Source organism: Eretmochelys imbricata, chromosome 3, assembly GCF_965152235.1.
Source record: "Eretmochelys imbricata isolate rEreImb1 chromosome 3, rEreImb1.hap1, whole genome shotgun sequence".
NCBI lineage: Eukaryota > Metazoa > Chordata > Testudines > Cheloniidae > Eretmochelys > Eretmochelys imbricata.
The window spans coordinates 97,132,480-97,276,658 of NC_135574.1; the positions used below are offsets into that span (position 1 = coordinate 97,132,480).

Genomic DNA, 144,179 nt, shown 5'->3' on the forward strand with positions numbered 1-144,179 from the left:
TATTAGGAAACACTATTTCACTAGGAGGGTGGTGAAGCACTGGAATGGGTTACCTAGGGAGGTGGTGGAATCTCCAGCCTTAGAGGTTTTTAAGACCCAGCTTGACAAAGCCCTGGCTGGGATGATTTAGTTGGTGTTGGTCCTTCTTTGAGCAGGGGGTTGGACTAGATGACCTCCTAAGGTCCCTTCCGACCCTGATATTCTATGATTCAATGACTTACCTAAATTTAACAAAGCATCACCCCTCATGACATTTTAATAGTCATCTTCATTTAGCAATCAACGCTATTTTACAAAATCCTAATTAAGGGCCAGATTGTAGCAGAGACCTTCCAGTGTCCCTTTAAGTAGGGACCAGCCAGTGTGTCTACGGAAAGGAGCCACTCTTACATTCTGCTGTTGGCAGTAGGTGAAAAGAATAGAAAGGAATGGGGTGATGTTAGGATTATGGCATCAACACCCATGCATCAGCGAGCACAGCTTGCCAAGCAGAGGGTGGGAATGTGTGCTACACTTGTTTAAAGAGTGGTGGAGTTGCCTTTGCAGTATGTGCTTATAAGAAGCCCAGCAGGAATTCTGGCTGACTCAGCCAGAATTCTTGCTGAGGGCTCCCACTGCAGCACAGCTGCGCTAGCATGGGACATTGCTGAAAAGCTACAGTCTTGCCCTCTGTGTGCAGTTGAGTGAATTTAGGGACACTTAATTCCAAGTGTGACCCATACAGTTAGATGAGCCAAAAAACAGAGATGCCAACTTTCTGCGAAATGCTAAAGCATTTTGTCTATGGGCACTCAAATACTATGAGTGCTATAGAAAAGCAAATAAATAAGCAAACAGAGTCAGAGCCTGTGGTCCCCATGAAAACCTTTGCTCTATGTTACCCATATCCTGCAGTCTTACTCCTTCAAAACTCCCACTGTCTTGAGGGCTTTCCAACATGGGAAAGTTATACCAGTATATACCAAGGTGTGAATTTAATGCAGCCAAAGTATACTGGTGTGTCTCCCTGCACGGTCCCACTATTCTGGTATAAGAAAGCCTTTTTTTTTGGTCTAGCTTATATAGCTTTGCAAGGGATTAAGAAAAGCCGCACCCTCACAAAAAAACTGACTCTTGTTCTGGAATAAGTGTCCATGTAGGGAATTATAGGTGTATCATTACATCAGTTTATTTATTATTTATTATTTATGTTACTGTAGCAACTGGGGGCCCCAGTCATGGACCAGGACCCCATTGTGCTAGGCGCTGTACAAACACAGAACAAAAAAAAAAGTCCCTGCCCCAAAAGAGTTTGAATCTAAGCATAAGACAAGACAGATGAGATACAGACAGATGGGGGAATACAAGGAAACAATGATTTAGCAATGGTTTAATCAGGATGATTATACAGATATAACTAGTAAAACTTCCATGCAGACAAGCCCTCAGTTTTATTTAGGTATTGATTATGAGGGCTCACCTGCTTGAACTTTCTTAACTGGGCTGCTTACTAAGCATTCCTACTACAGAATCTGCCCACATTTCCCCACAAATACTCTTTTATTCTTACATACCACAAAACAGAAAGTCAGCTCATTTCCAATAGCATCTAGACGGCCTGACCCCAAACCCACTGAAACTGATGGAAAGACTTGCACTAACTTTAATGGGCTTTGGATTGGGCCCAAAGTGAGGGACACTGATCTAATTTGCTAATTTAGGACCCAGGGCTCCATATTTTACACAGGCAAAACTGCCTTTGGCTTCAATGGGCTTTTATTACAGTGACAGAATTGCAGACATTAGAGATGGGAAAAACCAATTAGGTCATCTAGTCTGTCTCCTGCCAATGTAGGATTGTTCCCTATTGTACATTTTTACTAATACCCTGTCATTACATCTGTTAAAATGTCTAAAGTATAAGTTGCTTCTCAAAGACTGCAGGACTGGAGTTTTAGGAACCAGTTTGTTTTAAAAAAGAAGTGCAGCAAACAAACCATCGTAGCCCAAACTTACTGCAAGTAAATCATTTCTCATCACTCATTTCTTCCAGTTTATTTAAACTATGAGATCATAATTCCCTATTTGTGATATTAACAGCTATTGAGAATTCTTTTAATGTTACAGAAGATTAAATTCCTAAATTGAACATGACTCAGGAACAAATGGGTTATTTTAGGAAGCACACACACAAAATCCTAGTTATTCCCTTTTGTGTGCTTCCCAGGAGCATGTTCTGGCTGCTCTGTGTCTGTCTTGTTTAGCTTGTAAAAACTCTGGGACAAGGACTGTTGTTAGTCTGGGTCTTGTGTCACCAAGCATATTGTCAGTGCTTAATAAATAGTCATAGTAGATGTGCTGTATTGTGACTGGGAACTTACACAAGGTTGAGCATTAGTCACTAAAGTAAATGGGGTACTTCTGGGAGTAAGTTCCCACCAATGTGAGTGTGGGTTGCACAGTCTTAGCACAGTGAGCACACCTGAAAAAGAAAATTATAGTCCATACAGTAGGTTTTATTCCCCTTGAGACTAAGCATCAAAATAACCCTAACTCCTTCATTTCTTGTGCTCTCTTCTTCTAAAAGAAAAGGCAAGTTGATGATCCTTTTGTTCACTTTTAGGCAAACTGTCTATTTCCCAGTGTGGCGAGGAATGACAGAGGGTCCGAACTGAGCAACCCTTGTTCAAGTGGGTAGTTTTTGACCAAAATATTTTTAAAATGCAAAATATCAACTAGTAATGGATTTTAAAAAGAATATCATGATTTTAAATTCTTATTTGGGATGTAATCTGAAATTCTTAATACTGGTTCCTTTTTATTCCAAGATAATTTGAAAATCTAAGCATGGCAATATTGCATAAAATGGAGCAGTTAACTGTTTTTAAGTCTAAAATTTATATTTGTTTTATATCAATAGAAAATTCTTAAATAAATGTACAGTAATATTTCCAATTGGGAAACCAGGATGATATTCCTCTTTTGATTACAAGATTTATTTTCATTAAAAAAAACCTGCAATGCACAACTGATGTTGGAATCCACTGCTGCTGGTTTTAATGATAGACCAATAACACAGCAAGCTTAGAAATCTTTCACTTTCCTGAAGCAATAGGGGGCCCCAGTCATTTTTTTCTTTAATAAAGTAAAATGTACACATACACCCTGCCTCCCCAGGAACTGTGTCCGTTGGTTTCAATTGCAAAGAAATATTACATCCAACTCTCTTTGCTGTGTATTCTTCTGGCTCTTCATTTCACAGGGCCCTGGCAATAGCAGACTTCACCAGCTCTGACTCCTGTAGGCACCCTGTGCGGCTGTACAGCGCAGTGCACCCGGGCCGTGCATGTTGGATTTGTGTTATAACGGATGTCAGCGTGAACTTTGCCATGGATAGCTCATCATGATGAGGGACATTAAGGTAAAATCTCATGCCAGACTTTCCCTCTGGCACAAACTCCTTCCATACGCGACAGCCTGACACGAGCAATATGAATCTTCACATTTTAGCACATAACTGCAGCGACTGGTAAAAATAGCCTGTCAGAGGAGCTGGTTGGGAGCGGTAACCTGGCTCTACACACTGCCCACTAGTTCAGCTTCCCTGTCTCGTGGACTCTGGGCGGTCTTTGCAAATCCCAAGTTCTTGTCAAGTTAAGTCCAGCCTCTCTCGCTGGTCTGTGACTCTGAGCCTCTCTTTCCAGGGCAAATCGTCAAATCTTGCTCCCTGCGGCTCTTATTTTACCTCCGATCGCTCGGTCTCCCCCAAAGTAACCACTGAACCTCCCTCTCTTTGGCCCTACGACTGCACATGGGGATATGGTGCCTTGCTCTGCGTGTCTTTGCACCGACAGAGTGCGGTCTGCTGGGTACGATTCTGGGATGCTTGGGCGTGACACGTACAGTATCTGGGAAGTAAAGGGGGAGGGTAAATATTATGTGTAATGCTTCTTCCATCGTATAACGGGGCAGATGAGGAGGGAACCGGCTTGAGGCAGACGAGCTCTGGTGAAAGAAGTTGCTCCGATTGTCAGAGGAGAGCAGGAACGTACTCCCTGTTTATTTAATGTTTTCCTTATGTTTCCTCGAGGATGGTTTATTTTTTGACATGCTTTCTCTGCCCGGTGGCACTAACGCTTCTGGAGCTGAGCTGTTCCTCTTGCTGCAGGTTGGCTCGGACGCGTATCCCCCCAGTTCTTCCCAGGCGTGTTCACCTATAACCCGCTCCTCTGGCTCCTCCTGACATTTACACGCACACGAAAGCTTGTATCACAAACAAACCAACCACAACCTAACAAAAAGCGAAGGCCCGTTTCTTCATGTGAGCGTATGTATGTATCCCTGAGGCTGTCCACTGAATTGCTTTTTATTTTATTTTATTTTATTTTATTTTATGTCTCCCTGGCAATCTCATCCTATCCGGCTCAAGTATCCTGGATGAGAAAGACTTTCCCTGGAGTCCTTTTCAAAGGGAGCCTCCCACAGACCTTGAAATCCCCCACATTTTATGGTACAGCTATTTAACAGCTCTGTGAGCGGGGCAAAGGCAGACGGAGAAAAACAGTTAAAAATGGGACTTTTATGAAGATCCCTGATTTAATCAAGTTGTTGCAACTGGCTCTCCTTTTCAGAGACCTACAAATAGATAATATGCAAAGCCAGCAAGGGAGCTGTAGGTTGCAGCCTTTCCCACAGCCCAGATCTCACAGCAAAAAAAAAAAAAAAAAAAAATTCTCTGCAGTAGAAAGTTGATATTATTCTGCTAAATAATAAAAGGGGGGGTTAAAAAGATATGTATCATCTTGATTATGTTTGGACTTTTAGCCATCTAGTAAAGGTCCCAACACATCTGACTGAAAGGCAAACGGGATACAAACATGCATGTTTAGTGGGAAATGGTAATATGTATGCAAGAAATAAACAGAGTAGCATGTTCTCCAATTGAAAACGCTTGCACCAGACCATACAAATTCCATGTGGTCTGTTTCCCCCCAAGCTAGCAGTCATTCCCAGCGCGTTCCCACTGGGGTTCAGGCGTTGAGTGCCATGTTATACCAATCAGCTAAATGGGCACATGGGATTTTTAACTTTGAAGGTTTGTGGAAAGGGACGCCTCTGCGTCTCCTAATGATGATTGTTTATTGGACTAAACCTCGACATCAATAATAAGAAAGGCTTTTAAAGGGGCGAGAGCTCAAAAACCTGTTCCTCCAAAAAAACAAAACAACAACAAAACCAAACCCCAAACAGTTACCTTTCCTAATCCTAAAAGACCTCTGTTTTTGAGGCAGAGAAAACTGTGTGAATCAAGTCCCTTCTTTAAAGGGCCCTGGGGGGGGGGAGGGGGGAGGGGGGAGTCTAATCCAATGTAAACTCAGCCGGATGGGAAGAGGCAGAAAATAACACTTAAATCCTGAAGGACATTTCTCTGCTACTGAAATCCTGCCAATGGGGTGCTCTGCTTTGTCACTATGCCAGTATCCTCCTGGAACTGACAAAGCAAGAGGCTCAGTACTTCCAGAGAGAGAAAAGCGGCATCTCTAGTGCCCCTTTCCCCCGCCCCAATTGTCTTCGTTTTGGGGCATCTTCTGAGGCAGGCTGTGGTGCGGGCTGGTCGCTCTGGGGAAGGAGGCAAGACACAATGGCATTTCCAACGAGAGGGTGCTGGGCGCACACACACACCCGCGCGCATCTCTCCCTCCCTCTCTAATCTCAGGCAGAGCAGCCAGGCGGCGATTGGAGGCTCCGCTCTAGGACTGCCCCACGGCCTATTGGAGTCCGCTTTGCACACTCCATGTGGGCTTGAAAAATCCCACCGCGGAAGCGGGGGGCGAGAGAGGGAGGCAGAGAGATTGCAGTCAGCCAGCCCACCAGTGCTGCCAGGAAGGAGGCTGCAAGCAGGGCGAGTTCCCCTCACGGTGCAGCAGAGGGAGGAATTGCTGAGGCGAGCTGCAGCTGCTGCCTTTTGAACCCAGAGCCGCTGAAACGACCCAGGTTGTCTAGATCCTTCAACCCCACTGTGCTCTGGGCAGTCCCGGAGCGGTCCTCATCCTCGCATCCCAGCCTGCTGCTGCTTCAATTCTCTGTTGCGCTCGCCCTCGCCTTCCCCTGGAAGATGCTTCTGGTGCAGACTCCTCTGTGAGAGCCATAGGGGAATCCTTGACTCCATCCTGCGAGCTGCGTGGCTTATTCACTCCCGCTCCCCGACAGTTGTGGGGTGCTCTGGGTCAGTTCTGCACAGAACCCCCGCAGCCTGTGCTCTCCCCGGGAGAACTTCAGCAGACTCAACCAGCACCTCCTGCATGAGGCGTGGGGGGTTCAGTGGCACCCAGGAGAAACGGGGGGTCCCCACCCCACCTGCCCATGGAGGCTGTAGCCGAGGTACTGAATGTGAGCTAAGCAATCCCTCGCTGTAGCAGAGTTTGAGTCCCCCCTCCCCTTATCCCACTTCAACGCCGCACCCCCTAGAACCCTGCAACATGCTGCCTGCCTTTGCAACAGCATGGACCCTCGCCGCTGCTTCAGGGCTCCTTCTCCTCTGTGACATCCCTCTGAAATTTGCAGAAGACAATTGTTCGGACAATTTGAAAGTGCAATAGAGGAGGAAGGACCTGGATCTCAGTGGGAGACATCAGTGCAGGTATCTCTACTGCGGTGTTATTCCCCACCCCCCAAAAAAGAAGAGAAGGCGAACTATCCCGGGGTTACTATGCAATTGCGACTGATTTCTTGGTTTTTTATCATTTTGAACTTTATGGAATACATTGGAACCCAGCACGCCTCCAGGGTACGGCGACAGGGAAGAAGTAAGTGCGCAGAGATTTATACCTGCTAACTTCTAGTCCCTTCCTCGGCTATTCACCTGTTCCGTAGCCTCCTGTCTCCCTAGATCCTGCTGCCCTGGCAAAAGATATAGCCAGGAGTAGGAATTAAACTAACCCTCAGGTATTTCAACACTCAGATTTACTGAGACTGTAGTCTTTTCCTGTAGTTCATAATCATCATTATTATTAATTATTATTAATTATTATTATTATTATTATTCATTCAGGCTGGTCTGGGAGGCGATGTAACGCTTTGGACTGTATTCTTTCTAAAGGGGAAAAAAATCCCCGTGTATCCCCCCCTTATTACAAGTGGATCAGGTTAGCTCAGAATTAAATTGCAGATAACTTTCTGGAGCGATCGCATTACCCCACCCTCTGTCATCATTCAGGGATGAGGAAAAGGATATTTTTCTTTCCCGATATGGACTAACCATGTTGCTTTCTCAGGCATCTTTAACATCAACGGTGAGTCACTGGTGCTGGGCTGCTGAGATGCAGTTTGCTCACCGGCGACTTTGATCGCATGTCTTGTCCTTAGTCATCAAGATTTTTCACCTGAGTTCTTGCGAGTCCTGCCGAGAAAGACCCTAGGGTTTTTTGCACCACGATTTTTTCCTAGAATACTGAGGAGACCCCCTGGTTCTAGAGTTAAGCTCGCTATTGTGAAAACCTTATGGAATGAAGAAAGTTAATTTGTGCCTTCTTATCCCAACCCATAACAAATCAAACAGGAGCCACATGGTCTTGGGGTGGGGTGGGGTGGGGGAGATCTACAGGGAAAATCATGGAAGAAACGCAGCTGAAGAACGTAGGTGCGTACTCCGCTGAGAGAGGATGGGTTTGCAATGCTGGGCTCAAGCATAGACGGATTTTGGGCGCCGCATTGTTGTCCCGTCCAGGTTAAACTGTTGTCTTCATTTGGTTTGGCCAGTAAGGAGCCTTCGGGGTCAGAATCCAGACTCAAGGCAGAAAAAAACAACCAACCAAAAAACCCCTGAGAACACAGCTTGCAAAGAGGGCCCTGCCCAAATCTTGGGCAGTGGTGGGAAGGAAGCCCTTAGTTTTATAGTTTTCTGGGATAGTCTTCTCCGCCAGACTTCTCCCAGTCTACTCCGTAGGGGCGTTAGGATCTGATCCAGAATCCATGGGAGCCTTTCCATTGACTTCTGTGGGCTTTGGATCAAGTGTCGGATTCCCCTCCGAATAAACTCCAGTGAGATGGAGAAGAGGGTGTGACTGACAAGTCTGGAAAAGTCTGGATGCTCGCGGTGGAGTAAGCCCCATTCTTCTCGCTCATTTCTGCCCAGGCCCCTTGATCTAGGGCGAACCCGGCTTCCTTTGGCACTTTCTAGCCACGTTGCTTGAAAGGGGCTGTTTATTTCTGTCTCTCCCGACAGCTCCTGATATGAGGGGGAAGTGTCCGAACACAACGGCCGCCTGTATTTCATCAACCAGTACACGGGGTTATTTCCTAGCTTTTGCTCCGCTTTCCCCTCTCCACCTGGGCAGAACTGTTCCTTGAAAGCTTCCATTGTATCACTGGCCTCTTGAATGCAAGCTTTGATTCACCTAAAGTGCCCTTGAAAACGTAGCTCTAGAGTGACAGCCCCGGGGGCTGAAGTCTGCCCAGTCCCCGAGTCCGCTCAGGCAGGGAGCAGGGCGGGCAAAGTAAAACACATCGGGGCGCCCGATTTATTACCCTTGGCGAGGGAACGGCTCGTGTTCTGATAACTCCCCAGCCACTCCCGGAGCTCCCAGCGGGCACGGTCCCAAAAGGAGAGGCTGCCCTCCACAAATCAACCCCTTCAAGCCCGAAGCAGCCTCCCTCTTCCCCGCCAGGCAAGAAGGTGGAAGGAGCGATCAGTTAGGCTGGGGGGAGAGGGGGGAGAGAACACCCAGCTCAAACTACCCCGACGGGCTCAAACCCTGGGATCTCACCCTGGCAAACTCCCACGGAAATAAGGAGTAACTCGGGGAAGCCCTCAGGGTTTGGCCTGTCATAAGCACCTAACACGCTTGGTCCTTAGCACTGTCTCCTAGGCTCCGTGCATTTGAGCCTCCTGTGGGCCACCCGCTCTGTGCCAGCAGCTGTCAAGTGGGTGGGAGGCTGTGTGCAGGGGGAGCCTCCCTGCGGCTCGGACCGTCTCTGAGTCTTTAAACTCTCCCGGGGGGCGGCCTGGCCTGGCGGGGGTGGGGGTCTACTGATGAGCACCGGGGGCCACAGTCTGTTCTCTTTGCACGCACTCGCTTTATGATGAGTGGGGGTGCTTAGGGGGCGGTCCCACAGAACTGAGGATCCAGGCTCATCGTTTCTGTCTCCTTTGGGGGGGGGGGGGAAGAAGGTTGAAGGTGGGGGCAGTAGCCACCGGGCCAGTCCCGAGTGTCTTTGCCTTTCTCCCTCTCTCTGCACCTTGCCTGCGTTTTCAGGCGCTTGTGCTGAGCTCCAATGCCGGGGGAGGTGCGACCCCTTGTGTCCTCTGCAGAGACAGACCCTCTGCAGGTGCAGATTTGAGCCCGGGAGCACGGGGCGTGGGGCCAGATCTCGGCTATCGCCCCGCAGGCTGCTGGCTCAAGAGCTACCGAACAGGGAGGCGGTAGTGTCCACAGAGCGGCCCCAGTCTGATTAGCTCAAGGGCCCGGTCCTGCTCCCATGAAGTGTTGCTACTGATTGCAATGGGGGCAGGATGGGTCCCGAAGCGCTTGTATCTGGAAAGAATAAAGGCGAGTAAAGCGATCAGGTGACGCAGAACAGCTGTTTACACCACATGGTGGAGATTCATTTCTTATCCTTTGGACAAACTAATCAGGGAAAGCAAATTAGGCAAGGGATTTACATCAAAGGTGGCCGAGCTCATTGGGTCTTTGTGTTTCAGAAAGGGCCCGATATTCACCAAGAGCCAGAGCCATAATTTTCAAATTCGAGCGCCTAAAATAGGCTACTAAATCTCTGTTTAGGCACCTAAATAGGAGTGGGCTTCTTTATAAAGCACCTTTAGCTCCAGTGGGATTTGTGGGAGCTGAACACTGCTGAAAATCAGGCCATTTTTATTAGGCGTTTATGATAGATTTAGCTGCCTAACTAGGTAGCCAGGTTTGAAAATGCTGGTTCAGATGTTTAACTGACTGTACAACACAAATGATTTTTTTTTAAAGAATGGATTAATTTTTGTAATTTTTCATAGGTCTAAATGCCATAGTTAAACTAGAGACATGCTAGAGAGGTCTTTAACATAGCATAACAAGATCAACTTAGTGGAAGCTGAAGCTAGAAAAATTCATACCAGAAAAAAGGCATACATTTTTGATAGTGAAGGTAATTACCCATTGAAAGAGCTTACCTAAGGGATTGTCATTCCCTTGAAGTCTCTAAATCAAGATTGGGCATCTCTCTGAAAAATCTGGTTTAGTTCCACTACCAGGTATTGGGTATAAGGGAGGAGCTACTGGGTGAATGTATACTGTGTGTATTATGCAGGAGGTCAGACAGGATGATCACAATAGTCACTAGCCTTAAGACCTATGGTTTGACACTAGTGAATCTTTGAACTTGAAAATGATTAAGTGTGGATAAGGAAAACAACTGAAAAACCAATCTGTTCAGTCCACATAAAGATTTGCTCTTGACTTGTCATCTGCTTTACACTTCAGGGAAGCCTGATCTTTAAACCTGTTATTAAGAAAGCACTTTCAAAATTCAGTTTATTTATTTATTTTTAACAAAGGACAGAATACTTACAAACTAGCAATCAATCAATCAATCAATCAGTATGTCTGTATTTTCTCCTTTTATTAAATATCCAAACCACTTTATTAATTACGTTTTTGATTTGCCCTTTTTAAAAAACAGATGATTCAAAATACATTGGGCCAGCTCCTCGGCTGGTATAAATTGGTAGAGCGCCATTGGTGACAACCGAGCTATGCTGCTTTATAAACAGCAAGAAGATCTGGCCCTGAAACTCTAACTTATTTTATGTAGTAATACAACGTTCTGTAAAGTGTTTTTACCAACACAAAAGCTTGATCCTGCATTCCTTGCACAAGTAAAACTCCCACTGAAGTTAATGGACATTGAGAGTGTTCAGTCTATTTCATGATCAAGTTAAATGCCCTGTCCTGCAGACAAAACTCCCAATGGAGTCAACAACGGAGTGTGGACAAGGGTCCGGATCCTAATTCAGACATAAGTGACACAATGGGATAACAGTTCAAACACAAAGACACAGTTAGCAAAGGGATCAGTTGGTTTTTTTCTGATAAGAACACTAACGGTTAACAAATTAAGTTGTTTATTCAGGCTCTGCATGAGAGATTAACTTGATCAGAGCGTAGACTGACGTAAATAATAAAGTAATATTATAAACATGGCAGTAGATACAGAATTGCACAAAAAGGAATAGGATTAGGCAAAGTGAGTTATAAATTCAATGATTGTTCCACAGACCCTACATATTGGATCAGGGATATTTGTTCTGTGTATAAGAGGCAGCTAATGATATTGTTGTGATGCACAACTGACGTGCAGGTGTGGATTAGTGGGACATCCCTCCTGCTTCCTTTGTTTCTTCCCTGGTGTGATTGCATGTTCACAACAGCTAGTGATCATGTACAATTGTAGATCTCCCTTCACGGACCAGAGTAACCATTGTTAATTGAGGCCTGTCAGGGTTCCCTCCCCACTCTGAACTCTGGGGTACAGATGTGGGGACCCACATGAAAGACACCCTAAGCTTATTTCTACTAGTTTAGGTTAAAACTTCCCCAAGGCACAGATCCCTTCTTGTCCCTGGACAGTATTCACTGCCACCACCAAGTGAGTTAGACAAAGATTCAAGGAAAAGAACCACTTGGAGTTCCTGTTCCTCAAAATATTCCCCCCAAGCCTCTTCACTCCCTTTCCTGGGGAGGCTTGAGAATTATATCCTCACCAATTGGTACAGGTGAGCACAGACCAAATCCCTGGGTTTTTAGGACACTAAAACCAATCAGATTCTTAAAAAAACCCCAGTACTTTATTATAAAGAAAAAAAAGTAAAAGAATCACCTCTGTAAAATCAGGATGGAAGGTAATTTTAATCAAATTCAATTTAATCAAAGGGTAATCAGATTCAAAACACAGAGGATTTCCCTCTAGGCAAAACTTTAAAGTTACAGAAAACAGGGATAAACCTCCCGTTAAGCATAGGGAAAATTCACAACCTAAAACAAAAGATAATCTAACACATTTCCTTGCTATTACTCACTATGCCTGTAAATTTAGATGTATCATTCAGTAGGAGATGGATTACTTGCTTGGTCTCTCTCTTTGTCTCCCGAGAGAACACACATAGAGCACAAAAACAAAGCCCTCCCCCCCGGCCCCCGATTTGAAAGTATCTTCTTTCCCCATTGGTCCTTCTGGTCAGGTGCCAACTAGGTTAATTGAACTGATTAACCCACGGTGTAATTTTTTTAAAATGTGCAATTACACATTGGAAGATTAATTTATTTGACTAGATATTTCCACCCACCAAATACTGAAATACATATTTTTTTTAAAAAAGAAAGCCAGAACGTATTGAAGTTGATATGGAAATTTGACATGGCCTTCACAGCTGTAATATACCACAAATTCACTATGCCATAGGTGCTGTCATCCTAGATGCTTTATGCTTATTAGAGAAAGAAAATAAAGATTGTTACACCAACATTTCTAAACAGCCATCTGACGAGCAAACAGCCATCAGGCAAGCTGAATCTGTCCTTGGGAGGATTAAATGATCCATTGTGTATTTTCTTTCAAAGTATACTTTGTGTGCTCGCCCGATGATGTTTTCTGTCTAAGGATTGTACCGTTGTATTGGCAGAGTAAATGATTTGCTGATGACAAGTCTATCTTTTTTTTTCTGGTGAAAGTATATTCCACATTTTGGGGGGTCAGATCCTATTCCTCTTGAGGCAGACAACAAAATTCCCATTGTGTTCATTAGAAGCAAAAGCCAACCCTCTGTGAAAGACCCATAGCAATGTTTCATCATACTCTCATGAATCACCGCCATCTTCAGCAACAGCAGCATTTAAAACAATAGAATATATTGCTGAAGTCAATGGAAGTATTTCTCCTCCAACATTCTAAGCATGATTTCTTTGGCTTGGTTAATTTCCTGTTTTATATATATATTATAAACATATAAATACGTTTTTAATATAGTTACACATCATGAAATTATATGCATTATAATACTGCTGCTTTTTAAATCCCCAAATCTATCCCGAGAATAGAGGATCAGTATGAAGCAGTCATAGTGTCAACATAATTGTGTGTAGTTTGAAATTTAAGCTACTGAGGCAATCACTCGCTATAGTTAAAATTACAATTGAACTGAAAAAATATTTGTATACTTACAAGTTCTTGATGCCCCGAAACAAGATTGTGTAACAAGATTTTTAAAAAGCCTCCATTTTTCATCTGAAATGTATTAAATATTCTTTTTACAATGGTTTTAGAGTTTAAACCTGTTTCCATTGAAAGCAATGGAAAAACCTGAATTGACTTCAGTGGAGCAGGACTGAGACCTTAGTCTTCAGGACCTCAAGAAAGGATTTTGGATTTAGGAGAAATCCTGTATTTGAGTACTTGCAGAGTTTCCCAACCCCTGTGTGGGAGTTACCCATGTAGGAGGACACAAGGCTCTGTCCTTTTTGTATCTAGGCTTGTAGTACATCTGGTAAGCTGAACTTTCTCACATATATAAAAAGGAATAACGATTTTACCACTTTAGCCCATTGTACCAACTCGTCCACTGAAATTTCCACTGATGCCAATTGATTTAGCTCAGTGATGAATGTGTCCCTTTAAGAATTGATATTAGTGTGACAAATCCTGAAGTCCTCAGTCAGTTTTTACTGACTGACTTCTTACTCTGGCAAAATTCTCACAGAAGGCAATGGAAGTTTTGCCTAATGAAATGAAAGTAAGGACTTCAAGATCTGGCTTATTCATTATCCATTGCTTAGCCTGTGTGGATTCTTTTCTTTGTGAATAATACAAGCACTCGTCTCATTTCACCATAACTATCACCCAACTATTCACTGAGATTATTGGGGTGTCCAAATTTTAGTTTTTATCATGTAAGGACCAAAGGCCACTGGGAAATCTCATCTGCTAATATCCAGGGATCTCATAAGAACTTTTTCCCCTCCCCAATATTTTAAGTAAATTGCCTTATCTTGGCCTTGAAATAAATTATAAAATGCAATAGTCTGGTTAAAGATATCAAATAGCTGATAAAAGAAAAAATTCTCTCATTTGTAATTTTGGAATCAGAGCGAGACAGCATCATTTTGCCATCTTTGTACCCAAATTATTCATAACAAAATGCTCTTATCAGATAACAGAAGGCAGCTGAAACCATACACAGTTATATTAAAGTCTGTCTGCTTGCTGTTACCACAAGGAATGCCTCAGAAAAAATTATTCTGAAGAAATTCCACCATGCAAAAACAGTCCAGTTTTCCAAGAAATGCTAAAGTAATGTTTTGTAGATAATTTAAAAAGTTGGACTTTTGGCAATGGGAAAACTTTTCATACTGGGCATTGGAAATAATTAATTATTAGATACTTTTTGTCAAAGTAGAACATTCCAACAGGATTTATTTAAGCTTGCCTTAACAACAACATTTTTGTAGCCAATAGTAATCAGAGTCAGACATAGTGCTGTTGTTAAATAATAATAATAATAATAATAAAGAGAGAGAGAGAGAGAGAGAGAGAGAGAAACTTAATTGTATCGTACGACAAACTGGTTAATATATATATATTTTATCTGGTGCATTTCATTACTCTTTTTTGTGATTAAAAATAACACACATCGAACTAAGGAGCATCATCATTTAAGCCCCTCCAGTCATGCAGAACAATATCACTACTAAGGAGACTGAGACTGCAGCACCAATGAAGTTAATCAGAATTTTCCTATTGACTTTGGTTGACTGAACCCATCCTGGTCTCCATAGAAGCATTGTTACTTGGTATGTTACAGACTCACTGAACAAAATAATGGTTGGTGACAACAGAAAAAAATATATATTTACATTTAGAAAATTAAAATAAAACCCTGAAAGATATGTCTAAACTAAATAGTGTTAACATATAGCTATAAACTTCACCCTCCTCCCACTCAGCCTCACCCTATTGTTTGTCCCCGTCACCCATTGTCATGATTTATATTTAGACTTGAAAGATCTCTTAGACAGGGGCCCTGACTCTTGACATATTCTATGCATGCACAGAAGATTCTTGGGCACTGTAAAATAAAATAGCTTACAGGTTTGGTCTAGAATAGTGATGGGTGAATCCCTTTGGTCTACCAGTTGGGCTGGAAATCTCATGAATACAGACATATGTGGTTTCCATGGCTTCCCAGCATATGCCAGGTTAGAAACACCTAGAGAATAGACCTCTCTAGGGAGTGGGCACTAGTGAGTAAAGAAAGCTGTAGTAATCTTCCACTGAGGCAGCTGCTGAGGACAGGAAAAAGCTGGATGAGGATGTGACAAACACAAGGTAGGAACTTTGGGAATAGCACAAATCCTTTGTCAAGACATAAGATATGTCTACACTGCAATTAAAAACCTGCAGCTGGCCCATGCCAGCTGACTCTAGCTCGCGTGGCTCAGGCTAAGGGGCTGTTTAATTCTGGTGTAGTTATTTGGGCTTGTGCTGGAGTCTGGCCTCTGGGATCCTGCGAGGTAGGAGTATTGCAGTACACTGCAATTAAATAGCCCTTTAGTTAGCAGACACAGGCCAGCCACAGTTGCAGTGCAGACATACCCTAAAACTCTTTCTTTCATTTGCCCCTCTGTCACTCACACAAGGCCCTGCAAGCTTCATTATCATAATTCATGAGTGGTGCAGCTCTCCTGGTGGTAGCAATGTTGAAGCTGCAATATAGGTAGGACTGAAACATTTTTACGACAGTGTAATCTCAGACAACCCTGCAAGATCAGGCCCTGTTTTAAGTGTATAGCAGTAACTGGATGAAAATGCAAACCAGAGATGTAGGAGTAACCAGCTGGTATAGCAATACCTGTAGTATGCCCCTTGACGCTCACATAAAATATCAACACAAAACAAAGCTGGTAAAACATGACACATTAATATGTCTATAAAGTTTATGTGTGTTATTGGCACACCCAGTAATCCCAACCAGATTGATGATAGTTTACTCTAATAACAACATTTTTGATTCATACCAGTTCAAACAGAGGGAGGAAAATCAGCCAGTGTCTGCACAGTGTGCCTCCCACACACACTTGACTGCATTATTGCATTGCTTGTTCACTGAGGTTACAAAGATCAGTACTGGCAAGTTGTTCCTAAACTTTTTCTAGGCTATTGAAGAAAGGAGGTTTACTTTTTTTTTTTTTTTCATATTACATTGCTGAATAGGATATTATTCTACATCCTCAATATAGAACTAAAGGAGGCCACAGGATATTTATTTAACATGAGAGCTGGAGGGAAATATTTGTATATGCATTTGCTAAACAGCAGCATTACTAGATCGGCGTGACTATTGCAATAAATATTAATATTAGAGTAGCATCGAGAGGCCACAACTGAGACCATCCCTCTTTGTGCTAAATGCAGTACACCCACATAACAAGAGACAGTCCCCACCCTAAAGAACTTAAAATCTAACTAAACAAGACTGACAAAGGACGGGAAGGGAAACAAAGACTGTTTCTGCAAACATTTGTTTGCAATTTGAAATGAATTGGCTTTGTCTTTAGTCGTGCCGGCTTTGTGTTCATGCTCCATGAATGCTCTCGCAAGCTAACTTTGCTAGTGTTAATACCTGTGAAAAGTGAATTTTAAGCTCAGCTGCTCCAATATAGTCAGAAGTGAATATAGAATTCTATGTTGTAAAATTTGTAGTTCATGCTGTGTTACGGCCAAGTGTGTGTGAGACCTGAGGCCCTGGTTAGATATGTTACTTAAGTCATCCATCGAGGGAACTAAAACAATACCACATGGTGTAAGTAATTAACCAATATGATGCTGTTTTTAAATATTCGCAGCAAACCATTCATGAAGGATTTGCTGGCCACAAATGATTTGCTAAAGAAAGTGACAAACAATTTTGACTAAAGAATAAATATAAGCAAATTGCTAACTATTCCTCAACTGTTCATGAACAGAAAATGTCACAGGATAAATTGTCCACTCTGAATCATTCACCCAACTGTAATCATACATTCAACGCACTATGTAATGCTGCTCTCTCTGTAGGAATCACACGCTTCTTTCAATTACACTATTGACTTAGGGAAAAGACTAAGGGTCCAACACTGCTAAGTGACCTCATTTCCCAGTGAAATTAATGGGATTTGAGAGTATTTGACCCCTTCATTTCAGTTTATCATAGAGAAGTGTCCCTTTAAATTTTTTTTTCTTAAGTATTGAATATCTCAGAACAACATACATTGTCCCATAACAGAATGGATGAGCTGGGATCTCAGCCAATAGTGCAACAGAGACCCAAATTATATTTGAGTATATCACAGCTGTGTGATCTCTTCAAGGGCCAGATTGTGGTAGGAAGGGTAGAAAGGGTAGGAAGGAGGTCTCAAGGATTCTCCCTTCCTGTATCTCCTCCCTAGGCAAGGATTGGTCACACAGATGACCACAAAAGTATCTAGAGTTCAAGGCCTGCACAAGTGGGTACAGCGTGGCAGGGAAAAGATAGTCCTGTTCCCATTTGTGTCAGCAGCGTTGGCCAGCCACAGGGAGAGCTGTATACCATACTCTGTCAAGATGTGGTGCAGAGACCACACATCTCTTCCTGAAGCACAGTTCTTACCCTGGCTCCCACTGGAGCAGGGCCACTCACTCCAGCCTCAAAATAAGCCACAACAGAGCCCAAATTAAGTAGATTAATCCGAGATTTTGAGGGCACATTGTCTGGAGCCCTGCCTCATTCAGCATGCACTGGCTTTCACTGTTGAAAACGTTGAGCCCATCATAAGATGTTTGCCACAGTGCTGATGATGTAGTCAGATTGACAGGGAGTAAGGTAACATTACCTGCCTTTAGATGGTCTAAGGAGTGGGGAAATGTGGTTATCAGTGATGCTAAGGAGGTAGAAGCTGCATTTCCCCCAATGATAGCCATGCAGCATGTTCACTGACGTTAATAGTAATTATGGTGTATTCCTGAGGGAGAATAGGACTCTTAAAATGCGTATTCCAACATTCTAATTGCAAATCAGAAAAAGAACCCCATTTTTCACTAAATAATCTTCATTAACATAGCAAGACCATTCTGGACATGTGCCTGATTAAAATGTGGTCTTTCATTAGAGTTCACTGTTGACCATTGACTGTCATAGAGACTGGATCAGGGTGAATTACTTCACAAAGCTGAAGAGCCTGATGCTGCTCTCAGATACACTTGAGTCCAGAAGCAAGTAGCTCCATTGAAATCCATGGAGCTATACCAGTAAAAAAACCTGCGTGAGATCAGTGTCCCGCCCTAGTGTTCAGACCTTACCAGTGACATGCACCCTCATAAATTAAAAAGCATGATCATTGCTGGGGGATTTTTGTTCACACTCAGTGGCGGGAAGAGCAGCAATGTATGCAGTCTGTATTTCCTTTGAGAAGGGTGCTAGTAAAGGGAGGGAGAGTATCCACCCACAACAGTCATTTGTAAATAAGACTTCTGCAAATTGTCATTAAATAAGGTGGGAGCAACACTTGTGTTCCTTTCCTCCTGCTATAATTTCTCACCTTGCCCACACAGCACAGTGTTGATGACTACAGCAGACTCTCTGATGTCTCACATTTTCTCACTTTGCCACCTTCCCAGTCCTAATTAGCATCCAGCCTTTCCCCTGCCCCCAGTAATTTACATGTGTTGAATTTGGTGATTGTTTCAGAGAGTGCTGATGTTCCCAGAGCAAGAAAAATCTTTTGACCTCCTGTCCTGGGATCTCCCAGCAGCCAAGTGTGTGAGGTTGCCCACGTGCATGTTTGAGGGATGAGGCTGACTAAAGGACAAGGTACATGTACCAAACAGGAGAAGTGGGGAGGGAGGGAGGAAGAGAGGATGGGAGCAGCAATCACACTGATACTTAGGCTAAATAATAGTACGCCCAGCTTGAGAGTTTCTATTTCTTTAAACATTTTAAATTATTTTAAAAATTCCCTATCAAACCACCATGCTTTCTTAAATACCCAGTACCGCCCTCCTCCCAGAACAGGTGATCCTGAGTTCACTGATGATTCTTTTCTGTTAACTAATATCCATGAGTGTCCTTCCCTCTGAGGTACTGCCCCATCATGGACTGCCATATCACTGAGCCCAGCAGGGACCACTGAGCCAGAGACCACTGTCTCTGTTGCTCTTCAGGAGCAGGATAGAAAGTCCGTTGGTTAATTATGGAGCACATGCATTGTAACTCAGAGCTGTGAAAATTGTCTCGAGGCGTGCCCACTCCATAACCACTCCAAATTCCCGCACCGTCCCCAGCCAGTACCACAGAACACCTCAGTGCCCAGACTGCTGACTTCAGTGTAGCTAGCCATCTTTTTTCCACACTTTGTGCACATCTCTATTCTCTGTCATAACTGCAACTGAATAGCGTCCATTAAAGGAACAAGCCACCTCCCTTTCTTGGCCTGCTATGGATCATTAAAATATAACATGTTCCGTGCATGTGAATTTACTGGAGAAATGTGTTAGTTTGAAGCCACTGAAATGAAATTCGTCTCGTTCTCAGCAGGAAGTAAGTACTGTATTCACTATATTCTGTCAGTGTTTCTCCACTTTCTTCTAGGTAGCCTGTACTGATGAGGGGGTAGTTGAGACTCCAACCCATTCAGTCCTTGGCCTCTTGCTGAGGCAGCCAGGAGGGTTGCCAGTTCTCAGAGCAGTTTTTATAGGGTGGACACATCTAAACAAATATCAGATGACAGAACTCTGAAGTCAAAACCAACCAGGGCTGGATTTCAACTGGCGATTTATTGGTAAAAGTCATCAGCTCCTATTACCTATTCACTGAGCCATCTGGTCCTTTGGCTTCAAACAATTATAGGGACTATTTTTGTTCCTATTGGCATTTTGTTGCTGGCTACAGTGGGAGCTGGGGAAGGCCTTCAGCTTTCCAACTTTCTGTCCATGTGCATCCAGGTTTCCATGAGTGTCTGTGGTTCTCCTTTTAAAGTAAGCTAGACATTAACAAATTGTCTTTGGATATAAAAAACTGTAATTCTGATTCTTCTCTCACTTACACCAGTCTTTATGGCTTCAGTGGAGTTACTCCTGATTTACACTGGCCAGAGTGAGAGCAGAACCCGCTCCAATATTCCTTATGCCTGGGTCATTGCTGCAGAACCCTGAGAGCATTCATGCCATCCCAGCATACATACAGATATAATAGAGTTGTCTGGATGCTTTTAAGTTATTCACCATTGAAACAGACTTCAAAGTTTCAAATTCTAAAATTGAAATAATAAAGAAGAAGAAGAAGAGGAAGAAGAAGAAGAAGAAGAAGAAGAAGAAGAAGAAGAAGAAGGGAGCCAGCTGCCAGGTGAACCACCGTTTTCACCAGTTCATGGGAATCTCCTATACATATTTTACTACCTTTAGTGCACTTTCTTTGCTTCCCCATGATATAAATGAATAGCCTGCAAGCACAGTAAAGTTAATATAGAAGAATAAATCTCAACTGTCGAATGTCAGGTCAGAAATATAAACCCTATCTAATATGCCAGGTCAGAAAGGAAGAATACTTTCAGCTGAAACTAGCAAATACTTTCCAGCACAGAGTACTCACTTTTTTTCCCTCTAAAAAATGTGCTGCTACTAATAAGACGAGTTCAACAGTCTCCTTTTAGAACCTCCGAAAGGAAAATAAACATGCAGAACAGAGTTAATTTATAAAATGCTCCAACGTTTATCTTGGCAGCACCGTTTCAGGCAGTGAGATTTCTCTCTCTCACACATGCACACGCATGCATACACCCCCCACACCCCCTCGTTGGCACGCACGTCTTATAACAAGGGCAAATCCTACAAATAATAGATATGAGAGCAGGGCTCTCCTCTGCTTTGAGTTAACAGGACAAATCCCCAGATCCTTATTCAAGCAAAATTCCCAGTTTGAAATTAATGAAAATTTTACCCAAGCAAGGCCCTGACCCTGCAAACGCTTTTGCAAGGGGCTGATCCAAAATCCACTGACGTCTTTGTTTTGACTTTAGTGGGCTTAGTGTGTATCTTTACCCATGTGAGTAGTCCCAAGGACTCTCTGAGACTGTTCCGGGGAATAAAGTGAATCATGTGCATAACTGTATGCAGGATCGAGGCCTAAGACCCAAGGGCCCAATCCTGCAAAGTAGCAAGCACCTCGGGAGAGTTCAGTGAAGTCAATGGTAAATTCAGGGAACTCAGCACCTTGCAGGCCTAGGCCCTAAGTAAACATCCACACTTGTTTGGCGTTCTCCCATCTCTTGCAGCAGCTGCCTTCCTTACATACAGTTTATTTACTTCAAGGTCTGCAAAACAAACAATCACTTCCCTTAAGATTAGCAGTGAGAGCGAAGTTTTTACAAGGGTAAAATACAAAAGTGGTTCTCAACCACTGTACGTGAATGACTCTTATTCTAGAAGTACCTTTTTGTTATGCAATCCCACCGTGTTACAGAAGGCAGACCCTGAAATATTAAGATCAACATAAGAGTGTAGCAACAAAGCCGTATTTTTTCCCTTCCTTTTTTTTTCTCCTCTGGGAAAATGCCAGTGATTTCCAGCACTCATTCTGACAACTGTTCTGCTGTAAATATTTAGAAAAATCCTTTCCATTAGAGATTAAACAAAGTGTAAGTAACTGTTCCTAAGTGATAGCTCTTATTAATGTTTGTAGCCGTAGGCACTGTACAAACTTATATGTGGTATACCTCAACACTCCACATAGAAAAAGACAAGATAGAAGGCAGGAGCCAGAATGAAGTGTAATTTGAGCTTCACTGTGTTATCATTATAAATAATCAGTGCAGAGACAGCATTCTGTAATGTGTGTACACAATGTTTGGAGATCTTCCTAGATAGTAACTGGCAGATCATGCTAAGGAAGTACACCAACCAGTACATTTTAAAATGATATATATCAAACTGAAAATATATTCTTGTACAAAGGTCTCACAGTCCCGGGTTGGATTTTTTCTTTATATGGTCAGCATCTGTGAAAAATAAAGGGCAAAAAAAGTCTTTGCATGAACAAAAATACCATATCTTAATGTCACACATTAAAACATAAAATAATTACTCTGTCAGCAAGGTCTGTGCCTTAGGATCACTAATCTGGTGGAACTCACTACTTGTATCATATTCCATGCTTTCCTGTTTGAACAGTGTTTGAAGTGTTTACGGTGTGCTCTGATATTATAGGTGGTGAAGTGGTTAATGGCATAAGTGGCCTCAGGACGCAAGTGAGGCTCTGTAGTGGTAACATTTACAGGGTCTTCACCACACTGGAGCCAATTTGGAGGTGAGAGGAGAGACTGATTTGTGAGTGATGTGGCATTTGTGAAGATCCATAGGCTCATTACACCGGGGAATTTAGTAGCTGAAAATATACCCAGGACTCTGTGAAGAGGATGAACATCATGCATATTATATTTCTATATCATTGCAGAATTTAGTTTTCTCAAATAGTAAAGGTTTTGATCCTGATTCTGTGGTCTTTACTCAGTTTCTTACCTCAGCTTGAAATCAATGAGAGTTTGCCTGAGTAAAGACTAAGTAAAACACTGAATAAAGAAGGACGGTAGGATTGGGCCCCAGGTTTACAGTATTGTACTCCTCACTCGGTGGTTTTAGTTTTCATTGGGAACCTCCCCTTTCTCAATTCCTTGCACTGTGTGACACTATCATTCACTATTGGGTGATAATTTTCTTGGTAGTGCTCCATTCAGAGGAGATGTGTATAGTAAAGCTTGCAGAAGGTGGCAGTGTCTCACGTTTCCAAGGTTGGAAGACCTGTAGCTGACCTAGGCTATCTGCCTTTCAAGGTCAGGTACTCAGAAATCATCTATGCAAGTTATTTCTAGTGCTCCTATCATCATAGTATGTAGGTGTCAAGAGGCAGGCTGCTCTCTCTTTTCATGGGACTCCTTCCTCTCTTAAGGAAATGTTCTGAACCATCCTCAGCAGGTCAAAACTTAAAAGTGGGCTTTCAAAAGAAGTCCCTTGCCCTCCTCTCTGACAGAAGAAGGTTGTCAGGAGGGTGTCAGGCGGTGGGGGTGAAGAGGAATACAACGGTTACTTCAGTTTTGTCTATGCTGGGCACTGAGTAAATGGGGCTAATGGGGCAAAACCCCCCGCCAGTGAAGGACCTGCAGCAAGTTGCTTAAGCATGTGCTTGACTTTAAGCATGTGAGTAATCTCTTTGACTTCATTGGAACCGTTCACATGTTTAAAGTTAGGCATGTGCTGTAAGTATTTTGCTGAATCAGGGCTGATGTCACAACTATGTAATGTGGCTGAGGTATTGCAGGGTGCAATACCACCTGCTGACACTGAGGAAATGCCTGGTGGGATTGGAGCTACCTCTGGTGGGCCTTCTGGTTCCCAGACTTTAGGTGGCAGAGGGAAGAGGTCTAGAGTAGCAAGGGTTTCTGTAGGGCTAGCTCCACATAGGGAGAGCAGAGGGTTGTCTGAGATGTTTCCTGCTGCCCCTGCTCCTGTATTATCATACCCAGCAACAAGTAAGGGAAATTTCTGAGCCTGGTGGGGGTGTTGGAATGAGGGGAAGAGTTTTGAGGGGAAGGGTTTTGAGCTTGGAGATAGGTTTTCTAAGCCAGGTGGCCTGTATGTGGGTGGGTGGTGTATTTGGGGTCTGTGATTATCAGGCAGGAAGGGTACGGAGCCCAGGGAGTGGTTCTGAGTGTGAAGAAGTTACATGGGAAGAGGATGGGTTCTCAATCTGGGGAATAGATACATTGGCGGGGATTGGGCTGAAAAGTGCAAAGGGGAATTGGGGTCACATATAGCTAGTCATAAAATGTCAACATTAAAAATGTTGGTGCAATTTTTAACCAAAATTTTGAATGGCTGTCAACGGAAATAGTTTCCTGTCTGAACTAGTGATCCGATGGAAATAAGGTGTATGTTTTTAACAGTAAGAGTAATTATCCGTTGGAAAAACTTATGAGGGGTCATGGTGGATTCTCCCTCAGTGACTATTTTAAAATCAAGATTGGATGTTTTTCTAAAAGATCTGCTCTAGGAATTATCTGGGGACGTTCTATGGTCTGTGTTTTCTAGGAGGTCAGATTGCATGACCAGAATGGTCCCTTCTGGTCTTGGAATCTATCAAACTAAGGTGATCTTTCAGCAGCAAGTTAGGCAAAGACTACATCATTCTGGAGAGATGTATTTTTTTTAATATGTTATTTTTTGTAGCATAGTCAAATTAATGTATTATTTAAGGTTGAATTTGGTAATACAAACATCCTTAGTGTTACTGGTAGTTTTATAATTTATAATAATAACTTATAATAATAATTGGTACATACATAGAATTTCATCTTTTCAAAATATCCTATCCAAATATCAATTAATTATTTCTCTAATTACCCTCATGGCAGATTGGTAAGAAGATATTATTGCCGTTTGACAGATGGGGAAACTGAGGCAGGGAGGTTAACGTCTAAGACCAACGTTTACAAATGAGAGTGGCCTCATTTTCAGAGATGCTGAGTACTTACAACCCTTGCAGAAGTCAAGAAGAGCTGCAGTGCTCAGCGCCTCTGAGAATCAATGGCTTATTGATGTGACTAAGGGCATTTTACAGCGCTGCACCTTTCTCGCTCAGGGGTGTGAAACAACACCCCCCTGAGCACTGCAAGTTTCAGCGCTGTAAAGTGCCAGTGTAGATGGTGCACCGGCACTCGTGCTGCGGCAGGGCTTTAATGTTACCGGTGAAGACGTGCCCTTAGGAACAAATTCACTACTGCTGTAATTTGGTGCAACTCCATTGACTTCAATGGAATTGTTCCAGTTTACACTATTGACTAATTTGGCCCTAAATATGGATCTAGGGGCCTAAAGTTGAAAGTATGGGCCTAAGCAACTTGCTTAAGGTCCCAAAGTAAGGAAGAGGCAGAGAGCAGTTTTGAATTCTAGAGCACCTAATTCCTGGATGCTTGCCACTCAAGTCTGGCCCATCTGCCCCTCTGTAAATGGAAACAGAGGGACAGATGAGCCACACTTGAGTGGCACTGCACCCACAATTGATTTGGGGGCCCTCTCAAATGAGGGGGCCTGGGGCAAACTGCCTCTCCCTCCTACCCCCCGGGCAGCCCTCAATGCGAGAAATGTTCTGCTGCAACAGAGACGGGGGGTTTGGGGGTCAAAGCAGGATAGTCCCATGAAATACGGGACTGTTGGGAGGTCTGCACTCATTCCTTTAGATCTTAAACCTTCTAATCATGAGGACCACACCTTAGCAGAGATCATCTAGTGGACCAGTACCCCTCCCAGTCATGATTCTGCAGTGAAAACTAAAGGGATTTCTTTCAGTGATTTTCTCTACCTCTGCCTTTTATCTTGTGCTTTTATTTACACCTACATAAGGTGCATGCAAAGTGGGTGTAAAACACTCCCAGTTCAGAATGGTAGCATTTTGCACAGGTGTCAATGACTACACAAGGTATAGGGTAGCAAAGAATCCAGACTTGCATTTCCATTACACTAGCAATCGCCTGAAAGAGATGCAAAAACTCTATGGAAAGAAAGTCCAGAAAATTGAAGTTAGATCTACTGAAGGGATATGCTGATTTCTTGTTTGGACAAGTCAGCTCTGCATCAAACTCACTAAACCTTTTCCTTATGCAGACACTACTTAAAAGAAAAAGATTTCTAGTGCCAAGGTGAAAAGGAACAACAGACATGTGAAGAAGAGATATATGTGAAAGATGGATGCTATGGCTTTTAGGCTCTTAACTTGAAAAAGTTGTTCCTTCTGCCTTTTGAAAGGACAGGAGGACTTTCACTGTTTCCATTCCACCTATACAAAGCAGCTTTACATTCCCTTAAATAAGGCACTCATTAATTGATGCAGCAAACTTACATGGTGTGAAAAAGGAGCAAACTGCATAGCAGATGTGTGATACTGAACAACTGTATGGACAGATGGTCTGTATCTGGAAAAAATATGTAGTTTTCATTTTTCTTTTGTTGTGCCAATAATTTCATGCAACAGGAAGGAAAGTCTGTTGAATTGCTTTAGAGCAGTTGGTTAGACCAACAAGAGAAAAATTATGTGAAATCAAAAGGGTGGTTTCTAACCTGATTTTTGAGACCCCCCCACCCTTGTTCTACACAAATGTATTTGCTTTTATCCAAAATTATTTCTTTCTCTTTTCTATTGGTCCTCAGAGTCAGACTGATGAGCATCATAAAGCTCACTGTTAGCGACGAGACCATAATACTGCTGATGCTCTCCCATGAAAAGTGCTAATGCCATCCATTGACTCATCAGTGTATAGTAGCTCCAGCCAAATGAATTATGTTGGGGAACAACATCTGACTATGTCTAAAGGGACCGTAAGGATTATGTTACTGAAAACAGAAATAACACCATTGCTTTCAATGTCTCTAAATTATTCTGCATAGTGTCAAAGAGCTCATAGTTGTTCTATATATTGCATAGATTTTAAGGCCCTAAGAGATCACTGTGATCATCTAGTCTGAACTCCTGCATAACACAGGCCATAGGACCTCACCCAACGATTCTTGCATCTAGCTCAATAATTTATGGTTGAACTAGAGCATACTTTTAGAAAGACATCCAGTCTTGAGTTAGAGACTCCAAGTGGTTGAGAAGTTACTACTTCCCTTGGCAATCTGTTTCAATGATTAATAACCTTCACTATTCAAAATTTATATCTTATATACATTTTGAACTTTGCTGACTTCAACTTCTGAACATTAGATTTTGTTATGTGTGTTTTTGCTCGATTGAATGGCCTTCTAATAAGCTATGTTTTCTCCTTGAGTAGGTACTTATAGACCTTGAGTTTTACACGGCCTACAGTATAATAGGTTCAATGGCAAAGGAAAGGATGTGTGCAAGGGTTCATTTCATACTGGAATTGATTTTGGAGAAAACACAGAATATTAACCTGGGTCCACATTTTAATGTGCTCCACTTTTTTGATACACATGGGGTATGAAGATCCTAATCTCACGCTAGCTTTACGCAGGCGTAACTCCATTGACTTTAATGGAGTTGTTTCTGATATGGTATAACTTAGAAAAGAATCAGGCCTATGTTGTTTACACGTAGAAGAAACAAATTCCCACATTTTCAAAGTATCGTGAGGGCTATCAGCCAAACAGTTACATCTGATATAAATGGAATGTGCATGGCTAAGACTTGCTCCCTGCTTTGGCATCGTAGAAAAAAGCAGCCTATTCTAACTTTCCAGCACACTTCTACCATCCTAATGGCTATGCCACCTGCTGCTAGGTTCTCACACGTTAAGCAGGACCATACTGTGTTGGTACTCAGATGGAAGATCTTCAGTGAATGCCAATGTGCTGAAAACAGTGATGTTGGTGATTCAATAGGTGGCATTTACCCTTCTGAGATCGGTCTTTAATTAGAAACACTGCTGTAACAGGTTTCAGAGTAGCAGCCGTGTTAGTCTGTATTTGCAAAAAGAAAAGGAGGACTTGTGGCACCTTAGAGACTAACCAATTTATTGAAATTCGTTAGTCTCTAGGGTGCCACAAGTACTGCTGTAACAGTTCACTGTCGACATTCACTAAAGCAATGAGAGGGGTTCTCCCATAGCTATAGTTAATCCCCTTCCTGAGAGGCGGTAGCTACGTCAATGGAAGAATTCTGCCATCAGCTTAGCTGCATCTACACAGGAGAGTTGGTCGACCTGACTACGGCACTCAGGGCACGAAATTTTTCACAGCCCCCCCACTCCAAGCAAAGTAAGTGGGTCAACTTCACTTTTTAGTGTACACCTGGCCTTAGTACTGATGTAATGTCTCTGTATGGGGCATTGTCCTGCTGGAGGTCTGTCTTTCAGCTGAGCTGTAAAGCAGTGATCAAAGCCTGATCACTTGTGGATGTTAACAATCCCATTGGCTTTTTAAATAAGAGTAGGAGTTTTGGCCATAGTGGTCTGTGCAAAGTTCAATTCAATCTGGTTGCACTAGTTCTCCCTAAAATTCCACCTGCAGTTTCAGCTGCATTCAGAGTTTACTTCCTTTCACAACCTAGTATACTGTTAAAGAGCTCATGCATTCACCCAAGAAGTAAGAAATACTTCACCTACCTCTTGGGTGAATGCAATAGGTCTTTAACAGTACACAAACTTGGGAGAGGAAGCACTTTACAATGATTAATTATGCATCCCAATTCTAAACTTAATTGGTAATTGTAAAGTGCTTTGAAAACCTCAGTTAAAAGGTCCTAGAGATTTGCACATTTTATCTGGATTATTAATTATTATTAGTAGTATTATTGGGTTATATTGTACTGTATGTTTTTAAGCAGACTTCAGGTCACAATATGGATTTTGATTATTATACTCTTTTTCGTCAACTGAGAATGAAAAATATCTTCACATATGTTTTCCTGATTATTCAGCCTCAAATCTGTTTGACTTTCATTTAATCTGTGTTGTTAATTTTCTGCCACCTTGTTGTTAGCATGGGGAAAAAGCAAGATGATTGCCTCTGAAAATATTAATAAACAGTAAAATACCAGTTGTATGGTAGAAGAGATGGTTCAAGGATGGTTCTAGGTCACCAGTTTGATTCTAGCTAAAATTGTGAGTAATCCAATTCTTTACCCCTCTGAAGGTTGTTCAGTAACTCTTTAGTGAAATTAATTAGTTGTTTCAAGTAGGAAAAAAATTTGGTGGTGTTTTTATGATATAAATAATCGTCTGTTCAGCAAAGAGGCCTAGGCATCAGTATTGCCAAACCGAAGCATTTCAAGAATTAAGAGTCAAGCCCTGCCCCTCTGCAACCATTAAAACTAGAATCCTATTTTTATAAAAAAAGAAAGCAAGCTGAGATTCTCACATGGGAATCACATGGGTGGCTCTTACCACTGCTGGATTTCAGCTTTTGTCCTGAACAGGGGGTAGGGCCTCAGGGGGAAGAAGAGGAGCAGGGACAGGGCCATGGAGGGGGCAGAGCTCCTGCATGTGTCCCCTTTTAGCATTTTGAAAAGATGGTCATTCTGCACAAAGCCCTTTTAAAAATACATTGTAATTGGTCTTTGAACTAGTTAAAGGGCTTGGAGATTGTTTTTACATTTATATGCAGGCAAATTCAATATAAGGATTTTGTTTGTTTGTTTGTTTGTCTTACAGTTTAAGAAAATGTGTTGGTTTTAAGGACGGGGCCCTTATTCAGGAAAGCACTTAGGCATGTGATTAATTTTGAGCAAATATTTAAGTCTCATGGAAGTCAAGGGACTAGAACACATGCATGAAGTTAACCATATACTGAAGTACTTTTCTGTAAATAGGGATGTATTTAAGCATGTATGAATTGGGGTCAGGGTGACTCCTGTAAATATAAAAGGGATAGCAGACATAAGGAAGTTTTTAATGTTTAACCCAGTAACTACAGCATAAATTAATACTGGGCTGGCTAATGTTGATACTGGGCTGGCTAATGTTGATACTCAACATAGGGAATGAGAGGGGCCTTTTGATTATAAATTCCTCCTCTATCCCTGAAATTTCGGACCCCTTTTGTTATTTTTCTTTTTCCCTGCTGCTCTTGGCTCACCAACCACAGTTCTAGTTTGCTGGGGACAATTCCCAAAGAGTACATTCCTTGTTGGAGTAATTTATCCATCCTTTTTGCTTAATTTACAGGAAATGCAGCACCCCTTGCAGAGGGCAGAACAGATTCCTTTGTCTGTATGCCCAGTCATAAAAGCCTGTTTTCCAGTAGTCTAATCCAGTGGTTCTTAGTCTTTCCAGACTCAGGAGCCTGAAGCCTGAGTCACATCACCTGGGACTGAAGCACGTAACTTAGCTTTGTGGGGTCCCCTATGGCATAGGGTCCCAGGCAGTTGCCCTGCTTACCACCCCCTCACGCTGGCCCCACATTTGCAACCCCCCGAAATCCATCCCGTGACCCCCTCTGGGGGTCGGAACCCCCAGGTTCAGAAATACTGATCTAGAGGAGTTGACGTACCCCCTGGAAGACCTCTGCATACCCCCAGGGTACACGCATCCCTGGTTGAGAATCACTGTTCTAAACTTTCCACTCATAAGCAGAATTTAGAAATTAATAAGAGCTAAATTTTCAATTTGCCTCAACCTGGTCTTCAGTTCTGTGCATAAAAATTTTGTATGCACAACTGCTGTATACATGTCTGCATGTTCCTGCAGGGGAGATGGATGCATAAAGTACCCAATTTACATGTGAAAATCTTTGTATCAGTGAGACTGATCACATGAAATGAGTTGCATGTGAAAAATAGTGTCTGCCAAATTAGAGGCCACTTTTTGAAAATGTAGGTAAAAATTTTCAAATGAGACAGCCTAAAATGAAGCACTCAAATCCATATTGAACCTGTTATTAGTGTATTACGCATCACAACATTCGTATCAGACCAGTGTTATTCTTATTTTGAAGATGAAAAAACTGAAGAACTGAGAAGATAAGGCCAAAATTTTCAAACTTGGGTGTCTAACGTTAGGCACCTAATCTCATAATTAGACTCCTTAAATGGCCTGAATTTCAGAGATCTTGAGCAACTGCAACTCCCACAGGATTCAGCCCTTACTTGTTTAAGAGTTTAAATAAGGGATTAGTTGCCTAATTTTAGGCACCTAAGTTTGAAAATTTTGACACTAATTCCTTCCCTGCCAAGTGCAAGAATCTTCCTTACAGTGAATGCTTTATCCATTGGAGTTTGGTTATAAAACACATATGGAATGCTCATCTGCCCGGGAGGGCAAGATGCATGAGCCCATCAGACACTTTCACCAAGGCTGCTCCAGGAGCAACCAAAAGGGAATGCCCACATCGCCGGGCACAATTCAACTTCCCCTCTGTTTCTTTCCTCTTTCTTGTTCTTGGAGCTGACTGTGTCATCTAAACACAGCTTGGCTGTGGCAGCCCAGTGTTAAGAGTGGAGATGTTGCGGTCATTTGAAATACAAACTCTGGCTCATGGCAGCCCAATGCACTGCCGCAAGCCACTGGCCACCAGTCAAGCTGCCAAACATTCATCGTGTTGGACACTTTAAAAATAGTTGCTGTGATTTAATGTTTTTCTAATAATATCTGGGGGTGGTCAGTTTTCACAAAAGCCCTATTTAATTGTTAATTACATTATATTGAACGTGATTCTAATACTCTGTGTGGCCTACTTCTATCATTCATTCTGCATTCTCTGAAATTAATTATTTTGCAGCACGACAAATGTGCCAATTTTTCTCATACCATTGCTATTAGAAAAAATGCTCCTCCACAGCATCCTGTTAGGATACTTTAGAAGTGCCAAGAATATTTTGGAAGTTGGCTGAGTATTCTATCAACTGAAAAAAATTGTTATCTCATGAAATATCTAATGGACCATTCCATCTGACGCATTTTGGGCAGGGAGAGACGTTTCTGAAATGTGCACTTCCCTAAATGAGCATTGTTATACTATAACTCTTGGTTCTTAGTGACACTGGTGTAATTCTGGATACATTATTTGACAAATATTGTTATTGTTGGTCAAATAATGTATTAAACTAATAGTTTTTAGCCAGTTGGCTGAATTTGGCAAGAAAATTATTTGTCACATATTATTTGGTGTATAACAGCAATATTAATTAAATAGCGTATCTGACAAACAAAATCCAGCCACCTCTAGGAAACCGTGAGCCTAATGCATAGAACAATGATCATGGTAGTTAAGTGTTTGTGGTCTGATGAACTTAAACTGATTCTTAAAGACACAATAGCTTTTTTTCCTATTTTTCCTCCTCATGGTGTTACTATAAAGCAAAGTTAGGGTTATTTGTGTGCCTTAACTGTGCATTTCTTACCTTAAAATATTTTGATGTCTTCAAGTGTAATCTTAACTCTGAATTTCCTGGGTTTGTAATGCTTGGTTGTGGTATGATTACAATATCCTTGTAATTTTTTTTAAACCTCTGAGTTACCAATAAATACTCACAATCTTAACTCCATTTTAATTATTTTTTTCTTTGACTTTCCTTGTTTTTAAAAAGAATCGCTGAAAATGTCATACATGAACTCTAAACGAGGAACCCAAGGAGAATTCTAGCTTGTGATACTTCTAATGATTTGAAGATATGTATTATCAATTTAAATCATGTAAAAATTTTTAATTAAAGCTGATCAGAGAAATTTTGATGGAACCATATTTCATCAGAATATACGTTGGAATTGGGTCAATTTTTCCAGAATTTCATTTTGGAAGAAAAACCGAAAGAAAAAATTCTGACAATGTCAAAATGAAATGTTTTGATTTTTTATGTTGAAAAGACTTTTTGTTTCATTTTTCTTTTGCATCATATATTATTATACAATTTTTCAAAAAGGTAGATAATCAAAACCAGAATATTTCAATCGACCTGAAACAAACTTTTTTTTAAAAAAAGTCCTTCATAGAGAATTTGGAAAAAGTGAGCTGTAGCTCACGAAAGCTTATGCTCAAATAAATTGGTTAGTCTCTAAGGTGCCACAAGTCCTCCTTTTCTTTTTGGAAAGTTTTGGTTTGTTATAATTCAGAATGAAGCCAGATTTCAAAATCTCGAAATCCTTTGTGAACTGAAATGTTCATCCTCTGCACAGCTCTACTTTTCCCTCTTAAGGGCAGCCTTACCAATATACCAGAGTAGTGCAAAGCCTTGGAAGCACACTAACCAATTAAATTGTATGTGTAGTTGCTTCATATTGCCAGAGTTGCACTGGAGAATCTGGTCCTTATTTTGTAGCTGCTGTTGGTTCAGAGAGCTGTGCTGAAAGGGGGTGAGAGGAGTGCCGTCCGAGTGTGTGCGTTAAGATTCTTCCCAGCACTCATCCTTCAGTTCCCCTGGCAGTGGTACCACTGAGGCATCAAAAGTCAAGGAGTCTTTCAAGTACCAATGCCCAAGCTGGTATGCTGCCACAAAACCTTTGAAGAATAGGGACAGTTGGGCTCAGTAGTCTACTAATGAGAACTTTTGATACTTGTGCCCAGTCCCCCTCATATCACGGACTCACTCCAACCAACAGAATTGTTGCATGCAAATTAGTTTCAAAGGAAGAGTGGTGGTTTAATTAGCAACCTCTGGTGTTATAATGGCCCCACTTAAGAGTTGTCTGAGCTGTTTACTTGACTCTGTTGCCTCAATAATCAGAATAATTAGATACAATAGTCATTACTCATTTAGTTTAATTGCAACTTAATTTCTTCAAATATTGCATGTGAATAATATTTCAATTAATGTTAACTACATGGAAAAATTGATGTCATCATCATTCTGTCATTAAGATCATTCAGGACAAAGAAAAGGACACAGCTGCTGAATTTCTTAAGAGCCCATTTTAATTCATTTTCATTAATAAACAAAATAAACAGAATTGCTTATAAATTCTCAGAGCGATGATTCTGGGCTCAAAGAGTAAATGCTGTAAGTCTGGGGAGGACATGACATGCTGTATTTTTCATAAAAAACAAAGAATTTGAATCTTTGCTTTCAGTGAAAAACGGAACTCAGCTTTAACTATAGAATTGCAACTAGCGCCCCCTGAATTTAGCTCTGTTGAAAATAAATGTATTCCAAGTAGTGTGTTTTAGCGTGATTGTAAACCATCTGGCATGGTTTTGTGCAGTGATAGATGTGTTACAATCATTTTAGGGGAAATAAATGGTACTTCACATACTAAATTTCTCTCATGTAGAGAGGTATATGTGTGAGTGGGAGAGAGAGAGGGAAGGGCACGTACCTCAAAGGCAAGAGATAGTGCATAAAGAGTGATGGAACTAGTCCCAAAGTGAATGCCAAACATATTTGCTTCACGAAAAGATCAAGACATTTGGAAAAACAGAACTGAGTACATTTAAGATGAGTAAAAAAATTATTTAAATCATATTCATCATATAACTAAAACCTAGCAAAATTGATTAGCTAATGGAGTTGGTATTCAAAGTCAAACAATTATATTGGAAACTACTGGCTACTTTAAAATGGCTGATTTAAAAAAAGGGGTGAAATTCTGGCCCCATTGAAGTCAATGGGAGTCTTGCAGTCAGCTGCCATGAGCATTGGGTCAAGCTCATAATGAACAACAATCAAGCGCAAGACCAGAAGGTAGGCACATTACATAGAGCTTCAGTGGGCTGTGTGTGTGTGGTTTTAAAAATAACTAATCCCACACTGCTGGATGGGGGACAAACGCTGTGATTGGCTTCATGGAAAAATGTATGTTGAGGAGTGATCTGAATGAGGAAAGGGTGGGTTCCTGCCAGAACAGGAAGCAAGAAAATTTTGCTTATACAGTACTGTAAGGGGCAACATAGAAGTCCCAGAGAAGAGAATATGAGATTCATAGATTCTAAGGCCAGAAGGGAACCATGGCGATAATCTAGTCTGACCTCCTGTATAATACTGGCCATAGGATTCCCCTAAATTAATTCCTGTCTGAACTAGAGAATATTTCTTTTGGAAGAACATCCAGTCTTTGATACAAAGAGAGTAAGTATTTCAGACGAGGAGGCAGAGCAAATGACAGAATATGAAGAGATGAAATCAGAGTTGTATGCTGGAATAGATTTGCTCAGACCCTTGAAGGTGAGGGCCTGGAGCTTAATCTAAATGTGGAATGTGAGGAGCCAATATGAGATACTGTATGTGTAGTGACGGGTAGAGATGTGATCATGTAAAAAGTGAAGCAGCCATTAAACTGCTTATGTTCAACAATACAGTAGAACCCCTCTTTTACGAATTGGGGATTGAAGTGTTCATATTATCATAAAGTTTACAAAATTGAACATCTCCAATTTACAGTTGATAAAGGTCATGAACTGCAATTTGGTGCGGCGCTGCTTTCTTGTCTTACAAACTACTGCACAGCAATGTGAAGTGCAATGAAAACATTAGACTGTGAAGGGATTTCAACTTGTTCTTCATCAGCATCACTTTTGTTATGTGATTTTTTCCCCCAGCCCCCAAACACTTGATTTTTATAACTGGTTGTTTGTAAGATTGGTGTTTGTAAAATCAAGGTTGTACTGTAGTTGAAATGAGGAATCTTGGTCACTAGAACTTATTCACTGGAAGATGGAATGTTGACTCAACATTTAGAATGTTCCCCCTGTGCTTCAGAAAAGTTTGATGAGATGTTAATTGCCCCTAAAACAGAAAGTAACTCAGTTTAACCGTACATCTAACAATACACTATCCCTTAGAATTACACAGTCATCACTGCATAGAACAGGAGTGGCCAAACTGTGGCTCGTGAGCTACATGCGGCTCTTTTATTGTTACCTCCATGCCCCCACCCTTTCTTCATCTACCAAAATGTGGGGGAGGCCACTGCTTTAGAGACCACTGCTTTAGAATCATAGAATATTAGGGCTGGAAGAGACCTCAGGAGGTCATCTAGTCCAATCCCCTGCTCAAAGAAGGACCAACACCAACTAAATCATCCCAGCCAGGGTTTTGTCAAGCCAGGCCTTAAAAACCTCTAAGGATGGAGGTTCCACCACCTCCATAAGTAACCTATTCCAGTGCTGTACCACCCTCCTAGTGAAATAGTGTTTCCAAATAACCAACCTAGACCTCCCCCATTGCAACTTGAGACCACTGCTTCTTGTTCTGTCATCTGCTACCACTGAGAACAGCCTAGCTCCATCCACTTTGGAATTCCCCTTCAGGTAGTTGAAGGCTGCTATCAAATCCCCCCTCACGCATCTCTTCTGCAGACTAAATAACCCCAGTTCCCTCAGCCTCTCCTCATAAGTCATGTGCCGCAGCCCCCTGATCATTTTTGTTGCCCTCTGCTGGACTCTCTCCAATTTGTCCACATCCCTTCTGTAGTGGGGGGGCCCAAAACTGGACACAAGACTCCAGGTGTGGCCTCACCAGTGCTGAATAGAGGAGAATAATCACTTCCCTTGATCTGCTGGCAATGCTCCCACTAATAAAGCCCAATATGCCATTGGCCTTCTTGGCAACAAGGGCACAGTGCTGACTCATATCCAGCTTCTCGTCCACTGTAATCCCCACGTCCTTTTCTGAAGAATAACCCTTGCAGCAAGGTGGTGGGGTAGGGGTTTCTGCCCAGTGGGAATGGGGGGCTTGGGGCTTCAGCCCTGTGGGGAGGGGGGACTCAGGGCTTGTGGCTTCAGGAGGAGCATGGCTGAAGCTCCATGGCCCATCAGGCGCCTCCTGCAGGGCTGACACCCCCAGTCCCGGCAGATGTGCTCCAGCCCTTGAACTTCTGACGATTGTCATATGTGGCTCGGAGAGCTAGTAAATTTGGCCACCCCTCACCCATGGCATAGAAGTTCAAAGGTTGACATATTCATGGGATAGATTCTGATTTACTATATACTGTGGTAAATCCAGGATAACCCTATTGAAGAAACAATAGATCTATTTTGATTTACATTGGTGAGAGTGAGATATGAATTTAACCCATAACCATAATCTTCTTCTTCAAAGATGAGAGTGCCACTAACTGAGCCATACTCCTGATAGTTATTATACAATATATTATACAATTATATAATGTATGGAAAATATACAGATGTTTTTACCTATATCCTGTAAGGATGTTACTCCTGTAAGGATATTATTGCGCAAGAAAACACTATTCCATTCACTTTAAATATTTGATCCAGGTTACCGATCAGAATTTACACACAGGATTGGGAAGAGGTGATTGATAGAAAACATATCTGTTGAGTAAAGCCAAAACAGTGGGCTGGCTGACTACATGACTCATTAATTATTTTAAGATTGCAAACGAGGCAGTAGAAAATCATAATTTTTATATGGGGCTATGGGTTCTTGCTGTTTATATCCTTCTCACTATTCCCCAGCATGTGAAGTAAAAGCTGTTATTTCCTGCTGTTCTTTCTGTGGTTTGTGAAACAAACGGAGAGAGAAAAGCTCTGGTCTCAAAAGACCATGTGGGAAACTTTCAAATGCTACTACAGTTGTGTAATGTTGACAGGCTGAGCCGAGTGATCCTTGTACAGTTTGCAAGTAAATGAGCATCTCTGCAATACTCAACAATAAAAGTCTCTAGTGGGGTAAAGTCACAGCCAAGGAAACAGAGCTCTGGGGCCAGGCTCTGCTTTCATTTCTACCTGTGCAACCCCACTGACTTAAAGGTACTTTCCCAGAATTGCAGTCTTTAATACCAGGCATAATGTTAGTGGCACATAGAGAATCCAAAAGTGTATTTATGATTCAGAGGTTCTAAGGCCAGAAGGAACTATTGTGATCAGCTCCTGTATAACACAGGCCATAGGATTTCCCTGTATGAATTCCTGTTTGAAATAGCACATATCTTTTAGAAAAACATTCAGTCTCGAGTATATATACAGTATGTTTAGGCACAGTTGAGGTAAATAAACCTTCTCTTTTGTCCGGGAGAGAAGGAGGGTTGATGGGGGACACATATCCAAATGGCATTCTGTGGTCCATTTTGAGTTTTATATAGAATCATAGAATCATAGAATATCAGGGTTGGAAGGGACCTCAGGAGGTCATCTAGTCCAACCCCCTGCTCAAAGCAGGACCAATTCCCAGTTAAATCATCCCAGCCAGGGCTTTGTCAAGCCTGACCTTAAAAACTTCTAAGGAAGGAGATTCTACCACCTCCCTAGGTAACGCATTCCAGTGTTTCACCACCCTCCTAGTGAAAAAGTTTTTCCTAATATCCAACCTAAACCTCCCCCCACTGCAACTTGAGACCATTACTCCTTGTCCTGTCCTCTTCTACCACTGAGAATAGTCTAGAACCATCCTCTCTGGAACCACCTCTCAGGTAGTTGAAAGCAGCTATCAAATCCCCCCTCATTCTTCTCTTCAGCAGACTAAACAATCCCAGTTCCCTCAGCGTCTCTTCACAAGTCTTGTGTTCCAGACCCCTAATCATTTTTGTTGCCCTTCGCTGGACTCTTTCCAATTTATCCACATCCTTCTTGTAGTGTGGGGCCCAAAACTGGACACAGTACTCCAGATGAGGCCTCACCAATGTCGAATAGAGGGGAACGATCACGTCCCTCGATCTGCTCGCTATGCCCCTACTTATACATCCCAAAATGCCATTGGCCTTCTTGGCAACAAGGGCACACTGCTGACTCATATCCAGCTTCTCGTCCACTGTCACCCCTAGGTCCTTTTCCGCAGAACTGCTGCCTAGCCATTCGGTCCCTAGTCTATAGCTGTGCATTGGGTTCTTCCGTCCTAAGTGAAGGACCCTGCACTTATCCTTATTGAACCTCATCAGATTTCTTTTGGCCCAATCCTCCAATTTGTCTAGATCCCTCTGTATCCTATCCCTGCCCTCCAGCGTATCTACCACTCCTCCCAGTTTAGTATCATCCGCAAATTTGCTGAGAGTGCAATCCACACCATCCTCCAGATCATTTATGAAGATATTGAACAAAACCGGCACCAGGACCGACCCCTGGGGCACTCCACTTGACACCGGCTGCCAACTAGACATGGAGCCATTGATCACTACCCGTCGAGCCCGACAATCTAGCCAACTTTCTACCCACCTTATAGTGCATTCATCCAGCCCATACTTCTGTAACTTGCTGACAAGAATACTGTGGGAGACCGTGTCAAAAGCTTTGCTAAAGTCAAGAAACAATACATCCACTGCTTTCCCTTCATCCACAGAACCAGTAATCTCATCATAGAAGGCGATTAGATTAGTCAGGCATGACCTTCCCTTGGTGAATCCATGCTGACTGTTCCTGATCACTTTCCTCTCATGTAAGTGCTTCAGGATTGATTCTTTGAGGACCTGCTCCATGATTTTTCCGGGGACTGAGGTGAGGCTGACTGGCCTGTAGTTCCCAGGATCCTCCTTCTTCCCTTTTTTAAAGATTGGCACTACATTAGCCTTTTTCCAGTCATCTGGGACTTCCCCCGTTCGCCACGAGTTTTCAAAGATAACGGCCAATGGCTCTGCAATCACAGCCGCCAATTCCTTTAGCACTCTCGGATGCAACTCGTCCTGCCCCATGGACTTGTGCACGTCCAGCTTTTCTAAGTAGTCCCTAACCACCTCTTTCTCCACAGAGGGCTGGCCATCTACTCCCCATGTTGTGATGCCCAGTGCAGCAGTCTGGGAGCTGTCCTTGTTAGTGAAGACAGAGGCAAAAAAAGCATTGAGTACATTAGCTTTTTCCACATCCTCTGTCACTAGGTTGCCTCCCTCATTCAGTAAGGGGCCCACACTTTCCTTGGCTTTCTTCTTGTTGCCAACATACCTGAAGAAACCCTTCTTGTTACTCTTGACATCTCTTGCTAGCTGCAGCTCCAGGTGCGATTTGGCCCTCCTGATTTCATTCCTACATGCCCGAGCAATATTTTTATACTCTTCCCTGGTCATATGTCCAACCTTCCACTTCTTGTAAGCTTCTTTTTTATGTTTAAGATCCGCTAGGATTTCACCGTTAAGCCAAGCTGGTCGCCTGCCATATTTACTATTCTTTCGACTCATCGGGATGGTTTGTCCCTGTAACCTCAACAGGGATTCCTTGAAATACAGCCAGCTCTCCTGGACTCCTTTCCCCTTCATGTTAGTCCCCCAGGGGATCCTACCCATCCGTTTCCTGAGGGAGTCAAAGTCTGCTTTCCTGAAGTCCAGGGTCCATATCCTGCTGCTTACCTTTCTTCCCTGTGCAGGATCCTGAACTCAACCAACTCATGGTCACTGCCTCCCAGATTCCCGTCCATTTTTGCTTGCCCCACTAATTCTTCCCTGTTTGTGAGCAGCAGGTCAAGAAAAGCTCCCCTCCCCCCAAGTTGGCTCGTCTAGCACTTGCATCAGGAAATTGTCCCCTACGCTTTCCAAAAACTTCTTGGATTGTCTATGCACCGCTGTATTGCTCTCCCAGCAGATATCAGGAAAATTAAAGTTACCCATGAGAACCAGGGCGTGCGATCTAGTAGCTTCTGCGAATTGCCGGAAGAAAGCCTCATCCACCTCATCCCCCTGGTCCGGTGGTCTATAGCAGACTCCCACCACTACATCACTCTTGTTGCTCACACTTCTAAACTTAATCCAGAGACACTCAGGTTTTTCTGCAGTTTCGTACCGGAGCTCTGAGCAGTCATACTGCTCCCTTACATACAGTGCTACTCCCCCACCTTTTCTGCCCTGCCTGTCCTTCCTGAACAGTTTATGACCATCCATGACAGTACTCCAATCATGTGAGTTATCCCACCAAGTCTCTGTTATTCCAATCACGTCATAATTCCTTGACATCACCAGGACCTCCAGTTCTCCCTGCTTGTTTCCAAGGCTTTGTGCATTCGTATATAAGCACTTGAGATATGTGCACCTTTGAACTGTGCAAGGGTGTGTAGCAGAGTGGCCACCCGCTCCTGCCTTGAAGGGCTTAAAACAGCCCAGGAGAGGGCTGTGGCTGGAAGCAAGCAGTTCCCAGGCTGATTGGGGGAAGCAGGCTCAGCTGTGGCCACAACCCAGGACTCAGCTGGCCCTTAGAAGAGGGCAGTGGGGCAGGAACAGACAGTCTCCTCTAGCTGTGGAGGGAGATGGGCCTGGCTGCTGGGGAGCTTGAGAAGGTACCTGGAGTTGAGCAGGGCTGGGGGAAGGCCAGAGGAGCTGGGGAGCTCTGGCCTGGAAACCCCCAAGGCTGCAGGCCTAGTGTAAGCAGGGAACTTTCCTGGCTTCTGCACTACCCTGGTGAAGTGGGCTAGCGAAAGGATTTGAATCCTTGCTCCCACTTCCTTTACCCAGTGGCCTCCCTACCCTTGAGGACTCCCCTTCCACTCTCCTGTCTGGCAGAGTCCTCGTAACCCCAAAAAGGCTGGGCCCAGGATTCCTGGGGGGCTCGACCCCCAACCCTGCTGTGGTCAGCAAGGACAGGGGCTAGGATGTCCCCACTCTGGGGTACTCTCTCTGCACTGGGCAGTTCTCTGACCATTACATACAAGTTAAAGCAAATACAAGTTATTTAATCAACAATTAATTTTAAAAAGAATAAGGAATAATGAGAAAGGTTAAAGGAAACACATCAACCTGCTCTGTGGCAGGGAACATCACAAACAGTGTCTCTGGAATGTCCGGGCAGTTCACAGTCTGTTCCCTGTACGTCCCAGGCCTTCTTCTCAGGCCCTGGTGATGCTGCAGGGATGCTGTGGGTTGGACACTTGCTCTGGTGGTGGCCACATGCTCTCAGGCTCTAAGTGGTAGGACCCTTCTTCACAGTGTCGCCCCCGCCCTGTTGGGGTTACGATCCAAGCCTGGCCTGCAGAGCCTCTTGGCTGAGGCGTCTCCCTGTGCTGGGCCTGGTGTCCAGCGTCTCCCTCCCTCCCCAGCTGCTCGCCGCACCCAGCTCCGGACTGCTCCAGCCCCAGCTGCACCACTCTGTCTCAGTGCTGCTGCTGCTCTGCCTCCAGCTCCCGGGCTGCTTCTTTGGCCCCTCTGGCTCTGGTTGCTGCTGCTCTGCTCCTAGGACAGGTCTGCTCTGCAGGCTGCTTCTGTGACTCTGCTCCCAGCACTGACCTGCTTCCTGGGCTGCTTTTCTGGCCCCTCTGGCTCTGGTTGCTGCAGCTCTGCTCCCAGGGCAAGTCTGCTCTCTCTGGGCTGTGCCTCTGGCTTTGGGGCTGCAGCTCTGCTCCCAGGACAGGGTCTGCTCTCTCTGGGCTGCTTTTCTGGTCCCTCTGGATCTGGCCCAGCTCTACTCCCCAGCTTAGCTTGGGCCCCTGCTTTCTCCTTAGCTTGGCCCCACTCTGTCTGACCCAGGCAAATCCAGCTCACACGGAGGACGGGACCTCCCTGGCCTCCTGACTCCCTGATTAGCCTGCCCGCCCTGTCATTCAGGCTGACCTGAGCATTGGCCTCTCCCCATTGTTTCTGGGGACTATCAGTCTCAGGGTCCTGGTTTCCCATAGACCCTTCCCCTTTCAGTACTGGGAGCTAGCCAACCAAAACACCCCCACTGAATGTTAGTAAGGCGGCAACAGTCCCCTTACATAAGGCCAAAAAGGGATCTTCATCTTGCAGGATTAGGCCATTAAAGGGACACCCTCAGAATACCAAGACAGTCATTTTGGTGCCTATTAAGACTTACATTTTTCCCTGATCTGATGAAGGGCTCTGTATAAGCTTGGAAGCTTGTCTCTCACCAACAAATTTGGTCCAATAAAAAATATTATCTTATCCACCATGTTTCTCTAGTATCCTAGGACCAACATAGCTACAAATACATTGCATAAATTTTTCCCTTCCTCTTTTTTATCTTGCTTAGCATGAACACTTTCCCTACTAGTAGCTGAGAGATATGAACTGACTGGATTTTGGCTGGTGGTGACATTGGTCATGTAATTGCTGGGTCTTCCTTATTATAATAGCTTATAAATTCCACACTGCCTTTTATATTATAGTCCATCTTGTTTAGAAATAAGGGGAGGTAATAGACCAGCTGCAGTCTGTTACGCTCAGGAAAGATTTATGGGCCCTCTTCTCTTGAGGGATAGGGGTCAGATAGGGATTTGGAAACAAATACAGCTACCTATGACAGTGAGATCTGTGGGTGATTTGAAGGACTCTTCTAATATTACTGCTTTATGTAGGGAAGATGGTTTTTGACCTGGGTTGTCAGAACAATCTTTTACTTAATCTAGTAATGTAGCTTTACCTTGTCGATCTACTTCAGCCCCTGCACTGCCTGAATTTCCCATATCCCTGAATTTTGATGGAAATATGCAGTGTGTATGGGAAAATAACAACTTCAACAACTTTCATTCCATCTCCATGCAAAGAATTTTTCAGTTTATTTACAAAACTCCCTGGAATGAGAGCCGTTTGTGGTTCCTGTGGCTGATTCGAGGATTATTTCTCCTGTGCTGAAGATGCTAGTCAATAGAATTAAACTCTCTTCACCCCCCTGTTGAGGTTTTACAGTCTGTTGATCCTGTTTCTAACCAAATTGAGGGGGAATGTTTCTGGCAGCCAGCATATCTAATGATCAGGCTCATTGTGCCAGATGCATTTAATAATGCTGAGGCATTCCCCAGTGAATTCTTGGCCATGTGTGATGAAGGCCTGCTTGTTGGTTGATACCGCTATAAAATGGTCATGGATACTTTTCGAGGCTGTGGTGCAATCCCAGACTGACGTTTCTGTTGTTCTTTGGACCAGCTGACACTTGATGTGCAAAAGCAGTTCGTTTCTTTGCCTTCAGATGCAGAGTGCCTCTTGGGAGGAAATGCTCTGTCAAGCCAGACAGGTATCTGAGGAGATTTCCCCCCATCCTTTTGGGATCTCTTTGTGAAACTATTTTAGTAGTCTTGAGACTGTACACCCTATGCTTTGCACCATGGAAGGCAGCAATGGTCTGAAGTAAGACTAAAGTCAAGCAAGTCCTTTGACTCTGAGGAACAGACCCCTCCTATCCCATCCTCTTTAGGAGGAAATCTTCAATTGCCTGTGGATTGTGGAGAGGAAGGAGAGAGTTTATCTTGAACAAGGGGATCTCCAGACAGAACTATTTTATTTTTGTGACTACATCTCCTTTCCAAGTAAGAGTTACTAGGGTTTCAACAGATGTGGTCAAGTTTGAGGTTTGGTTTATATGGAGCTCATTAGCTTCTCTAGAGAAGAGCTACATGGAGGATTCCATCTTACCGAATCCTCTAGCTTTATGACTTGATGCGGGATCTGGTCCATTATGGATTACTTGTGACTGATAAAATTTAACATTTGCCTCACATGAGAGATTATTGGTCCAGGAAGCCATGAGTAACCATGTCTCCTTAGTGGGGATTGGGACTCACTTCTACAGCATGTCCATTTTAGGAGCTGGTCTCTACGTTTACATTTTGGAGTTGAAGATGATAGGCTCAGTAAACGGAAGGGCAGAGAGACTAACTGATTTGTCCCAGGCTACATTCCAAATCAACTCAGAGAACAGGAAAAGAATACAGAAATTCTAACTTCTGGCCTTTTCTTCCAATCACTAGGCCATACTCCCACCCAAATTCTATGTATCTAATCAGGGGGTGGGGGTGGAGGTTGCTAGATTCCATATATCTGTAAAATCAAATGGCAAATCAAATTATGGGCAAGATGTAAAAAATTATTTGCAAATGTTATCTGTCTAGTTTAAAAATCTTTTTTGTTTTTCAAGTTTTAGTTGCTGCACATTGACATCTCCACTTATCATTTAAAATTAGGATTAAATTTCTTGTCCTTAACTCTCTATTATTTCAACTCACTGTTTCCAGAGTACAGCTTTGGAAAATACTATGAAAAAGGGAAATCCTAGTGATTTTATTTGCTAATGATACTCAGAATTATCATCTGAACAAACATCTTGCACATCTTAAAAAAGCCCTCAAAGGCAAAAGGGCTCTAAACTAAGAAGAGAAGCTGAATAGTTCACAAGCAGTTAAAAAACAGAGGGTCAGATTCTGCCTCAGTACACAAGTGGGTGGGCTTGAGGCAGAATTTGAATCTCTGCCTCTTCACCTACTGTGGATATTTCATCCCATGTTCCTTCCTTGAGGGTGCAGGATTTTAGTAAATGGTCAAACTAACCTATGTTCAGACTGAAAGGGAGATGAGAGCATGCTCCTGCCTCTAGTGGATGCATTTCTCTCTGCCCTGCATTACTTTTATTCTGGCTCATAAAGATAACTCTTAGGAGTATGGGTTTTCTTTCCCCCCCCCCCTTTTCTGTTTTGCCTTTGGAATGAATTAGATTGCACCAGATGCCATGTGGTTTCACAAAAGAACATTTCTTGGACTGGTCTACAAGGCTAAAACCCAAATCTCTTAGCTCTGCAGCTAGTCCCTAACCAACTAGGCCACAGCACCTCTCAGCCAAGACATTGGACCTCTCTGTGCCTTAGTCATCATAGCTGAACATTGTGGCTTCTAACAATGCTTTGCACTCACCTAGCACTTTTTCACCTGTAGATCTCAAAGCACTTTCCAAGGCCGGTATGCATTATTTGCTCATTTTTACAGCTGACTTAACTACAGATAGAGATTTAAAACAATGTTTGTGTCAACGGCATTGTGATCAGGTTGTCCCACATTAGGATTCTGTTTCCCAGCTTTCCTGTGGCAAGTCACTCTGCTGTGCTGCAGTTACCCTGTCTGGACAAGAGGAGCAAAGCTGCCAGTCCCCAAGAGGAGTAAAGCTACCACTAAGAGTGATGGTGTGAGGTCTCCCTAAGCATTCAACTGCGGCTTTACCACAGAGGCAGAGTAAGGGGCAGCGCTTAGTTTCACAGTCCCAGGAGCAGACCAGGAACTAGACTGTGACTAAGGGGTCTAGTCCCTAGTTATCCTGTTGCTCCAGGGGAAAAGTAATCTGCCAGTTTTATACCTAGTGTTGATTATTTCCCCGCTCCCATGCCAGCTCAGCTATATTGGTCAGTGCTTTGGAGGAAAAGGGGTGTATCAGAGCCTAAGCTCTGCCAACTTCCTGTCTACTCACTCGCCACCCCAGTGTGCTGGAGGGGACATACCAGTCCAGCAGGGGCTGCGCTCTCCTTCGCACATAGACCACTGACCAGGGTAGCACACGCAGGGGGTAAGGTGAATGGAGAGGAGACCAAGGCATGTCTACATTGCCCGCTGGATTGACGGGCAGTGATCGATCCAGCGGGGGTCAATTTATCACGTCTAGTCTAGACGCAATAAATCGACCGCTGAGTGCTCTCCCGTCAACACTGGTACTCCACTAGGGCGAAAGGCGCAGGCGGAGTCGACGGGAGAGCGTCAGCATCAACTTACCGCAGTGAAGACACTGGGGTAAGTAGATCTAAGTATGTCAACTTCAGCTACGTTATTCACATAGCTGAAGCTGAGTAACTTAGATCGATACCCCCTCTTCCTCCCCTCCCCTAGTGTAGACCAGGCCCAAGTTTTACCACATTCTGGAGTATCCTTTTAGTTTGTTTTTTTTTTAACTTTTTATTAAGGCAAAGTTACAATAAAATGTTAACATCCAACATAACTTGTTACTCATTTAGGATCAGTTAATATTCAAAGAACGCAGATAAAGATTCTGGCTTGTGGGCTGGGGAGCCCTCCTCCTCTGAGTACGCTAAACAGGGTGACCAAATTTCTAAATACCGAGCCTCTTTTTGGCACTTCTTTTGTGTACATACTTGGCGTGAAAGCTTTTCCATCACAAGGACAGTCCATATTTTACCCTACCACAGCTCCACAGGAAGAGGAGTCACATTTTTCCAATAACGTGCATTGCAAAGTCTAGCTCCTAACAATAACAAATAAAGAAATTTGTCATTCTGTTTAAAAGGTAAATCTTTTACTGGAGCATTAAGTCAGCCGATCAGGGGATCTCATTTTTTTTCATAAGATGAGGCTTTAATAATTTTGTCCCAAAACTGTCTAAGTCCTGGACACAATCACCACATGTGCAAGTATGTTCCCTTTTCCACACAACCCTTCCAACAGAGCACCTCCCTAGTAGCAAAAATATGACAGGTCTTAACTGGAGTCAGATGTCATCTCTACAGTAATTTATACAAATTTTCTATATGAGCAACACAAATAGAATATGTATATCTCCTTTCCATTATAGACACCCACTCATGCAGATCAATTTCTTTGTTTAAATCCCCCTCCCAGCTTCTCTTGTGTGTTCTTATCAACATCTTTTCCAATCAAAATTGTATATATTGAGAAATTAAACAGTTTGTTCCTGGGTCAACTCCTTATATAAGGTTAAAGGTCTATATCAGTGGTTCCCAAACTTGGTTCATGGCTTGTTCAGGGTAAGCCCCTGGCAGGCTGTGAGACACTTTTGTTTACCTGAGCGTCCGCAGGTATGGCCACTCACAGCTCCTACTGGCCGCGGTTTGTCGTTCCCGGCCAACGCGAGCTGTGGGAAGTGGCAGCCAGTACATCCCTACAGCCCGTACCGCTTCCCACAGCTCCGGGAATGGCAAACCGCAGTCACTGAGAGCTGCAGGCGGCCATGCCTGTGGACAGTCAATGGAAACAAATTGTCTCACGGCCCGCCAGTGGATTACCCTGATGGGCCACGTGCTGAATGTTGTCGACCCTTGTTTTAAACTGTTGAAGGATGCACAGTGCCGTGTCCCCCCACACCCCCCCCACACTGTTACCCTGTATCACACTGAGAAATATTTCGCTGACATCTCTAATACTGAAAAGGTATGTTACAATACCTTCCTATTATCTACTTTAAAAACAACTGGTGCATGTAAGTACAGCAAGAACCAACTATTTTTAAGCAGAGTAAACCAGTGTATGTCTCTATAGTAAGAGGCAATACAGTTTTTTCTCTCTGAAGAAATAGAAGGATACAATTGAAAGTGGAGTATAACTCCTACCTCTGTTCCATGCTGGGATGGGGGTAGTCTAAATGTCACAGTTAAGTCCGAACATCAGGTTGTAATTGCTAGAGATTAAACATGCCAGAGTGAACATTCCAGGGAAAAATGAAAGTGAGCAGGATGGTTCTTCGTATCTTCTTATCAAGCCAATTTTGCATCAGATCTAAAACCGCCACATTCCCGCACAGCAGAATTCTATTCAAAAAGATTCTTAAACAATAAAGGAAATTACAGACTAGGGTAGGGTATTTTTTATCATCTAACTATGAAATAAAAAGCACAGGTAAATTAATGCACAATCTATTTATTTTTGCTCTGTTGTCCTACGTACAAGGCCTACACAAGCACTGTCAGTAAAGCCATTGCTACTGAGAGAAAATCCGAATTATTCCCCAAGGTGCTACTTTACCACAATCAATTTCAGATGTAATTTACTGTTAGTTATTCTTGCAAGGTAGGAACATATCATCTGAGCTTCCCATTTTAATGTGTATGAAGGCAACTAAGAATATAATTGAAACAAAACGTCAGGTTGTAAGGGACGGAAGCAAAAATGAACCAGCCCTTGAAGGCTTTCACACAGCACTCAGAGTACAGAGGCATCATCATGCCACTGGCTTGTCTAATCTCTTTTCTCCTTTTTAAAATAACTTGTCTTTTCAGTGCATCCCAATGTGAGCCAGGGTTGTCAAGGAGGGTGTGCCACATGTTCCGACTACAATGGATGCTTGTCATGCAAACCCAGACTCTTTTTTGTTCTGGAGAGGATTGGCATGAAACAGATCGGAGTATGTCTTTCTTCATGTCCAAGTGGATACTTTGGAACGCGGTATCCAGAAATAAATAAGTGTACAAGTAAGTGCTGGGGAAAGCAACGCTGTACCTGTATATTTTCTATTTCTGATAGGAGACTAACCCTCATATTGTGTATCCCTATGAATCAAGGAAGTTAAATATTAGATTCTTTAGTTTGTTCAGCCTTTTTATTCTGGTACAATTAGTATTCACCTGAGTGGAAGTTTAGACTGAAATTCACATTACCTGGGCAAAGCTTAAGTAAAAAATTTGTGTATGGATGACCTATCCAGGCACTGGGGATGGACTCCTCTCCTGCATCCTCATTCAGAGGATACCCGTATAGTCTACCAGTGCCACAGCTACAGCTCAATGGCTGTAGCAGCAGACATGGGCCACCGCAACTACACTGAGTGGAACCTGTGACCACGAGGTCCATGCTGTTTATAAACTCATTGGCAATGCTCTTTTCAGTCCCCCGGCCTGCCCGCTGTTCCCCAGTGAGATAGAGATGGATACTGAGGGATACTGCTCCACAGTGAGGCTTCCAGAGCTCCTCTGTTTGACCTCTCTGTAACTATACACCATGCACAGCATAACCACAATGCTGTGTTTGCGATTTGAGCGTGTTACTATGTTCTGGTCAACTGCCCATCTGTGGGGAGATGCTGAACTGTCATTTACTTTCAGTGGGGTTAGATGCCTAACTTACATCTCTTCCTTCCTCCTACCCATCAATACTTTTTGAATTTTGACATTTTGAAATTTGAAACAAAAACCCGGAGAACCCTTTTTTGACCAACTAAACGACTACATGCCACAAGGGGCCACAACAGTGGTTCCCTTAATCCACCCAGCAATATTGTTAATCTGTCCAACTATACTCTTAGCCCAGCAGAAGAATCTGTCCTATCTTGGGGCCTCTCCTTCTGCCCCTCTACCCCCACGAACATGATACAGTTCTGTGGTGACCTAGAATCCTATTTTCGACATCTCCGACTAAAGGAATATTTCCAACACACCTCTGAACAACATACTAACCCACAGAGAGCTTCCTACCAAGTCTACAAAAAGAAGGATTCTGGGTGGACTCCTCCTGAAGGTCGAAACAACAGACTGGACTTCTACGTAGAGTGCTTCCGCCGACGTGCATGAGCTGAAATTGTGGAAAAGCAGCATCACTTGCCCCATAACCTCAGCTGTGCAGAACACAATGCCATCCACAGCCTCAGAAACAACTCTGACATCATAATCAAAAAGGCTGACAAAGGAGGTGCTGTCGTCATCATGAATAAGTCGGAATATGAAGAAGAGGCTGCTCGGCAGCTCTCCAACACCACTTTCTACAAGCCATTACCCTCTGATCCCACTGAGGGTTACCAAAAGAAACTACAGCATTTGCTCAAGAAACTCCCTGAAAAAGCACAAGAACAAATCCACACAGACACACCCCTGGAACCCCGACCGGGGTATTCTATCTGCTACCCAAGATCCATAAACCTGGAAATCCTGGACGCCCCATCATACCAGGCATTGGCACCCTGACAACAGGATTGTCTGGCTGTGTAGACTCCCTCCTCAGGCCCTACGCTACCAGCACTCCCAGCTATCTTCGAGACACCACTGACTTCTTGAGGAAACTACAATCCATCGGTGATCTTCCTGAAAACACCATCCTAGCCACTATGGAGGGAGAAGCCCTCTACACCAACATTCCACACAAAGATGGACTACAAGCCATCAGGAACAGTATCCCCGATAATGTCACGGCAAACCTGGTGGCTGAACTTTGTGACTTTGTCCTCACCCATAACATCTGGGGACAATGTATACCTTCAAATCAGCGGCACTGCTATGGGTACCCGCATGGCCCCACAGTATGCCAACATTTTTATGGCTGACTTAGAACAACGCTTCCTCAGCTCTCGTCCCCTAATGCCCCTACTCTACTTGCGCTACACTGATGACATCTTCATCATCTGGAACCATGGAAAAGAAGCCCTTGAGGAATTCCACCATGATTTCAGCAATTTCCATCTTACCATCAACCTCAGGCTGGACCAGTCCACACAAGAGCTCCACTTCCTGGACACCATCGCTTATTAGCACCGTAGTCACATAAACACCACCCTATACCAGAAACCTACTGACCGCTATGCCTACCTACATGCCTCCAGCTTTCATCCAGACCACACCACACGATCCATTGTCTACAGCCAAGCTCTACAATACAACCACATCTGCTCCAACCCCTCAGACAGAGACAAAACCTACAAGATCTCTATCAAGCATTCTTACAACTACAGTACCCACCTGCTGAAGTGAAGAACCAGATTGACAGAGCCAGAAGAGTACCCAGAAGTTACCTACTACAGGACAGGCCCAACAAAGAAAATAACAGAATGCCACTAGCCATCACCTTCAGCCCCCAACTAAAACCTCTCCAATGCATCATCAAGGATCTACAACCTTTCCTGAAGGACGACCCATCACTCTCACAGATCTTGGAAGACAGGCCAGTTCTTGCTTACAGACAGTCCCCCAACCTGAAGCAAATACTCACCAGCAGAACCACTAACCCAGGAACCTATCCTTGCAACAAAGCCCGTTGCCAACTGTGTCCACATATCTATTCAGGGGACACCATCATAGGGCCTAATCACATCAGCCACGCTATCAGAGGCTCGTTCACCTGCACATCTACCAATGTGATATATGCCATCATGTGCCAGCAATGCCCCTCTGCCATGTACATTCTGCCATGGGCAGTCTCTACGTAAAAGAATAAATGGACACAAATCAGACGTCAAGAATTATAACATTCAAAAACCAGTCAAAGAACACTTCAATCTCTCTGGTCACTCGATTACAGACCTAAAAGTGGAAATTCTTCAACAAAAAAACTTCAAAAACAGACTCCAACGAGAGACTGCCGAATTGGAATTAATTTGCAAACTGGATACAATTAACTTAGGCTTGAATAAAGACTGGGAGTGGATGGGTCATTACACAAAGTAAAACTATTTTCCCATATTTATTCTCCCCCTCGCTGTTCCTCAGACGTTCTTGTCAACTGCTGGAAATGGCCCACCTTGATTATCACTACAAAAGGTTCCCCCCCACCCCCCGCTCTCCTGCTGGTAATAGCTCACCTTAAGCGATCACTCTCTTGTTACAGTGTGTATGGTAACACCCATTTTTTCATGTTTTCTGTGTATATAGATCTCCCCACTGTATTTTCCACTGAATGCATCTGATGAAGTAAGCTGTAGCTCACGAAAGCTTATGCTCAAATACATTTGTTAGTCTCTAAGGTGCCACAAGTCCTCCTTTTCTTTATTTACTAGCCACCTAGGTGACTAAATAAAACAACAGGAATTATAGCTAAGTAATTCTCCTTACTTCTTGATGAATGGATGCTGGAGCATAATCCTATATTCATATAACCTCCGAGCCACTAAATAACTTCAAATGATTGTGCACTTTTCTCTAACAATATCTCTAGAGTAAATAGAACAGAAGTACTTGTGGCACCTCAGAGACTAACAAATTTATTAGAGCATAAGCTTTCATGGGCTACAGCTCACTTCATCGGATGCATAGAATGGAACATATAGATAGATACATACATCCAGGACACACCACACGATCCGTTGTCTACAGCCATGCTCTAAGATACAACCGCATTTGCTCCAATCCCTCAGACAGAGATGAACACCTACAAGATCTCTATCAAACATTCTTAAAACTACAATACCCACCTGCTGAAGTTAAAAAACAGATTGGCAGAGCCAGAAGAGTACCCAAAAGTCACCTACTACAGGACAGGCCCAACAAAGAAAATAACAGAACGCACTTGCTATTACCTTCAGCCCCCAACAAAAACCTCTCCAGCGCATCATCAAAGATTTACAACCTATCCTGAAAAATGATCTCTCACTCTCACAGATCTTGGGAGACAGACCAGTCCTTGCTTACAGATAGCCCCCCAACCTGAAGCAAATACTCACCAGCAACCACACACCAAAAACACTAACCCAGGAACCTATCCTTGCAACAAAGCCCAATGCCAACCCTGACCACATATCTATTCAAGTGACACCATCATAGGACCTAATCACATTAGCCACACCATCAGGGGCTCAGTCACCTGCACATCTACCAATGTGATATATGCCATCATGTGCCAGCAATGCCCCTCTGCCATGTACATTGGCCAAACCGGACAGTCTCTACGCAAAAGAATAAATGGACACAAATCTGACATCAGGAATCATAACATTCAAAATCCAGTAGAACACTTCAACCTCTCTGGCCACTCAGTAAAAGATTTAAGGGTGGCAATTTTGCAACAGAAAAGCTTCAAAAACAGACTCCAATGAGAAACTGCATATTAATTCAAGCTCAGCAAACAAGATACCATTAACTTGAGTTTGAATAGAGACTGGGAGTGGCTGGGTCATTACACATATTGAATCTATTTCCCTATGTTAAGTATCCTCACACCTTCTTGTCAACTGTCTAAATGGGTCATCTTGATTATCACTACAAAAGGGTTTGTCTTTTTTTCTCCTGCTGATAATAGCTCATCTTAATTAGCCTCTTACAGTTTGTATGGCAACTTCCACCTTCTCTCTCTCTCTCTCTTTCTGTGTGTGGGTAATATATATACAAAATCTTCTTACTATATGTTCCATTCTATGCATCCGATGAAGTGAGCTGTATCCCACGAAAGCTTATGCTCTATTAAATTTGTTAGTCTCTAAGGTGCCACAAGTACTCCTGTTCTTTTTGCAGATACAGACTAACATGGCTGCTACTCTAAATCTAGAGTAAATGTAACCATGTCCTTTGTATATCACTTGCACAATAGTGTGTGTGTGTGTATACATACATATACAAGTTTTACCATATTGTTAAAAATCCATGTCTGGTAGCTAGCTTCTATCCTGTATGAATGATATATAAACATAGTAATTATGGAAAATGCTGTGGGACTGCAACAAAAAGTAATGGAGCAGAAATCAATCAATATGAAAAGATAAAGAATTCTGAAATATGTTTTTAACTCTTCCTGAATGAATGGAGATATACTTGATGGACCTGATTCTCTACTGCCTTGCATTTTAGTTAGTCGTTTACCCCTGTGCGATGGAAGTGCAATGTGGATGTCATGTTACAGTTCTGATCTGATGGCATTGTGCGCCAAGTTTGCACAGTTCTCAATGACTACCCAAAATGCAACACAATTTTGAATGCAGCATTGTTGGCCGAATTCTCATTCTCATTTCCCACAGTGTAATGGGGACTTCACATGGATATGAATAAAATGTATTCTCACTGGAAGGCCCTTGTACATTGCCAGAGTGGCATAAAGCGTAAACCTAAACTACAGCATACGTGCAAATCAGGGACTTTGTGTCTAACTGGGGTGAGTGAAAGTGACACAGGTTATAACTCTTCCTGTTTTGTATTACAGAATGTAAAGCTGACTGTGATACCTGCTTCACCAAAAATTTCTGCACAAAGTGTAAAAGTGGGTTTTACTTACACAACGGAAAGTGCCTTGAAAACTGCCCTGAGGGGCTGGAACCCAACAATCACACGATGGAGTGCACCAGTATTGGTAAGTAGAGTCTCTAGCCTAAGGCCCAACCCTGCAAGCCCTGCAAGTGTGGAACTCCTATTGACCAGACTAGGAGTCCGCACAAGGGGAGGACTTGCAGGAATAGGTTCAGAGTTAGGAACAGGAAACCCAACACTGCATCTGAATTATTTTTAAGAAAGGTTCAGTCACAAGAAGTGTTCTCCAGTGCCATGTCTTCAAGACGTTTCCTGAATCTGCCCCTGGCCCCTTCAGAACAATCCATTGCCCTCTGATTAGCAACTTCCACTTATTAGGGGGTCTCTTGTGCCAGTTAAGCATAGGCCAATGTTTGGGACGATATGGAACACCTCAGGAATTCTACCTCAGGGATTCCTCCCTAAACTCTCCAGCACGCAGGTGAATATCGGTTGTACTATACCCCTTCAGGAAATGCAGCATGCTTCGTCTTGCACACCAGGCCAGCTTCACTAACTGGCGCTTGGGGGTGGTGGGCAGGTGTCTTGCAGTATTGCCAACCTCATATGTTAAAAAATCACGTCAGCCCCCTTTCACACACACACACCCCGATCATGAGATTTTTATACAGATATTGGGGGTATTTTTATTTGTCTTCTGGTTTCTGAGGCTTTAAGGTGCCTTCAGGTCACATTTTTAAAGCTTTTGTCCAAAGCCATGAGGAGTAGAAACTCACTTAAAAACTAATGGAAGCTGAGATTCTGATGTAATCATGTGACTCCAGGAGGTGGGGCTTTAATTAAAACTTCAAATATTGTTGCAAATCAAGATAAAATCATGGGAATAGGCAACACTGGTCCTGTCACTCGGAAAGCGCACAGAGGGGAACAGTCCTTATGCTTCTTGTACTGCCTCATGTTGTGCAGCCACAGAGCACTGTGCTACCGCCTGGCACTGGTGGAAGTCTGCTCACCCCCATGAATGTGGATGTCAATCTCATGGAATCAGTGGAAGTTGTGTGCATATTTGGAGAGGGAAGCAAAGCTTGAGCAGGTTTGAAAGGAAGAAAAACAATGTACAATAGTTTTGCAGCTCTCTTCCCAAATATATATTTACCTCAGGTGGGGGTGATGGTTTTGATAGTGGGATTTCCAAGCAAGGACTTTCATCCCATCCAAGAAACCTGAAGAATCATTTCCGCTTCTTTAGTGTGTGTTTCAAGCTGCGTAGGACCTAGCTGCTTTAACAATGAGTCAGTCTTTACTAGGAAAAGTCATTAAAAGCTGCAGAGAAAAAACAGACCTTTGCTGTGCATGTGAAGACCTATTATATTAACAGGAGAGCCTCACATGTAATATGAAATGCAAAATGAGCCACATAACAATTAAGTGGAGATTGCTTGAGATCAGCTGTCTTCCAGGGTTTGTAAAATTTGGAAATAAATTGCAGAGATGGAAAAAATCTATTAGGCCGTTAAATCCATCCTCCTCCTATTGTTGCAGGGTGTATTCCTCTAGATAGAGGATGTCTATGGTATTAAATGTATACTACACTTAATCTGCAGAAGAAAAATTAGGAGATGGGCTGAACTAGGACAATTATTCAAAAGCACACTCCTAAACATTGAGAATTATCTACATAAGCATTACCAAAGCGCACAAAATGCGCTAGGTGATGTACAAGTCTAGGAAGGTACACTCTTTGCTAAAGAATAAGGGAGCTGGATCCAAATCTCCCTGGTTTGGGCTTTGCAGAAGCAAAACCCTACCAAAAAGTTCTCCAAACCCAACATCTCTCCCAGTTTTGCCCATCTTTACCTGGTGTGTGTTACAAATAGCATCCCTTTCATGGCTCTTGACAAAGTTGTTCAATACCAAGACAGTGAACAGCATGGGCCTGTTTCTCCTCTTACCCGGGTGTGAATCAAGTTTGATTCCACTGAAGTCTGTGGAATTATGCTTCTGTAAAAAGAAGTGTGTGATCAGAATCAGGCCCAATGCCTCATTTTTGCCAAAACCAATTTTTTTTTATTTTTTTTTGTGGGGGGCTATAATTCTGGAATGTAACTGGCAAAAGCAATGCAGCTAGTGTGAAATAATTGTACTTGTACATAATTGATTAGCATTATTTTACAGTTGAGTACATCCTGGACAGGCCACATTCTCCTCTTAGTTATACCTCTGTAGCTCCAAAGTAACTCCATTTAGGTAAACAGAATTACTCCCAATTTGGACAGGTGAAATTGAGAGCACTATTTGGCCCATTTCTGATCTGAGACTGGCCTTAGAAAGAAGATTTATTTACTCAAGGCCAGCCTGCTTTTCAGTTTAAAGATGAATTCATTTTTCTTACATTTTGGTTGGTGCATAATAAAACGAATATCTTGTATGCATTGTGTGCTCCTAAAGCTTCCAGTCTGGCTCAGCATGTCGTATGTTTGTTACAGTGCATTGTGAAGCTAGTGAGTGGAGTCCATGGAGCTCCTGCACAAAGAAAGGAAAAACATGTGGCTTCAAGAGAGGAAATGAAACAAGAGTCAGAGAAATTGTACAGCATCCTTCAGCACAGGGCAATCCATGCCCAGCTACAAGTGAAAACAGAAAATGTATTGTACAAAGAAAGAGATGTCAGAAGGAAGGAAAAGGTACCATGTTATCATCATCATATGAGATTGACATTGGGTTTGTTTAATAATTCACCTCTGAACTCCTGGGCCTGCATTTCTTAAGCCACCAAAATGCCCACTGGCATTAGTGTGTGTTTGGCCTGAGTGAGCAGATGTGGTATTGTGTCCTTGCACAGAGTAAAAACTGCACCGACCCCTTACAAAATCTGCCTGATCAAACTCTAGAAGTATCTCCTCTCAGTGGGTTCTGCAGGCAAAACAGCCATTGGCGTTTAGTGCAAGACCTGGCTGTGTAGTTAGAGGAAACCATACAGCTAAATAAGCTGAGGCCAAAAATGTTAGCCCCATACTCTAAGCTGGGAATTTGGTGGGGAAGTGCACTGCACCAACCCATATACCTGGCACAGCATTCTTCCCACAGCTACTCTGGCTGTCACACGGGAGGGGATGGAACCCACCGGCTCCTCCCTCCCAGTTCCTGCTTCTTCCTGCCCACTCCTCAACCACATGCGAAGAAAGGGTCACAGCCCCACAGAGGCTGTTCCCCCTTCTGCACTGTTACTCATGGTATGGGTAGAGCCCTGGGAGTAAGAAAGGGCCTTACACCCCTCACTCTCTGCCTGGACACACAAGATGGGCCATGCTTTGGGTCCAAATTAGTATTTAACTAGTAGATGAAAGCCTGTGCTGTCCTGCAGGTATAATTTGTAGTCATGTGTGTAAAAAAAAGCCCCAAAGGGCTGTAAAATGAAAAATTGGCCATAACAGACTGCAAAGCCCATGGAAGATTGAACCTGGCGATCTTCTGAACAAGAAGAGCCCTCACCAGGCTTGTAGCTGTTTCCATCGCTTCACACTAACTCAACAGACATGAGCTTCAGAGTGATATTTGGGGTGATTGTGTGCGCTGGTTATGTGGTTGATTTGTGTCTGGGGAGCCAGTGTACGTGGGTGCACGCGTGCTGGGAGATTTGCAGTGAGTTGCATAGGTGCCGGTTGGTCACATGGATACTCCACCAACTGGGCAGTTTCCCGCATATAACCAATGAACTTGTTGCATGCAAATTAGCTGTAGAGTAAGGGTAGTGATTGGCTGAATTACCTCTGCTATCACAACGCTCTAGGACTCTTGGTATGACATACACATGCTTACTGTAGCTGTACACCTCACGGGTGTAATTCGTAAAATCAAAATGGCTGAGAGCTTTAAAACTGGATGGTAACAGACTCTGAAATCCAGTGACGAATCAACCTGGTGATATTCTGAACAAAGAGCTCTCAGCCATTCTTTCAGCTGCTTTCATCACTTCACATTAACTCTGCAGACATTCTAGGCTTCAGAGATTCCCAGAATCCTGTGTAGGTTATCAGTTACCAATGGTTTGCTGCAAGTGACGCATAGAAATGGACAAACTTTTTGCTACTATTAATATTCTTAGGGCTGGATTGTTTCATAAGGCCACAGGCAACAATAAAGGATGGGGTGTTCCTGCCCCACACAGGAGCATCACAGAGAAGGAATGATGACTCAGGGAGCTACAATTCCCTTCCTGCATCCTCCTTGCTGTGGGAGGTAGTGATCAGGGCTGGCCTATGGGAGCAGCAAATTGTACTTTCCTCCACCCCGTACTAGCTTAGCTTTGCTGGGCAGCGTACTGAAGGTGGTGGAGCCATCCATTCCCCATCCACACCCTACCCACCTTCTCTGGCGATAGCGAACAGAAAGAGCAGAGCAGCCAGTTATTCCTATATACGAGCAATTCGCAAACAGGTCCACGCGGGCACTCCAGGGGATCCACGAGTCAACTGCATGCCACAGAACAGCTGTGGAGTGGGGGCGGGCCTCTTGGAGCTAGCATCTGCACTGCTGCGAGAGGAGCAGGATCGGCCCGCCCGAAACAGCAGGGCTGCATGCAGAATTCACACTGTGTTTTCGGACGTGCTGGCCGGCTCCTCCCGGGCTTTCCTCTGTTTCACAGCTCCAGGCGGTCCACGAGTCATGGCCGGGGCTGCCGGCCCTGCTGATCAACTCCACACTCAGCCCCAGGACCTGCCCCCACATCACAGCTGTTCCGCAGTGTGAAGTTGATTAGTGGGGCCAGTGGTCCCGGCTATGACTCTTGGACTGCCTGGAACCGTGAAAATCAGCAGCAGAGGAAAGCACAGGAGAAGCCAGAGCAAAGCAGCCCCTGCCAACCGGCAGGCGCATCTGAAAGCCCGGTGTGAATTCTACATGCAGCCCCGCTGGCTCGGGTGGGACGATCCTGCTTCTCTTGCAACAGTGCAGACGCTAACTCCAAGAGAGGTGCCCAGCCCTTGGACCCGCCCCCACTCCACAGCTGTTCTGCAGCATGCAGTTGACTTGGATTCAGAGACAAATAGGTTCTTACTTCCTCTGAATGCTGCTACGCAGTTGCACAGCTCGAGAGACAATCTAGCCAACCCTCAGTAACTAAGGGTCAGTAACCGTTTTTTGATTTTGGGGGGGTTTTTTTGCGAGGAGGGGCAGGGATATTGTTTTGTTTTTTGCTGCCAAAACCTGAGCAAACAACACAGGACTGAACATTAATGCTGGGATTGTAAATAACATTTTTCTTGGGTGATGATGATGATGTTGTGCATGCATATGGTATTTTGGCAGCATCTTCATATTGGTCAGGACATTTCACTTTGAAAAATGTCTGCTGTTCATGTGTAGTTAGTACTTTAAACGAAACTCCTCAAGTATTTTACTGTCAATTCTTACTTTGTGCTTTATGGGACTTGTGCCAAACCATATTTGCAAAATATTGTATGCCACAAAAAGTCCTTTAAGGTAATAAATCTATTTTTGCAAAGTGCATAAGGTTGTTTCTTTTGAGCAAGTAATGGACCTGTTTTACACCCAGTATGGTATAATATACACCCAGTATAGTATGCCCTGTTTTATGATCAACCCCTTTGAAACCAGTGTGTGGTTGGATGAAGTATAAATTACAACAACATCTTTCCCAGTGGGATTTGTGTGTGTGTGTATGTCTGAAGGCAAAATGGAGTCCTTTGCTCTTTTGAAAGTTTTTAAATCCACAGCTACAGCATACCCCTCTAACAGTAACCATGATTCTCTGTCCTCTCCACTTTCATACACCTCCATAAAGGAGATGGATTTTTTAAAAAGAAAATCTTTAATAAAACCACGGAAATTCACAGAAAAAGCCAACTAGGTTAAAATAACATTAAGGACGGGATTATGGTGACACAAGCCAGGAAACTGAGACTTAAGGCTAAAAGTCTATACTTACTTTTCTACTGGAAAAAGGGAAATGAAGCTTTTCACCTTAATCTCCAGGCCACGTCTGCCTCCTTACTCTGACCTCCCCCTCTTCCACAAAAAGAAAGTTTTGTTCCTTCTTGAGTGACACCTCAAATATACGAGAGCTCCACAGGCTAAATTCATTCAGCAAGCTACACAGTAGGAAGCAGGGGGAAAGAAAGTTCTAGAAAAGCAAAGGGAAAAAAAGCAAAACTGGGTTCACTCTTAAGAAAAAAATGAAAACCACACTTAAGTAACACAGAAAGCTATTTTGCAACGCATATGTTGTTACATCTATTATGTTAAAGGCCACTGACAGATCTAGTAGTATCAGCACTGAAGTTAGTCATTCCTCCATGGTCATAAGCAGATCATTAGCTAGTTCAGCAAGTGCTGTTTCCATGCTGAATCTAAGTCTGTATCCTGACTGTTAGGGATTTAGAGCATTGGCAAAGGACAAGTGATGATGAGTTTGTTTGCCACAATTGTCTCTGTGACTTGGCTCAGGAAGGTGAGATTAGAGACAGGGTGTTAGTCAGCTAAATTGCTGGTATCTTTCATAGGCATTTGCCTTTGGTGAGTGGGCAGATTCAGATAAAGTGCATGGAAAGATTCTTTTCTTTCATTTGGCTATTGTGTTCTTTGGTCTGTCAAGATGGGTTGTAATTCTGCTTCTGTTTTCTTCTCATTGAAGTAGAATGAGAGGTCTTCATTGGAGAAGGTGCTAGGTTCTGAGGCGGGATGTAAGCAAACTGGGATAATTAGGTGAATCAAACTGTAAATAGTTATCCCAGTCTCAATTTATCAGGCTACCGCTGCCCACATTAGCCAAGATGGACCACTGGTCTCATCCAACATAGCAATTTCTATGGTCTCATGTCCCAGGTAGGACACTCTAACACTTCCATCCTCACTCAAAACTTCTGAGGGTTTGTTTTGGTATTTTTTTACCCATTCCAAGCTATGATGCCCAAATTCATCCAGTCTGCAATATACTTGATCCTTTGCCCAGCAACTGATCCTGCTTCCCAACTGATCCCTTTCCTTTCTCTCCCTCATCTGTGTTTTCTGTCTTATAATCCATTCTCCAAGACACAAGCACCCTCCAGTTTAATTAGATGCTTCTTTTCCCTGCCAATGTTGAGATCCATCTTTGATTTTGACTTTTCAATGAAAATCCCACTGCGTGAGAGTCAACTGATGCACTAGTTTGCTGTGATCACTGCCATGAGACAGATGATGATACCAAGTACTGCTGAGATTTCCAGAGGTGCAAAATGCATTATGGGACACAATGGAAAAAGCACCATGGGTAGAATTGAGCAAATACTGCATATTATCCAGAAAGATTTCCTTACATTTTTTTCATAAATGAACTTTTGGCCATACTCGTGACCTTTTTTGTGGTTCTGCAAAGGTACATGAGATTGGCTTTTACTGGCAGGAAACCAAACGTCAAAGTTGCATGCACAAATATTTGTGGAAAATGAATTTTAAGTTTTTATTCATGAGTTTTTCTGCCAGAACTGCTCATTCAAATGTGGAAAAACTATACCATGTGACTTATCTGACCAGTCACAACTAAACAATACACTTGGCCTCACTACTATTGAATGCTATCAAAGAACATTTCATCATCAATCTGCCAAGATTAAAATATTAAAAGTCTCAAAAAATTATGAATCAAGAATATATCATGGGAAACAGTGTTTATTATCCAAAAAATATGCAGGCTAAATGTATCATATACAGGTATTTGTTGTGGAACATTAATTAATGTATTAATTATTATTATTTACTTGTATTACTGTAGTGGCTAGGAGCCCCAGTCATGGACCAGGAACCCATTGTGCTCGCTTCTGTAAAAACACAGGAGGAAAAAAAGGACAGTCCTTGCTCCAACATGCTTACAATTAAGTATAAACTAAATAGACAACAGCAGATGGGATCAATTATTTTTAACTGGAGTTTAGTGATCGTCAACTCAGGGCAGCCTGGAAGCATGGTACGACTGTGCTGAGAATTGCTTTTGAACAGGCAGAAGAGAGAGCGCTCCCTGGAAGCAGGTTAGCCCAGGGGGTTTGATAGTACTTTGCTAAGGAAAACCAACTGGGTGCTTTGTGATTCTTCAATGCACCCTAGAAGTGGGGAGGAAGCAATCTCTTTGGGCAGGGAGTGATCTCTAAGTGAAGAATGCAAGAGACAAAGGAATAAGGGGGGAAAGAGAAGGATTTGGACAGGAGCAATTTTAATGAAGAAGGGATTATATTGAAATAAGTTGATGGAGCTAGGTAGATGAAAAATGTTCCTATTCTCCATTTCATATATCTGAAGCTAAAGGTTCAAGTTGGGTTTGAATAGCCAGGAAGGCCAAGATTCAGGACAGTTCTGTTGTTTCATTAAACTAGTTCATTCATCCCTAATTAGTGTGTGTGTGTGTGTGTGTCCAACATATTTCCAGACCGGATCTGATAAATATGCAGTTGGCTCTGATAGATATAGTTGGAGTCCTATCAGGCTTTCATTAGATTTCCAAACACACTACTCAGCTAAAATTCCCAAAGCCATTCATCAAGGTTAGAGTAGCTGTTACTTTAGCTGAAGACAATGTAACATAATACCAACAGGCTTAAAATATTAAGTGATAAATTCCCCTTCCTTACACTCACTCACACGCCACAGAGTCACACACATCAGTGGAACACAAAGGGCTGCTAAGTAAAGTAAGCTGCTCATTTAGTATTTCTCTCGAAGAAAAAGTTGTGTAGCTGATCTCTGATCACTTTCTTTTGTTTATAAGCCTGGCTTTCATTAGCATTCAATTAAACTGTTCCAAACAGAACTGACAGAAAAATCACATGAAGTTTGTAACAAAAGATAAACAAAACAGGAAATAAAAAATAATTATATTGTGTATTGAAAATATAGCTCTCTTGGAGTTAATAGCAAATTCTCTGACATCATTGGGGCCAGAAATTCACTCTTATTGTTTAGTAACCAAAGGGAGCACTGTTGAGGGGCTTGATGCCAAATCCATTGAGGTCAACAGGAGTCCCCCACAGTCATTTGATCCCATCAGTGTCAGTTTGCACGTACAAATGCAATGTTGGGCCTGCATAATGATTGAGTATGTATTGTGAGGGCCTCACTTGTGGAACAGGATGTTGAAATTTTGGACCTTAATGTCAACTGAATATCCCAGATTGCACTGATTGCACATAATCTTCTTTCTTATTAATGCAAAATAAAGAAATATGCAAATATGTTTTAAGGGGAGGTTTGCTGTTTGAGTAGTTAAATCTATAAAATGGGTATATTGGAATTTCTGCCTGGGTGTTTCTGTAGGGTTAGCAAGAGCACCTGGCTAGTAATGAACCCTACTGCTAGTATCTAGGCCAGTGTTGCCTAAAGTGTGAGGCTGGCCTCCCTGGCAATACTGTAGCCTCTTTCAGAAGAGGCACAGGCAGCCCAATGAAAATTGACAGGAGAGGGAATGAAATAGTAGAGTATGTTCTCCTTAAGTCTTGACAAAACAGTATTATCATAGAATATCAGGGTTGGAAGGGACCTCAGGAGATCATCTAGTTCAACCCCCTGCTCAAAGCAGGACCAATCCCCAACTAAATCATCCCAGCCAGGGCTTTGTCAAGGCTGACCTTAAAAACTTCTAAGGAAGGAGATTCCACCACCTCCCTAGGTAACACATTCCAGTGTTTCACCACCCGCCTAATAAAAAAGTTTTTCCTAATATCCAACCTAAACCTCCCCCACTGCAACTTGAGCCCATTACTCCTTCTTCTGTCATCTGCTACCACTGAGAACAGTCTAGTTCCATCCTCTTTGGAACTCCCTTTCAGGTAGTTGAAAGCAACTATCAAATGCCCCCTCATTCTTCTCTTCCACAGACTAAACAATCCCAGTTCCCTCAGCCTCTCCTCATAAGTCATGTGCTCCAGCCCCCTAATCATTTTTGTTGCCCTCCGCTGGACGTTTTCCAATTTTTCCACATCCTTCTTGTAGTGTGGGGCCCAAAACTGGATACAGTACTCCAGATGAGGCCTCACCAATGTCGAATAGAGGGGAACGATCATGTCCCTCGATCTGCTGGCAATGCCCTACTTATACATCCCAAAATGCCATTGGCCTTCTTGGCAACAACGGCACATTGTTGACTCATATCCAGCTTCTCATCCACTGTAACCCCAGGTCCTTTTCCGCAGAACTGCTGCCTAGGCATTCGGTCCCTAGTCTGTAGCGGTGCATGAGATTCTTCTTTCCTAAGTGCAGGACTTGGCACTTGTCCTTGTTGAACCTCATCAGATTTCTTTTGGCCCAATCCTCTAATTTGTCTAGGGCCCTCTGTATCCTATCCCTACCCTCCAGCGTATCTACTTCTCCTCCCAGTTTAGTGTCATCTGCAAACTAGCTGAGGGTGCAATCCACACCATCCTCCAGATCATTTATGAAGATATTGAACAAAACCGGCTCGAGGACCAACCCTTGGGGCACTCCACTTGATACCGGTTGCCAACTAGACATGGAGCCATTGATCACTACCTGTTGAGCCCAACAATCTAGTGAACTTTCTATCCACCTTATAGTCCATTCATCCAGCCCATACTTCTTTAACTTGCTGGCAAGAATACTGTGGGAGACCGTGTCAAAAGCTTTGCTAAAGTCTAGGAACAACACGTCTACCGCTTTTCCCTCATCCACAGAGCCAGTTATCTCATCATAGAAGGCAATTAGATTAGTCAGGCATGACTATTATGTATTAGGGCTATTGTATTTGTTATTGTAATGGACATCCTGCAGTGGAGGAACACCTGCTTAGTCCAAAGTGGAAGCAACCCATGAATAGGGCTCCGTGTCTGTCACAGAGGTTGTGGAAGTCTCACAGATTCCGTGATTTTCTGTGACCTCTGTGACTTCTGCAGGGGCCAGTATGGCTGACTCCAGGACCTCCCAAGCATCTGGCTTTAGGGCCAGCTGCTCAGGTGGCCCCCGGAACAGCCACACTAGCCACTGCTCTGGCGGCCCTGGCAGTGGTCCCCGGGCAGCCGGTTGGAGCAGCCATGGTCCGCGGCCCCCAACTGCTGGTGCTGTTGGCCCCAGGCACCCCCCCCCAGCAGCAGCCCCCTATGTCCCTCCAGCGACCCCGCTCCCCCATGATTTAATCACAGGCATTTTTAGTATAAGTCATGGAAGCTCATGGGCCATGAATTTTTGTTTATTGCCCATGACTTTTACTAAAAATAGCCCTGACTAAAACGTAGCCATACCCATGAGGAATGGGAAAGTAAATAGGTTGGCTATCCCTGTCTATTCCACACATTAAAAATGAAAGGCTTGATCCAAAGTCTATTAAAGTCAATGGGAGGCTTTTCATTGGTGTCAGTGGATTCTGGGTGAGGCCCATAATTCTCAAATGTACTATGTTTTAATAACTGCTCCTAATCTAAAAAAAGAACAGTCCAGGAACTCTGGCCATTTTTGGTACTGACTGCTCTGCAAGGTTACTTTTTTACTTACAAAGTTTTACCCAGAGGTACATGGGAAGGTATGATAGTCCAATCCCAGATAATGTTAAACCCTTCCACTGTCCCCCAGACATATATAGGCTAGTGACATTTAAAACAAGGACCCAAATGCTCAAAGCTGAGACATCACAGTAATACATTTCTCTAATGCAACAGTAAAGGAGTGCATTCTGTGTGAAAGAAACCAGTATGGCTATGGTTAATGACCTTGCTGCATGATTAGTCACCAGGCTTCTGAAGCTTCAAAATTAACATGAAGCTAATTACTGCATCCTTGTGTTTACATTGTGTATATGCCACTGGGTCATAGCTTTGGCCTCTTGTGTGTCCAAGCTACTATAATTGAGGAATCTGTCTTGTGAAGAGTTTGATTGTTTATTTTCTGTTTGTTTCTGCCAAGAGAGCCCTTTGTTTCCTTTCCTAGCTGGGGTTTTGACTCTTTAACTTTAACACATTTCTATCCTTCATTAGTAGCATTGCTGAGACTAAGGGTCCAGTTCTGTGTCCCTTTTACAGCTGTTCAGGGATTGCAAAACCAGTTTAAATGGCCTCCTGCGGTTTCCTCAAGCAGAGAGCTAGTGTAGACTGCATTAGGTCATCCCCACTCACAGCCCCAGGCGCATACAAAGTTAGGCAGGGAAGGATTGGCCTGAGTACTGTGTGTTTTGGCTATTCAAGACTGCAGAGCAGCCTACAGATGGCTGAGTGAAGCTGGTGTAAGTTAGAGCAGTGGCTGGCACTTACAACTGGAGCTGCACTGGCCCCTGGACCAGCCCAGAATCTCAGAGGGGCAAAGTTAGCACAAAACCACCTGTGACCCGCCAAACCTGAAAGGTGTAGTATGGAATCTGACCCTTAAAGCCAGGGGTTGAATGCTGAAAAGGAGTTAGGCGCCTAAATCCTAATTTAGGGGTTTAAGTCCCTGTTTTGGTTCCACTTAGATGCACAAAACTCTTGCCTAACCCTGGTAGGTGCCCAAACGGTCTAAATTTTCAGGGTAAAGGTTCCCTCCATGCCTAAATTTCTGCCTCTGGGTGTGCACACTGCTGCTTCACTCTAAGGGTGTCTGCACTGCAATAAAACACCCATGGCTGGCCCAAGACCTTCCCCATTCATGAGGTCCCAGAGCTTGGGCTTCAGCCAAAATCTGAAGGTGACCACCTTTTCAAAAGGCACAAGCAGGACACATGCAGGAGCCCCACCCTTGCCCCTCCTCTTTTCCTGAGGCCCCACCCCCTGCTCCATCTCTTCTCCCTGAGGACCCATCCTCTAGCCAGGCCAGAAGCCAGAGCTGGGCTGTGGTAAGAGCTGACCAGGGAGCCTGGGCTGCTGTGGGAAGCCCTGGAACCTTCACCTGCCCTGGATGGGGGCCAGGGTGCTTAAGAGCAGCCCCTGACCCATGTCCCCGCCCCTTGTGGTGCGCCACCCAGGGCAGGTGGAGTGTCCAGGGCTCCCCACAGTGGTCGAGGCTCCCTGGGAGCTCTTACTACTGCCTGGCTGCAGCTTGTGACCTGGCCACAGGGGGAAGAGGAAGAGCAGGGCGTGGGGCCTCGGGGGAGAAGGGGCTGGGGACTTGGAGGAAGACAAGGGCAGGGACTGGGCCTCAGGGAAAGAGAAGGGTCAGGGCTGTATGGCAAAGGGGGGGCTAAGGCCCACCTCAACCAGCCCCTTCCACCGGGAAGAGGCTGGCACCACCCTTGAGTGTGCAGACAGGTGCAGCGTGGTGCCGCAGGGAATCAGGGACAAATGCTGTCCCGGACTCATTCAGCCTAGACCAGGACTTGAACTCTGCATTTCGGGACTGTCCCACTCATTTCGGGATCGGGGGGGGGTCACCCTAGCCTGAACGTCTATATGCAATTTTATAGCCCTGCAGCCTGGTCCCCGCAAGCCAAAATCAGCTGACATGGGCCATCTAGGGGTCTTTTATTGCAGTGTAGACATACCCAAAGCATCTGGACACCTATGTCCCACCTAAGGCCCAGAGCAATTCAGGAAGACGGGCACTCGGACATTTAAGACACATACATGGCCCAACCCAGCAGCTGTCTATAGGATCAGGTTCCATTCAGAACTCAGCTGGAGGAGGAGGAGCAACAGCATGCCTTATAAATTTTAGCTCACTGGTTACAGGAGTTGCCTGGGAAGTAGGAAATCCAGGTTCAATTCCTCCGCTTAGGCAGAGAGGGAGAAAGGATTTGAACCCAGGTCTCCCGTCACTGACCTATGGGATTTTCTGATGTGGGGCTGCTTCAGTCTGTCCTGTTGAAGCTGTTCCACTGTGTCTTAAATACCTAAATAATCATTGGGACAGAGAAAGAGAGCAAGAAAAAGAGAGAATGACTTGGTAGCCTGGTGGAAAGGGCCCCACCAAGGAGTTGGAGACCCTGGGTCCAGGCCCTCTGCTCTAATTGTTGTTTTGTTTTATTATTTAGCCACAGTAGAATAGCTTTAGCAAGAGAGATTAAGGAAGCCCTGTAGCAGAATATCCCATAGCTCAGTACTTAGGATTTGAACAGGAGTCTCTTACCTTACGGTGCATGCTCTTTCTCCCCCTGTGTCTGAGTGGTAACTGAGCCTGGGTGCCCAACATCCTATGCAACTGCTCTAAAAGTTATAAGGTGTCTACCACCATGAACCTGTGAATTGCTATGCAGAGATAGGCTGCAGCCTGAGGTTAGTTGTTCATCTCCAAGAGAGGGGAGGGTCTCAGCATACAGCCTGCTTGTTAGTATCTCCCATTGGCTAGCTTAGGCAGTTTCTCGCCTAACATGCTGGTGTCTGAGAATCACAATCTAAGGCACCTATCTCCCCACATACATTGTATATGGGTCCTAGGTGCCAAACTCAAGCTTTATGGATTGCAGTGCCTTTTCCTCATTCAGCCCCAGGTTTTTAAAGGAATGTAGGCACCCAAAGATGCAGATAGATGCGTAGTAGGATTTTCAGAATTGGAACTAGGTGCTATCTGCATCTTTATGTGCCTAAAAATCTGACCCTAAGAGCCCAATAAAGAGTAAAACTATTTCTCATAACAACTAGACCTTTATGCTATCTCTTCTTTTCTTATGTGAGAATTAATTCCGCATTTTGACTAATAACTCCAAGAGGAAAGGGGAGACAGGTCAGGGTTGGGCAATTATGTTACACTCAAAGGCCCACACTATCAAAGACCCTTTGCATGTGCAGCTGAGCTATTCTGTATGCACAAGATAACATGTGCTATGCACCTAGGCAAGCTGAAAATGTCTGTGGCCAAAGGGTGACTGTACAACACTAGGATTTTCAAAAGGGCCTTAGACTATCAGACTGCTTGGCTGGCTGCTGCCTCTGTGCCTCTTGGAGACACTCACATCTTCCTCTTCCAACTCCTCTCCTTTGCCTTCTTCCTTTCTTCCTTGTTCTGGCAGGACAGAGAGCAGTTGCCGGGGTCACTCGGCTGCCCTTAGCTCTTCTGGAACATGCTCTAAATTGTGCTGGACTCACTGCAAGTAAACAACCTTGATATTTGGTTAACGAGGACATAAACCATTTTTAAACTTAAAAACATGAAGTGTTTGGTCGGCTGCTCCTGTGAAGGGAACACAGAGAAAGCTGTTAGTGTTTGCATGTTGAAATGCTGACTGCGCTGTAGCCACCCTCCCCACATCGCTAAATCAAATAAATGAACTAATTAAACTGTTTTTCTTACCATTAATGAACCTTTATTGTGCCCCCTTATGTTCCCGGAGGACTTTATCCTAGATGCCTCATATCTGCAAGAGAAAACAGAAGGTGAAAAATACAATAACCTGCTGTACCACAAGCCCCTACCCCTCTGCCTTCACCTTGTCTGCCAGCCCATAATCATCAGCACTTCTGAACTCCTCCTCCCTGCCACAAAAATAGAAAGGGGCAACTTGCCAATTTACTCGCTCTCCACTCTCTAGCAGAGTGCTGCAGACCGGTCAATCTTGCCTGGGTAGTACTGCCATATAGTGGTGATGAAGGGGACTGGAACTGGCTAAGCTGGCAGGAAGGGTTAACTAGCACGAACCTGGGCCCTTCCCCATTTTGATTTTTGGGTCTTGGAAAGAAGCATGAGAGAGAGAAAAGAAATTCACTAGTACATCTAACAAATGGGGTCAAAGAATGCAAAACATTTGGAAAATGTTGGCCACAGAGTAAAAGAGGCAGTGGATGTTTTCAAGTTTAATGATGACGCATACAACACTGTTTAATCAGAGTTAAATCCTGGTCCATGGAATACTTCCATGTATAGCAATGCTGTTATGGCAGTGTAAATCACGGAAAGCTATAGTACTCACTCACTGTTGTATAATTTGCCATATTTGTGATCGGCCTGATCCAAAGCTCACAAAAGTCAGTGGGATTTGGATGAGGCTCTACGGGGTTATTTTCAAAATTCCTTTATTATAAAATGAAAACAAAGAAAGACTTTCCAGCTGCTGTTCCTACTCATCCTGCTGAATCATTGTCTATTCATTCCCACCCAGGCAGTTCCTCCTACTCAGCTCTCTGCATCTCTGGTCTTGTATCTTCTCAATGAACCACCCCAGCTCCATCACCAGAACTTCCACCTGCTTTGCACAGGCCAGCACCCCGCCCCTGGCTTCCAAGAACCTTCCCCACAGATTTTAAAAAGAAAATACCTTCAGCTATAGTTTTTTATTACAAAGCTCTAAGAGGAGCTTTAGAATGCTCCCCATTAGGTGTCAACATCAAAAAATATTACTATAGATTCATAGGTCTTATGGCCAGAAGGAAACATTATGGTTGTTTAGTCTGTCTTGCTTCATAACATAGGCTATCAATGTCATGCAGTGATTCCTGAAGCTTGCCAAACAACTTGTGGCTGAGTCTGAGCATACCTTTTAGAAAGACATCCAGTCTTGATTTAAAGATTCCAAACAATGAAGAATCCACTACATACCTTGGTATTTAACCTACTGAAAGTCACAGCTGAGTAGCAGTTTAAATTTGGCTTGTGTGTGTGTGTGTGTGTGTGTTTGTGTGTGTGAGAGAGGTTTAGCACAGCTCATCTGACAATCAGGAATTTTGTATTAAACCCTTACAGTTCCTTAGAATTTAATAGAGAATGAAAAACCTTTCTACAGTTTTGTTAAGCCAACCTATGGAATTATATACAACAGTAGGGGCATACTAGATGCTATAGATTGATTATAATATATGTCAATATCAGTGTAGATAAATATATATGTGTTTATACATACACACATTCCTGTGAAATACTATAAGTAATTATAATAATTTCTACAGTGCCCTATTACATTTCCATAGAACTCCAATGTTTTCATCCCTATTAAATGTTATAGGACTTCTCCGGAAGGGCATGCTTGAGCCACAAATACTAAATGTAGAGCCTGATCCTCTGCCCATTTGGGCCAGACCACCCTGAATCAGGGACATATAATCAGCTCCCTGTATCCCACCCCCTCATTTCACTTTGTCCATGTAAATGGAGAAGCAAGTTATCATGTCTGGCTCAGTTTTCTATAGCTCTTCGGAAGCCTAGGATCGCTATGGTAGGATGCACGCAGGACTTTGCTGTGTGCCAGTATTTCACAAAGAGTTTCAATGAGGTTGGTGAGATAAATTGGTGTAGCTCCATTGGCAGTTTACAGTAGTTGAGGATCTGGTCCACTGTGTTTGCATATTGATATATGTTACGGCCATGGAGAATGTAATTCCTTTTTGAATTAGTTGCAACAAATAATGTTTATTTCTCAGTATTTTTTTTTTTTTTTTTAGTTCGTTAACATAACTTTTTGCACTAGCGGGAACTTAGGAAAAAACAACCCTAAGAACTAATTATTGATTAAAAATTCAGTGACTGCAGAAATCATGATTCATAACATATTCCAAAAAATCAGTGTTAATAATCATACCATTAGTTCCTTGCAATAAAGAATGACAGCAAAATCATGAGCCAGTTGTCTACAAGTGAAGCATACAGTACATGATTTTAATTCCCCCTCTCTGTGGATTTTAATTATTAACTATAGAAGGTTTTTTGGCCCACTGTTTTTTGGGTAAAGAGTGAAATCAGCAATGAGTGACATTTCAGCCGATATCTATGACAAACAGTAGCCCCAATAGGAAGATTTACAGCTACATTCAGGTCTCTACTTTGTTCTTAAGCTTGTATTTACTTTTACCCATTTGCTTTCTGAAATTCTCAAACCCCCCCCCCCCCATTTGTCATCTAAAGAACTCTGTTTAAAAGGAAAAGAGGCTTCAGACATGAAACACAGCTACATTCCTGAAACATGAGCTACACAACCTTTAATTCATGCAACCTTTCATTTACAGTTATGTTCAAGGGATGGCACAGTGTCATTATGGACAATGCCTCTCCTTGTTATTAGCCTACATAAAGGTCTAAAATGTTTAAACATTTGAAGGAATACCCTCCCAGGCTTCATTTTCTTTCCCTTTCCCTTCCCCCATTTCCCATCACCCTTTCGGGTTGCTCTTGTTCTAAGTGCATAATCTAAATGCTGTGCACTGCAAACTGCACTTATTGTTGGCTTCAAGCTTAGAAGGATCCTTCTGAACACTTTTTATACAAACTCTAATGAGGTCAGATTTGGAAAAATCTCAGCTGCTGGACTTGGATCCCATGCGCTAGTGACCATTTATAATTAATATTAATGAATGGCAGATGTTTATTGCTTAAGTAGAAATGTGGATTGCTAAACCAGAAGGATTTAGTTTAAACCCAAAGGAACTGACTTTATTTCTTCAACAGTTTGGTGGGTGCATGGGGAATATGCCAGTGCTGGTGATCCAGCCACTGCTACCATCAAGTGTGAACAAGCAATGACCCTCAGGAAAAGAGCACCATGAGCTCCCTACTCCACTTAATAATGATACTTGTCTTCTTGTGGGGCCTGATACAACATTAATTGAAATCAGTCAGAGTCTTTTCATTGACTTCAATGGGCTTTGAATCACACCCTGTCATCTGTAGATCTCAAAGCACTTTACAAAGGTAGGGAAGTATCATTGTCTCTGTGTTAGAGATAGGGAACAAAGGCAGGATAGGGAACAAAGGTGGCATGGATACTGTGTTTTAACATGGTTCACACATGGCCAAGGCCATACTCCCTAATGCAATATATATTTTTGTTACTTTCTAATGGTCTTAAACCAAACTAAAACCATCAAACATAAGACTTAGCAAAACCTGAAATTGGCTCAGATGGTAGACCCCAACCCTGTAAGGTGCACCGTGTCAATGGAGTCTCCCTATGCCTATATGGCTTTCCATTGACTTAAATGGGCCTTCATATGAGTACAGGGGCCCACCTGCACGAATCACTTTGCAGGATTAGGGCTCTAGGGTGCCTAAATTTTCTCCCTGAAAATCACTCTCATCCCATTAGGTTCAACTGAACCCTTTATCCTTTCAGGATAGATACCACTGAGTATCTGTCAGTTTACTGGGGGGGGAGGGGAGGGGGAGGAGGGGGTTGTCTTTAGAAAGACACCTAGGAAATGAAAGTCCTAGGTAAAATTTCAAAAGTGCATAAAGAAAAGGAGTACTAGTGGCACCTTAGAGACTAACCAAGTGTCTTAGGAGCCTAAGTCCCATTTTCCAAAGTTAGTTAGGTACTTCAGGCCAGATTTTTGAAGGTATTTAGGTGCCTAACTCCCCTTGATTGTGGCTTCCAACTGACTTAGGAGCTTTTGAAAATGTTACCTTCTGTCTGCTCTGCCTGTACATTAAAGACTTCCATAGCACTTGCTGAAGAGTATGGAATTCTTGGCCAAAATGTCCCATTCCTCTCACTATCATGAAGTGTGCTGAGCATTAGATGGTTGGCGTATTCCTGCTCCAGGGTATCTGCATATCGGAAGGGCTGTATGCAGACAGCCTGCAAAACACTTTGGGGTGAAATACCTGTGGAAAATATTATCATTCATTATTATTAGCCACTGGTGACTAAAAGAGTTAGACTGGTGAATAAGGGAATAATGTAGGCACAGTGCCTTCCCCTAGGAAAAGCAGCTGTGTGACAGGGCATTATTCGTGGCACTCTGGTCACTAAGGTTGCTGCAGCACTGGGAAGAGTGAAGGCTTAATTGAAGCCAATCAATCAGTTTCTGTTGCAGGATTACTGACACTTGAGTGCAGCACACTGGGTAGCGGACAGAGGCATCCTGCGAGATGCAGGGGCTCATCTAGGAGCATTAACCCTCTCAGCTGAGAGAAGGACACTTGAGGGATGACCTGAGCGAAGGCAGGGGATCTATGCACAATGGACAATATGTTGCGCTGGCTAGTGGAACAACAAAAAGAGATGCAGAAAACCTAGCAGGTAGAGAGGCAAGCACTTCTGGGTTGACAGGCAGAGCAGCAGCAAACATTACAGGGGTTCACCAAGCAATAGGCCCAGGTATAGCAACAGCTCAGGGACTGGAAATCAAATGGTAGACCTAGGACTATGTAAAATGGCCCAGAGGATGACCCTGATGCCTTTTTACTAACTTTTGAGTTGGTGGATATTACCACCAGATGGGACAAAGGTGCATGAGAACTTCGGCTAGTCCCTTATCTGGCCAGCGAGGCTCAGGGGTCCTATGTGGCCTTGAGTGAGCACCATGCCAAAGATTATGATAAATTGAAGGCTGCTATTTTACATAGGGTGGGCCTGTCACCAGAGAAATACCACCAAAACTTCAGGGTGGCAAGAAGGAACTGCAGGACACATCCTTGGGTCTTTGCACAGAAATCGTCAGACTGGAACACTCTGTGGTTACAGCCAGATAGCCAGGTCACTGAAGCCCTAATGGACTCTGGAGTTTACAGAGAGCCTCCCTGAGACTACATGGCTCTGGGTCTGGAGACATCTGTCAGAACCATTAGAGGCAGCAATAAAATTAACGGAGGAATATGTGGAGGCAGATTTTCCATAGAAAGAGCTCCGTACCTCTACGCTCAAGGACAGGGTAGAAATAAGGTTGAAGAACCTCATGCAATGAAGCCTGGGAAGGGGATTCATAGAATGAACAAGGGCATAGGCACCGATTTCCCCTCTTTTCCGTGGGTGCTTGACCTCCTCTTCTGCCCCTGCTCCCCCCCACTCCACCCCTTCCATGAGGCCCCGCCTCTGGCCCACCTCTTCCCACCCTTTCCCTGCCCCCATTCCAACCCCTTCCCCAAAGTCTCTGCCCCAGGCCTGCCTCTTCCCCTAGCGCACCATGTTCCCGGTCCTCCCCCCTGTCCTGGAGCATGCAAACAGCTGTTTGGCGGCAGCAGTCAGGAAATGCTGGGAGGTAGGCTCAGGAGCGGGGACACAGCGCGCTCTGGGGGAAAAAGGGGAAAGGCGGGAATGGGAACTTGGCTGCCAGTTGGTGCAGAACACCCACTAATTTTTCACTGTGGGTGCTCCACCCCCAGAGCACCCGTGGAGTCGACATCTATGAACAAGGGTACCACAATTGCCCATGCAGTAGCTTACTACCAGTGTGGGGACAAAGGGCACATAAAAAGATACTGCCCTGCATGGACTGAGGGTTTGCAGAGTTCTGTGGGTGGACAGGTATAAAAGAGGGGACCTGGGATTAGGACAATTCCTGTCAAAAGTCAGCTGAAGAACAGCAAGGGACACTGCGGATTCAGTGGAACTGTGTTCCCTTATATGGAGCCTCCTGGTTAAGCTTCAGCGGCGACAGGAGGGAGCAATGATAATGATTTATTGTATACAGGGGAAAAAGGCATTTATGCCCCCTGGCTGTCATCCTCTTTGAAGTAGGAGGAACATTTAAATAGCAGAGTGTAGGCATAGTAAAGTTGCTGCCTTCCTCAGTAATTCTAGGAACTGACTGGACCCCCATTCCCCTTATGGGAAAAGGAGAGCTGATGGGGGAAGGACCCCAACCAATGGGTCTACATAAAAAACTCATGAGTGTAGACCCTCCAGGTAGTCCTCCAGGTCCAGTGTGTGATAACCTAAATATATGGTAACAAGCTCAGAAAGATGCAACACATTGGAGGACTTGTGGGGAGGAGAAAAATGCAAGGAGGAGGCGGTGAGGCAGGGAATGCTAGATCAGGAACACCTAGAGGCAAAGGGAGGCAGCAGCTTGGTCAACTCCCAGGAAGAACAAGCCTTGGACAAGGCATAGGATCAAAAACAAGTCAGAATGGGAGAGGGGTCCTGACAAAGAAGCCTTGGTGAGTGAACCTGCCCCAACAGTCCTGAACCAGGGGCAAGATAAGTCAGGGAAAGAGAGGAATCCCTAAACAGTGGCTCTAGAGGGACAATTCACAAGGGTAGAGATAAGCCGGAGGAAAGACCTGTGGAATATGATTGGTGTGATGACCAATGGGCCGAGATGGAGATGTGGAGAAACCTCCACCTTGTAGGTGTACCTTTTTTGGGTGGAATCCGGGAGTCCCTCACCAATGATCCATGGAATGCCAGCCCCAAAAGGCACAAGAACCTCCAGTAGAATCCCAACTCTGTAACGAGGGCAGGGTACTGACAGCAAAGAAGACCTCTTTCAGAGGCAAGAAAAAACCACAGGTGCAATAAGGGGAGGAGGAGGTGTGCGACAGGGCACTATTAGTAGCACTCTGAGTTCCTGAGCAGTAGCTGAGATTCCTGTAGCATTGGGAAGAATGCAGGCTTTATTGATGCCAATTAATCAATTGCTGTTGGGGATTACTGACCCTGGGGTGATGATTGCTGAGCTATTGGGGCAATTAGCTCAGTACTGGGAGGATATAAGTGGGAGGAACAGGAAGCAGGGGAGAAGCTCAGAGGGTGAGCTTGGGCTGAGGAGTGAAGGCTGTGGGGACACCTCCTTTTGCTGTAAGCTTTGTAAGGAAAGACTAAATGCACAAGTGGCGAAAGGGTAACAACAGGGTGTGTATTTGTGACTCTGAGGCCACACGAACTGATCAGGCAGTGCAGTACACTGCGTAGCAACAAAGATACCAGGTAACAGGCTAATACACTCAGATGTGGGGGAATTGTCAGTGGTTTCTCTTTTTTACTAGGCCTAAGGCCCATTTAATAGTGGGATGGGAAACAAAGTCTATAGATTACATGTATATTATATTGATTACTTAAGAATCCCCAGGGTTGACAGGTTCTTGTCCAAAGATCAGGCCCACTATTATTCAAATTATTATATACTTGGGAACCCCGATGTGCACAGTAGCAACACTCACACTACAGGAATTCTTCTATATTTACAAATAGTTTATTAATACATTTAGCACAGTCACAAATACCCCAACTCAGTTAGGTAGATAGAGATACTACAGAATGTACGTCTGCACATCCATATACCCACACCATTCCTTGCAGAACTTGATACGCTAGCCATCATCTTCCTCATCACCATCACCTTCCCCCTCATCACCAGTGGCCATCATTCTGGCACCTCCCAAGGACTACATCTCCTTCTCCTACTTCCCCTAGGCTGGAATGCAGCTTTTATATGTGATGCATTGACATCACTATGTTTAATGCATATTCAGTAGGGGTATTTTTCCTTTTCCCTATTTGTATATCTTCACCTTATTAATGTCGCAGTGTCCTTCTCCTATAGGTTAATATATCAATGATTTCAACTTATTATCATATATGTCAATTCGTTGCCATGCCCTCTTGTGGTTAGATATCTGCAGATGTAGCTGTTTTGTACGTCAATGTATTGTTATGACATTTTTATGGCTGGACTCTTGGACACTCTTGTGGTTGGTTGTTCTTGTGATCAGAAATTCCCCTTAAACACTCTGTTTTTAGCTTCCCAGTACTTGGGGTTTCCCATTGGGCCATTTATCTGTTCAAAGTTCATAGGCCTCTACCTTATGCTAACTTGCCGAAACTAATGTCTTACAGGATACAGGCCTGTAGGTTCCTTGCATTACCGCTGAATATAATGTAAAACAGTGAATATAATAAAGCCAAGATAGCCCTATGGGCTACACATAGCAGTTTCAAACCTGGATTGAATATGCTTTTGTTTATAGATGGACAGTGAGCAAACTTTGTTTAAAATTGAGTTAGCTTGGCTTGGTTTTAAACTGGTTCAGGTAACAGTTTTTGGACTGGTGTACATGGGTTGCAAGAAGAATTCAACTCCTGTATTCAGCAGTACTAAAACATGGGTGACCCAATGAAATTAATAGGTAGCAGGCTTAATACAATAAAAGGGAACGCATACAACGCACAACTAATTTGTGGAACTGATTGCCTTGGGATGTTGTGGTGACCAAAAATATTACTGGGTTCAAAAAAGGACTGGATAAGTTCATGGAGGATAGATCCATCTTGGCTAATAGTCAGGGATGCAATCTCGTGCTCAGGGCAACCAGAAGTCAGAAGTGGAAGATGGGTGGATCACTCCAACTACCCTGTTCTGTACACTCTCCCTGAAGCTCCGGTATGAGCCATTTAATGGGCAAGCTGTACCAGGGTCTGATCCAGTATGGCCATTCTTATGTTGCTGTGAACATTCTCCCATTTCTTACCCTGTATACTCCTTTGTTGTGCTTCTAAGGATAAGGACATAAAATAATAACAATACTTCATTTGTATTGCACTAATACCCTGAAGCCTCACTCAGAATCACGGTGCCCTACTGCTAGGTAGTGGACAAACCCGTGGGCCTGACCTATACTAGACTTTGGAGGGAATCTCCTACCTTTGCACTACCATCCACACCATTCTACCATCCACTGGTGGCAGTGCTGGTGATGATAGGCCACCAGACGTGTTTCAGCTCAGCCTGCTCAGAACGGGTCTAAGGGACATGGTGTTAAATGTCCAGTAAAATATTAAATAAACTGGACTGGATTTTTATGTTATTATTTGGATTAATGAAAGTATTCATTCTTTACATTCCACTATGGTCTGTTCATAAAAGCTTGCTGTTAATTTCAGTGTACAAATGCTATTATTACAAACAGCTTTAGACCCACTGCTTGGAATAAACTTGAAAAATCCTGGATAAACCCTACATTTAGGAAATTCACTTAGTATCTTCGGTTCATTTTAGGTTGCAGACTTCCATCCGAGTGCAAAAAATCCAGATCCAAAGTTTCATGAATAATATCTGTCAGGATAGCATGGCATACTGTTCCATTAGAAGGGGGTGGGTAAAATGACTCTAACACTTAGGCTTGTAAATCTTTTAGGTGTTTTTGAAATTTTACCCCATAAGTCTATGAAGAATTTTGACCGTAGAATTTCTACTAATGTTGAATGCAGGAAGTAACATTTGGGAGAAGAAAAGAGGAGTAAATGTATAAAAGAGGATAGTATGAAAGGAGAGATAGTAGCAGAAAGGGGAAGTAGAGTAAAATGCGGCAAGAAGACGAGGGCAGAGCTAAAAAGGAGAGGAAGAGAAAAGGGAAAACTAGCGATCTAGAGACTTCAGAAAAGAAAGACAAAAGCTACTTATTACATAAGAAATATCACCTTTTTGAGGGCATAGACAAAAACCCCTGGCTTCAGAAAAGTCAATCCAGGTTTCAGGGAAGGCAGAAAATCTGCCCAAAGACAAGAAAAAAAAATGGTATATGACCCTTACTGTTAAAATGTTAGTCTCTCTATTTTATAGAGCTTGTTAGAAATTTCTCCAGGGTGCAGTTTTCCACTGGAAAATGCCAATTAATCAAAATCGAAACATTCCACAGGAATGTGTTGATTTTGATTAAATTCCAGCAGAATCCAGGCAAATTTCTAAACCTTCTTGCCAGGTAAGTTTCCATCAGAAGCCTACCTGGTTTCCTGCCAGCTCCCCTGGTTTCTCGGCAGCCGGCCTGGTGAGCGGACGGGGAGCCAAGAGTCTGGGAACCCCAGCCACAGCTCCTCATCAGCTAGGACTCCCAAAGTCCCAGCCTGCCAGGTGGACTGTCAAGGATCCAGCAATTCCAGGCTCCTGGCTGCTCAGCAGTCTGGGAGCTCTGGCTCCCTGGCTCCCAGGTTCCCTGTGCTGCTCGGCTCACTGCTTGGTGGGTTGCTGGGGCTCCAGACAGCTTAAAGAGCCTCATAAATATTTTGGAAAATGTAGAAATGCTGCTTTGACTTTTTAAATGAAATCTCAGAATTCCTGTTCCAGGGGAAATTTCAACTTTCATTCCATTTTGGAATGCTTTTGTTTTATTTCAGAATCTCCCTCAGAACAGAAATGCCTGTTTCCAGCCAAGTCTAATATTTTACTCATTTTGGTGGAGAAGGGAGAGAGAGAAACTGTCCCACTTCAACCCATTTCTGAAAAGAGCCACCGGGAAAATTCCTCATGTGTTTACACCAGTGACTTCATTGGGTTTGCACAAGTGTAACAGAGGGCAGCATTTGGCTCCTTGTGGGTTTAAATAGTCTACTATTTAACAAAAGCCAGGTGAGTTTTGAACTGATATTTTAATGAAGGTGTCCATCAGAGGACGGTTTTCCCAGAATCTATTAGGCATTGAAGACTGGGTGACTAGTGATAAATCAGTCAGATTGTATTGGTATACTGGAAGTCAGCCAGCCACCTATCAGCATGTGCTACATTTGATGTGAGAGAGGAAACAAATTAGCTTAGAAGACCAAACGACTGACCCACAATGAGACAGCCAAAGACTTATCCTGATCAATCTGCTCTGTGGCACTCTAACGTGAGCAACAGAGGTTCCCCTTTGGATAAGGAAAATGGCACAAAGGGCTTGCGAACACTTGAAACGCTGCTGTGGCAGAAGTTGTGGCCTCCACCTCCCCAGGAGGCAGTACCTAGTTGACAGAAGAATTCTTCTGTTGACCTAGTGCTGTCTATACCAGGGTTAGGTCGGCTTACCTATATTGCTTGGGGTGTGGATTTTTCACACTCCAAGCAATGTAGTGATGCTGAGGCTATTTCCCAGTGTAGATGAGCCCAAAATCTCCAAGTGTCATAAAGCCAGTGTAGCCAGCTCCACACTATGCATTTCCAGTCCCCTTGGTGTAGGGGGCATGTTGGGAACAGAAAGAGGGGTGGCTGGAGTGTTTTTCATTCTGGAGTGTCCTTCCGCTCCCCCTTTGTAGCAGCCTCAAAGGGCCATTACAAACAGGTACAATGTAGAACAGACTTTAAGCTGCTCTGAGTTTGCACTAGGAGCAGAAAGTTGGTGGAAAGCCACCTTCCCCCCCCCCCCCCGCCTTTGCACCAACTCTGGCACACCTGAGGATCTGAGATACAAATTCTATCAAAGTTTAACCATCGCAAGCATATATACCATCAGTCCTAAATTAAGCCCCCACTCATGCAACAGGATCTGATGACTTCTCTGGGACTGGAACAAGCTTAAGGGTCTGCATTAGCGATCTGCCTTCAAGATCAGGTCCTCCACCAACTAACGGTACTTGACACATACCCATGCCAGGCCCATAGTCAATTAGGGAAATAGCATACAGTTGATGCTACAGCACTCCATGTTTACAGATTCGTTGGAAATTTTTGGCTGTATGGGTATTCCAAGAATTTACACACTGGTTTATTGCAATTATTTTAAGTCAAAAGTTTTTTTTAAAGAGCTGCCACTGTTCATCCCTCACTTAATTATTTGATTACAAATTTGATAAATCTAAATGAACAAAAGTTTCTTTGATTGTTTCTCCTTTTTAGTATTGTACTAGAAAGAGTTCAAATATCTGCCGAGGCAGTAGCATCTGTCTCTTATCATGTATAACTTTTCCTGATTATTTCTAGAAAGGCAGACTAAACATGCAGTTCTGACATAATGCAGCATCACATTTTCATTTCTGGTTTGCTCAAATGCCTGCACCCGCTGAACTAAGTCTCTGGAAAGGGCAATATCCATGACCTCAAGCAAGGCTAATGGGAGGCTTGGATTATTCTTGCCTGAAACAATAGAATAAGCTATTACAGATTCCTGCTAATACTTTGAAACCACAGTAGGGTGTGGGCTTTTGTGCCAATAACACATATCTCCATTTTTTAAAAAAAAGTCGTGTTTTCATATAATTCCATTAGGCTTAAAAACGGCTGTGCAGTGGATCCACCCTAAATGAATTTATGTCTAATTTATGCCACCTTTTATGTAAATATAAAATTGCTATTGTCGTCATACCATTAAGTCATGAGCCAGAAAAGGGGGGCTAACACATTCACTTGTCTCAGCATACACATGCAAAATAATATAGGCCCCCGAATGCTCTAGTGTGCAGATCAACATATGGCAATAAAATGTAGCTAGAGGAAAACACAAATAGACATAGAAATCTGCCACCACTAATTGAGTACTTGACAAGAAGGTACTATTTATTATTTTTAAAATTCTGACAGTGTGTGTGTGCGACTTCACAAGACGGAAATATCCAGACAGTCTACTCCAAAGAGCGTATGATTTTAGGATTAGATTGTGACTTTGCAGTGAGCCCTGTCCATAAAGAGCGTGTATAGCTACGCCAGCCCACAAGCAGCACAGGGAAGGAATTATGCCTGAGAAAAACCCAATTGCCTCCCTGCATCCCGGTCACTCGAGCACTATAGTAACTTGCTGCTTGCTTATGGCCGCAGCAAATTGACACCCCATGCAATGGCTCAGCTAAGCCAAGGTTCCCCCCCACTCTCCTCCCCTTCCTACCCACCTGCTTGGGGTAGTGAGTAGTTGGTGTGCAGTGTCTGATGATTCCTGCCTGCCCAGTCCCAATGTCCTTATTCCCTCCAACATTCCTGCATGGCCATGAAGTCGAAGGGATGATTTAGCCCAAAAGCTTGAGAAGACGACAAGGGGCAAAATATTCAAAGGCACATAAGTGACTTAGGAGCCTAAGTCCCACTTTCACAATTGCTTAAGTAACTTAGGAGCCTAAGTCTCATTGAAAGTCAGCGTGACTTAGGCTCCTAAGTCAATTAGGCACTTTAAAATTTTTGCCCAAGAGCCACTTCAGCAATAAGTGCGGCTTTAAGAGAGATTTAAATAAGTGTGAGAAACACACAACCATTTACTATGAACCATTTATTATGTGGGTAATTCGTAAACTATGACATTCATGTGTTCTCTGCCCATCAACATTTCTAGTGGTTAGGTTGACCCTGTCACACCTTTGGTAATGTCACACTATAGGGACATAATATAGATAGGTTTGAATTGCTTGAAACATGCTGGGGGTAGGGTGGCCAGATGTCCCAATATTATAGGGACTGTCTCGATATTAGGGGCTTTGTTTTATATACGCAACTATGCCCTCCCCCCCCCCGAAAAAAAGTATCCCAATTTTTCATACTGGCTATCTGGTCACCCTAGCTGGGGGCAAGCAGGCAAACACAACTAATTGTGTTGTTAGGCATTGCTATGACAAAGACCTGTTTTATTAGTCTGAGGCCTAGTGTGATATGCTCACGCTAAGGATTTATTTTAAGTGAACCAAGCAAGTCCCAAGGGCATATCCCTAGTATATGAAGTGTGCCTTCTCATTCTGTGTAACAAGCAAGTGACTGCACAGGTACATCTCAAGCTTGCAAAAGGTTATCTTGAAATAGGGGGTCAGTTGGGGGCAGGAGCTTTTGCAATATTGTAACTAGGCAGTTAGACCTTGTTGTCATACAGGATGTATTAAGAAGGTGATGGATGCAAACGGTTAGATTAGTGATTGGAAGCATGATTATGGATATCTGGAATGTCACTTATGGATAATGGGCAGGTACAAACCTGACAAAAATGGTCACGGAACATGGGCTCATATGGTTATGTATCTGAATAATTACATAAAGGAGGGGGTATAAAACATCCGATTTAGTTCCCTAAATTTGGGGTATCTTGGGCTCCTGAAATGATGTCAACTGATTCATGGCCTTCAGAGGTGCTCCACTGACTGTTGTTTCTATCTTTGCTTTCTCATTAATCTTGTATGAGTATATTATGCTAACTATCTCAAGAGCAATTGCTTTATTACTTTTTTTGTTGGATTATATTAATAAGTAGACTTATTTGGTTTTTATGTAAAGGCCTTATTGAGAGCATACAGCTCTGTCACAAATCACATCAATCCAACAATGAACAAGAAACTTCTGTGTAGGCAATCTGGGAAGAACCTGCAATAATCAATAGTTATGAATGTGGTGAATTAACAGTCCCATTGTTTGACAAGGAATAACCTATAACTTGGAATAAAATGATCACTGAAGAGAAAGTTGAGCTGTTTAAATTTTGAAGGCGCTGCATAAATGAGTCGTTTGTTAATGGTTTGTGAATGAAAGGATTATCTCTTTTGGATTGCATAGGATCATTGGGACACGAGTCCTTAATATTGTTTTTTTGGCAAACATTTGTGAATTTCAATGGGCATATAATTTATAGTTTCACTGTTACAGAAAATGGGTCATGCTTCTTGGAAATGAGAAGGGACCTAGGAATTTACATAATATTGCATTAATGGACTGTAGGTGACTGGAAACTGACCCAGGAACAAGCAATAGTTGGCAGCAAAGATTTTTGAGAGGTTGGCTCTTCCAGTCTCAACTTTCTCCCCTGGGAATTCCTGATTGAATTCACAGCACACATTCTTTCGCCTATCCTTATGATGTTTTCCCATGATTAATTTTTTAACTCCTTCTATGAAGGTAAAAGGATTCTACATAAGTTAAGACAGAGTTACAAGTTTAACAACTCTGCTCATGGACAAGCATAAAAGAATGGTTTGTGCTATCGGATGATTAATTGGCAAATGTTACACAAAATTAAATCCTGCACTCATACTATCCGGTAACTTTGGAGATATCAAGCAACAGCACCTTGAAATAGTTCTACTCTGATCCAACCAATTACCTAGATATGTGTGTAACTTTACGCCCACGAGCAGTCCCACTGAAGTAAATGAGGTTATTTATTCGCTTGCTTAAAGTTACCCATGTGCTTCAGTTATCTATTGAACAGTGCTTTGCTGTATTTTGCATGAATTCCCCCTCTGTGACATAGAATACCCCTTGAGGAGGTCTTCAGGGGCAGCCACAGTCAAGGAGCTCCTAGCAGCAGTTCTTGCAGGAACTCTACAGACCAAGTCCTACAGGGAGCTGGGGAGGAGGAGATGGGGCAGCAGTGCAGAAGTAATGTCTGTGCTCAGATGTCCTTACCTGTGATGAATCCCCCGCAGGTTTAAACAGGTTGCAGGGAATCTGCAGGCTTAGAGGATAGTATCCAAGCCTCTTCATTGAGAGAGAGAACTTTATCACTAACATAGGAGAATTCCATGAAAACTCAGTTGAAATTCATAGGTCCAGGTCCTCCAGCTGGGGGTGCAGCCCCTGGAGTTTCAATACCCTTACAGAGGAATAACCCTGATAGTGGACACCTAGATCTGTGACGCAGCCACCACAGCAAGGCAGTTCAAAGGATGAAATTCTATCCCTAATGCTTCCTGTTGTGTTTAGGTATTTCAGCCCATACTTTAAAAAGACGTAAACAGGCAAGTGCTCTGAGTCGCCTGTCGTAATTACAGGTGAGTACAACAGGACAGGAATAGAAGATAGTCAAGTTTCCATCTTTGGAACCTGAATTGCTTAGTTTGCTTGTGTCAGGCTTGATGTTTTTGGTGTGGGGCATTTTGTTAAATGGTATTTAAAATACCAGTCCCACTCACTTCCCCCTCAGGAAATGAAAATATTTACCACCTGAAAGCACAACAGTGGATGGAATAATGTAAATGCTTCTCTGGAACAATCTATTATGGGCTACATATTTAAAGATGTTTTCAGATGTGGATTATATAAATATATGTTTAGGGATTTCTTAAAACATGGATCACAAATTAGATTTACAAAAACACAGTGCCTTCAAACAGTAAGATCTGTTGTGTAAGCAGATACATAGTGTATGCTCAATTTCACCATCAGAATTCAAACTGAAGTACTTCTCAAATTGGTAGCTTATTTGTAGACTGACTTACTTCACTATACAAAGTCATTTATTAGTAGTAATAATAGTCTACATGGGGAAATGGATCAGAGCAGCTATTCTGGAATAAACTATTCTGGACTAAAACTCCTTTTATTCCAGAATAGCTACTCTGCAGAACTTTTGTAGATGTTGATGAACTGGCATTTTCAGATGGAAAAATGTTGTTTTTAGAAAATTTTCAACCAGCTCTAGTTACAATGATTTATTCTCCTTGTTTTCATCACATGGATTTATTAACCAATAAGACATACCAAGCTATGTTGTGTTCAGGCCAACTTGCTACAGCAGAATGCTGCAACTAGCTGGGAAGTGGTGATATCAGTATGTCCCAGCACAATACACCACCGCTCAGATCCTCTTACTGGAGTTATAAAACTGTCCCAATATACATACAGTACTAAATAGAAAAGGAAATAGAATAGTGAATATAATGCTGGGGAAGGGTTCTGGATTGGAAGCATTTAAAACTAAAGTCCTCAATTTAATCCAAGAGCAGGTATAGTTTAGGCAAAGAAGCTTCCTCTATACTACCATGCCTACTTGTTTCAACTCTGGCCTGGAGGGACCCCCCTCTAGGAGGAACAGGGTTATTCTCCTTTTTACAATGTAAATTCCTCTTTTTACAACATAAAAACTCTTCCTTTGAGCAGCCAAAAGAATGACCGAGGAAAGCTCAAAAGTGCCCCCCAGTGGAATTTTACTTGTAGTTCACCAAAGAAAATGTAATACAACTACTTGATTAATCAAAGCAGTTCTCTATGGAACAGCAAATTATTATTCTCACACACACACACACATACATTTGAGCCCTAGCAGTTTAGGGTGGATGCTCCTTTTATTTCACTCTATCTTCCTTCCACAATTTGTATATAAATGCAAACATGTATATGTAATTTTGAAAGAACTGAGAAAACTTTTTCAAAGGGAGAGTTTCTATTTAAGTTACGCATGCAAAATGAGCTAATAGACAGATACAGGCATGCCATTCATCAGGAAATTTCAGCTTACCGGAGCCATCAATCTGTCAGATGTTACACCATCTCCTTGCAAAAACCAGTGTAACTTCTTAAAGAGATAATATTATTTAGTATACGTATAATACTACTTATCCCTGGATCTTAAGTGCTTTACAAAGATGCTAAGCATTATTATCCCCATCTTAGAAAAAGGAAAAGAAAGGCACAAAAAGGTTAAATGATTCATCTAGAGCCCCACAGTAAGTTTAGGTGAGAGCCAGGAAAAGAACTGAATTCTACTGATTACTAGTGTAATGTCCTATCCTGTAGGCCACTCTTTCTTAATGCATCATGGGAGTTTCTGTACAATGAAATAATCTGCATACCAGAAATTGAACATTTTCTTATGGGTTTTATTATTCATTTTAATTTACATCATTATTCAACATTAACTTTTCTTTTTTCCTTGCCTTTTGTTTTTCTTTAGATGCAAATAGGTGCCATATTTAGAGCAATAATACAGAAAGCTGTGCATGCCATCTATAAAGACCGTATATTTCATATAGCACCTTTCATTTCATAGAATCCCTTAAGCACTTTGCAGCTATACACACAAAGCTTTAATGCAATGCCACCACTTCTGGGCTGGAGAACAGTGCATAGTACACTACATAATATCTGGGGAGGAATTTTTTTTTCCTCTGGCATAAAAGTCTTGTTTTCACCAAAAGTGTCACAGGATGTTCAGACAGAACAGAGAAGCTATTGTTCTTGTTCCTTGTCAGTGTGAGAATGCAGCAAAAGGCATCAACTTGTATTTTACTAAATAAGTCTCCAAATATCAATCCCAGCTGCTGCCCATGTGACTAAGTGGGGGGGGGGGGTTAGGGAGGGGGGAGGGAAAGGGTTAGGGAAGTGAAGAGAAGGGCAACAAGCAGCAAGAGGCATTCACAGTAGAATTCAACTCAAACTCCTCCCAGTTCCTAGTGGAAAACTAAGGGAGGAGTAACTTTCCCCTTCTCCCGCTAACCTTCAATTACCACAAGAATCTATAGCCCAGAGAGGATGGAAACAAAGTAACACCATTATATACATGTTTATAAAAAGAGTAGTTAAAGCAGCTAATGAACCAGCACTGCATGATGAAAGATTAGTGCCTGCTTTACAAAAACTGCAAAGATTACTCTTTTTGGTTGAATTGTTTTTCCAGAGCAGCAGAATGCAACATTCTAGAGCAGAGGCTCCTTCGCAAAAGGTGGCAATATGTGGCCATTGGTGGTAGGCTGTGTTAAAAGCTTTACGTGCAGAACTATGCAGAGGAAGCCATTTGCAATGCAAAACAAGTTTTAAGGGTCTAGTCCAGAAATCTCTTGCTGTGCGGAGGATGGAAATTCCATTTCGTGAAGGATTTCCAAATTTGCCTCTGTTCTGAATCGGAGTGAAACCTGAAAACTTCAAAATCGCCACCAATGAAAATTCCCCCCCCCAAAAATTGGTTTCGGTTGATTTCAGTGTTTTTTGTTTTGACAAAATCATTTTGTTTTGATTTTGACTTTTGATTTTGTATTTTAAAATATATAATATAATGCAAAATAAACAAAAACATTCAAAAGAAAGTCATTTTAAAGCAAAAATCAAAACAGTTTATTCCAAATATGCCAAAAGAAACTGCTTTGATATTGGTGGAACTTTTTTTTTTCAAATTTTCTTCTGAAATGACATTCCAATGAAATTGACTCTGTTTCACAAAGTGTTATGATTTTGATGGAACTGTGAATTCTGATGTATTATGTTTCCATTGAAATTTCTCTGCCCAGGAATGATGGCTTAGTCCCTAAAGGACTGCTCTAGCCAGCTTAATTTAGATCAACTCTTATATTATGCTGGGAATCGCTGCAGCTCCTAGTCAGGCCAATGACTGGGGAGCAGGAAGTTATCTTAGATCCACCTTCTCCCTCACCTTGGGTCCTACACCAAGTGCAGGTAGGCTGGGCCCAGCAGTGTGCTAAGGGGCATCAGTGCAGTTTGTTCTCAGTCACTGCCAACACTGGCTTTGGTGTAACTCATCACGGTGGGACTGTAGCTTTTAAGCGATTCCCCTCTCCGGAGGGGTGAGTGGAGTGGCTGAGCTGCAGAAGGACTCTCCAGGTGTAGCTGACTGGCTCCGCCTGATTTTTGTCATAGTGCTCCTGCAGAGTCCATGCTGACGCAGCAGCTCCACCACCCTTCCAGTAGACTCCCCTCCACCTCCAGCCAGCTTTAGGTGCTGTCTCCATTAGAAACGCTACAGCTGCTGTAGTAAATCCATCTCCTTGAGAGGAGATAGCTAGGTCAAGGGAAGAATTCTTCCTTTAACGTAGCACTGTCTACACTAGGGCTTAGAGCAGTTTAACTACAGCTCCCAGGCATGTGATCTTTTTTAACACTCCTGAGCAACACAGCTGGGTCAAGCTAATGTTCTAGTGTAGACCAGCCCATAGGGTAGCTAGTCAAGAACTCTCCACTGCGACTATGCCCAGCCCTTCCGCAGCAGCACCAGAGGGAAGACACTCCATGTGCCCCTTACTCCTCTTGTGCATCCTACAGGGCCAGCCACACCCCTTCCCCCCTCGATTTTTGTTTAATTCAGTGTTCTGCAAGACCAATATGTTGCACAGTAAATTCATGCTGTTACTTTAGAGCACTTCTCAGACCAAATCCTCATTCTTGGGTAACAGGAATATTACTGAGTTTCAAGTTCTTTCCAAAAATATCTCTGCCTGTCTTAAGTAATAATTACATCAGTTTGCTTTTTTTTAAAAAAAAAAGTCCCAGGGCTAGATCAGTGAGTTGCCATGAGCAGCTAAAAAAATTCCAAATCAATCAGTGACCGAAGACGAGGGGAGGGAGTGCCTTTCCAATGTATCCAAAGCATTGCAGTTAGGAGGTCACAATATTGGACCATCACCCTTGGACCATTGTACAATATTGGACCATCACCAAGTGAACAATGTCAAATATTGAACGTCTGGTTGATTTCCATTAAAATAATATTTCATTTGGGGTCAATAGTTTTCACAGAGGTTTGGAACTGAATTCAAAATGGCCACTGATATATAGATATATAATGCTAGAACTGGGCTTGATGCATGTTCACCTCCAAAAAGGAACTCAACATGGAAATGGTACATAACCCAACACTTTCAGACTTCTCTCTTTGAGAACTGGGCACACATTCCACAAGTAGTCATTTCATTTCTGCTGCCCTTCACACTGTGTGCTGATCTGCCATTCAGGGAGCACCTGCTGCTAACAGGGTTGTCTATTTGTTTTGTCTAGCCATCTATAATCATTGGAATAATTCTGGATTAAAAGCAAAGCAATATTTCAAGTTTCTGAAGTAACAGAAGAGAGACTCAGTTATTCATCTATATTTAACTTAGGAAGTGTAAATACCCTAACTTTCGTCTGAATTTATTATCAGCTAGAACTGGTCACAAATGGACTGGTTGGGAAACAAGCCAGGAAACTATGCATAAGGCTGTGTGACTTTCCACGACCTCCATGACTTCTGTAGCAGCCCCGCAGCCAGCTGCACCAGCCGCTACTTGGGTGGCCCCAGGCAGCTGTCCCTGGGGACTGCCCGAGCAGTGGCCAGTGTGGCCCACCTCAGCAGTGGCTGGTGGGTGCTGGCCCCAGGCCTCCCCATAGCAGTGACACCCCAGAGGGCTTCTAGAGCAGCACCCCACTGGGAGCCCCCCAAGCAGTGGTGTCCCAGGGCCACCCAGATAAGATTTAGTCATTGTATTTATAGGAAAGGTCATGGACAGGTCACAGGCCATGATTTTTTGTTTATTACCTGTGACCTCTCCATGACTTTTACTAAAAATACCCCTGACTAAAAGTCTATGCATCAAGCATGGGCTACAACATACCCCCACCCCTTCATTCTCTAGCCTTACTCCTTGCCTCTCTCCCCAATCTCCAAGAAACCCTTCATGCTGTTGTGTCTCCTCCTCCCTTAGTCTGACACCCCAGCCTTGTTCTCTCATCTTTCCTTAGACTGAAACTATTCCCTTCCTCCATCCTGAACTGGCTTTCAATCCCCCACAAGTTACCAGAGACTCTCACCATTATTTTCATGTCTGGGCTGGACTTGGTTTCCTATATTGGTCACCCTCTCCATTGCAGACAACACAGAGATCTATTACCTAGGAACCAGGTTTGGTTGACTCTGTTTCCAGATACATATGTCAGGAAACCCAGGGTATTTCTGATGATATACAATTATGAGACCTGGACTAAAGTATTTTTTTGCTGTAATAAGCAGTGATTGTTGTTTTCAGCATACAATATTTGCCATGGTGCCATAAAACAGTTAACTAGGTGTTTCTCAATATTGCACAAACAGTGAAATTATCCCTTGCGTAGGGAGCTAGCACAAGGCCCATATGCTACTTACACCTCAGTTAAAATACTGTTTTGAAGCATACCTGGGATTCTTCTGCATATGGGTAAATTTCACTAATAGGGTTCAGTATATGGACTAATTCTCACATACAAAAAACCCACTCAGCTTTAAGTTTGTTTGTAAAGCCGAGTGTAACTGTCAGTATTTCATATGTGGAGCAGTTTCTAATGTAAACCTAAGAAATAGAAGAATAAATGCATTGCATGTATAATCCACAGAAATAGCAATCTTTAAATATTCTTTAAGTGAACAGAAACTTTACTCAAGAGAGCCTTGATGGTAGCAAAAGCCTCAGAATTCTACCCTCAGAGATATTTAAGAAAATAAAGTAAAGTGATTGAATTCATCAGGTTTGTATCAATGGGTAAAAGGTTCAGCACTTAAGACGTTAATATTTTCTCTTATTATGGTCACATACCAGTGCTGGAGTCAATATTATTCAAGGGAGTTCTCCATGCAGGGAAGGAAATCCTCTGCAGGAGAGGGAGAATTTTAAGACTGTGGATCCCAGATATTCTCCTGTGCTGAGCAGAGCTCTGGGACAGAGATGGGGAGTAAGCAGGGAGCCAGTTACAGCTCCATGATTTACTAGCCACATTTGCTCAGATTCCTGGCTCAGGTATAAGTTATAGCATCCTAGGGAGTGCTTTATCTTGCGTCAGCTGGAGCATACACCAAATGAGAATTGAGGGAGTGCAGGTCACTCTGCCATGCTCACAATGACCTCTGTTGGTGGGGCAGTTGGCATAGAAACCAACTATGCCAGCTTTGTACCAGCTAAGAACTTCCCCCACACAAGAAGAATTTTCAACTGTCTGGTTATGGCCAGACTCCAGCCACTTTGCTCAACTCAGGGGGTAGAGAAACTCGCCCTAGGTCAGGACTTTACCTGATGACCTGATTCACAGATGGATACCTATGATTGCTCTCCAGACAACTGGGTTAATGTTTGGTTTTAACCCTCAGCATCATGAGCTTGTAATCAAAGGGCGATTTTTCAGGCTGTTGGCAAACAGACGAGATTCAAAGACTGGGACGGTCTGAGTATTGCTTATAATGTGCCATGTATTTTTATTTCAGGGAAAAAAAATAGAGATGAGAAAGGGAAAAGGCCAAACAAAGAAGAAAGTAGGGAGACAAGGCAGGAAAACAAAGGCCGAGAATCCCGAAGACAAAACCGAGAACAGCGGGAAAACAAAAACAAAATGCAGCCGAAGAAAAGAAAAGCCCAAGATAAACAACAGAACCCAGTACCCATCAGCACTGTACACTAATGGCCTTACCTGATTGTTTTAGATTTATGATGCTGCTATCTCAACCAGATCCCCATGACAGATGCTCAAGCCATTCAAACCACAAATGGACAATGCTATCAGTTATTGTTAAACCTTAAACAACATTCCAAATAGTTCCTATATTCTCCAGGCAATCATAGTTTATTAAAAAGACTGATATGAGCCAAGAATTAAAAAAAAAAAAATCTAAAAAAGGGATACTTTAAAACTGTTACATTATATGCTGCCATGCATCTGCAAAAGGCAATTAAGAAATTTTGTATATACTTATTAATAGGGTATAAAATATAGCAATATAATGAATGACATCTGGATGAAAACCTGCTTCCTCTGTAAAATATTTTTCAAGGTATTGTTTAAGCAAAGTATGAGACAAGAGAGATGTCTAAATCAAAGACAAAGTATCCCGTTGTATATTGTACATAAATATTCAGAGAGGGGCAGGAGGGAAACCATTTTTCAAGAGCCAGTAGGAATCTAAGGTTTTGCACCCTGTGGTGGATCTGAACTGAATTACCCTGGGGTTCCCCGGTACTTGTTCCAGACTCGTGAGAAATACCAGGGGGAATACCTGCAGGGTGTTGAAAGTTAAAGAAGGAAAAGAAGTGGAAGCAACTGCAGCTTCAGAGACTGAAGTTCCTAAAGGAGAAGTGGTGGCGCTTTGCTCGTATAGCACTCTTGGCTACGGGACAACACAATGTTTTCTGGTCTAAACAGTGGTACAGTGCATGCTGTTCTATGCTTTTTATAACGATGTGTAACTTAAATCTACATTTCAAATCTTCCAGTGACTGACAAATTGTATTTGTAGGAGACAATGCTGAGTTAATAAAGAACAGAAAATAGACCACGGAAATATGTCTTTCACAGTCGTGGGGGTTTTCTTCTTCTTTTTTACTGGAAGAATCTACTACTTTATAATCAGCTTTATGAACGTCATGGAGAGAAAGGGATACTACATCTTTAACAATGTATATCTAGTGAAAGAGAAGCCACTACAATAAATATATTTGTGGATTGAGTGGATAAAGTTTGGTCCATTTTTGTTTGCTTGAAAATCATGCTACAGATGCCCCACTTATTCCCTCTGGCACAGCCAAAGTGAAATTCACCACTTGTCAGAAGGCCGAAAAGGCCCATGCACCACTTGTGTCCTGCTTACACCCTAGTTTGAAGGCTACAGTGATGCTTAAGTGGTGGGTAGGCTTTGTGCTGGCTCTCTGCTCAGGGATGGATTTTATCTTTATAGAATAACATAAAGATGGAAAGTACCTAATAGGACATGAGTGAAATCCTTACCCCATCAAAGTCAATGACAGAACTCTCCTTGATTTCAGTGGAACCAAATTTTGCCCTGAGAGTCCAACCCAAAAGCACATTGAAGTTAATAGAAAGATTTCAGTGGCATTTGGATAAGGACCTTGGTAATGCAGGATGATTTCCTACATTTTGCTTACCCTTTGGGGCAGAGACCACCCTTTTAATTCATGAAGAGTCCCTACCCCAAAGGGGCTGTGATTCCTGACTGGGGCCTGTAGGTGCTAATGCAATGCATATATTTAATAATAATATTCTCCCATGCTTTGTCCAGTTCTTCAAATGTCCCAGCTGCTAGCACTTCCGCCATTAATTTGGGAGTTTATTACACAGATTATAGAGTTCTTTGTTAGGAAATGTTCTCTGATATTCAGCCTGAGTAAGGCACAACGCCTCAAGAGATCCCACTGGAGCAGTGACCTCCCTAAACCCCTACCTTGAGCAGTGGCTAACGAGGCACAAGTTAACCTATTGGGTATTGTTGCCTCTGTATCAGATGTCCAGCCCCTACTTACCTTACTCTTCACTTACATTCCAAGGGCTATCTTGGTACTACTGCTGTCTCAGTGTCTCCCTCTCATCAAATATCTATTTCACATTATTCCCCAAGTATGCTAGCTTCCATTTTTCAGATCCAGCCCAATCCTGTCATTTCTGTTAGACATTTCTAACCACTGGGGGTGCCAAATTCTGCCCATTCCTCCGTAGCCAGTGCAGAATGGGAGTCAGGATTTGAAAAGCAAATGTGGGATGTATGTGTCTCTGCCAGACATTCTCTCCTAGAAAGGGAAGCACACAAAACACAGAGGCGAGCTCTGGGGCTTGGGAGCGAGGATTCCTTCCCCCACCACTCACTGTGGAGCTCCCCAGATAACAGCCTGACTAGTTAGGCAGCATAATTGTTCTGACATTTGACCATAGGGCCCTCTGTATTATTCTCGGTCTCCATTGGTATTTGGCTCGCTTCCTACTATAACGGTGACTGGAATAAACATGTGGTTTAGCCTTTCTTCCAAAATACTAATGACAATGTTAACTAAGGCTGAGCCACTTATCATTCGTTGTGACTCCATACCTAGCACCTCCCCCTGTCTTGACACATCCCCCTTACAGTATGTTTCATTCACAGCCCTTCAGATAATTTTCACCCAAGCTAATATTCTACTTTGTGGGGTTTTATACCATGCTCATCACCATTGTATCTGAACTCCTTCCGGGAGTGCATTAAACGTCATGACCAACATCTATCATGTGTGGTTTGTTCTCATTCTCTCTCTCACGAATTTTACAGTTGCTGTGTCTAATGCTTTGCTAAACATTTGCTGTGTCTAATGCATTTGCTAGACATGTTACATTTGCTGCTTAGATGGAAAGAGACATTCCTCCTATTAGAATTTCCTCCTATTAGAAATTCTACTCAACAGAAGAATCAATGTTTTGTTTTGTTTAAAGAGGGAAATTACCAAGTAAGCCATGTTCTCTGGAGACTTATGTACTGACAATTAAGCAATTAAGAAAAGAACGCCATTTTAAAAGAAAGAGTTAAAAAAAGTCAGGTGGGCCCCATAAGCCAAGACCATAGTTCAGGGGTCAGCAACCTTCAGCATGCAGCCCATCAGGGTAATCCGCTGGCGGGTCATGAGACATTTTGTTTACATTGACATCCGCAGGCATGGCTCCCCGCAGCTCCCAGTGGCCGTGGTTTGCCATTCCTGGCCAATGGGAGTTGCGGGAAGCGTCGGCCAGCAAGTTCCTGCGGCCCGCACCACTTCCCTCAGCTCCCATTGGCCAGGAACGGCGAACCACAGCCACTGAGAGCTGTTGGGGGCCATGCCTGTGGATGGTCAACGTAAACAAAATGTCTCGCGGCCTGCCAGCAGATTACCCTGATGGGCGGCATGCCAAAGGTTGCTGACCCCTGCCATAGTTCATTGTTAAGGGGTCACCTTAAATTAAGATATTGAATACTATGTGGCTTTAAAAAATGCTAGAGATTTTATTCAGTGAAGAAACACTTGTTCAAGGGATGAGAGAGTATTCTTTGCAATTTTCTTATGTGTGCTAAGGAACCCTAGGAGCAATTTCATACACTAGAAAATGTGGGTGTACTATGAACTTAGCACTGAACTTCAGTTACTTCAGTAGGAGGGTATAGTGCACAATGTCTTCATTGTATCCAAGATGTGATTAAAGATGTATCAGATATTTTTCAATATAGAAAGCTTTGTTTTCTGATTACAAGCATAAAACAAGTCATTGGTGCGGAATTATGGGAATCATGCTTTCAGGCCTATACAACCTACTTAGTGTGCCTGGTTACCAATTTTTACTGAAATGTTACTTAATAAAAATAACTTGACTAGCACCATGCAATGTATCTATAATTTAATACACAGAGTTGGAGTCATAATCGCTCAGCTAACTCATACCAATTGTGGGATGTTCAATTACTGCCACATTTTGAAATACAGCTGAGAGTAATGTGGAATTTCAATATTCATTTGGAAAAGTACACATTCTCTGCATGTTAAATGGCAACAGACAGTGCAAAGTATTCAGATAAAGAGGTCTTTGAGAGAGCATTGCACTTTCCAAAAAAAAAAAAAAAAAACCAACACAAAAAAACCCCACAGTCAAATGCTTCTCTCTTTATATAGCTTTTCATTTTTTTTAACATGCCATTTTTTGGCACTGGCTTCTCAGAAGCCTTGTAGTAAAAATTCCTTTACTTACCAGTTTTTGCTTAAGAAATAATTATATAATTTACAATTTCACCTGAGGGCTGAACACAACATGCGCTCCCCTCTGTGGTTAGCCTGATTTGCTGTTGGGCATGGAAAGAGGTCAAGGATATGACCTCACTTCCTCCACACCCACTTTGCAATGGCTAGTGTTGGTAGCATGCACAGTCTTTATGTTCTGGTGAGCACAAAAACTGTGATAGGTATTGGGACCTTGACAGGGGATAAGAAGGCTCACCATGAACACCTGAAATTCAGCTTCTCACAAACCTGACAGCACCTGTGAGAGTGAGATAGCAACACTGTGGTGTGGTGGATTCACGATCTTTAAATGAAGAGTGGATGTTGTTCTAAAAGATAGGCTCAACCAGGAATTATGGGCTTGATGCAGAAGCCACTTGGTGGAAATATATGGCCTCAGTTAGGCAGATAACAGGATTAGATGATCATAACGATCTCCTCTTGTCTTCAAATCTATTCATCAATCATTTCATCCGCCTCTTGTCTCTGTGTAATAATGCAAAACAGCACTAGTTTAGGTCAGGAAGTGAAGAAGAAAATAATAAGCAATTTAAATGTTATGAAAAATCTAGGCAGGCAAAATTAATCTTTGGCATCCAACTTAGAATTTGCCATTGGCATCACATTTCGCTCCCCTTCTCAGTGTTGCTAGCTCTCTCAATTTTATCATGAGTCTCACAATATTTGATGCTTTTCTTAAATCCCTAGCTCCCAGATTCATGCGTTTATATGAGAATCTCAGATTTAATATTTTAAAAGGGTTTTAGTCATAGTCATCGAAAGTTGATTCAGGTAAACCCTGAAGTCTCAAAATTCATGCTGCAAATAAAAAACTCTACAGTTTTTTTAACTGCATATTTTTTAAGCTAATATTTTGATTCTGGGAGGCCCTGGCTCATGATTTTTGAATGCTTGGGGCTGCCAAAATTGTCTCCTTGTATAAAAAATCCCATGGGATTTGAAATGGCAACTTGTAGTCAGGGCTTCGGTTTTATTTCTCATCTGAAAGACATCACCAGTAGTAGAGTACTTCCTGTTGCTTTGCTGGGGTTCATTACTGACTCTGCGGAAAGCTAGCCATTGGATCAACAACGCTGTTTTCTGCTTCACCTATGTTCCTCTTGGTGGTTATTCACCGAAGGATTGATCCATGACAACACCGTTTAGTTTGGGGGATATGATGTGCACCACAGCACTATGTCAAACCATCTAAAAACATATCTGTGTGCTGAAGTATATTCAATCAGACACAGCATCAATGGTTATCAGGTAACAGCTTCTATTGAGCCAGCAGAGGGAGCACAAAACAGGCTTAAGCAGTTTTCCCAAAAGTTAGTTCATTTTATTTGCGTATTTCTCAATGATGGAATGAGAGATTTTAAACAGCAGAGATATTGAGAAGCCTGAGTATTTTCCATTTTGGGAAGGCAGGTCAAATTTTGAGCCTAAATCTGTTGACAATGCCCCTTTAAACAATAATAATTGAAAAATTAAGAAAACAATTGGATTTTTTTTCACAAGATCAGTCAAAACTTTGGTTTCAAAGCTGTATTGTTTTCAAAACACTAGCTTAATTTGATCAGGGTACAGTGTGCTACCATGCTTTCATGAGTCACTCAGGGATGAGGGAACTGATAGATTTATACCTTTGAGCAATAGCTGACCTGCCATAGCATGGTTTCACCTTGGCAAGCTAAAATATCCAAACGCCTCTATAAGCACTAAGTCCCAGATGATACACCCTCTGCTAAAGCATGGGCCTCTTGAAATATGACCTTAGAATATGAATTGTAGAAGAGATCATACCATACCCTAGTCATTTAATACATGTCTGGTTGGAAAGCATACTTTAGTGCAGTATTAAATAGAGTTGGTCAGGAATTTTCCAGTGAAGTCATTTTTTCTGTCCCAAAAATGCTAATTTGTTGCAACCGAAACTATTCACAGGAAAGGGTCAGTTTCAGTGACAATCCTGATTTAAAAAAAAAAATCAGTATGTCCCATTTTGACAGTTTCTAAATGAAAAGTGTCATTTTTCATTTGAAGCTACTTGTATTTCAAAATTTTAGTTAATTTATACTAAAAAGGGTAATTTTTTAAAAAAAGGCTGAAATTTAAATTAAATGTTTTGAAACGATCAAAATGAAATGTTTCAATTGACTGATCTGAATGGTTTTCCAGATTATTGGTTTGTGAAAAGTTTTTGACTTTTTTGTTCTGATTCAGGAAAGGAATTTTTTTTGAAACCTCAAAACATTCTCACATGATGGGAAACCCATTTCCCATCTAATATTTAAAGGAGAACTTCACTGTTAGAGGGTTCTCATTCAGTTGAGATGTTAAACCAAGTGCTCCATATGTCTTATCAAGTGGTTACCCCAGTGGAAGTTAAAGATCCCATGGGTGTTTTGAAAAAGATGATAGGTAAAATTTTCAAAGACCGCCTACTTAATTTTGGAGCCCAAATCCCATTTTCAGAAGTGACATAAGCACTTAGGAGCCAAAGTCTCACTGAAAGTCAATGGAAGTTAAATCTCTAAGGCCATGTCTACACTACGAAAGTACTCCGATTTTACAGAAGTCGATTTTGGGGAACAGATTGTATAAAGATGAGTGCATGTGTCCACACTAAGCACATTAATTCGGCGGTGTGCATCCACAGTACCGTGGCAAGCGTCGACATTCCGAGCGGTGCACTGTGGGTAGCTATCCCACAGTTCCTGCAGTCCCCGCTGCCCATTGGAATTCTGGGCTAAGCTCCCAATGCATGATGGGGGCCAAAAATTTGTCACAGGTGGTCATGGGTAAATGTCGTTAGTCAACCCTCCCTCCTTCCGTGAAAGCAACAGCAGAAAATCATTTTGCGCCCTTTTCCCTGGATTGCCCGAGCAGACACCATAGCACAGCAAGCATGGCTCCCGTTCAGCTCACCGCAGCAGTTATGACCTTTGTACACACCTCGCGCATTATCATGCAGTTTATGCAGAACCAGCACCTGAAAAACCAGGCGACGAGGCGACGGCAGCACAGTGATGAGGACATGAACACACTTTTCTCTAAAACCGTGTTCACCTGCAATTTGGAGATTATGGTGTTACTGGGACAGGCTCATGCCGTGGATCGCCAATTCTGGGCCTGGGAAACAAGCACAGAGTGGTGGGACCATGTAGCGTTGCAGGTTTGGGATGATTCCCAGTGGCTGCGAAACTTTTGCATGCATAAGGCCACTTTCCTGGAACTTTGTGAGTTGCTTTCCCCCGCCCTGAAGCACAAAAATACCAAGATGAGAGCAGCCCTCACAGTTCACAAGTGAGTGGCAATAGCCCTGTGGAAGCTTGCAACGCCAGACAGTTACTGGTCAGTTGGTAATCAATTTGGAGTGGACAAATCTACTGTGGGGGTTGCTGTGATGCAAGTAGCCAACGCAATCATTGAGCTGCTGCTATCAAAAGTAGTGACCATGGGAAATGTGCAGGTCATAGTGGATGGCTTTGCTGCAATGGGATTCCCTAACTGTGGTGGGGCTATAGACCGAACACATATCCTTATCTTGGGACTGGACCACCAGTGCAGCCAGTACATAAACTGCAGTGCTGCAAGCACTGGTGGATCACAAGGGACGTTTCATCAACACCAACATGGGATGGCCGGGAAAGGTTCATGATGCTCATGTCTTCAGGAACTCTGGTCTGTTTAAACGTCTGCAGGAAGGGATTTACTTCCCAGACCATAAAATAACTGTTGGGGATGTTGAAATGCCTATAGTTATCCTTGGGGACCCAGCCTACCCCTTAATGCCCTGGCTCATGAAGCCATATACAGGCACCCTGGACAGTAGTAAGGAGCTTTTCAACTATAGGCTGAGCAAGGGCAGAATGGTAGTACAGTGTGCATTTGGATGTTTAAAGGGTCGCTGGTGCAGTTTACTGACTTGCTCAGACCTCAGCAAAACCAATATTCCCATTGTTATTGCTGCTTGCTGTGTGCTCCACAATCTGAGAGTAAAGGGGAGATGTTTATGGCGGGATGGGAGGTTGAGGCAAATCACCTGGCCGCTGAATACGTGCAGCCAGACACCAGGGCAGTTAGAAGAGCACAGCAGGAAGTGCTGCACATCAGAGAAGCTTTGAAAACCAGTTTCATGACTGGCCAGGGTACTTCTCTTCATTTCTCCTTGATGAAAACCCACCCCCTTGGTTGCCTCTAAATTCCCTGTAAGCCACCCACCCTCCCCCCTTCGATCACAGATTGCTTGCAAAGGAAATAAAGTCACTATCATTTAAAAAACATGTATTCTTTATTAATTGATTATAAAAATAGGGAAATAACTCACAAGGTAGCCTGGATGGGGTGTGGGAGGAGGGTAGGAGGGAAGGAAAAGGCCACTTCAAAACTTGTGGAATGCCAGCCTTCGGTTGCTTGGGCTGTCCCCTGGGGTGGAGTGGTTGGGCATCTGGGTGAGGAGACCATGGAACTTGGGGAGGAGGGAGGGCGGTTAAACGGGGGCTGCAGTGGCAGTCTGTGATCCTGCTGCTGTTCATGAACCTCCACCAGACGCCAGAGCATGTCCGTTTGATCCCACAGTAGCCCCAGCGTTGCATCCTGCCTCCTCTGATCTTCTTGCCGCCACCTCTCCTCACGTTCATCGTCCACTTTCCTGTACTCTGCTATTGTGTCCCTCCACACGTTCTGCTGAGCTCTGTCAGTGCTGGATGACTGCATGAGCTCAGAGAACATTTCATTGCGCGTGCGTTTTTTTCACCGCCTTATTTGAGATAGCCTTTGGGACCGAGGAGGGAGGCTTGAAACATTTGCAGCTGCTGGAGGAAAAAAAGGGAGTGAAGTATTTAAAAAGATACATTTTACAGCACAATGGCTATACTCTTTCACGGTGAATAACACTATTCACATTACATAGCACATGTGATTTTGGTACAAGGTCGCATTTTGCATCTTATATTGAGTGCCTGCGGTTTTGGTGTTAGAGATCACACACGCAGTGCTGGGCTACCGAATTTGGCTTGCAGGCAGCCATGGTAAGCCATAGTCTTTCGCCTTCTGCAACCTTCATAAGAGCAGCGCCCTCCTGTCCCATACGAAGCAAAGCACTTTGAGTTGGCCATTTTGTGCTGCAGTTTTTCCTGTTAATGTGCAGCAGCAGAAACCAAACTAACTCCCCCACCCCCATCCAATTCTCTGGGATGATCGCTTTACCCCTCACCCCACTGCGTGGCTGGTATCAGGGAAGATCCCTGCTAGCCAAACGCGAACAGCTCAGCGCCAATGGCCCGACCCCGCCTCCTGCGGGGAGGATTTCCTTTCAGCCACAGGCAAACAACCCAGTAGGAACGGCCACCTCTGCATATCCCCTTAATTTAAATTAAATTCCCCTATTTCAACCAGGTTACCATGAACAATATCACTCTCCTGAGGATAACACAGAGAGATAAAGAACGGATGTTGCTTGAATGCCAGCGAACACCAGTACCATACGCTGCCAGGCTTTGTCATGCAGTGATACCAGATTACTTGCTACTAGCATGGTGTGGTAAAGTGTCCTATCTTGGAGGACGGAATAAGGCTGCTCTCCCCAGAAACCTTCTGCAGAGGCTTTTAGAGTACCTCCAGGAGAGCTTCATGGAGATGTCCCTGGAGGATTTCTGCTCCATCCCCAGACACGTTAACAGACTTTTCCAGTAGCTGCACTGGCCACGAATGCATCCCAAGTCCTCAGGGCTACTTAATCATTAAAAAACACTTGCTTTTATAACATGTATTCTATTTAAAAAGGTACACTCACCAGAGGTCCTTTCTCCGGCTTCGTTGTGTTGGGAGGGTATTTCAGTCGGGGAGATAAAAAGATCCTGGCTGTTGGGGAGAACGGTGTGCAGTGTGCTCTCCTCAAGCTCATCCTCCTCCTCATCATCTTCCCCTTCCGCAAAATCCTCAGGCATGGTGGAGAGTACCCCATCATCGGAGTCCACGGACAGGGGTGGGGTAGTGGTGGCCCCCCCTAGAATTGCATGCAGCTCAGTGTCAAAGCAGCATGTCTGGGGCTCTGTCCCAGAGCATCTTTTGATTCTTTGGTTTTCTGGTACGCTTGTCTGAGCTCCTTAAGTTTCACGCAGCACTGTGTTGCATCCCTGCTGCAGCCTCTGTCCCTCATGGCCTCGGAGATTTTTTGAAATGTTTTGGCATTTTATCTTTTGGAATGTAGTTCTGATAGCACGGATTCCTCTCCCCATACAGCGATCAGATCCAGTACCTCCCGTTCAGTCCATGCTGGAGCTCTTTTGCAATTCTGGGACTGCATGGGCACCTGTGCTGATGAGCTCACCTGGCCAAACAGGAAATGAGATTCAAAAGTTCCCGGGGTTTTTCCTGTAAACCTGGCCAGTGCATCCGAGTTCAGAATGCTGTCCAGAGCGGTCACAATGGTGCACTGTGGGATAGCTCCTAGAGGCCAATACCTTTGAATTGCGTCCACACAAACCCTAATTCGAAACGGCGATATTGATTTCAGCACTAATCCCCTTGTTGGGAAGTAGTACAGAAATTGGTTTTAAGAGCCCTTTACGTAAAAAAAATGGCTTCGTTGTGTGGACGGGTGCAGGGTTAATTCAATTTAATGCTGCTAAATCTGACATAAACTCGTAGTGTAGACCAGGCCTAAGTGTCTAAGTCACTTCTGAAAATGAGACTGAGGCCCCCAAGTCACTTTGACACAGTTAAAAATTTTACCCTAGAACAACATAGTAGTACTTTAGTAGTCAACATTTCGGCCCATTGATTAAACAGAATCTAATGTCTAAGGCTGAATGTGTTTTAACTGTGGTTGTACATACAATGCCTAACCATGTCTGTCTACACAGCCACTGCACTACCAGTAATAAGGGGAGATGATAGAATACAGTGAAGAACTGTCAGTAGCCCTGGATGCGTCCTGCAAGGAATGGGGTGAAGAATTACCACTATTCTGGTCTCCATACTCCTCAGTTGGAAGGGAGGGATGAATAAGTTCAGTAACCCTGGCTGTGGTACGTGGTGCAGTGGCATAGAATGATGCCCAGGGGAGAGATGCAGCCAGTAAAAGGGCAGCTTGAGCTGGGAAGGGAGGCATAGAATCCGCCCGAAGGGGGCAGTTGGAGAAAGCTGTGAGAGAAGAAGGAGGGAAGGAGAAGAGGCTGGATGTTGAGCTAATGGATGAACCAAAGCTGGGGTAAGAGGTGAGGGATTAAAATAAAAGAAGAACAAGAGAATGAAAGTAGGGGACTGGGAAGTGAGAAGGAAGAAAGAAGGAAAATAAGAAAGGTTTCAGGTCAGAAGCAGAAAAAAAACAGGCCTGGTTATGTGAGCAGGCACTATTAGAGAAGAGAAGTAGTAATGAGAAATAAAATGTACAGATGTGCCGGAGAGAGAGTATCAAGGGGAAAAAATAAAAGGAAATATAATCAGTGAGAAAGGCAATTGATCAAAAAGCCATGTTAGATGAAAACAGGTCCTGAAAACAGTAACAAGACACCCGCCCACAAAGGACCTAAAGTACATGGACCGAGAGAATGACTGTTTGAACATCTATTGAAGGAATACAATTCAAAGGTATCTAATAGACAAGTGAGGGCCCACTAGGTGAAGAAACCCCACTTGAGGATAAACTCGATGCAAAGACGTACAGCCACAGGAACATGGAAGCTAAGGAGCACCTCAAGCCAAAGACAAGCAAAGAACAGGACACCAAGAATGGAGCAGGACTTACAGCCAAGGAAAGGAAATGTTGATTCTTCTCTGAAGTGACACAGTATATTGTTGAGTAATCTCTTTTGTTCTTGTTTATAACAATGCATTTGGTATTAACTGCACAGAGTGAGGAAGGAGCAGCGTGTACAAGTTTGTAAAGGTTAATGTATTGGTAACCTACAGTTTATTATTATAAGTAATAAGCACTTGGTAAAGTATTATAATATTTATGCACCTGGTCCCATTGAGGTTTTTCCTTACTTGGTAACGTATTATAATATTTATGCACCTGGTCCAATTGAGGTTTTTCCTTATAAAGTTTAAAAAATTTAAAATGATTCCTTTTGTCTTGGTCTCTACCTCTCCTCATAGCCGGGTCAGTGCATAAGGACCTGATCAGGAGGAATGGAGGATCAGGAAGAAGTACATGCCAGAGGTGGGATAGAAAATTTGGTGTGAGCAACACAGATGAGACAATTTTTTTGATGTGGAATTTTATTAATATTTAACATGGCTCATGGTATTTTTTTTCTGAAATTTTCTATTACAAAAAGAAAATCCTAATCATCATGCTTGACTCTAACCCCCAACACCCTGCTATGATTTTGGCCTTAGGGTTAAATCCAGGGCTGGTATCTGAGCAAGTAATTATAAATTATGGTTGTTATAAATTTTTTTCCTGACACAATGTAGTTGTATATTACAAAACTAGTGGGCTTTTATTGGTTGGTTGGTTTTGGCTTTTTCTTTAGTGGTCAGACATGTTAGTTTGTGACACTGAATTTCTCAGATACATATATTTCTCTCAGATTTTTTTTCCCTGGGGTCATCTATTGAAGCAGTTCAAAAGATGCTCAAGTCTCATCACAGGACTTCCACCTAGCTTCTGAAAAATTTGTGGAACCCAAGTCATCCTAAAAATGCCTTATTTTCCAATTTCATGACAGAATCATGTCATATAGAAAATGAAGACTGTAAACTTTTGATATTTGTAAGGATTGGATTAATCAAATTTTGATCCATTTGTGGCAGGGTAGATAACTCTGTCAAGGGATGTCCAGTCACATACAGTCAGCAGGGAGCTTACACCCCAATTGCTACAGTCTCTCTGATGGCTAACCCACAAAACAGGAGAGTGGGGCCTAGCAGTCAGAATCCTTTGGGCTACCCTTGCTCCCAGAGCAGTGTGACCTAGCAGTCAGGGTAGATTGGGCTGCCACTCAGGATCTCAGGCCCTCAAGCAGAGTAGAGCAATAAATCAACAGTCTGTGGTGCTCCAGCCTTCAAACAGGGCAGAGAAGCAGCAAACAATCTGGGTTGCTCAGGCCCGCAGATAGGGCGGAGCAGCAAACTCACAGTCTCAGTAGTCTAGCGTTCTGACTTGGGTGAATGGTAAAAAACCGCAAGCCTCTAGTAGGGAGAAGCTGCCATGCTGGTGTGGAGCTGGCAGCAGGAGAAGGGGGACCCAGGCCCACCCACTCCACCAGGTCCTAGCCCAGGGCCTTAACAGTGGCAGGGGGGTCCCACCACTGGGTCAGCAGGGATCCCACTGAAACGTGCTGATGAGTCTCCTGGTCCTACAACCGGACTAGTATCTATTTCCCCTTCCCTTGGGCTACTTCCTACCCAGTCTCCCAGTACAGCAGTCCATGGGGTCTCTCGGGTCATCTGGTGACAAAGTCCACTGTGGCTTAGTCCCTTCCCAGGTCTCCGACGGCCAGTGTCCATATGGGGTTCAGCGTGACTGGCCTCTGAACTGGGGCTCCTGCAGCTCTGTGGCGGGAGCTCACAATACACATCCACCCTCCTCAGCAGTCCGGCCCAACTGAGCTGGGCTGCTTCCCTTTACACTTGTCTCCAGGCTGAGCATGCCCAGCAAGGATGGATGGGCATAGCTTCCTCCACCTGTAATGCACCGTTAATCCCTGTGGGGCCAGTTCGGGGTAGATACACCCCATCACATCACGTGACAATACAAATAATATACAAAAATCTTATATAATATGTCAAATATATCAAATTGGAGATGGATATTTAATTATCAAAAAAGCGAAAATTACTGAATATGCATACACACAACTACGATCAGCAATACACAACTATATTCGCAGGTCAAATCTTGAGCTTCTTACCAGGCAGACTCCTAATGGAATTAATGTCTTAGTGAGGACTGAGGAAAAACTCAAGGTAGATCACTACTGCCATGGGGAAAAAATGCAGCTGATGAGGAGGAGGAAGAAGACTCCATGAAATTCCTCTCATGAGTTCTCATCAAACTATTCCATTATGGGGTGGGGGTTCCCTGCCCATTCAATGGTATGGGCAGGCCCCAGAATCTGAAATCCCTTGAGATCACTGTGGATAAGGGTGGATCTGACACAGATCAGGGCCATCCTTATGTAGGCCTAGTATTCCTTCACTTTCTCCCACTACCCTATCAGTACAGCTCCAGTGGAAAAGTATTGACAGGCTTTCCTACTTTCCACTATCTCAGGAATCCCCCTTAAAGGGGAATGGGATTCCTAGCATGGAGGGATTCTGTGGAAATGGTAATACAACCTATCGCTTATTACTTGAATTTAGCAGTATTGTTGACTTTTTCTGTTAGGGAGGTGACTTTTAATACTTGTGAAAGTGAGAAACTAGTATCACTAGTGAAAGCTTTATGCAAGTTTCCCCATACAGTTCAATCCCAACCTGAAGTACTTCTGTCCTGAGCCTTACGAAAGGCCCAAATCTTCCAGGTGATCACTTCCTGCCAAGTGCTGACTATTCTCAAATCTCACTGCAATCAGCAAGAAAAGAACTCAGCCCCTCCTAAGACGAAACCCTGAAGCACAGAATGCCAATAATAGCAAATTCATGTGTGGGTAAAGGTCCAGTCAACAAACACATTTTCTCTCTAGTGTAAGCCAATTTTTGTAGGTGTAATGGGTTATACCAGACCTTTGTGACCCCCTATTGGATGCCCTGCTGCACTCTGCCTCAGGAAACAGTTGTCTGTGAAGAAAATGGAAACCATTTTGGAAACCTGCGAGATCTGGTCTTTTAGCAGCCAGAAGGGCTGCAGACCAGCAATAGTGAATAAAGGCCCAGTATACTGAAGTGGAAGCAGCTGCCTGGTTGCAGCAAGTCAGTTCCTAACTGGAGCCACAGGCATGAGGAGGGGCCAAGCATATTATTGGCCCCAATCAGTGGCAGGGACTAAGAAAGAACCCTGCTCATTCAGTCCTAGAGAGAGAAGTTAATCCAGAAAGGATAAGAAACTATTTTTTTATAATTGGCCCTGAAGGGCAAGAACCTGTTTCTATTTTTTTAGTTTGTTTCCCCCGGAAGAGGTTTGGACTGTATGACCCGGCTGGAGGGCCAAGTTGCAGAAGGCCAGATGACAGCCCTCAGGGACTGCTGCTAACTGAAGAGAATGGCAGCACTATGAGTCAAGGGTCAGGGGTGCTCAAGAGGTGAGTACAACCCACCACAATAGGCTAGCACACAAAATTCCTGTTGTGCTTCATTGACTTCCTGTACGCTCAATAATATCATTGGCAACTTGGCCCATCTTTTCTCAACAGGTACAGAGAAAAGGAAAGGAAAAAAATTTTCACTAGGAGGGTGGTGAAGCACTGGAATGGGTTACCTAGGGAGGTGGTGGAATCTCCATCCTTCGAGGTTTTTAAGGCCCGGCTTGACAAAGCCCTGGCTGGGATGATTTAGTTGGGGTTGGTCCTGCTTTGAGCAGGGGGTTGGACTAGATGACCTCCTGAGGTCCCTTCCAACCCTGATATTCTATGATTCTATGATTGAACCTGAAGGGACAAAATAAAAGGCAAAGAGCAAATGGAAGTGAAAACAGTAGACATGCCCCCTAATAGTCAATGAAACAGAGCTCAGCCCACCCCAAAAGCATTTTTTTCTCACCTCAAGGCACAATCTATCTGCAAGATGGCTAATATATCTTGAAAACATTAAGCATCTTGTTCTGTCATTACATAAATAAGGGCCAGACCCTGCTCCTACTGAAGATGCAATGGCTCAGATTTTCAGCTGTGGCCAAGGAGTGCTCAGTGCAACTCCGGAGAAGAGTGCACAGTTGGCTTTAAACCATTTTTATGAGCCCCCAAAACCTGGGACCACTGTGCACTGGGCTGAAGGCTGATTTAAAATACCCTAATTGCCAATAGCACCAACAAGGCAACTGAGGACCACTGTGATTGAGAGGAGTACCAAGTATGTTCCCTTTCCCCCAGCCATGCCTCTTACATGGGAAGAGGGTGATGCAAGAACTATTACAAAGGCTTCATATCACTCACTACACTGGGTGATATTCCCCTGGCCAGTGGAGCTGTGCAAAGCAACCTTAACACAAGGGAAAGTGTGGACTATTGATTTAGTAGGTACGGGATTGGGCCCTGAGGTACAGCACTAAATCATGGCAGTAGAAGGACTGACACTTTGTTTTGTGAACCCATAATAATGTTTTAATTAGATTTTTAATTTTGTAAATACAGATGATTGTTCTCCAGTGCATAGGCCAGACAGATAATAATTTCTTTGTTGCAAGTCTGCCAGGACACAATGCTTTTTGTTTTATAATAGCGACTAGAATAATTTATTTGCACACAGGGAGGTAGTTTCACTGGCTAGCCTTTAGCCCTTACACTTTCTATTGTTTGGAAATAGCATCATATAGATATTGCAGTAAGCCTGCTATTACTGGATAAATCAGTTTAATCAGGCGTGAACATGGCTCATGCATAGCTACAATTACCTATTAAGTTATGGGCACTGGCAGTTCACAATACTGCCCTTTCTTTGTGTTTTGAGAAACTGAATTCCTTAATTTAAATATATTCAGCCATCAACAAGACTTCCATTGTTAGAGAATATTATGGTAATTATTCTATTACTGTGTTATTCCACCTTACTGCACTAAGAGGGACAGTGGCAAGATGGGCATTTTAGTGTCCCTTGTGTACATTGGAGAATCTATTAATTCCCCTCATCTCCAAGGAATTTTCATGTGTAGTTCTCATTAACTCTAGTGGACATCTCAGACGTGTAAATGCACAGGACCTGATCCTCCACTAGGTACAAACTTCATAAGCTGCACCAAATGGTCTTAGCAGCCCTGTACAGTGCATAGCAGTAACAGACTCTATTATCAGTAGCATCTCTGTTGCTTACAAATACTGTGAAAGAGTATTGCCCCTTCTCACCGTTTACCCCCAACAGTTTTCTGATGTGTAAGCATCATTCCCACTAGGAAATTACATTAAAATATTATCAGATCACTTCCGTCCTACTCCACTGGCTCCATATTTATTTCAGGGTCCCATTCGATATTGCTTTCTTGTTTTTCAGACTGGTCATGATTTCACCCCAGTTTAGCTCAATGACCCTCTTTCTCTCTGCTGCTCCTGCTGCCAGGACTGGCCTTAATCAAAAGAAAGACCATTCAGGACTTCAGGCTCCCACAGTAGACTCAGTAACTCTTCATTCAATCTCTTCCCTCCAGCAGCAGGACTGAAGTGGGTAGCCATATGCCTTTGGGAAGCCAGGTTGAGCTATTGATCTGATTTAACCCCCTTTTGTCAAGTATGAGTGGAAGATTATTTTAGCTCACTGAGCTCTCTCCTCCCCCTCTATGCAGCACACATGTATATGGATGCCAACAAGGTTGTGGAATTACAGAGAGGTAGCATCTGTTAAGAATGATTCAAATGATTTGTTTCGAGGCCACAAAGTGACAATTACAAGTTCTGACAGATGCCATGCAGGAAGAAGAAGGAATGTTCATTCCTCCCCTGCAACTAGACCTGTAACAATCTGAAACTCTGCCTCCACTCAGTGAAAACAACTTCCAACTCTATTAATATTGTACACTTCTATAGCATCTCCCACACAAAGGGTTTTACACACACTAATGTATTAGTCCCCACAATATCCTGGTGAAGTAGGTAGGTATTCCCATTTATTCGATGTGGCAACTGGCACAAAGAGGACAGAAGACTTGTTCAAGTTCACAGCTAGGAACAGAACCCAGATTTCATGATGCCTAATCTTGTGCCGTACTCACAAAACCATCCTTCCTCACCGAGTCACTCTAACTAGGATAATGGAAGCTTTGCCCAGTTCTTATGTGTAACCTGGTTAATGAGGATTCTTGACAAAATTTGGCAGTTGTTTGCCGGTTTAGTCAAGTATGTCTGGTAAAGAAATTTGCCTGCTGAATCTACTGTCACCTCCATTTCTTCCTTTTGGTGATGCTGACTTGTGCACAATGCATTACGGAGGACAGCAGCTAACATAAAGCCCTCAGCAGCTCCATGCTGGGAAGCAGGGCTCTGGCATACAGGCAGCTGTCTTGAGGCTCTCAGACCGCTTGCTGCTCATTTACTGAGGAGTAGATTCATCTTCAGGAGCTGACTGCGGAACACTGAGGATGAGTACATGTGTCCTCAGTATGCTGAGAATGAAACAATCATAAAATGAATGTGCTTTAAAAATAAAGCCTATTATTTAAATATTAGACTTTAACGGTCTGCTGTAAACATTGATTTAGTTTTCCAATAAACTCCAGTGGCGTGGCCACTTGATCCTATTAGACGGTGCTCAGGTTTCATTTATCCATTCTGGATAGTGCAATCAATGGAAGCCCTTTAACCAGGTTTATAAATTGTCCTGTCATTTTTTACTGCTTGGCACCAGTTCAGTTCTTCAATTAGAATTTTAATGTCAATACCTTGTCTTGGCTGATCTAGCTATAGAAATACGCTTTTCCGGCATGTTATCCCAAAGCCTGCACAAGTTTTCTTATACTGCCATATTTAACAGTTATTCTTCTTTCCTGTATATTCTAATATGAAAATATTATGGCCTAAGCCCATGCGTTCTGCAATTCTGCTCTAGAATGCAAGCTTTAATTAAAAAAACCCACAAGAAATCGTGTAAACCACTTCAGTGGTGTCTGGCTAAGTCTGTGGACACTCTGAAACAGTAGCTGTAAGAAGTGGCAGTCCCTCCTGTTCATATCAATGTAGCATTAACCCTGAAGCTTAATGATGACAGCTTAGATGTCAAAATTACTACTTATTTCACTGCTGAACCTTTCAGTAGAAATATCCAGCTGATGTGCTTCCCACACAATCCCAAACTGCTTCCCACATCTTCCCAACACCCCAGCCGGCCCTAACCCAGCTGGCAAAACTTCCACCTTCTCACTTCATAATTTCTGCAGTTCAGTCAGGAGCTTTCAGCACAAAATTCTTCACCATCCTGAAAACTGAAGATATAGTGGTGATGTAAAATAAACTGAATTCGCTATCAAATTAAATAACACAAAGAATTACTGCATTGATAGTATTAGTATTTTCACACTTAATTGAATAGAAACCTCCATTTTTTAATTTGCTTGGAACTGCTGTAGAATTTCTGTTTGGTTGGCCTGGAGGCCTAGATCCTTAAAGGCATTTAGGTGTCTATCTCCTATTTAAATCCTAACTCCTTTTGAGGCTCTGAGCCTACATGCCATAGAAACTTTGCCACAGAATGTAGGTCAAATCAGCCACGGAGTATGCAGGTCCTCAATAACTATGTATCTTATCCCCACCTAGGATGGCTAAATTCTATACAAAAACGGATGATTTCCACACCATGAAAGCATCGGCAAAGCCTTAAGCCCATCTCTCACTACAGCTCCATGTTAACAGAACCATCTTTCTTATAAAATCTAACACTTAATCCTCAAAATCTTTAGTTCTGCAAGCTTTGTAGTGTGAATCTGAAATGATAAATTAATTCAGTCACATATATCAGGATCTCCTTTCCTATTCTTACTGCTCACTCTCCAAGACCATTCACACCCATTCAATTCTCCTTCACCATCCACTATTGTGGACTTTAATCTCATCTTGGATAAAGCCATAGGGAAATATTCAATTAAGGGGGGACATGATTGATAAATTCATGACTGGTATGGAGAAAGCAAATAAGGAAGTGTTATTTACTCCTTCTTATAACACAAGAACTAGGTGTCACTAAATTAAATGAATAGGCAGCAGGTTTAAGACAAACAAAAGGAAGTATTTCTTCACACAGCACGCAGTCAACCTGTGGAACTCTTTGCCAGAGGATGCTGTGAAGGCCAAGACTATAACAGGGTTCAAAAAAGAACTAGATAAATTCATGGAGGATAGGTCATCCATCAATGGCTTATTAGCCAGGAGGGGCAGCGATGGTGTCCCTAGCTTCTGTTTGCCAGAAGCTGGGAATGGACGACAGGGCATGGATCACTTGATAGTTATCTGTTCTGTTCATTCCCTCTGGGGCACCTGGCATTGGCAACTGTCGGAGGACAGGATACTGGGCAAGATGGACCTTTGGTCTGACCCAGTATGGCCGTTCTTGTGTTTTTATGTTAAATCCTGGTGTAGCCCAGTGTAATTGCATTGAATTTAATGGAGCTACAGCTACTTACACTCGCACTGAATCTAGTCCATATTCATTAGGACTCCCCATGTAATAAGATACTGCTCAACATGAGTGATGGTGACAGAACTGAGCTTGAACATAAACAGATAACAAAAACTGAGTCCTAGTCTATATCTGTGAATTTAGAGCGAGGATGATTTTGGCCCAATCAGCTTGCTGTTCACAAGCTCTGTAATTTACAGACTTCACACTATTCATTGCTAGTACAGGTGGATGCAGCTCTGTTAAATTCAGTGAAAATACAATGTGGTATGCCGACAGTGAATGCATCCCTATGGCTTTATCCAAGACATGGTTATGGTCAACTATTTTGAACATTGACATAAAATTGAATAGACATATGGAGTGAGATCTTCAAATCCCATTTCACAATGGAAACTGCATCCAAATCTATTAATTGAATTTAAAAAGTAAAAATCCCACCACAATTGTCCTGAAAAGAAAAGAATAGAAATAGAAGGAATTGTGAGAAATGAGAATGAATTAATTGAAACCAAGAAGACTACTCATGGAGTAATGTACTCCTCAGCATGAGTAAGGGTACCAGAATAAGGCCTGAAGTATTGTATTATTCATGCAGAATGAGGCCCCTAATCTATTGCTAATACTCTCCCACCAGTGCACTAGCTAGGCACCATCAACAGGCAAGAAATGAAAAACACATTACTTAATTTCTTTTTTTTTATTCGTGTTCATATTCCATTTAATCTGAAATCTTTTCTATTAAAATTCATGTGAGTATTCAACAAAATTGTAAAATATGTATTGTGTTTAAATTAGCCCTTTTAAAAAAATATACAGAGTGCCAAATCACGAGTTTTACCATATTATTAAAAGGGATTTAAAAAACAAAGATTCTTCAAGTTACCTAATCCACAAAACAAGCACTTTAGCCGAGTTCACTCTTACTTTAATTCCATAAGGACCAATAATGATTAACTGATGCACAGACTCAGGCTGAGGATCAGGTGCAATGATTCCCCAGAATAACAACCCACAAACTGGGCAAATCAATTTCAGTTTTAGCTTCAATCAACCAGTTTTAGAAAAAAAAGTTAAGTCACGTACATATAGATTTATATGCAAATCGTAGATAACAAATGATAAGCAACTGTGTCTGAGGAATAAATATATACCTTATAGGGGCCGCTGGTGACATTATAAACCTCAAAAGGATTGGGATGTCACATAATAATGTTACTTTGCACTTTTCATCTTCAGAGTACTTTAACTAATTAATCATCACAAGGCTACTGTGAAATAGTAAGTATTATTATCTCTCTTGTGGGGAAGTTGAGGCAGCCAGACTAATTAGTGACTTGGCAAAGTCAAGGTCAGAGCAGAGATTAGAACTCAAGAGTTCCTGGCCCTGAAACCCATCTCTCTCTAGAATCACAAGGTATCTTTTGTCCTTTTGTGTGCCGTTCTTCAGCCTAATTCCTTTCCCTGACACTCCTATTTCTTTTACTTGAGCGCTTATTTACATTCTTTCCTGTTTCTTCAATGCACCCACTCAGAAATTTAAAAAACAACATTTTTAAACTGGAAAAATAAATTCCTGAAGCTCCCAAACAACTACAGACCTCCAGAGTAATTCACCAGGAGAGGGCTCAGATTTCCCTTGGCCTCTCATTGCAAAACCTTTGCTGAAAATCACCCAGACTCCTGATTACCGGTTCACTTTTGCCCATTGAGAAGTGGTATGTATTCTACCATGTCTCTTGTAATTCCAGCTAGAGTACGTGTGTGTGCCAACATGGGAGCTGGTTTTCAAAGAAATGAAACAATGTATGGTGGGTCTGAGAAGGCTGGATGAAGCTCTACAACAAAAAATGTCTGCCTCCAAAATGCCAATGCCAACAAATGTGGCTTTTGTGTCATGGTGAGCTAGTTAATCAGAAGTTTGGACTATAATTTACATAAAGGGTCCTCACAAGGTGAAGAATGACCTCAACTCCCTTTGACTTCAGTAGGCGATGACTGAGGGTGCTTAGAACTTTTCAAGAGGTACTCGCCTCATGTCAGAATTGGGCCCAAAGAGGGCAACCTTTATAGAAATTAAAATGGATTCTGAACTGTAGGCCAGGCCAGGTGCTAAAATACTGCCCTAATTGATTCTAAATGCAGCAGAGAACCTGCCTCTTAATGGCTAATAGTCCATTGCTTGGAGAATTGCTTTACCCCACCAGCATTGCTCTTTGTCAGGCTTCACTCATCCTTTCCTTCCCCAAGCTGCTGCAAATGTAGCCTAGACTTATCTTGTTAACTAGGCACATGCAAGAGGGAAATCAGTGGGAGAGTTATTTGGTGCTGCAGCTGCCAAGAAAGGGAACGGTATATAAAAAGAAGAGTTCTCTATTAAGCAGGTGTATTCCATAAAGGATACAATGGTGCAACATATGATGTCACAGGTTCAAGCTCTCCTCCACACACAACCTGATCCATGTCCAGTTCTCCCAAACATGCTCACTAATGCAATTTAATGTCTCCCATGCACCCTCACTCTTATGCATCCAGTTATCCACATCTACTCACTGATGTGCATACATACATGATGATATATATTCCTTTCTCCCCATATATGCATGCTACTGCTTAAAGTATCTGTTCTTGTCTACATTGACGTACACACCCTTCATTTCTCTCACAGGTATTGAGACACAGTGGTGATGGGCACAATGCAAAAAGACATTAGCTAGATGGAAGCTTATTCATTCTCCCTCACATGTATTTTTTGATGCCTATCCCTCCATAGATTTGCTCCTTCGCAGATTCACTGATGCATGCCCAGTTCTCCCACACACTTGCTTACACATATCCAGTTCTTCTATGTACACACTTGCTTATATTTATCCATGACTTCTCCATAGACTCACTGCTGAATATCCAGTTCTCATAGCCTTGCTGAGGCATACCCAGTTTTCTACAGTCACTTGTACCTATACATTGCTGCTAGTTTTAAAATAGTGAGTCTACAAACTAGACGTGAAAACCAATGCATGACCAGCTTCCAGCAGAGCACAGGTATCCAACCTGTGCAGAGGGAGCCCCTTGTGGGTCTCAGTTGTGGGGCAACTGTGTTAAGAAGAAAATGTTTATTTGATTATTAATTCAAACTGCGCTCCTTGAGCTATGCCCTGTGGTTTTTACACTGAAGTGTTTGAACAAGTGCCAAGTTTTCCATTTGTTTGTTTGTTTTTACTCACTGCTGTAAGTCCTTGGAAATATGAAACTGAATTTTCTTTTCTTTATTGCTTTCATCAACGTCCATTGTGTGTACTCACTGGTATGATGCAGGGTTACTCGGAGAGGCTAGTGATAGCAATGAATAATTTGTTTTGGGGGAAAAAAACCGTGTAAGGTGTACATGAGGGCCTGATCGTTCCCCTGACACGCAAAAAGAGGACCCTCCAAGTGGGATCTCTCTATCCACATGGGAAAAAGGAACTGGATCAGTCACCTCATGGCACTGTCCTTTCTTTCCTCACGGTGGGAAAGGACAGCTCTCTCCAGCCTACTGGAACTATCCAGAATGGACTGGAATTGATGTACTAAGAAACATATTCATTTCCTTTCAGCAACCATGCAGGGAATCTGCAGAACAGTTAATATGGCCAGAGGCTGTGTTACTCTTTCCATGGAGCTGCTCCTTTGCTAGAGGCACCTCTGTCAGAGGGTTTCTGGGACAGTAGCTTAGTGAAGATTCCCTAGCTGTACAGCTGCAATAGAACCAGTGGGAATGCAGCTGTCACCAAGATTCATCCAGATCTCTATGGATCCATGAATTCTGGACCCCTCGCGTGTTCCCATTCTGGGGAAGGAAGCAGGAAATCTCATCCCTGCCCCCCATTGAACAATCTAGGGGAAAACTGCACAAGAGGAATCTCACTGAATTTTCCTGGCCCTTTCCTATGAGGTTTTGTTTTTCCCATGAGAGGGAGTGATAAGGTCCAGAAACTTTGGTAGGTATAATTTGGGCTTACCAAACTTTACGAGATATATATATTTGAATATTTGCTCTGTCATCCACTAAAACTTAGTTTATTTCCTTCACTCAGCTTTCGTTCTGTATTTTCTGTATGACCTAATTAGTATTTCCTATCCTTACCTTGGTGTCTGATTCTGCTCTCTTTGAAACCAATGGGAGTTTTGCCTTTGGCTTCATGGGAACTGGACAGATTGAGCCTTTGGGCCAGAATCCTGCGACTCTGAAGCATGTGCTTCACTTTATGCAAGCGAGCTGTCCCATTGGCACCAATGGAACTATTCACCTGTGTAAAGTTAACCATGAGCTTAAGTACTTGCAGGATCAGGGCCATGGTATGTAACTATAATCATTAACTTTCAAATTTTAAAAAAAGTGTATAGTTACTTTGCAAGTTGTGCTGCACATCACAATATCGGTCGATGAATGCTATTTCCCCTCACTGAATTTGTTAATTAAAGAGTAAGATATAACATACGGCGCAGCACTGCTGATTAATGCATGCCTCGGGTGCATAGCAAAATCCTATAATCTCAGAGGCAGTGCCACCGTGAAGTTCATTATTCTGCACTATAGAGGAGTACCATCTGGAGTGACTCATTATGATTAGAAAATGGACATCAAAGCAGATAATGGCACATATTTTTAATTTTCAAAATTGTTCTTCTGTTAAGTATCTTGTACAATATAGTCCTTAAGGAATGCATTCATAAAAATCACAATTATAATATTTTAAATTGAGTTATGGAAGATTCTTTCAGGTTTTGTGAGGCCAACCCTGTCTTCCCTCCATACCCTGTGGGGAAAACACCAGAGAAGAAGTTAAAATGTATTTTTTTCCTCACTGACCTAAATTATTTTGCCTCACTGGTTTATGTATTTTATGATACACATGAGATTAAAATCTACTACTGCATGGCAGTGCTAATTATTGCATAGTTGTTAAATGCACTAAACCAATGGTCTGATGCAGCATTCCATGCACTCTGCAAAGTCTTCTGAACATAAAAACATCTGACCAATGGTCCATCTAGCCCAGTATCCTGTCTTCTGACAGTGGCCAATGCCAGGTGCTTCAGAGGGAATGAACAGAACAGGCAATCATAGAGTGATCCATCCCCTGTTGTCTACTCCCAGCTTCTGGCAACCAGGGGCTTGGGACTCCCAGAGCATGGTTGCATCCTTTATAATCTTGGCTAATAGCCATTGATGAATCTAGCCTTCATGAACTCATCTAATTCTTTTTTGAACCCTGTTATTGTTTTGGCCTTCACAACATCCCCTGGCAACGAGTTCCACAGGTTGACCGTGCATTGTGTGAAGTATTTCCTTTTGTTTGTTTTAAACCTGCTGCCTATTAATTTCCTTGGGTGACCCCTGGTTCTTGTGTTATGTGTGGGGGTAAATAACGCTTCCTTATTCACTTTCTCCACACCAGTCATGATTTTATAGACCTCTATCATATCCCTCCTTAGTCGTCTCTTTTCCAAGCTGGAAAAGTCCCAGTCTTTTTAATCTCTTCTGATATGGAAGCTGTTCCACATCACTAATAATTTTTGTTGCCCTTTTCTGTACATTTTCCAATTCTAATGTATATTTTTTTGAGATGGGGTGACCACATCTACACACAGTATTCAAGGTGTGGGCATACAATGGATGTATGTAGTGGTATTATGATATTTCCTGTCATATTATCTATCCCTTTTCTAATGGTTCCTAACATTTTGTTAGCTTTTTTGACTGTCGCTGCACATTGAGTAGATGGTTTCAGCTGTCATGGATGTACCAGTGGGGAATTTGAGTGCACAAAGAACGAGGGACTAGACTCCAAGCTGGAGCATTTTTCTCTGGCCCAGTTCTCTTCTAAAACCCATGTGTTTGTTCCTCTTTCAAGGGACTCTGTCAGGTTACAAGCTATATATATTTTTAAGAAACAAATTTCCTCCACGTGTTACTAATTTTAAAACTGAAAGAATTTAAATAAAAACTCTGACATGTATTTATTTATTTTGCTCTTCACTGGGCTATTCAATGGTTAAATCCCAAGGAGGGAGTACAGGCCTCTTACTCCCACGCAGGGGAGTGCCAATGTAGAGGTGATACAAAGTAGCTCTTCAGCCACTGTACAGTCTAGACCCAGGGAACCCAGCTCCCTGACCCCTGCAGCAGACTTCCGTGGGTCAGGCCCCTCTGTCTCAGGGACCACTTTTGAGTTGCAATAATCTGCGCAGAGCAAGCAGTGAAGGAGACACAGAAAGGTCTAGGGACTGAAGGAATTTACTCTGAACCTCCCTCAAACTGATGCTTGTGGACGGAGGGGAGGATTGATTTTCAATTTATCTTTTCCTTGCCATATGAGGACACTCTAATACAGTGTGTGTCCAAGTGTGCTCTCAATTACATGAGTATTAAAGGTCTGATTCTATTTTCAGAATGCAGTGTAAATGTGAAGAAACTCCAGAGAAGTAAATAGAGCCCCAGTTTTACAAAACCAATGCAAGAGTAGACTTGATTCCCATATGTCTAATGAGGGAAATAATCTAGTGGTTGAGGCAAGAAACAGTGAGTTAGGAGACATGGGATTTATTCCTCACTCTGCCAGTGACCATGTGACATTAAGGAAATCACTCAATCTCTCTGTTCCTTAGTCCCCCCTTTCCTGTAAAATGGGGGTGCTGCCTTTGTAAGGGGTGTTGAGATCATCGGAAGAAAGGCACTATTTTAGTGCGAAGTATTATTATTTTATGACAAGAGATATTGGGCTAAATCCAGTGGTGTAAATAAACTGCACAGCATGTAACATCAGGAGTGGATGTGCAAAAGTTGCTTATAGCTCATTGTTACAATTGCCCGATTCTGGTGCAGTTCTTCATGAGTCTGATCTGCCTACACAGAGTTAAAGGAGGTTGAAGGCAGAGGGCTGCTCTAACTTACCTAAATACAATAGCCAGAGGGGTCAAAAATGCAGCCTCGGATGATGTGCAAATAGAGGCATCCCAGCAACGTCTCCTGTCCTCTGTCCTTGCCTTATTTTTCCCTATTGTGTTTGCAGGGGATTGGGCCAGAGTGGCCTATTAGTCTCTACAGTGGCATTATACCACTGGAGCACCACCCTTGTACTGAAGGCATCATCCCTACGACTGTACACACACATAACCAAAAGATAGTCTTTGTCTCAATGAGTTTAGAATCTACGTACAAGACAAGAGACAAATGGATACAGCAAACAGATGGGGGAACACAAGGTAACAGTGAGCTAATTATGATTGGTATACTAAACAGCACTCACAAGGTACAGAGTATGGACTTGCATCTTCAATCCTTATTCATCTGAGTGGTCCTAGTGAAGCCAATGGAGCTGCTCACCTGAGTAAAAGCTGTAGGAATGAATAATCTGTGAGAACATGTGAACCATCCACAGATGTTTTAATCTTTAATTAAAACCTTTAAACTGAAACAACCTCATTATCATGGCTACATGCAGCACTATCATTAAAAAAAAGAGCCGTTTGAATGTTCAGCAAATGGAGCAGTGTGAAAATGTCCATAAATGCTTTATAAAATAACAACAAAACCATTTGACTCGTAAAACAAGAAGTTCAGAGGCTTCTCAGCTGGTTTGTTCTTTACCAAAGCACTTTTATGTCGGAAGGTTTTAATTTCACTTGTGTGGTGTTAACAAGAGCTCAGGAGAACAAGATTTTCTGGCACTCCCGGGTAGCCTTTTAAGAATTACTGTTTTTTAGAAACAAGATTGTTTTCCTTTTTTCTCAGTTGCTAGTCTGGTTTTAATTTCAGGATGGAAACAGATTTTTTTTTAAAGCTTATTTGGTTCATTTCTTCTTTCTTTTTGTATGTTCCTCTCACTCTTTCTGGTTTTCATCTTCTCATTTTCCTTCCTAAAGTCATTGCATGGAGCTGCTACTGCAGTGATAGTGCAATAGCAGTGCTCAGAAATAACGTATCCTGGTAGTGTAAATACGACAATGTGCATGGAAAGTAATATGGCTTTCACCCAGAACTGGTTAGAACACTAGGGCTATATTTCCACTACTGTCTCGTTAAGATCCAGAACTCTGTGGAAAGGTCACCAGCACACAGCTCTGGTGAGTGTGGTCTGATAGAAACCGTTTGAGCTCCTTGCAAACACCTCAGCAGTTAACTGTGGAGCTGGATTCTTACAGAAGTTTCAGTACCTTGTTCCAGTCTTAAATGGTCTGGAAGACTAAAATGCTGATCTGTATTTTCCTGGAAAATGCTAAAATGATGACGTAGATACCCCCTGTGAGTTCTAGGAGCAAAACCTGGCTCCACAGAAGTTAAATGGGAGTTTTGCCATTAACTACAGTGGGGCTAGGGTGTCAACCTGAGGGTATGTCTACACTACGAAATTAGGTCAATTTTATAGAAGTTGATTTTTAGAAATCGATTTTAAACAGTTGATTGTGTGTGTCCCCACTAAGGGCATTAAGTTGGTGGAGTACATCCTCACTACCGTGGCTAGTATCGACTCAAGGAGCGGTGCATTGTGGGAAGCTATCCCACAGTTCCTGCAGTCTCTGCTGCCCATTAGGTTAAGCTCCCAATGCCTGATGGGGCAAAAACATTGTCACGGGTGGTTTTGGGTACATGTCATCAGTCTCCACTCCCTCCGTGAAAGCAACTGCAGACAATCATTTTGCACCTTTTTTCCTGGGTTACCTGTGCAGACGCCATAGCACGGCAAGCATGGAGCCTGCTCAGCTCACCGCTGCTGTTGCGAGCATTGTAAACACCTCACACATTATACTGCAGTATGTGCAGAACCTGGCTAAGAGACGGCAGCACGAGGACAATTGTGATGAGGACATGGACACACACATTCCTGAAAGCATGGGCTGTGGCAATTGGGACATCATGGCAGAAGTGGGGCTGGTTGATACAGTGGAACACCAATTCTGGGCCCAGCAAACAAGCACAGACTGCTGGGATCACATAGTCTTGCAAGTATGGGATGATTCCCAGTGGCTGCGAAACTTTCGCATGCATAAGGCCACTTTCCTGGAACTCTGTGAGTTGCTTTCCCCCCGCCCTGAAGCGCAGGAATACCAGGATGAGAGCTGCCCTGACAGTTGAGAAGTGAGTGGCGATAGCCCTGTGGAAGCTTGCAATGCCTGACTGCTACCGGTCAGTTGGGAATCAATTTGGAGTGGGCAAATATACTGTGGGGACTGATGTGATGCAAGTAGCCAATGCAATCACTGACGTTCTGCTATCAAGGGTAGTGACTCTGGGAAATGGGCAGGTCATAGTGGATGGCTTTGCTGCAGTGGATTTCCCTAACAGTGGTGGGGTGATAAACGCAACATATATCCCTATCTTGGCACCGGACCACCTTGCCAACCAGTACATAAACCACAAGGGGTACTTTTCAATGGTGCTGCAAGCACTGTGGATCACAAGGGACGTTTCACCGACATCAATGTGGGATGGCCGGGAAAGGTGCATGACGCTCGCATCTTTATGAACTCCAGGCTGTTTGAGCAGCTGCAAGAAGGGACTTACTTACCAGACCAGAAAATTATTGTTGGGGATGTTGAAATGCCAATAATTATCCTTGGAGACCCAGCCTTCCCCTTGCTCCCATGGCTCATGAAGCCATACACAGGCAGCCTAGACAGCAGTAAGGAGCAGTTCAACTATAAGCTGAGCAAGTGCAGAATGGTGGTAGAATGTGCCTTTGCACATTTAAAAGCTTGCTGGCACTGTTTGCTGACTAGGTTAGACCTCAGCGCAACCAATATTCCCACTGTTATTACTGCTTGCAGTGTGCTCCATAAGATCTGTGAGAGTAAGTGGGAGACATTTATGGTGGGGTGGGAGATTGAGGCAAATCGCCCGGCTGCCAATTTTGAACAGCCAGACACCAGGGCGATTAGAAGAGCAAAGGTAGGTGCGCTGCGCATCAGAGAGGCTTTGAAAACCAGTTTCATGACTGGCAGGGCTACGGTTTGACAGATGTGTGTTTTTCTCCTTGATGCAAACCCGCCCCCTTTGTTGATTTTAATTCCCTGTAAGCCAACCACCCTCCCCCCTTCGATCACAACTGGCAAAGGAAATAAAGTCACTATGGTTTTGAAACTATGCGTTCTTTCTTTATTAATTAAAAAAAAAAGGGAGATAACTGATAAGGTAGCCCAGGTCGGGGAGGAGGGAAGGACAAGGGCACATTTCTTATTGTAGCCACACTACAAATCAAAACTGTTTGAATGCCAGCCTTCTGTTGCTTGGGCCATCCTCTGGAGTAGAGTGGCTGGGTGCCCGGAACCTCCCCCCGCATGTTCTTGGGCGTCTGGGAGAGGAGGGCAGGTGGTTGTACAGTGGATGCAGTGGCGGTCTGTGCTCTTGTTGGCTTTCCTGCAGCTCCACCAGACGCCTGAGCATGTCCGTTTGATTCCCCCATTATCCTCAGCATTGCATCCTGCCTTTTCTCATCGCACTCACTTAATGCTTTCCTGGACTCTGCCACTGAATGCTTCCATGCATTCAACTGTGCCCTATCAGTGCAAGAGGACTGCATGAGCTCGGAAAACATGTCATTGCGAGTGCATTTTTTTCACCTTCTAATCTGTGATAACCTCAGAGACGGAGATGATAGGGGGAGCATAGAAACATTTGCACCTGCAGGGGGATAAAAAGGGAGAGTAAAATTTAAGATGATACATTTCTGAGAACAAAAGGGAGACTCTTTCATAGTGAATCAAGCAATTCACAGCAGACAGCACATGTGCTTTAGGTACAAGGTCGCATTTTGCCTTTTATATTGAGCGCCTGCCGGTATGGTGACACATCACACACAGCTGGGCAACAGAATTCAGTTTCCAGGCAGCCATGGTAAACCAAAGGGTACGTGGGTTTGGCTTCTAACGCCTTCATAACATGTGGGGATGTTTTCAAACTGTAGCATCCTCCTTTCCCATAGCAAGCAATGCTGGTTAGGTTGCCATTTAAAAAGAGGGGCTGCGGTTTTTGGGTGGATGTGCAGCACACCTCTCCCTACACCTCTCCGTATGGCTATTTGGGATGATCCCTTCACCGCTCCCCGTGCCACGTGGCTATGGGATGATCCCTTTTAGCCAAGCGCAAATAGCCCAGCATGAACGGGGTCCTTTTACTGTTCCCTTACAAAAATTCCCCTATTTCAACCAGGTGACCATGAATGATATCACTCTCCTGAGGCTAACACAGAAAGATAAAGACCGAATGTTGCTTGAATGTGACCAAAACCCAGGAACATTTGCTGCCATGCTTTGTACTGCAATGATTCCAGACTACTTGCTACTGGCTTGGCGTGGTAAAGTGTCCTACCGTGGAGGATGAAATAAGGCAGCCCTCCCCAGAACCCTTCTGCAAAGGCTTTCAGAGTACCTCCACGAGAGCTTCATGGAGATGTTCCTGGAGGACTCCCGCTCCATCCCCAAACACATTAACAGACTTTTCCAGTAGCTGTACTTGCCGCGAATGCATCCCAAGTCTTCAGGAAAAAATCAAACATTAAACACAATTGCTTTTAAACCCTGTACTGTAGTTACAAATGTGCACTCACCAGAGGTGCCTTCTCTGCCTTCAGGGTCTGGGATCCTGCCTTGGGAGGGTATTGGCTCCAGGGTGATGAAAAGGTCCTGGCTGCCGGGGAGAACGGATTCACCGCTTGCCTGCTGCGCATTCTCCTCCTCCTCCTCTTCCTCATACACAAAATCCTCCTCCATGTTGCGTGAGACTCCCCCTTTTCAGGTGTCCATGGACAGTGGTGGAATAGTGGTAGGGTTCCCCCCCCCGAGAATGCCATGCAGCTGATCATAGAAGCGGCATGTATGGGGCTCTGACCCAGAGCAACTGTTTGCCTCCTTTGTCTTTTGGTAGGCTTGCCTGAGCTTCTTGACTTTCACGCGGCACTGCTGTGTGTCCCTGTTGTAGCCTCTGTCCATCATGCCCTGTGCGATTTTGGCATATATATTAGCATTTCTTCTTTTTGATCGGAGTGCTGCCTGCAGAGATTCTTCTCCCCATACAGCAGTCAGATCCAGTGTCTCCCGTTCGCTCCATGCTGGAGCTTGTTTGCGATTCTGGGGGGACTGCATGGTCACCTGTGCTGCTGAGCTCGCTACGCTGACCAAACAGGAAATTAAATTCAGAAGTTCCCGGGGCTTTTCCTGTGTACCTGATGTACCTAGTGCATCAGAGTTGAAAGTGCTGTCCAGAGAGATCACATTGGAGCACTCTGGGATAGCTCCCGGAGGCCAATAACGTTGATTTGCATCCGCACTACCCCAAATTCAACCCAGCAAGGTCGATTTTAGCGCTACTCTCCTCACCGGGGAGGAGTACAGAAATTGATCTTAAGAGCCTTTTAGGTCGATGGAACGAGGTTGCTTACGTAGCCGCATTAATTATAAAATCGACCTAACGCGACTAAATTCGACCTAACCCTGTAGCGTAGACCAGGGCTGAGTCACTTCTAGTGGTAATTGTCAGGAACAATTTTGGATGGATTTCCTTTGCAGTTAAACACAAGTCAGGTGTGTCTGATCCAGGGCAATAAAGACAGATACTGTAGCATTGCCTAAATTCTAACTAGAGCTTCCTTGACAGCTCAGGTTCCTTACAGTGAGCTCATACACCATCTAGTGATCCAGCAAGGAACTGCAACTTGTAATGTTTGTGACACATGAAAATAAGAACAAACTAATTTTGATAATTTAGTGCCAATTCTTACTAAAATAAAGTGTAACCTCTGCTTTAATTTTAATATTGGATGTGTCCTCTGTCTGGGGACTAAAGAGTCACCAACTCTTACGATTTTATCATGAACCTTGTGATATTTGGTGATTGTTTTCAGAGTCCCAGCTCCCGGAAACATGTGATTGAATTACAATCTCAGCTATTATTCAAATAAAAAAGTAAGTTAAATCACATTATCCTTCTCAATAAAAGTTGGCATCTCATTAGTGCTTGATCCAGGTCTTTTCCACTGCTGAGGGTTACAACTGGTTTATCAGGTTTCAGAGTAACAGCCGTGTTAGTCTGTATTCGCAAAAAGAAAAGGAGTCCTTGTGGCACCTTAGAGACTAACCAATTTATTTGAGCATGAGCTTTCGTGAGCTACATGAATCCAATCCACACAGATATTTGTAAAAGTTCTCACAAGGGAAAGGGATGTGGTAAGTGATAAGCAACACGGGTTCATAAAACAAATATGTCAGATATACAATAAAAATATAGCTTTGGGGCTAGCAAAAAACAACCAAGGATTCCCCCCCGATGCAGGGGAAACCTTGAGTGGTGCATAGCCAGCTATCCATCTCTTGCTCCCCCTCACTTCCATGTAGGGAGCATGTTGAAGGTGGCGAGGTATGGCCAAGAAGGAGTGGTGCAGAGTGCACAGTACTCACCCAATCTTGGGCAGGCACAGCATCTGGCTGCCGCCAGCGTAATTTAGAATAGCCCTTAAAGCAGCCACTTTGACACCCTAGGGGCCACTTTGACACCTAGCTGACCCAGAAACAGGGGAATGGGAAGGTGGCTTAAAGCTATTGCTACCCCTCATCCCACTCCTCAACTGTACCAAGTGTAAACTCAGTGCAGCTGAGGTCTTGCGCCCTGCTGAATAAAATTTTATTGTGTTATCAACAAAGCTTTTGATATAGTATCACATAAAGTTTAAGGAGCTGAAAAAAATGCTCTATGAATAGAAATACCATAATATGGGTTACTAGTTTGCCAACAGATAACCAGCAGCCAGTGATTATTGACAGGGTAGCATTACAAAAATTGGAGGAAGAAATGGTGTCCTTCAAAGATCAACCTGGTGGACTTTTACTTTTCAATGTACTATACTCATTAATAGTCTGGTGGTAAACTTCAGACTATAAATTCCTGATTGATTGATTTAAATTTGAGGAAGATACTATGCTAGGAAGACTAGTAAAGATCTGAGAGAATAGATCAGAATTGCAAAACAAGCTGAGAGAGACAGATATAAATGGAGGTGATTTCATATGCAGTAGATAGATGTAAACTAATACACTAGGAAAAAATTATAATCCAAATAGATATACAATGGGAGACTTCTATTCAGAAGTAGGAATGCTGAAAAAGACATGGAAGATATAATGAACTATGAACACAATATAAGATTATTGGCAAAGGCAGATGCTATTTTAGGATGTATAATCTCTGGTCTTGGTCCTGCAATGAGCATCATGTGGGCACAGAGCACACTGAAGGATTGGGTCTAAATGAAACAATGCTGTTTTACACATTCTCAGCCAGTTTCCAGCTGAGAAGGGACACATGGATTTTAATGCAATGTTGCAGGTAAAAGCACAGGTAAAAGCTTTTTAACTTACATTTAACTGTTTTTACATTTTTGTTCACATCTACAATGTGTAAATGGACCGCTTTTTGATCAAATAAGGTGTTCAGCTTCAATATGAGCTACAATTTATAAAATAAATGAAAACTTAACAGTTAGGTTGTTGGTGTACAGAGACCCCTGCCTTTCATGGTGACAAATACTGTCTCATTGTCTTAAGCATAAGTAAAAATATTCTCCCTGGGGGCTGAGTAAAACCATCAGGCCCTGCTTTCCAAAGGATTGCTGTCTTTACTGCAGCACAGTGCAGAGGGCAGGCTCAGGGGAGGGGACAGCTGGGGAATGAGACTGCCCCACACTCACCTGCAGAGGCAGTTTCTGTTCTCTGGGAATGGGCCTGGCTCCCCATTCTGGCCTATTGGCTCTCACCACTTGCATATTTGCTGTAGTGGGCTCCTCTGAATCGGGGGCGGGGGCTGGACGTGTCAGAGCTGAATCCCCAGGCCAGCACTTCGATTGCAGAAGGTGGGGGCCCGCAAGGATTTTAAAAATTAATACTTGCCACACCAGGCTTGTATTAACTCCCAAGGTTACAGCTTTTCTCTGACCTCGGGTTGTTAAATGTTGCCACCACTCAAATGCAAAACCCCCCTTGGACTCAGGAAGGTGCACTTGGGAATTCCTCCCTGTGGGGTACCCTCAAGCCCTTTCACCCCCCACTCCGGGGAAGCGCTGAGAAAGAAAACAAAGAAAATTAGCTGTTGCCACCAGCTAGTTAAATAATATATGCACAAACCTCTTAGGGCACCAAAAATCCAATCCTGTTCTTAAAAAAGGTAAACTTAATTAAAAACACAAAGGAAGAAAATACATCTGGAGCTTAGGCTTTTGCTAGATTTTAAAAGAGCAATTCCAAAAATTAAGTACCAAGAATAGCTTTCTTGGAGTCCAGCAAACAACAGCACCTGGGGGTTAGCACAGAGGAGATCTACAAGCCTGATCATGTCTATTTAAACATTCCCTGTCCCAATGATTCCTTTTAGGTATGGAAGATAAATGTTCATACATGGTTCAAACCTTACACAGCATTCCTGCTCATTGCATTGCTGCTCCATGTCTCCTTCTCTGGAGAACAACAGACAAAGGGAAAGTTTCTTTCCCAATTTTAAAAAGTTCTAGCCTTTCCATTGGCTCTTTTGGTCAGGTGCCTACTTCCTTTTCTTTTCGTGGGGGACTTTTTAACCCTTTACAGGTAAAGCAAGCAGAGAACAGCTACCAAGAGGGATTTTATAGCTAATTGGCTGGCTGGGTGTCCATAAAAGGGAAGTAAAAGCCTTCGTATCACCCCAAAAAGACAAGGAAGAGGAGGGGAGAGAAAAGGGAAAAAGTCACCAGCCCCACAGTAGGAGCTGGGGGCATTTGGGCTGATCTGTAGGGCAGATGGACTTGGGTGTTGAGAACAGGAGAGGGACCTTGGGGGGACCAAGCAGTGGTGGAGCACTGCAGCGGGCAGGGGTGAAGAGGGAGATGGTGTGGGAATTGGGGGAATAGGGAAAGTTTTAAGAGGTGGGTTACTGGGGGATTGGGCTTGGAGGGATGGTGAGCAGTGGCAGGGGAGGATTAGGGGTTGGGGAGGTGGGCTTTGGGGAGTGGAGGGAGGGTTTTATCAGGGTGTTCAGCTTCACCCGGGGGAGAGTTTATTTCGGGAGATGGGGGTTAGAGTGGCAGGAAGGTGGGGCCTGTGGCAGGAGGAGGTTTTGTGCACTTTGGTTCATTTGGGGAGTTGGGGTGTGTTTATTTGGGGACAGAGTAGCAGGGGGTTGGATAGGTTTAAGCGGTGGTTGGGGAGCTGGGGGCATTAGTTGGGAGTTGGGTGGAGGTGTGGGGATAGGTTATTTGGGGGGGTCTATGGCATGGGGGGGGTTGGAGTAGGGGCTGTGGAGGGGCTAGGAACGCAGGGAGCTTGCGGCAGTGCCAGTGGCCACAGGTGGTTGTATATGGCTCCCTCCTTCCCAGCCCATTCCCCGTCTCCTCCCTCTGTCTTGGTTGCTCTCCTCCCTCCCTTGCTGGCTCCAGCTACGGCTGCAGGCACTGGGGAGGGATGGACTTGCTATTGCTGTACCAGGGATGGAGTTCACTTGCTGGGCGCTGGCCACACTCGGCATGGACTCTGTCTGCAGCACCATGCTGAGGCCTTGTGGTTTAGCCTCACCACTGGGTTCCAGGGACTCTCTCTGCTCATCGTGCTGCTGGGCAGCCAAACAACTCAGCACCGAGCTGGCCCCAGCATTGCCAGAGATGGGTCTTTGCCTGTGGAGCTGGGCTTTGCATGCAGGCAGCGGGATGGTTCAGACTTGAGAGGGTTGAACCCCATCTAGCCCTAGCAACCCACTGCCTAGCCTCATTGTTTCCTTGTCCTCCCCCATAAATCTATCTGTTGCCTCATCTTAGATTGTAAGGTGTTTGGAGAAGGGACCATCTGCTGTACAGACCTAGCACTATGGGTTCCTGGTCTAGATCCAAGGTGCTGCTGCACTGGAGATAATACTAATAAATAGTGCTCCAACAGGTGAAAAAAAAAAAAGGCATGACCACAACATATGAACCAACCATAAGTGACAAAACACAAAAAAGAATAGCCTCAAGAGTGTATGAAACTGCTTTTTGTGGTGTTGTATAAGACCTATTTTACATCTTATACAAAATAAACAAAATTTGCTATTAGGAAAGTTTGCTGATACACTGGAACAAATCACCTTTCCATTCTCTATTCCCTATCTAACTATATATGGGCCTCATAAGGGTTTCTTCAGGTATGTTAGCAACAAGAAGAAAGTCAAGGAAAGTGTGGGCCCCTTACTGAATGAGGGAGGCAACCTAGTGATAGAGGATGTGGAAAAAGCTAATGTACTCAATGCTTTTTTTGCCTCTGTCTTCACGAACAAGGTCAGCTCCCAGACTACTGCACTGCTCAGCACAGCATGGGGAGGAGGTGACCAGCCCTCTGTGGAGAAAGAAGTGGTTCGGGACTATTTAGAAAAGCTGGACGAGCACAAGTCCATGGGGCCGGATGCGCTGCATCCGAGAGTGCTAAAGGAGTTGGCGGATGTGATTGCAGAGCCCTTGGCCATTATCTTTGAAAACTCATGGCGACTGGGGGAAGTCCCAGACGACTGGAAAAAGACTAATGTAGTGCCCATCTTTAAAAAAGGGAAGAAGGAGGATCCTGGGAACTACAGGCCAGTCAGCCTCACCTCAGTCCCTGGAAAAATCATGGAGCAGGTCCTCAAGGAATCAATTCTGAAGCACTTAGAGGAGAGGAAAGTGATCAGGAACAGTCAGCATGGATTCACCAAGGCCAAGTCAGGCCTGACTAATCTAATTGCCTTCTATGATAACTGGCTCTGTGGATGAGGGGAGCGCAGTGGATGTGTTGTTCCTTGACTTTAGCAAAGCTCTTGACACTGTCTCCCACAGTATTCTTGCCAGCAAGTTAAAGAAGGATGGGCTGGATGAATGGACTATAAGGTGGATAGAAAATTGGCAAGATTGTTGGGCTCAACGGGTAGTGATCAATGGCTCCATGTCTAGTTGGCAGCCGGTGTCAAGTGGAGTGCCCCAAGGGATGGTCCTTGGACCGGTTTTGTTCAATATTTTCATAAATGATCTGGAGGATGGTGTGGATTGCACCCTCAGCAAGTTTGCAGATGACACAAAACTGGGAGGAGAGGTACATACGCTGGAGGGTAGGGATAGGATACAGAGGGCCCTAGACAAATTAGAGGATTGGGCCAAAAGAAATCTGATGAGGTTCAATAAGGACAAGTGCAGAGTCCTGCACTTAGGACGGAAGAATCCCATGCACCGCTACAGACTAGGGACCGAATGGCTCGGCAGCAGTTCTGCAGAAAAGGACCTGGGGTTACAATGGACGAGAAGCTGGATATGAGTCAACAGTGTGCCCTTGTTGCCAAGACGGCCAATGGCATTTTGGGATGTATATGTAGGGGCATTGCCAGCAGATCGAGGGACGTGATCGTTCCCCTCTATTCGACATTGGTGAGGCCTCATCTGGAGTACTGTGTCCAGTTTTGGCCCCCACTACAAGAAGGATGTGGAAAAATTGGAAAGAGTCCAACGGAGGGCAACAAAAATGATTAGGGGACTGGAACACATGACTTATGAGGAGAGGCTGAGGGAACTGGGATTGTTTAGTCTGCAGAAGAGAAGAATGAGGGGGGATTTGATAGCTGCTTTCAACTACCTGAATGGGGGTTTCAAAGAGGATGGATGTAGACTGTTCTCAGTGGTAGCTGATGACAAAACAAGGAGTAATGGTCTCAAGTTGCAGTGGGGGAGGTTTAGGTTGGATATTAGGAAAAATTTTTTCACTAGGAGGGCGGTGAAACACTGGAATGCATTACCTAGGGAGGTGGTAGAATCTCCTTCCTTAGAAGTTTTTAAGGTCAGGCTTGACAAAGCCCTGGCTGGGATGATTTAGTTGGGGATTGGTCCTGCTCTGAGCAGGGGGTTGGACTAGATGACCTCCTGAGATCCCTTCCAACCCTGATATTCTATGATTCTCATCCCTTTAGTCTATTTCCAGGCCAATGGTCCAGCGTAGTATTTTAGGTATCTAGTTTTGGTATAGTCTGGATATAGCATATAACCACAGGAATGTTTGTTTTGTAGTGGGGGTTGAGGTATATTTTGCATCTCACAGTGAGTCTTAAGGGTAGATCTATAGTGGGCATCGATTGTCATAGCTCCATTGAAGTAAATGGAACTATGATAATTTACACCACCTAAGGATCTTTCCCTTAATTTTCAATTTCAAATTTTCAGGTTTTTTTCCTATGAAGCTGTATGCATTCACAGTAATTTTGCTTTGATTAATTAGGTCCCTTAAGGGTCCAAACCTGCTATCCTTTTTTAGGTCAAAGTCCCATCAAGATCAATGGGAATTTGGCCTCATTACCAACTACAGTATCAGGTTCTGGTTGAGCAAAGGATTAAGTCTGTTGTTGCTGAACAAGCCCATTACCAGTAAAAGTATTTATTTGTTTAATTTCCAACTATTATTTAGCTCAGACTGACAGGAAGCACTTTATATAGCAATACAGGCTGCCACATTAACATCTCCTTGGATAGAATTATGTCAAATTTTGTTGAATAGTGCTAACGATATGTACGACTTTCTCAAATCTTACAAGAGTTTGGTGATTTAAAAAAATCTTTGAATTTTTGTTTCAAACTCTTTAATATCCTTCAGTTATCTTTTTTGATGAGAGATAAGAGACGATACTGATTTTCTCCCAGTGCCCCCATTTTCTGGTGTAAACTGGGTGTTATCTTCATTACAGTGTTGCCCAAAAGATTTGTGGTCTATCAAGCTCCGACTGCAGATTCTGAAGTGTAATCCAAATATTCTTAGTTACATTACTTAAGCTTTTAGTTTTGCCAAGATTTCTTAAGTGAACGGCAAATGATTCATGACCTACTGCAGACTATATGCTGTGTGAAGTTACACTTCCTTTCACTGGTCCAACTTTTACCAGCCTTTTGTTGCAGAGAGGATGTTTGTACAATAGACTTCTCGGTCCTATTTGACAACAGGAACTAAACACAGCAGCCTACATTTTTATTGTCTCATTGGTGTTAACAGGATCAACTGAATTTTACACCCATTTAAAGAAAGCGTGGCTGACCTTTGCATGAATTTCTCCACACTCACTAAATGGCTGTCACCCTCCACTCCAAAGATGGTAGTGCTTCAATGGTACTGTGTGCGTAGAGTTTGTAAGGTGGGGACATTTGGGTTGAAAGGTTCCATGTCTACACTGGAAAAACTAATCCCCAAATTCTCATTGCTTCTAACTTTTGGTTCAGGTGATGTGGTGTTAAAGCTGGTCTATACAAGGGCATTGGTGGCTGGAAGTTTTTGGCCACAAATTTAGTTAAATCTGTTGAAAAAATAGACTGGTAAAAAAAAAAAAAAGGTTCAAGATGCTGGAGTCTTGCATACATTGACTCCCACCATATTCACTAGTTCAGCTAAGCTAGAGTCAGACCTGATGGGAATTATTTTGATAAATTTCTCCAGTGCAGGCAAGGCTTTAGAGCCACAAACAGAAGTGGGCTAAAAATTCAAAGTGTGGATCTGAACCTCTCCCAAGCAGAGAGTTGTTCAGATGTGGGGACAAATCATACTAAAGACTAAGTATGGTGGCTGAGAAGTTCAGATTCAGAACAGAATTTCTCAAAATTTTAGTTGTTTGGATCCGTGGTCTGGTCTGGAATCACAATTTCAGCATAAAAAAATCAGTTGCTACCTAGGAAATCTCCCATGGGAGCTGGGGCTGCCTTATGCATGCCAAAGCTGCTGAGAATTTCACAAAGTCAATGGGAACAGAACTTATTCCCTTCTGCTGCAAAAATGGTACTTAAGCTAAAGGCAAGTTCCATTTGTAGTCATCACTGCAGGGCAGTATGGTATTACTCATGGTAGGGTGCTCCTGAGCCCATCCTGCAGAGACAAGTAGAACAAACACACACACGTGCTTGCCAGTTCGGTAGGGTTATGATTTGTACAACCTCAGAAATCATGTGCTCCACTAATCCTGACTGTGGTTTAAAAATAATGAGATTTTTTTAAAAAAAATAATACAAATGGGTACTTTTTATTTGGTTGTGGGGCCATTATAGTGCTCCCAGGTTGTGTTTTGAAGCTCTTCTCTGCAACCTTAATGGCTAGAAATTTATCTCTTTTTAATAAAAACTGAGGTTATCACATAATCTCTTCAGTCCAGGAGCTGCGGCTTTATGAAAGCCATCAAATACTGTGAAACTCAGAATAAAATTGTGAGTACTAGGATGCACATCGGGACTCAGCCCATGTAATTTATAGCGCTGCCGATTTTCATTATGCAGCATAATTGTTAATGATTATAATATAACATATAATAAATTGGTTAGTCTCTAAGGTGCCACTAGTACTCCTTTTCTTTTTGCGAATACAGACTAACACGGCTGTTACTCTGAAACACAACATTTGTACTGTGGCGGCACCTACAGCATTAACAAATTCTGGTGTGTATAAAGAGGAGAGGAGCGAGTAGGCGAGGTGATTTTACCCCTGTACCTAGCACTAGGGAGGCCGACACTGGAACGCAGTGTACAATTCTGGTGCCCACGCTTTTAAAAGGATGCTGAAAAACTGGAGAGGTGCAGAGAAGAGGCACCAAAACGAGTCAAGGGCTGGAGAAAATGCCTTACAGCGAGAGACCTAAAGGGCTTGGCCGATCCAAAAGACCACAGCGCACAAGGAGCAAATACCGGGTCCACAGGGGCTCGCTAATCCAGCGGCAGGAAGCGTGACAAGAACCAGGGGCGGGCCGGGAGCTCAAGCCAGACACGTGCAACATTAGGTACAAAACACCACTGAAGGCGAGTCCCCATTGAAGCGAACTACGAGCGCCTCCATCTCTTGCTGTCTGCAGACCCAGGCTGGCTGCCCAGCTGGAAGACTGGCTTTGGCCAGACCCTGGCGCTGGGGCTCCCGGCAGGGCTGGCGGGTCACAGCCTGCGCCGCGCAAGAGGTCAGACTCCCGGAGCTGAAGGTCCCCGCTGGCCCGCAGCGCTGGCGGAGCCGGAGCCGGCGCCGGCGCGCTAGGGCGGCTGGGCGAGGTGCTGTGGGGTCGCCGCAGGCCGCGCGGGGGAGGCGGGTCCGGGCTGCTGGGCACCGGGTCAGGCACGGGCCGCGCGCGCCACCCGCCAGGGCCGAAGCAGGAAGAGGGAGCGCGCGGCGGACACGCGCAGCAGTAGGAAGGAAGCTGTGAGTATTGTGGGGGGGGGGGGTGGGTCTCCCCAGAAAAACACCGCGGGGGGAGGGGCTACTTGGCCGCGCGCCAATCAGGGTCTGGTTTGTCGACACCCCCTCTCAGGCTTCCACCCTGGGAGAGTGTCTCTCACCGCTCCCTCTTCCCCTTCGCCACGGCGCGTTCCCCCTCCCCTCTGCGCGCTGACGTTGTCGCGTCTCGCTCTCTCGGCGGCTGGAAGCGTCGGGGGCAGCTGACGGTGGCTCGGGCGGCTGTTTGCTCGCTCAGCGGTGAAGGGACGGAGCAGCGCGAGCCGGGCCCGCGGGTGAGTCCGTGCCGCCGCCGCCGCCGCGTTCTAGATCCCGCCGCTCGGGAGCCGGGGACCTGCGCGCGCCCGTGGGGGGAGGGGCGTGGGGTTCCGCTCACCACCCCCACCCCGCGGGCTCCTCACAGCGGCTCCCGCCGGGGCCTCCCCGCCCCGGGGGCTGGAGCGGAGGCCGGGGCCGCCGTGCGCGGCCCTGGACAAAGCGCCACAGAGCCCCCGGGGCGGGGTGGGTGGTCGCTGCCTATGGAGAAGCAGGAGCGCGCCCGCCCCTCAGTCGCGGCAGGTCCCGGCGCGGGGCCCGCTCCGCTTTGCCGAGGGGGAGCGGGGCGGGCAGAGCCCCTGGCAACCACCCACCCGGGGGAATCGGGCTGCGTTGTTTGGCAACTGCGTAACCCCTCGGTCACGTGACGCCGGTGTCCCAGCGCGCGCCCCCCCCCCCCCCCCCCCCCGGACCAGTGCTAATTTATCCCCCTCACCCCCTTCCGAGCTCAGCCCACGGCCCGGACCAGCCGGGGAAACTTCACCCCGCTCAACATTTTATTTAAAAAACAAACAAACCTTACACCACCAAACTCGCAGTAGATTTATGATTCATCCACTCGCTGTGAAAACCCTCTGGGGAAGGGACCTGTGTCTCCTCCTGACAGGTGGGAAGCCCAGGGTGGGGTGTGATGTAACTAGGCTTAGAAGAATTTTTTTTTTTTTTAATGATTTGCAGGAATAATACCCAGGTCTATTTTTCTGCATTTTTTTAAATTAATTTAAATTTTCATGGTTGTGGGAAATTATAGGTGGTCAGACAGGTTCAGACAATTGTTTGATGACAGTAGACATTGAAATTCAAGAAGTTAAATTTTTATAACTCTGAAAACACAAATTGTCAACATCCTGTCACGTCAGAACATAAAACCTAAATGTCCTCAAATCAAGCTCTAATAAGTTCTCCAGCAGCATTTTTCTTATTTTGTCTCTGTAAATTTCAGTTATTGTTGATGGAAATATTTTTATGGGTTTATGTGTATGGTGAAAATGATGTTGACCAATATTTACTGATAAAAATCTATTACTTCCAAGCTTAGATATAAGTAATATCCAGACATTTGAGAAATAGCTGCTCATCTGACGAAAGCTTATGCTCAAATAAATTGGTTAGTCTCTAAGGTGCCACAAGTACTCCTTTTCTTTTTGCGAATACGGACTAACACGGCTGCTACTCTGAAATCTGTCAGCCAAATCTTGCATTCGTATTTCTTTTGATGACTTCACACAGGATTGTTTTGCTTTGTTTTAGGTATTTGTAGTGTTTTCCACAGTTTCTTCTGTGGTTGGGTATTTTGAACAGTTAGTGGAGGCAGAATTGACTTGCAAATATTAAAATATATCTAAGTTTCAAAACTTTAGACCAGAGGTCCCCAAACTGTGGAGGCACAGAGGAATGTTCCGGGGGGCATGGGCAGGGCTGCTCCTCAAAGCAAAGGAACTGCATAAGTGTGCAGTATTAATTTTTAATATCTTTTTTAAATAATGCTGTGCAGTATTTTGTATATCCTCTTTTCAAAATGTCATCTCTGCAGCTTGTAACTTTCATTATTGTAATAAAAAATTGAGCCAGGAAATGATATCAAAATGATGAAGGTACGTTAGGAGGTCTAAAAAGGGGGCACCCAAAAACTTTTAGTGAAAATGCTTTTTTTGGTAACTAACAGTTTGAGCCCTGGGATTTCCTTGCATCATTTTTAGCATGTTTAAATGGAAGATGAAAATAGATCTGTGGCCCAGTTTTTGGTACAATGAACAGATGACACAGCTTCTCTACTGAAACTAATAGACTATTAGGAATATCTGGTAAATATAATTTCTATCTAAGAGCAACAGATAGTAACCTATATTGACATGATCTAAAAAATTGAAAGTGTTCCAGTTCACAATAAAAAGGATAAAATGTTTACTCTTTGACTGAATCTCATGGTAATCTTCCTATTTTGCAGACTGTAAATGTTGTAGTTTTAGTTGTTTGCTAAAACAAATTTCAGAATATTTAGTAATCGTTAGGAGGAATAAGGTACAGAATATATTTTTGTGTTTCTCATATTTGATATCTTAAAAGAAATATTGCAGTCAAATACAGATTTGAAAACAAAAGCACAGAGGCAGCAATCAAGTGTTGACAGTTAGTTTAAAACTGGTCTTTGGAACTGCTCTTTAAAATGGATTATCAGAATGAAGCTTTTGTCAGATAGTATTGAATTAACAGTAAAATCTGAATCTTGATTTGGTCAAAATGAGAGTAAATCTGACTTTTATTTACTGATAAATTTGCAGCAATTTACTCTACAATCCATTGGACAGAACTAAATTGCTAACAATTACAGTAGTCTTTATAAGAAATTAAAAATAATACTTTGACTCTATTGATATGGTGCAGAATCTGTGCTAAAAGAAGGAAGGAAATTGTGCCCTCTTTTTACTAATGTGTAAATCAATTGATGAAATATGGTTTAACTTGCATCTTCAAAGTACGTAGCATCAATTTAGGTGTAATTGAACTGTCAGTTACCAAGATGGAACTGCAGAATTTTCAAAGCGTACAGGAACAATTGACTTCTAGAATTGGTGGTAGAAAGCCAACTTAACAGAATCATACTCTTTCTCTGCTGTGCATCTTAGTCAAAGTTATAAAGGTGCTGCTGTATCCAGCACCTGTCTCTACACAGCGGTGTTAATTTGGGGCCCAAACCTGCTTCCACAGACATCAGTGGCAAAATTCCTGTTGCAGTTAATGGATATTACATTGTTTGGTTATGACTGGTGAATCAAAGTTTAGATACTTTAGAAGTAAGTCATAGTAGGACTATTAAATTTGGCAGTTTATCCTTTATTAGAAATAATCTTCAACTATGTTAAGGGCTGTTCTAAAAAGGATTGTGATCAATTGTTCTTCATGTCCACTGAAGGTAGGACAAGAAGTAATGGGCTTAATCTGCAACAAGGCAAAATTAGATTAGATATTAGGAAAAACTTTCTACCTATAAGGGCAGTTAAGATCTGGAATAGGATTCCAAGGGAGGTTGTGGAATCCCCATTATTGGAGGTTTTCACAAACAGATTGGACAGATGCCTGTCAGGGTGGTCCAGGTTTACTTTGGTCCTGCCTGAGTACAGGGGCTAGACTTGATGACTTCTTGAGGACCCTTCCAGCTCTATGTTCCTGTGATTCTATGAAATTGAAACTTCTGTAACATATCTTTCCTAACATGGAAGGCATAAAAGGACTCTATCAACTTGAAATCTAATCACATCACTATATATATTTTTTAAATCTTTCCTGCTGCTTTGCGAAAGAGTTTACGGAAACATGGGAAAGTGACTGGTTGTATGGGGGAGATAGTGCGCTGTCAAATGCAAAGAAGACAAACTAATTTCAGTTATAGTAATATCGTGTTAATTGTAACAATGGCAGGTAACAAACTTTCAGACGGAAGTATAATTTTCATTTTTTAAGTTGGAGTATCTTAAAAAAAAAATCTGCAATTTTTATAACTCCTTCATGAGTATTAAGCAGAGGCACTAGTCAGACAGAGCTTTGTTTGACTTCTTTTGAGTCAGGGAGCCTAATGAAAAATTCTAAAATTGGATTTTGGTAGAGCCAGCTGTATTTACAGAAGAAAAGTTTTTATATATCTTAAATTACATTTATTGACAAGTTACTGAATGAGAATTTCACATCTTTTTAAGCATATAGGGTAAATCTTAATTTAATGAATTAATGCCTTAATTGCATTCATTATTTCAGAGTACTCTGTGCAGTGGTACAGTACTTGCAGGGTTGGCAGTACTGTTTAATACAAGGCTTTAAAAATCCACTAGCCTTTGGCAAGCAGGAAGCTTTCCTGCTATCTGCTTTTGCAGAATCTAAGCTTCTATCTGGAAATAAGTTTTTAGCCCTTGTGACTGTGAAGATCACCTTCCAAATACGAACAAAGTAGAAACTGAAAGCTCTGTCTTCCTAAATCTGCAGATTTTTAGTTCCTCTATTGCTGTTCGGCTCTCCAAAGCAGCATCCAAGCAAAAACTGACCAGAACCTTCGCAGTCTTCCCTGCTGTTATGAGAAAAGGAGTACTTGTGGCACCTTAGAGACTAACAAATTTATTTGAGCATAAGCTTTCGTGAGCTACAGCTTACTTCATCGGATGCATTCAGTGGAAAATATAGTGGGAAGATGTATATACACAGAGAACATGAAACAATGGGTGTTACCATACACACTGTAAGGAGAGCGATCAGGTAAGGTGAGCTATTACCAGCAGGAGAGCGGGGGGTGGGGGGAACCTTTTGTAGTTATAATCAAGGTGGGCCATTTCCAGCAGTTGAAAAGCATGTCTGAGGAACAGTTCCAGGGGGGAATAAACATGGGGAAATAGATTTACTTTGTGTAATGACCCATCCACTCCCAGCTTTTATTCAAGCCTTTGTTAATTGCCACTTTTAGGTCCCTAATCGAGTAACCAACGAGATTGAAGTGTTCTCCGACTGGTTTTTGAATGTTATAATTCTTGACATCTGATTTGTGTCCATTTATTCTTTTACATAGAGACTGTCCAGTTTGGCCAGTGTACATGGCAGAGGGGCATTGCTGGCACATGATGGCATATATCACATTGGTAGATATGCAGGTGAACGAGCCTCTGATAGCATGGCTGATGTGATTAGGCCCTATGATGGTGTCCCCTGAGTAGATATTTGGACACAGTTGGCAATGGGCTTTGTTGCAAGGATAGGTTCCTGGGTTAGTGTTTTTGTTGTGTAGCTGCTGGTGAGTATTTGCTTCAGGTTGGGGGGCTGTCTGTAAGCAAGGACTGGCCTGTCTCCCAAGATCTGTGAGAGTGATGGGTCATCCTTCAGGATAGGTTGTAGATCCCTGATGATGCGTTGGAGAGGTTTTAGTTGGGGGCTGAAGGTGATGGCTAGTGGCATTCTGTTATTTTCTTTGTTGGGCTTGTCCTGTAGTAGGTAACTTCTGGGTACTCTTCTGGCTCCGTCAATCTGGTTCTTCACTTCAGTAGGTGGGTACAGTAGTTGTAAGAATGCTTGATAGAGATCTTGTAGGTTTTGTCTCTGTCTGAGGGGTTGGAGCAGATGTGGTTGTATCGTAGTGCTTGGCTGTAGACAGTGGAACGTGTGGTGTGGTGTGGATGAAAGCTGGAGGCATGTAGGTAGGCATAGCGGTCAGTAGGTTTCTGGTATAGGGTGGTGTTTATGTGACTACGGTGCTAATAAGCGATGGTGTCCAGGAAGTGGAGCTCTTGTGTGGACTGGTCCAGCCTGAGGTTGATGGTAAGATGGAAATTGCTGAAATCATGGTGGAATTCCTCAAGGGCTTCTTTTCCATGGTTCCAGATGATGAAGATGTCATCAGTGTAGCGCAAGTAGAGTAGGGGCATTAGGGGACGAGAGCTGAGGAAGCGTTGTTCTAAGTCAGCCATAAAAATGTTGGCATACTGTGGGGCCATGCGGGTACCCATAGCAGTGCCGCTGATTTGAAGGTATACATTGTCCCCAGATGTTATGGGTGAGGACAAAGTCACAAAGTTCAGCCACCAGGTTTGCCGTGACATTATCGGGGATACTGTTCCTGATGGCTTGTAGTCCATCTTTGTGTGGAATGTTGGTGTAGAGGGCTTCTCCCTCCATAGTGGCCAGGATGGTGTTTTCAGGAAGATCACCGATGGATTGTAGTTTCCTCAGGAAGTCAGTGGTGTCTCGAAGATACCTAGGAGTGCTGGTAGCGTAGGGCCTGAGGAGGGAGTCTACATAGCCAGACAATCCTGCTGTCAGGGTGCCAATGCCTGGTATGATGGGGCGTCCAGGATTTCCAGGTTTATGGATCTTGGGTAGCAGATAGAATACCTCTGGTCGGGTTTCCAGGGGTGTGTCTGTGCGGATTCGTTCTTGTGCTTTTTCAGGGAGTTTCTTGAGCAAATGCTGTAGTTTCTTTTGATAACCCTCAGTGGGATCAGAGGGTAATGGCTTGTAGAATATGGTGTTGGAGAACACTTCAGTCTCGTTGGTTACTCGATTACAGACCTAAAAGTGGCAATTCTTCAACAAAAAAACTTCAAAAACAGACTCCAACGAGAGACTGCTGAATTGGAATTAATTTGCAAACTGGATACAATTAACTTTAGGCTTGAATAAAGACTGGGAGTGGATGAGTCATTACACAAAGTAAAACTATTTCCCCATGTTTACTCCCCTCCCCCCGCACTGTTCCTCAGACGTGCTTGTCAACTGCTAGAAATGGCCCACTAGAAATGGCTCACCTTGATTATCACTACAAAAGGTTCCCACTCCTCCTCCCCCCCCCGCTCTCCTGCAGGTAATAGCTTACCTTACCTGATCGTTCTCGTTACAGTGTGTATGGTAATACCCATTGTGTCATGTTCTCTGTGTATATAAATCTCCCCACTGTATTTTCCACTGAATGCATCCGATGAAGTGAGCTGTAGCTCACAAAAGCTTATGCTAAAATAAATTTGTTCATCTCTAAGGTGGCACAAGTACTCCTTTTCTTTTTGCGATTACCGACTAACACAGCTGCTACTCCTACTGCTGTTATAGAGTACTTTGTGGGTAGCAGTTAAACTGACAAGAATAATCAATTTCCTTCTGTTTCAAATTGGGAAAAGCTCTAGGCAGTAGAGGAGGGTGCCAAAATCAGATGCAGGGGGATGATGGTTTTGTTGGGAGAACCCCACCATCACTCTTGCAACAACCAGAGGGGCTTCGAAGGATGCAGGTGACACCTGCTAGCCAGACACTTCAAAAGATGGAACCCCTGAGTAGATTCCATGGACATCAGCTTGGTAGGAATCCCAGCACCTTTCACTTTCACAGCAGCTGGTGTGGGATGTGGCTCTCTCCTGGATGTTGCTCCTGGCCATTAGAGCTGCTCTTCTAGTTTAATAATTCGGCTGTTAGCTGTTGAATAAATGTTTCAGCCCCTGTGTGTGAGATGAGAGGTGAATGAAATGAGGTTTTGTGTGTGTAATGGGAGAGCTGGGGGTGGTACAGTTGGGGAAGAGAACATTAGGTGCATAGAGTGAGCTATTACATTAAAACATACTTAAATTCGTAGCGGGGCAGTTTGGGGAAGGGTGCATGTTTCAGCACAGGAATCTTTCATCTTGGCTAGGTAAAGTTTTCAAGTCCTGCTTAATGTAGAAATAACAATTTAATGAAATGTAGAGGTTACCTGAAGTTGGTTTCTGAACTAATTCACTTTAAAGGTACATAGTCGTTAAAAAGCTGCTTTACCGAAACTTATGCTCAAATAAATTGGTTAGTCTCTAAGGTGCCACAAGTACTCCTTTTCTTTTTACCTTAACATTATAGTTATATCCCTGACTGGATATTTAGGTGTAATTACCCTCCCATATAGTAGCACCTTGCTTGCTTTTTAAAAGGACTCATTCAGAATTGAAAGACCTGACTTATTTTCCTTCTCCCCACTCCACAGTTAACTAATTTGGGTTATGATGTGTATTACCTCTGACAGTGGATTCGGAAAAGGGTTAGACAAAAAGTTTCTTTAAATGAGAAGCAGCAGCAGTAATTCAATGCCAGCTTCTGAAAGGTGATAGATCAAACACCACACCCAGGGTATTGAGCTTTGTTACAACTGCTTCTTTGGTCATACTAAACCCAATATCTTGTGTGGTGGACTGCTTAAGGAGGAGCTGGAGTTTTAACACTGCTGCAGCTCTTCTTTTTGGAAGCTAATGGGTGGTGGAGGAGGGGGATGACAAGAAAGACACTGAAAACAACCTTTGTCTTTAAAAGAGTGTAAGGACAAATGTCAAGGCCTGTTGATCTTGGCAGTATTCCTTAGGAATAATTTCTAAAATGTCCTATACTCAGCTGTAGCCAGAGAATAACTTTAGTATGGCGATTTATTACTCAAACATGTTAACTAGAAAGTCATCTAACATTTACAGTCTGCTGTTATCAATGATGTATGGTCTACAGATATGCTAAGTATTCAGCTCTCTGAGACCTATCACTTTTTAACTTTACTCTGTTGCATACATATGAGTCTGATCTGTGCACTAAAATAGCTCTTTTCTTGAGTGAATGGAAACATTGCATATGACACTTCCTCACGTTTGCTTTAAAATGAATCTCAAATGTAACACATGATGCAGCAGTTGAAAGGTGTAGCGCAAATTGGTTAAGTAAATGTGATTTAATAGTGCTTTAAAAGCTGCAGCAGAGGAGGAATTTATAACTCATAGGTGTAGGTTTAGTCAGGGGTATTTTTAGTAAAAGTCATGGAGAGCTCACAGGCATTAAACAAAAATTCACAGCCCGTGACCTGTCCATAACTTTTATACTAAAAATACCTGTGATTAAATCTTGTCGGGGGGGGAACACCCATGGCTGGCTTCGGACTGCTTACCAGGGCTGCGGACTGCCAACCAGGGACCACTACCCAGGACCGCAGATGCTCCAGCTGGCCGCCATGGGACCACTACTGGGGTCGCTGGAGCAGCAGCTGGTGTGGCTGTCCTGGAGGCCACCTGAGCAGCTGGCCCCAGAGGTCAACCACACTGGCCCTCACAGAGGTCGCAGAAAGTCACAGAATCTGTAACTTCAGTAAGCTCCGTGACAGACACAGACTACTCATAGGACTAGTAATGCTTTACAGAACTAGTAAGGGTTACCAACCATTTCCATATTTCATCTCCCTTCTTTATAGTAGAACCTTGCTTGATCCCAGTTAGGGTCTGGGGACAGTGTGATCTTGACACCTTGGTATCATTTTGTGACCTCATGGGGGCTGCGAATCCCTGCTTTAGAGCTATTTGCCTATAGCTTACTGCTTCAGTTCCAGCTTCTGTCATTAGTAAGACAGTTATTACCATCTGATGGCTATTTGGCTTGTGTGATGTGAATTAGTCTCAGTCTCGTTTCTGCTGAACAAATCTCACACCGCAAAGTGTATCATGACTGGCGTTAACTGGTACTCTTGGCACTTTGAAAGAGGCATTTGACCAAATAGTTATGGAAACTGAACTACCTTCTCATCCTCTCTCATAAAACGCACACATGCAATTTATTATGAATGAATCCCAAAACGTTTTATGAATGTTAAAGCCCCTCTGTCTTCCCAGACTCCCTGAATTTAAGAAGGGACTTGTGATTGAGCATACAACTTCCTAGAATTACACAACGTATCAAAAGGCTTGGGAAGTAGAGAGAGAAGTGTTGGGTATGAACATAGTTGCTCTTGTTTCTCCACTGCTTGTCAGTACAGTAGTAAGCAACAGTCTTAAGCATGACTGTTCACCTGCAGATACCTAGTTCTTATATACCAATGTAATTGCCTTTATAAATACCTTAGAAAGAGAGGTAGGTTTGTTGAATTTTGATATCACAACAGTAGATGACAAAATGCAGGCAGAAATTGGGGATTTTAAAACAAGAAGACCACCTGTTTGAAAACTCTATTTCTAGATGTTGAAAATATCCTGCATAAAATGGTAAAAGAGG

General features: G+C 43.4%; 2 protein-coding genes across 4 annotated transcripts in view; both read left to right on the forward strand.

Moving 5' to 3' along the window:
• The first annotated feature begins 6,688 nt into the window (after window positions 1-6,688).
• Window positions 6,689-91,821, forward strand: RSPO3 (R-spondin 3). Its single transcript, XM_077811734.1, has 5 exons — window positions 6,689-6,785; window positions 48,065-48,256; window positions 53,676-53,822; window positions 56,206-56,403; window positions 91,628-91,821. Exons 1-5 carry the CDS (start codon window positions 6,689-6,691, stop codon window positions 91,819-91,821), a joined length of 828 nt encoding a protein of 275 aa, XP_077667860.1.
• Window positions 91,822-134,246: 42,425 nt separating this feature from the next.
• The window catches only part of RNF146 (ring finger protein 146), a 17,429-nt gene continuing 7,496 nt past the window's right edge, over window positions 134,247-144,179 (forward strand). Inside the window, exon 1 of one of the 3 annotated variants that reach the window (XM_077813026.1) lies at window positions 134,247-134,321. The gene's annotated coding sequence lies outside the window, so the exon portion shown is untranslated. Of the gene's footprint in view, window positions 134,322-134,438; window positions 134,630-144,179 lie in introns of those variants that run through there. The other 2 variants (XM_077813025.1, XM_077813023.1) reach the window with 2 other exon arrangements.

Excerpts from the sequence above, each read along its gene's own strand:
- RSPO3 (XM_077811734.1), top strand. The coding sequence starts at position 6,689 with ATGCAATTGCGACTGATTTCTTGGTTTTTTATCATTTTGAACTTTATG. Across the intron at positions 6,786-48,064 it reads GGTACGGCGACAGGGAAGAA|TGCATCCCAATGTGAGCCAG; the intron begins GTAAGTGCGCAG and ends TTGTCTTTTCAG. Across the intron at positions 56,404-91,627 it reads ATGTCAGAAGGAAGGAAAAG|GGAAAAAAAATAGAGATGAG; the intron begins GTACCATGTTAT and ends TTTTTATTTCAG.